General features: G+C 39.3%; 5 protein-coding genes across 16 annotated transcripts; 2 read left to right on the top strand and 3 right to left on the bottom strand.

Moving 5' to 3' along the window:
- Positions 1–16,304: 16,304 nt before the first annotated feature.
- On the top strand, positions 16,305–26,582 carry PLET1 (placenta expressed transcript 1). The gene is made up of 4 exons (XM_008533741.2): positions 16,305–16,578; positions 20,915–21,116; positions 23,621–23,682; positions 25,679–26,582. Exons 1-4 carry the CDS (start codon positions 16,395–16,397, stop codon positions 25,951–25,953), a joined length of 723 nt encoding a protein of 240 aa, XP_008531963.2. The 5' UTR covers positions 16,305–16,394; the 3' UTR covers positions 25,954–26,582.
- A 15,951-nt stretch (positions 26,583–42,533) lies between these two features.
- On the bottom strand, positions 42,534–49,662 carry PTS (6-pyruvoyltetrahydropterin synthase). 4 transcript variants are annotated; one of them, XM_070624881.1, is made up of 7 exons: positions 49,466–49,662; positions 47,825–47,904; positions 46,549–46,571; positions 46,104–46,160; positions 43,731–43,801; positions 43,479–43,533; positions 42,534–42,712 (listed from the first exon to the last, which is right to left on the bottom strand). In XM_070624881.1, the coding sequence occupies exons 1-7, from the start codon at positions 49,543–49,545 to the stop codon at positions 42,674–42,676; spliced, it is 405 nt and encodes a 134-aa protein (XP_070480982.1). In that variant the 5' UTR covers positions 49,546–49,662; the 3' UTR covers positions 42,534–42,673. The 4 variants fall into 4 exon arrangements, with proteins under 4 accessions (XP_070480982.1, XP_070480980.1, XP_070480979.1 ...); XM_070624879.1 differs by having other exon boundaries at positions 46,549–46,640; positions 49,466–49,628; XM_070624878.1 differs by having other exon boundaries at positions 42,534–43,533; positions 46,549–46,640; positions 49,466–49,624.
- Positions 49,663–50,737: 1,075 nt separating this feature from the next.
- On the bottom strand, positions 50,738–98,913 carry BCO2 (beta-carotene oxygenase 2). Of its 4 annotated transcripts, none has more exons than XM_008542058.2 (13): positions 98,361–98,913; positions 94,348–94,504; positions 85,425–85,629; positions 73,105–73,316; positions 72,776–72,891; positions 71,981–72,083; positions 68,271–68,399; positions 67,073–67,233; positions 65,995–66,162; positions 55,646–55,783; positions 54,884–55,066; positions 54,283–54,393; positions 50,738–52,909 (listed from the first exon to the last, which is right to left on the bottom strand). In XM_008542058.2, exons 3-13 carry the CDS (start codon positions 85,613–85,615, stop codon positions 52,796–52,798), a joined length of 1,626 nt encoding a protein of 541 aa, XP_008540280.1. In that variant the 5' UTR covers positions 85,616–85,629; positions 94,348–94,504; positions 98,361–98,913; the 3' UTR covers positions 50,738–52,795. The 4 variants fall into 4 exon arrangements, with proteins under 4 accessions (XP_008540280.1, XP_008540282.1, XP_008540278.1 ...); XM_008542060.2 differs by having other exon boundaries at positions 94,348–94,445; positions 98,361–98,532; XM_008542056.2 differs by lacking the exon at positions 94,348–94,504 and having other exon boundaries at positions 98,361–98,559.
- A 1,898-nt stretch (positions 98,914–100,811) lies between these two features.
- On the bottom strand, positions 100,812–105,896 carry TEX12 (testis expressed 12). Of its 5 annotated transcripts, none has more exons than XM_008542062.2 (6): positions 105,549–105,896; positions 105,162–105,416; positions 103,591–103,669; positions 102,710–102,821; positions 102,561–102,612; positions 100,812–101,581 (listed from the first exon to the last, which is right to left on the bottom strand). In XM_008542062.2, the coding sequence occupies exons 3-6, from the start codon at positions 103,651–103,653 to the stop codon at positions 101,437–101,439; spliced, it is 372 nt and encodes a 123-aa protein (XP_008540284.2). In that variant the 5' UTR covers positions 103,654–103,669; positions 105,162–105,416; positions 105,549–105,896; the 3' UTR covers positions 100,812–101,436. The 5 variants fall into 5 exon arrangements, with proteins under 5 accessions (XP_008540284.2, XP_008540286.2, XP_070480975.1 ...); XM_008542064.2 differs by having other exon boundaries at positions 105,175–105,416; positions 105,549–105,848; XM_070624874.1 differs by having other exon boundaries at positions 100,812–101,577; positions 102,557–102,612; positions 105,549–105,698.
- A 2,157-nt stretch (positions 105,897–108,053) lies between these two features.
- Positions 108,054–126,555, top strand: IL18 (interleukin 18). 2 transcript variants are annotated; one of them, XM_008542065.2, is made up of 6 exons: positions 108,054–108,268; positions 116,400–116,489; positions 117,283–117,294; positions 121,394–121,528; positions 122,338–122,471; positions 126,188–126,555. In XM_008542065.2, exons 2-6 carry the CDS (start codon positions 116,411–116,413, stop codon positions 126,407–126,409), a joined length of 582 nt encoding a protein of 193 aa, XP_008540287.1. In that variant the 5' UTR covers positions 108,054–108,268; positions 116,400–116,410; the 3' UTR covers positions 126,410–126,555. The 2 variants fall into 2 exon arrangements, with proteins under 2 accessions (XP_008540287.1, XP_008540288.1); XM_008542066.2 differs by having other exon boundaries at positions 108,082–108,268; positions 116,403–116,489.
- Positions 126,556–144,179: the final 17,624 nt, after the last annotated feature.

The following is a 144,179-nucleotide window of genomic DNA, read 5'->3' as shown; positions in this document are numbered from 1 at the left end:
ACTCAATTCTTCCCCTCCCTGTTCTTTCATGGAACTGCTTTCTATCTCCAAGATGACTTTTTGGGTCAACTTTAACCCATTGTTACCTGTCCACATGCATCTCTTCCTGAATCAACTGAGAGCCCCAGAGGGCAGGGATGGTGTCTTACTCATACTCCTGTCACATTATGTCGGTGAGTGATTTCATAATTACTTCACAATTATTCAGTGTTGTAAAATATTGGCAGGTTGCCATGTTCTCTTCCCATCGCCCACCCCATCATATTAGTCCACTGTGTGCCTGAGAGCATCAGAAACACAGGTGGGCACTCGTATACAAGGTCATAGGACTATACATTAACATTAACACATTAAAATACTGATTTGATTAAATAACCACCACACTCCACTTCACTCCACTCCACTTCAACTGGTAGATTCCCAGGATTTTCATTTGTCAGTTCATTTACATGACTGAATATGTAGGGGATTCAAGAGTGTTGAGTTTGTTCTTTTTGTTTGTTACTCTGTCTCATAACATACTAATGTTCTCAACTCCTTCCTGCCCTTCCAGGCCCGACAGACCTCATGATCACCTCCCGCCACCCCGTCACAGTGTCTGGCTCAGGAAACCAGCCTCTCCCACCTAGGCTGCACCAAGTTCATTTCACAGGCGGCTGTGGTCTCATTTTCCCTCTTTCTCCTGCTGAATCTTTTCTAGCCGCCTCCGGCCCTATCCCTTTGTCCCTCTCATTGCAGTTTCACACGCAGCCCCTGCAAGGTCTCCTTTCTCCTTTCTCTAAGGATGGAAGGCACTCCCTAAGTTTTCCCTTTACTATTCTCTGACATAATTTTATCTGTATTGCCCAAAGCATCTAGGGCCAGCTTAGCTAAATGAACATTGTGCTTCATTCAGAATTGATTAATTCAAATTTTGATCAGAATTTCGAGAGAGTTTCAGATTAGTGTGGTCTGAAGGGATTGGAAAAGACTGGCTGCCAAAGATGGGACTTGAACCCAACCTCATGTATAAGTAAGACTCAGATGACAAGGTGGGCAGGGGTGTGTATAACAACTGTCATTGACCACACAGGCCCTATACCAGGTGCTGTATCTATGCTATCTCATTGAATGCCACCAGGCACTATTCGCCCAAGACCACCAAGAACACCATGCCCGGTCAGCAGTTCCCAAACGTCAGAGTGTGTGAGAATCACCATAAAGCTGAATAAAATGACACAGGGGTGTCACGTCCTCAGATCTGGGTTGTGGCCTAGGAATATGCATTTTTTAATAAACATCCTGTGACAGAGATGCAGATGTCCAAGGACCACAGTAGTCTATCCAAATGGGATCATTCTGGAGCTCCAGCTCCCCTTTGGACCCTTGGAATCAGCCAGTCTATTAACACCTCCAGAGCCCACCATCCCCAGTCAGTGTCCACCATGAAAGCCCATCCAGTCATGCCTCCTCCACAGAACACTTCCGTGCTACTCCGTCCTCCCCCTCCTCCTCTGTTTCCCCCTCTAACAAAGCTTCCCTCTGTACCACTTGAAGCCCCCACTGCCTAGTAAGTTCCCCTACATCTGCAACCCTTTCCCTGCACCTTGTGATTTTAGATGAAACTCAACTCTCTGCTGAGGACACCACTTCCGGGGCCACCACTGGCCTCTATGGTGCCTTGGGTAAATTAGAAAAAGGTGGCCCCTCTGGGTGGAGAGGTCACAATGGTTAAAAGTGTCTCCGTAGGCATTCCAGCCCCTGCGGACCCAAAGTGTGGGGAAAGCTCAGATTTCAGCCCTTCCCTCCCTCAGACAGCACACAAACAATACAGACTCCAGCCTGACTACTTCCTTGTAACCCTCCATGGAGATTGCTCAACCTTCCATTCCCCCACTGGCCCGAGGTCAAGAAGGGGGTGCTGTCCTCTTCACTCCCCAGTGCCATCTCCAAACCTTTACTCTCCTCCTTCCTGTGAAAGCCTCTGCCATTCTGACGCTTGGCCATGTGGTTATATCAGCCTCTATTGCTCCTCATGACCATCAGCCTCCAACCTCGTCACTAAAAACTGACAGCCTATCTCTCTCCTTCACATCCGCCATCTTCCTACATAACTTGGATGTCCATAACCTGTCCAACACTGGAGTCACAGTTCACAAACCTCCTCAATCCAGTGGCCTTCACCTCTACCCCACACAGGTCCCCCCACATCTGGGAACCTTGTCAGAATTGCCCCTCTTCAGAAATCTCAAACTCCTGTAGCCCAGCCCCATACAGCAATCCTCTCCCTGCGCGGCTCTCTCCTGCTCTCACTCCTGCTACGTCTACTCCTCAGCATCACAGAGACCTCTCGTCCCGAGTCCTTCATTTGCTGCCTGCTCAGGCTAGACCACACAGCTGACCACCTGAATCATTCTCTCACAAGCATTTACCTTCAATCTCATTTTTTCTGGGAAAATCCAACCCCAGTGAATCCAGTGATCCACCTCCTACCCTCCTCCGCTCAGGCTGTGAATGCGGCTGAAGAAAAGCGCACAATTCAACCACAGCACCATGGTCTCCAAATTCTAGTGGAGGGCCACACATCAAACATCCTTACTTGTGCTTTGTAGGCCATCTCCCTCACTCTTCTCAGGAACTGCTCCAACCTCCACAGCCCTCTTCAAGCCCCACACCCACTAACCCCAAAGCCCCTCCATCTCGGCAGATACCTCTTCCTATTTTAATGAGAAAATTGAAGACATAAAATGAGAGCTACCTTAATTTTCCAGCCCTACCTATACCCTTATCAATCTCTGCACCCCTCCTTTTTCCTTCTGTCCGAGGATGAGTGTCCTTCCTCCTGCCCCAGGCCAGTCTCTCCATTCGTGCTCTCCACCCTTGGAACCTGTCTTCATCAGTTTTCATTCCTTATCTTTCAATCTCTCCTTCTCTAGTGTTTCTTGCCTCTTAGCCTACAAATATGCTCAAGTTTCGCAGCATTTAAAAACATTACCTTCCTTCCAGCCCCACTTTATCTCCTTCCTTCTTTTTTTATTAAAACCTAGGGGCTGGCCCAGTGGTGCAGTGGTTAAATTCGCACGATCTGCTTCAGCAGCTCAGGGTTCACCGGTTCGGATCCCAGGTGCGGACATAGCACTGCTTGGCAAGCCATGCTGTGGCAGGAGTCCCACATATAAAGTGGAGGAGGATTGGCAACAGATGTTAGCTCAGGGCCAGTCTTCCTCAGCAAAAAGAGGAGGATTGGCAGCAGGTGTTAGCTCAGGGCTAATCTTCCTCAAAGGAAAAAAAAAACCCTATACTTGCTCTTCTCACTTCCTGACCTCCCCTTCCCAATTCAATCCACTGCAGGCTCTGAACGCCTATTCACCACTCCTCAGTCAAAAATCATTAACGCCTTTCCATTGCCAAATTCAGTGCATAGTTTCTAAACTTGTCTTAGTATTGCATTTGACCCTATTGCTCACTCTCTCCTTCCTGAAACTGTCTACTCCCTTGTGACTGTAATGACACTCTCTCTCTGTCAGTGTGGGTCTTCACCTTAGAATCCTCCTCCACCCACCACTTAATCATTGGAGTTTCCTGTCAATTAGTCTTTAAACTACTGCTTTTAACATTCTACCCAGTGTTCTTGGACAATGGCATCTATGTTGAAGTTTTCACTATTTCCAATATTCTGCTAACTTGCAAGTCTTTACTCTAGCCTGGACTTCCTTCCTGAACATCAGATTTCAATGCACAACCGCATGCTAAACATCTCCATTAGGACATTCCATAGGCACCTTAAACCAGACCTGTCTGAAACTGAACTCATCATCTCCACCCTTGCCCCAAACCTGCTCCTCCTGTGATCCCCATCTTAGTCAACGGCACCATCATCCACACATCCGGGCAAGCTAGATACCTGCAGTCATCCTTAACTCCACCCTCTTCTCAGCCTCTAGACTCTGCTCTTTTTATTGCCTTAATTTGTAAAATCTGTCCCCTCCCCTCTGTGCCCTACAACTGTTGACTATTTTGTGATAATTCATCATCACTCACCTAGACTATTGCAACAGCCTCCTAATTGGACTTCTGATTCCATATTTTGCACTCTCACATCCCTTCTCCACATAATCACTAAAGTGATTGATCCAAACACAGATCTGGCCATGTCACTCTCCTGCTTAAAACCTTGTTGCCTATAGGATAGAGTTTTAAATTCTTGGCTTGACCTACAAGGCCTCCCACAACTTGGTCCCATTCACTCTCCAGCATCAGCACCATCAGTTCTTGTCTTGAACATTATGTTTTAGTAATTCCCTGCTCCCATCACGCTGTTTCACACCTCCATACTTCTTTCTCCAGGAACACTCAACCCCAACCTCCACCCACTTGTGTGGGTCATCTTCTCCCATCCTTCAAAACAGCTCATCTGCCATTTACTTCTAAAAGCATTCTTGCCCTTCCTTTATACTCCTAAGGCACCCTGTGCTTACCTCTATCTTGGCATTTACCCATTATTTTGAAATTATCTATTTACGGGACTACCTCCTAACCCTAAACCAAATTCAAAAGCAAGGATCAAGTACTGGGTACCAATCTTTGTGCTCTCCCTCCCAACCCCCAATGCTGAGCACAGTGCCTGACACATATCAAGTACTCAAAAAATAATTGTCGAATTGATGGTCACAGCAGGGCTATGAGGCAGGTACCACAAGTGAAAAAATTCAGACTCAAAGAGTAGGTTACATGCTAGTAGATGGGAGAGCAGTGACTTGAAACTGACTCTAAGGCCTATGCTCTTTCAAGTACAACCTAGAAAACACAAGCTAAGCAAGGGGATGGAGATGAGAATGTGTCCAGGGCACCAGCCAAAGGGTGATGGTGTATGTGAGCAATCTAGGGAAATGAAGGTGGGCGAGATTCTGAGGGGCAGAACAGTGTAGGCTTGAGGCCCTGTCATTGTTTCTAAGCAAAGCCCTGATATTATAAACTGCCGGCAATGCAAGCCTGAGCTGCCCAGCAGCTAAATCTACATGCTGGGCTGAAGGCAGCCAGTGTTCCCACAAACACTCACAACTCTGCTTCACATTACAACCATCTTCTGAGCCCCGCACTTAACCCCTCGAAAACAAGCCTCCAGGAAGTTCCTAGTGTAGATCAAGACATGGAATATCCAGGGGATATTAGAAGAGAAATAAACATGGACCTGTGTGAACAAGAGCTGCCGTGTCCCTCAGCCTCTCCTGGGAGGTCCCCATCATTCTCCCACCCACCCTCCAGCAGCCTTCCCCTGCAACCTGAAACACAGAAGGCAGCCAACAAAAGGAGTCAAGAGGCAGAGGCATAAGACAAGCCAATGAAAGCTCAGGCCCGGGAACCCACAGAATGACGAGAACATTCTGAGGGAGCAGCCAAGGAGAGGGACTGTTAGATGGAGCTAAAGGCCCCACACCTGCATGCATCAGAACATGGCTGTCCCCTGCACGCCTCCCTCTGGAGCTCCTAGGCTAGAAGGTGATTGTTCTGGACAAGGAAGGCACAAGGACCTAGGCTTGGAATAATCCCAGCGAAAGAAAACTAAAAGTATCATCCTGTGTTGACAAAACACAGGAAAAGGCAGCAAGGGTGTGGATAACAAAAGAAGATAGGGTGCCTCGCCTCTGGTAAACTCCATGCCAAACAAAGGTGAAGAGCCAGAATGACCTCAATAGCAGAGAATCTGGCAGGCATCCAGGACATGGACTCCCCTACCCTCTGTCCTCACTCGAATCTCTGGGGGACAAGCCAACCTATCACCTCTCCTAAAGGGTTCTAGGAACAGGAGAATGCACTTCCTGCCCAGAGAAGGAGGCTAGAAGAGCCTCAGCTCTGAATCATAGTTTTCAGTCACAAATGGAGACTCCTGCACCTTCTCCCCACCTTTGCTTCTGCTCTGCAGACTGAGATAAAGGCCTTCAGCTTACAAAGTTTCACGAGAAAGAGGAATTTGCTATCCTCCTTTCTCACCTCCCCTTAGCCAACCAAGTCCAGCTCCACCCCAACTCAGCTGCAATAGATAGCTCATGACAAGCTAGACAGGCTCTGTCCTGGAGCCCTAGTGAAGCACCTGCAGCTCTGACTCAACTTTTGTTGCTCAAGGACTGGGATCTTGGAATTCCCCTCTGGAAGAGGTGTGGGCAGCTGCCGGGCACCACCTTGGTGGAATCTCTCCAATAATAACAACAAGGAAAACAAAAATTTATTGAGTGCTTTCTCTATGCCAAGCATTGTGCTTTACATGCATCATCTCATTAAAAGTTCCCAACAACCTTATGTGGTGCATACTACCATTATCCCCATCTTATGGACAAGGAAATAGAGCAGTTCAATACATTGGTCTGAGGTCACAGGCACAGCAAATGGAGAAGTGGGGATACGACACAGATCTTTCTTTCCAGCTTCAGAGATCCTGCTCTTAACCATCCACATAGAAGGGGCCGTCTTCCTTGCCTCTGTGTAGATCTCCTTCTCATTGTATGGACTATGATTTTTCCCTATTGATAGCTGCTCAAGTTTTCAGAACTCTCTTGGTCTCCCATTGGAATATAAGCTTCCTGAGGTTAGAAATCAGTTTAATGGCCCTTTGGAAGTGATAACAAGAACATAAATGTTGACTGACCAACTGAAGCGTTCGAAATACCTTGGATGTTTAATAAATGGTATTTATTGGTTGTTACTAAAATCATTAATATTTCACTCACCAGGTGATTGCTTTCCTCTAGAGCAGAGTTTCAAAACTTCAGCACTATTGACATTTGGGACTGGAAAATTCATTTTCGTGGGGGTGTCCTGTGCATTGTTGTTTTGTAGTGCCTCTGACCTCTACTCACTAGATGCCAGTAGCACCCCCACCACCACCACCATTTGTGACAACCAAAAACACCTGCAGACATGGCTAAATGCTCCCTGGGTGGCAAAATTGCCCCCAGTTGAAACTATTGCTCTAGAGTAAGCAAATAAAAATGACAGTACTTATTCTCTCAGAGTAAAACAGCAAGAAAGCTTATTTCCACATTCAATAAAAGTGTTCTTATTACTCATAGTTAATAAATATGAGAGTTCCTGAGAATTACTTGTAGAGTAAAAGCCCCAGAGCACCAATTTCAGAAAATCAAGATAATGTTCCTATTATGCATGAACGAAATCACTTTCTACTTGCAGAATCTTTTGTAGTGGGATGTCACAGGCTGGTAGGAACCTAGAGCCAAAAAGGAAAGGCCTAGGTTCAAATCCCAGCTCGCACCCCAAATAATTTTTGTAATAAGATAGAGTAAATATAAATATTTTAAAATCTCATCTCCTTTACTTACTAGCTTTTGGTCAATTACTTAATATCGCTGAGTCTCAGTTCCTGTAAAATAGAGGTGATGGTTTCTAGCTCAGAATTAAATCCTAATGAGGAGTAAATCCAACAGCTAGAAAGCAACTATCTCGCAAAGTTTGGTCCAAGAGAGCTCAAAAAGAGTCACTTCTTGCCCTGTCCCCACTTGTCACCAGGCCCTTGAGAGAATCACACGTCTGATTTATTTTTGTTGTCTCCACACCATCCAGCAGAGCAGTTCTCAACCCCAGCTGCACCTGCAGCCTGCAGAGCTTTCAAAATGCTCATGATGCATTTCAAAACGTGGGCCCCACTGCACACGCACTAGATCAGAATCTCTGGCTTGAGAGTATATATTGTAAGTATTGAAAAATTTATTCACGATAAAGGTAATATATTATCTTTCACACAATTTTACTGATGCCAAAAAATAAAACAGTAATAATATTTGTATCAGTTCTTAAAATATGGTAATATTATATTAATCATTAATAATCAATACATTATAAATAACAAATAAATCAGTGTACCTCCAAATGGCATCTATTGTATCCTTAGGATCCACAAGTTCCATTAGAAACTTTAGATTTTATGTTTTAATTTCAATGATCTTTTAAATTTAGCCTTTACATGTTATTAAAAAAAAAATTTTTGAAGTGATAGTTCTCAACCGAACAACATGTTCATAGAATGACTTTGATTTCTTAAGTCAGTGTTTCTCAAAGCTTCAGGAAACAGTGCTACAAATAATTCTGAAACTAATGTATCAATAACAAACTACATAAGTGACAAAACTGCATTGTACACAAGGCAACAAATAGAGCTTGTTATCAGTATACACTACCATTTGTTTTGTTTTTATGAAACATAAGATGCTATAGTATACAGTAGGGATATTTAAATGCTATTACATAGTATCAAATCAGTACCAAAGGAAACGTCACAGTTCATGATTAATGGCAGAAGTTAGCAGCATGTAAGGGAATTAAGTGAATTAAAGTATGTTCCTGTGACACAAATAATGGAACGATATTGAAAAGGGAAAGGTATGGGCTAGATCAGAGCTGTGTTTCAGTAGCCTTGCTGTATACCACATCAGCACATCATAAACTCAAGGGGAGCAGGGCATTGTCTTATTCTCCCAGTGCCTACAACAGCACCAAACCCACAGAGACACTCAGCAAACATTTCTGAAATAGTGAACCCCACCTTCCTCTTATTATCTTATTCTATCTTTATGTTCCCTGTGTCCTTAACTTCTTACTTTTCAAATCTTGTATTTCTGTAAGCTCCCTTAAATCCTATGTGATAAAGGTAGGATATTACGAAATCTATACACTTTTAAAGAATTGGAAGTAAGGGAACTCCTGTAAGTAGCATATTTCCTTTACTTTGCCCCTGGAGAGCCGTCTCCATCACATTCTGGTCAGACCTCCACACTGATCCACAGATCATCCTGGGAGTTCCAATTCATGCCCCACTGATTAAACTGTCCCATAGTTTTTCACTTTTGAGTTGTCCAGTTAAACAGTAAGGACAAGGCATTTGAATTTCTTGATAAAATGCTATGCCCTCCAAAGAAATTTCAAAGTGTAGCCAACGGGAACTAAGGAGAGTCATTTGGTTCCAGAGATATCTGACTTGGACTTGCTAAACTCTCCTGAGACACCCTGCAATGCACTTCCTTTCAGGCAGAGTTCTTGTCTCTCCAGGGAGGAACACACCCTGGCTGGCCATGTAATCAGGGTCCCCAAACCTTCCTCCTCCCGCTGCTGGGGATGCCCTTCTAGTTCCTCTTCTGTTTGGGGATTGGGAAGCACTGAGCCCTGACTTCTCTTCTTGTCTCATCTCACTTCCTCACCCACCAACCCACTCTTTGACCAGACCACTAAGTGCCCTCAACACTTTCGTTTCTGCCTAAAAATGAATGAAATCAATTTGTAATCTTGGGGGGACAATGGATTCTAATATTAGAAGGAGAAGCTTGAAAGTTTCAACCTCCCACTCAGTGAGAAAGAAGTCTTTGAACACTCTTCCTGAGACAACTTTCCAGAGCCTACTTAAATGCCAGCAATCTCTGCTTCTTACCACAGTAACACAGGCATTTCTGGAAATTACGATGCAAATTAAATCTTTGTAGATCCCTGCTTTCCAGACTTTGGATTTCAGAGACCTAGATAGGGTGCCAATTTTTCATTTTGCCAAATAAGGACATTAAAAAAATAAACAGGGGGGCTGGCCCCGTGGCCGAGTGGTTAAGTTCGCGCGCTCCGCTGCAGGTGACCCAGTGTTTCGTTGGTTCGAACCCTGGGCGCGGACATGGCATTGCTCATCAAACCACGCTGAGGCAGCGTCCCACATACCACAACTAGAAGGACCCACAACGAAGAATATACAACTATGTACCGGGGGGCTTTGGGGAGAAAAAGGAAAAAAATAAAATCTTTAAAAAATAAAAATAAAAAAAATAAAAAATAAAAAAAATAAACAGATAAAAGTGGAGGAGGATCTACTATCTACAATCTACAAGGACCACAATTTCATAAAAGAAAGGATATTTTAACAACAAAACATCAAAAAGCTGTAATGTTAGAATAAAAGGCAGACCTTTAAATTGAGTAAATTTTCATGTTCTCTTTTAAAATCTCATCATTTTGCTCTCATTACTCTCATTCCATGAGGACAAGTGAACAGGTGATCAAGACTGTTGCCAGGCTGGAGTTTGGCAACAAGTGACTGTAAGGCTGGGGGTATTTTCCCCTAAAGCTGCACGACCTTGAGCAGCTTACTCAATGCCCCCAACCCTTGTCCACTGACCAAGGACACAAATGAGGCAAAGTGGGTAAAGCACTGTGACAATCTAACTGTGCTCTTGGCACACAATGTAGGATTAAATGAAGCCACAGATGTGACCAACAATGTCTTGAGCAAGAATATAACAATCAACTATTGCAATAGTAAACTTCTCTCCAAGTTCTATAGAACGCAAATAGACTGGGCAAGAGTCCCAAATGTACTACAAAGTATACACACAGCATATTAAAACTAAAGTGTTCTGTGCCTTGACTTTGACCCATCTGAACCTAAAATGCTAAGTAGCAGCAAGCATGTATTAACTGGATAGTAGAATTGCACAGTGGAGAACACACCCGGCCAAGAGGAAGGAAGAGGATGGGGAATGTTGTAGTCCTGACTTTGGCACTAAGTGGGTTTATAGCCTTCGGCAAATTTAATCTTTTCGTGTTTGGTTTTCTTAGATGTAAATGAAAAAGTTTGATTAAAAGGATCTCTTAGGGCCAGTTCAGCTTGAAAATTCTTAATGTCAGATATAAGGATATAATAGTGTGTCACCTCTCAGAGAACTTGCAAGCCTCAGGAAATGAGGATGGTCTCCATCTTCTAAACAGCTGACCAGTAGATTATCTTCTAAAGCATAAGGATCCACACTATGAGATCCTCAGAAGCATAACACCCACCACCCTGAACCAAATAGCCAAAGGGGACAACCTAATCTGTCCCTCAATCAACGAGTGTTGACTTAAGTACCCACTGTGGGCAAACAAATAAGAATAAACATTCTCTGGGCCCCTCTCTCTCCCAGGTAGCCTTCCTCTTAGATTTGCATCATGACCTGCCATCGGTGGCTAAGAACCACCACTTATGGAGTGCTGACTGTGGCATGCATGTGACCTGCATTGTCCCTTAAATTTTCACACAATCCTGCAAGGTTGGTATTATTATCTCCATTATATGAATAAGACAAATGAGGTTCAGATAGGTTAAGTGCAGTCCAAGGTTTCAACATGAGGGACAGGATTCAAATTGGGGCCTCTCTGACTCTAAAACCTACTCTCTTGTCCCCATGGGCACTATGTTGCATCTCTCACACCTTTGACACACCCAGGAGACTGGATCAAAAACCCAGAGGTGCCTCAGGCTGACGATCACTTCATTCACCAGTGGTCACTTCTGGTGAATTTTAGGGAACCTCCCTTTAGACTTTGACTTTAGGAAGATCAGCTGTTCTCTCCTCTCTGATAGCTCTCCTTCTCAGAAAGACCAACGAGGTATTGAAGTGCCCACTAGACTTTCTACAGCATGAAGAGTCTCAGCATATGAGCTCTAGGCAGACTGGCAAGTTTGAGGTGCAAGGTATAGTCATAGAACCCAGGTTTCCAACTTCAACAATTAGTCTGACATCCAGTTCTGACCTGGTTTACTCAGATCAGCTGCTAAACCCTTGCTAGTCAAGGTGTGATCCATTGATCAGCAGCATCCTGGCATCACCTGGGGGCCTGTTACAAATGAGGACTCTCAGGCCCCACACCAGACCTACTGAATCAGAAACTATGTTTGCAAGATGCACCAGGTGATTCAAATGCACATTAAAGTTTAAAAAAGCACTATTCTAGAATCACCTATGGAGCTTTTTAAAAGTGTGAATTTCCAGGACTAGAGTCCAAAATTCCAGAGAAAGGAGTAGAGGAATAGAGGAAAGCCCAAATACTTTTAAAAACTAGTTCTCCTGTGATCCCCTGTCCTCAAGAAAAATCAAGTCCTTTCTGGCTGAAATCAAAGGGCAACTTTGTTTCGCCAACAACTGTCCCTGTAGCCAATGTTGATGACTTCATACAGACCCTCTCTTGGGTTGAGCTCTATGTCGCAGTGAATGAATGGAACAATCCTGCTTAAATCAGTTTTCCCCTCTAAGTTGTTTCCTGTCCCCCTAGTCTTCTGCCCCTAGTTCATAGTAAGGTTTAGACTATTGCGTCAACATCAACCACAGAACTCCTATATTTTCTTTTCTCTTGATCCACTGCCTTAATCTGGTACAAAGGAAGGAAGGAAACAAATTAACACGTGTAACAAACCTACTATGTCAGACCCACCTCATCCCCCAAAGCAGTTTACATATATTTCTCATTTAATATACTTAAAAATATGTAAGATTGCAATTAATACCCCAATTTTCAGAAGAGGAGGCTAAATCTCAGATAGGTTAAAACTCTCCCAAAGCCAGGTTGCTAAACAGGATCTAATACTCAAATTCTGCTGCATTCTTTCTACTACCCCAACTTACCTACACAGAATATTACATACATAAAATTCTTACTGAGATATAATTCACACACTGTAAAATTCAATTTCAGTGGTTTTTAGTATATTCACAAGATTATGAAACTATCACCACAATCTAATGCCAGAACATTTCCATCACCCCAAAAAGAAACCCCAAACCAAGTAGTAGTCACTTCCCATTCTCCCTGTTCCCTAAGACCCTGGCAACTAATTTCTGTCTCTGTGGATTTGCCTATTCTGGATATTTCATGTAAGTAAAATCATATAATATGAGTCTTTTGTGTCTGGTTTCTTTCACTTACCATAATGCTTTCAAGGTTCATCCACGTTGTGGCACCTATCAGTACTTCATTCCTTTTTACAGTTGAGTGATATTCCATTATATGGATACACCACATTTTTTTATCCACTTATCAGTTGATGGACATTCGGGTTGTTTCCACTTTTAGGCTATTACAAGTAATCCTCCTATAAAAATTCATGTACAAGTTTTTGTGTGGACACATATTTTTAATTCTCTTGAGTATATACCTAGGAGTGGAGTTGCTGGGTCATATCATAGTAACTCTATGTTTAATTTTTCGAAGAAATGTCAAACTGTTTTCCAAAGTGGCTGCATCATTTTACATGCCCACCAGCAGTGTATGAGGGTTCCAATTTCTCCATATCCTTGTCAACACTTATCATCTGTCATTTTGATCAAAGCCATCCTAGTGGCTGTGAAGTAGTACCTCTTTGTAGTATTTATTTGCATTTTCCTAATGACTAATGCTATCGAACATCTTTTCATGTACTTATTGGCCATTTGTATATACTCTTTGGTGAAAGTATTTAAATCCTTTGCCCATTTTTAAATTGGGATATTTGTCCTTTTTTATTGTTGAGTTGTAAGTGTTCTTTATATATTCTGGATACTAGGCCCTTATCAGACATATGATTTGCAAATGTTTTCTCCCACTATCTGAGCTGTCTTTTCATTTCCTTGATAGTGTCCTTTTTAGTTTTGATGAAGTCCAACTTAATTATTTTTTCTTTGGTTGCTTTTGCTTTGGGCATTATATCTATTAAACTGTTGCCTAATCCAAGGCCATGAAGATTTATACCTATGGTTTCTTCTAAGAGTTTTATAGTTTAAATTCTTCCATTTAGGTCTTTGATTCACCCTGAGTTAATTTTTTACATGGTGTTAGCAGGGGTCAAATTTCATTCATTTACATGTAGATATCCCATTGTTGCAGTAGCATTAGTTGAAAAGACTGTTCTTTGCCCCATCAAACTGTCTTGGCACCCCTGTCAAAAATCAGATGATCATAAACATATGGGTTTATTTCTGGACTCTCAACTCTATTCCATTGATCTATATGTCTGTCCTTATGCCAGTACCACATTGTCTTGATTACTATAGCTTTGTAGTAAGTTTTTATATTAGTAAGTGTGAGTCTTCCAACTTTCTTGTTGTTGTTGTTGTTGTTGTTGTTTCAAGGTCATTTTGGCTATTCTGGGTCCTTTGTTGTAGTTTTTGATATACAAGTCTTGTATTTCTTTTGTTAAATTTATTCAATATCTTTATTGAATATCTTCAAGTTTACTGAAACTTTCTTCTGCCAGTTCAAATCTGTTAAGTTCTTCTTGTGAATTTTTCATTTCAGTTATTATAGTTTCCAACTACAGAATTTCTATGTGGTTCTTTTTATCATTTCTATCTCTTTATTAACATTCTTTATTTAGTGAGTCATCATCTTCATACTTTCTTTTCATTATTTAGACATAGTTTCTTTTAGTTCTTTGAACACATTTATAATACAGTCGTGCATCACTTAACAACAGGGATACGTTCTGAGAAGTGCAAAGTTAGGCAATGTTGTTGTTGTGCAAACCTCATAGAGTGTACTCACATAAACCTAGAAGGTACAGCCACCTACAGACCTAAGCTACGTGGTACTATCTTCTGGGACTACTGTCATATATGTGGTCCATTGTTGACCAAAACATCCTTATGTGGCACATGACTGTATTTGAGTTAATGTCTTTGTCTAGTAAGTCCAACAACTGAGTTTCCTCAGGGACAGTGTCTACTGGCTGGAAGTTTTTTCCTGTGTATGGACCATACTTTCTTGTTCCTTTGTATGTCTTGTAATTTTTTGTTGAAAATTGAACATTTAAAAAATATAACGTGGCCATTGTGGACACCAGATTCCCCTCCCTCCTAGGGTTTCTTGTTATTCCCATTGGTTATTGTTGTTTGTTGCTGTTGCTACTGTTTGTTTGTTTAGCAACTTTTCTGAAAGTCTATTTTTGATCATGTGCAGCCACTGAAGTCCCTGCTCAATTAGCTTAGTGGTGAATTAATGAATAGACAGAGATTTCCTTAAATGCCTTGAAACACTAAGTCTCTCAAACTTTGCCGAGTTCCTCCAGTTGTGTATTTTGGGGCATGCCTTCACTGGTCAGATAGGCAGTTTACAATTCTACCTTTGCCTTCATTTCCTACTTGTACAGAGTCTCAAGTTCAGCCAGAGATGAGAAATTAGGGCTTTCTCGGCTCTTTCCTGGACGTATGCATAGCCCTCTACATGCAAATGGCCTTCCATATTTCCAGGAATTTATCAGAGCTTTTCAAAGCCCCCAACTGACATCTCATTCCCCAGTATTTTCTTTTATGTTTTTTGTTCAGCTCCTTGTTAATCTCAGTTGGAATCACTGCCTCAGGCAGCCAAAATGTTAAGAAATTCCCACTGATTATTTTCAACAAATACCCTAGCAATAAGGCTGTTTACATAGAGAAAGTTCTGAGTCAAGTCAAATTTTTAAAAGCCCTGAGAATTCAGCTTTATAGGCAATTTCCAGACAGGTCACATAGTGACAATTCTCTGGAGTGAGGCTTTTTGGAGAGCGCCAAACCCTTCCATTGTGTCCCTTCCACTGGCTGCTAGTTTGCTGATCTTCATGGCAACCATAGTTACAAGGCTATTGGTTTTTAAGGCTACTGCAGAGGTGGCGGGAGAGGCGTGGGAATAGGGCAAGTTAAAAATGCCACAATGCTCACTTGCTTAATGAGATTCAGCCATTTTTCTTATACAAATGCTCCTCAGATTGTTGTAAACCTTTGGTTAATTTCTAGAGTTCTGAAAAAGTTGACTTTGACCATTTTTGCTAGTGTTCCCACTGCTTTTCTGGAGGAGTGGATTTTTCAGAGGTCCTTACTCCACCATTCTGTAAGTGCTTCTCTTGAAGAAACATTTATACATATCACCTTGATTCAGTTCTACACTTTTTGTTTTCTTTCCTACTCAAGTTGTAGAATATTTCTTCCTTCTTTTCTCCTTCAGTGAGTAAATCATAAAAATCAGAGAAGAGGTATGAAAAAACATATTTTCTGATTTTTTTAGTAGTTTTCTTGTGCTATGATGCTATGGAGGAAAGTGTCAGGAGCAAGGTGAAAAAAAGCTGCTTCTTTCCAAAGAAATAAATATAAATCCATAAGCACAGTCTTCCTAGTTCTATGCTAGTCACAAAATGAACTGGGATTATAGACACGTTCAATTAAGGAGACTTGGAAAAGGATATGTAATATTCCAAGGAAAGAGGGCTTTTATGACTGAATAGAGAAGGGAGAAGAGTGGAGCTTCTAAATGAGCCAGGTATGTGGTGACTACTCAACTCAGAATTTCACCTTGCTGGCATTAAACCTTTCTCAACAGCTCTTCAAATAGCAGATGCTAAGGTGAATGAGATGCAAAATAAAACCATGATCTGTACATTCCCTCTCTTGAGCAAAACTGGAGTTTTAAAGGATCATGGTGACAAGTAAAAGGAGATCCATTCCTGGTGATATCTTGGGCCAAATTCCAGAAGCCAGTTCATTTTAGGGAGGAGTGGGAAGAAGATTTGCATGTATGACCTCACCCAGAAGCTCCAGCCCAGGAGCATATAAACAAGTAAGTCGTAGTTCTTACCCAGTTCCAGGCCCAGCAGTTCCCAGGTCAAGACTATGGCAGTCCTCAGGTCCATGCTGCTGCCACTGGGGCTGTGTCTGTGCCTCAGACTGCTGTTTTCTTCTGCCAACCCTGTCGCTGACATTGACAACTGCATGCCCTTTGATAAGGTCATCACCACCACTGGCTCAGCCATCAGGGTTGATTCAGATGTCTATAAAAGCAACAAAATCTACACAGGTAAGGAGAAGCCGTTCTCTCTGTTGTCCTTTGTACTCTGAGGGGAGTTAACCAGAATTTCAGAACAGATCCCTCCATTCTGCTTTCAATCACACAAAACATGTGTTTTTGACCCGGATGGGAAATGGGAGCAGAAAGAGAACAAGTGAGAAAGTGGATTGGGTGGGTCTATTTCTGCATCTTCCCTGTGTGAACCTGATCCACAGGAGTCATTAAGTCCCAACTCCCAGGTTAACTGAGCCCCAGTAAGAGCATACATGCAGCAAATCCTCTGATGTAAATAAAATGAGCACTTTTATTATTTTAAGGGATAATAATTACATCACAGTTTGTAGTCTTTTCATGGCTATTTGATAAAACAATGCTGCCACGGATGATTGTATATTGCACAATTCCAGGAAGCACTGTTGACATCTAGTCTATGGGTGCAAAATCTAGTGAGCTGGGCAGGGAAAGTATTACTATCCCACCTTATTTATGAGGAGCCTGAAGCTAAGAGAAGTTAAATGACTTGCTCAGGGTTTCACTGCTAGTAAGTGGCAGAACTGGTTCTTAAATGTTGGTCTTTTCATTCCTAATCCCATGCTTTTCTTAGAGGTGCCTAGTCTTGTTTTATAAATATCCCTTTTTGGATCAATGAAACCTAGAAGTCAAGGCAAGTGCTTTCTAATTACTTTCATAATAACAACAACAACATTTAATGTGGTGTTTATATATGTTAATGCATTAAGTCCTCTTAACAACCTATTAGGTAGATACTGTTTTCATTCCCATTTTGTAGATGAGAAAACAGAGGTAGAGATGCTAGGGACTTGTTCAGGTCACAAAATTACTTAAATGGTGGAGCTGGGGTATGAACCTGAGCCTTAACCACTATACTATAAGCTTCTCAATTATAGAAATGAGAGCGAAGTCTTCTTACTATGTGTTGAGTCCTGTTCTAAGAGTAAATGCTATTATCTTCCCATTTTATAGATAAGAACTGAGGCACAGGGAAGTTAAAGTTTCACCCAAGGTTATTAGTAGGTAGTATAGCTAATATGTGAACCTAAATAACAGCCAAAATGTGTCCAGCTTTGTCCAGCCAGGCTGTCCAGTTTCAGAGCCTGCCTTCTTATCTACTCTGTTATCCTGCCTCTCTTAGAACTTTAACCAAATTTTGCAGAGACCACCAGGGTGATATCCACACCATGGTCTACAGATTCCAGGCTTCAGCAGGAGAACTAGAGCCTGCCTTTGCACACTCATCCCAGCTTGTCCTTTTTTCTATTTTTTTTCATAAGGTCTGTCGCTAAGGGGCTTAGTTGTGACAGGGCTATGTCCCACTTCCTCAGGCAGTGGATCTTGTCCTACCAGGGCAGGGCGGACCAGATGCAGCATATGTGTGACTTTTTACATGAGGAAGGACCTGAGGGGTCGGAGGGACTAATGCAAAAGAGATCACAGAGCTCTGACCTAAGACAACACATCACGAGGCGAAGGATTTTGCTGTTGAAATGGAAGAAAATGAAACCTAACTTGTGACGATGCTGGGGAGGAGGGGATGGAATGGGAGCCTTCTGAAAGTAGAAAGATAGGAGAAAGAAGGGTCAAAAGAGATCCATAGGACCCCTTGAAAGAGAACATGCTGGATGAGAGGGAAATCACAGCATGTACAGAGGCATTAGGTAGAGCAGAGGGAAAGGGGAAGGACGAAAGGAAGTCTCACTGGACGCCCACTACGCACCACACACTTCCCCAAACTGCATCTGATTTCATCTCAGAACAGAAGTGTGCTAAAGCTCTGTGATAAACTGACCCACTATAGGGATGATTTAAGTTAAGAGTCAAAATCCTATGCCCACGGAGCTGTGAAGCGCCAGATTCCACACGTAGGATTACACATCAGGCTCCACGATTTCCTTGTAGAGTGTCATTGCAGCACTGAGACTCAGGACTTTTAGGGGGACTGAGTAAATACCCACACAGGCCAAACACTTCTCCTTATTTTGATTTTGAATTTTTTTTTTAATTTCAGAGTTTGTGTCAACAGGTGGTAAGTCAGGTATAAATGGCTCAGCAAGTCCCAAGACACAATTGCAGCTCAGGCAGTATCTTAGCACAGGTTCCCTGGGTCTGTCTTGATATCAATGAAAGAAGCCATAATGCAGAGACATTTACATTAAGACTGTGCTGAGTAAGTACCCGCCTTCATTTTTCACCTCTGTGGGCAAGAAGGAGGTAACTTGCCTGCGTTTTTTTTTTTTTCTGAACTTTCAGCTTTAAGGACACTCTACCACAATAGATGCCCAACATTTTAAGTCAATCAATGATTAGTTATTTAGCACCCTCCAGGTACCCAGCACTGGGCTGGCCACATACTGACACAGATGAAACAAACCACAGTGTATGGTACAAACTAGAATGTAATTAAGTACTCAAATCTACATTAGAAAACAAATGTTTCAGGAGTGAGAGACAGGTGGCTGAACTGGCCCAGGGGTGGGACATAAGCAGGATCTTAGAGAATAAGAAGGGGTGGGCTGTGTGATGAGAAGGAAGGATTCCAGACAGGCAGCCAGACATGAACAAAGGCCAGGGCATGTGTGAGCCAGGTGTGTCTGCAGAACCAGAAGAAGACTGGGTGCCCCTAGAGTGGGAGAGCAAATAGCAGGGTGAACTAGGTTATGAGGGTCTTAAAAGCCATATGCTGGGTACTGTAATCGACAGAACAGACGCAGACATGTTTATATGGTATAGAAAGAAGGGCACTTTGAAGGTTTGGGAGAGGAGTGTGTCTTGATGAAAGTGTTGTGTGTGGAAGCCTGATCTGGCCGCAGCCTGAGGGGAGGATAATGTGGAGGCCAGAAATCCAGATAATAAAGATGCATAAAAGGGAGGAAAAGAGGAGGCAAGCCAGAGTGAAAGGAAAGCAGAAGAAAGGACAGAGGCAAGAGCATGCCCATGGGACAGCTGACAGACTTGATGACTATCTGGATGACACCATTGCTCGTCACTATCCATCTCACCATCATGCACACATCTAGGACAAACATCAGGTTCTCGCTGAGCAAGTCAAGGCCTGTGGGATCTGGCTCAGCCTACCTTGATTGGCAAAAACAAACAGAACAGAGAAATGTTTTGTGATAGAAATAATAACAGTTGCAATTTATCCAACAACCACCATGTATTAAAGTCCTTACATTGTTCTCTTTACTCCTCCCAGGAACCTTTCAAGATAAGGTATCATAGTCTCCATATAACGAGGGATAATGTCATTATCCTTGTCATTATGCCCTGGTGCAAAGTAGGCATTCAATAAATATTTGTGGAGTGAATGATAAACAATAAGGAAACTGAGGGTCAGAAGTAAAATGACTTGGTCCAAAATGTCAGAGCTAGAATTCAGATTCAGGACTGTCAGATCCCATTACGCTACGTGATCGATTTTCTTTGCTTTGTGTGAAGGAGAAGTCTTTGAAGGAATTTTGGGTGGCTGAGAGGGCCCTGGAGAACAACACCTGAGCACTGGGGAATTCATTCAGAAGGGATCTTCTGTGGGAAGAAATGGACAGACTGAAAAATTCTCTTGAAATTTCTCCCCCATTACACATCAGAATGCTGAAAGTAACAAGCAGAATTAACGAGCGTCAGTGGGGTCTCTGTGAGCACACCCTTGGCTAGGTCAATAAGGATGACTCACCTGAGTGGAGAAGGTCAGGGAACCCAAAGGGGTTATTTGACAGGTACTTGGATTAGGGGCCCTAGGGCTCAGCGGCCCCTGTTCCCTCATCCCCAACAAGGGAGACCAAGAGCATCAGCATTTCTGGGATGAAGAAATGGGCTTTTCCTTGATTTGGCAGTAACAGTCCCTTATTCCATGAAGCACTTCCCAAGGGGCCCACTTCACCCTTTCATATGCATCAACACTTTCTCTCCCCACACTCCACTCCCCCTGAGAGAAGGGCAGAACAGGCTTATCCTCCTCATCTGATAGATGGGAACCAGGTTCAAGAGGTTAAGAGCTAACCAGGATCTCACCCCCAGTGTGTAGCAAAACCAAAGCCAGAGTACAGGTCTTCCTTTGTCCACGTTTTACTGTAGAAAATTGGGAAAATCCAAAAAAACACTAGGAAGAAAATAAAAATCATCTATAATCCCAGTGCTAATAAATCACTGCATTTAATATCTTGATGTATTTCCTTCCAGACTTTTTTCAACTTCTTTTACAAAAATGGGACCAGGATATATGTACAAACTATTTATAACTTTCTTTTTTCACACAATTTTGATTTCAGGACACTTATCCCTTGTCTTACTGCACAATGCTGATTGTTTCCATATTGTTTCTTCCTAGTATGGGTTCCTGTGAACAACAGTATCAGCTCTGTGGTCCTACGAGCAGTGGACAACAACAACAACTCCATAGGCAACTGGCAAAAAGCAGACAAGTATTGCAACAGCAGTGCCATCTATAACCTGAAGGACTCACACAACATGATCTTCGTGGCAAACTGGATATCTCCTAATTCCAGGAACATAACCACAGTCGAGCTACAGTAAGAACCTATCTATCTGTGATTTGCTTTCGGCATTTACAATTTCATATTGGGTTTACACAGTTTTACACTGGCCTTGAAGGACTCCAACTACAATCCAGCTATGATGTGGAGAATTCAGTTGCTGCACTCATTTTCTGCCATGTCATTCTTTGTCCTACTTTTATCTATAGGAGTTTATATACACACACATATACACACACCAGGTACACTCAACATAAACAGAAAGAACTGGTGTTAAAGAAAACCAGAGCTGGACAGTAGTTGAAGCAAAATGAATTAATGAATAAGTAAAAACTGATTATATTCAGGTCTATTGCAATAGGAGAAAAGAGATCTCAGTATAGAACCAGGCTCAATTCTGAATACAACATGGGCAAATGCGCTTTTATAGCCAAGGAGAAAGCTGGGGGTCAGTGGATGGAAAATTACTAAAAAAAACATCAAGGCCTGTAAGGGGGGATCTGGCTAAACTGACCTAACAGGATTCTTGCAGAAGGCAGGCCAGGGTGATCAGACATCACCTGGGGCGGGGTGGAGGAGAAAGAACTCGATCAGATATTAAGGGTGATCAGATATCAACGGTGGGAGGTTCTTGCTAAACTGACTTAGCAGAGTTTTTGCTCAAACTGGATTTTACAAAGAAGTACACAGAGGGGCATAGAAGAAGGTTCTAGAGCCTGACTAAAGTCTGGTCAAGCAAAGAATCTTTGTCACTGGGCACCCTGTTTGCTTCAAATTCTCTATATTCAAACTGGAAAGTCATTTTTTAAAACATAGATTCATTTTGGAAATGGTCTGCTAACTGAAAGTGTGATGATTGTGTAATAAATCTGGCTTCCTAGTGTCACACAAAATGGGCGCACTCAGATTCTGAGGTGAGGCCACCTGGGGACTCACATTACACTTGAACAAAAAAACCTTCCTCCCAGCTAGGGATTCGCTATTGAGATGACGTTAGGAACCAAATGCTGAGAGGTCCTTACACTTTCGGACTGCTGTTTTGTACTTACAGGGCTGGTCTGACCCTCAGGCCACATCCACTGTGAGCAGCCACCAAATCCCCGTGGACAGTGGTGGTGATGATGCTGTCAAGCCATCCTGCCCTCTGCTGCCATGCCATGGGCCTGGTCGGACCTAGCTGGCTCTGGAGGAGGCATTACTATGCCCACAGAGTGACTTGCAAGAGTAGAATCCAAAGAGAGCTGCTTACAATCCAGCCTCACAATGACAGTACTGTCTTAGAAGCCGGCCAAGGCTAATTAGGGCAATGTCTTTCCTTTCATCTCACCTCATTAAAGCCTCTGCACTCCAGGCAACAACAGATAAAAGACCAAACAGTGACAGTATGCAATGGAAACAGCACATTCCTGCTGGCAGTGTGGTCTCCAGACTCCTAACTCGCACCCCACTACGTGCACTGGCCTCTCTACCTGTTTACAATATACACACATGGCCTTGATCAGCAAGGCTGACAAGGAAGGAAGGAGCAGCACATATGATGGGATACAGAAAGCAGGGAAGTCCACTATGCTGGGTAGGGCACAAAAGAGATGTGAGGAGGCCCCTGCCCACGAGACTTTACGATGAGGTTTGGGGAGGCAAGGCCAAGCAGAGATAATTACTGAGGTTAAACAGCACTTCCTCAAGAAAGCATTCCCTAAACGCCCAGATTAAGTTCCAGCTGCCCGTTATTCACTCTCATAACTTCCACTGCTTCATCAGAGCACACATCACAAGTGTGATCAATTGTTTAACTCATTAGCTGATTATTCGTTTAAAATCTGCTCTCTGAAAGGACTGTAGGTGCCACAAGGGTAAGAACCATGCCTGTATTGTTCACTGCTGTCCCTTCAGCACAAAGCACAGTAATTGGCATGTCATGCACTCCCATTAATTAGTTCTTGAATGCACGAACAAGAGATTGATACAATAATGAGCCCACTGATATAAGAGCAACAGACTACGCTGTACAGATCATTTAACAAATATTAAGCACCTACTATGTGTCAGGCATTGTTGACAGCAGAACCTGCCCTTAAGGAGCTGGCCCTCCAGTGGTAGGAGAGGCTCAAACAAAGGCAATGCAGTAGAGGGGCATGTCTCTCTGGTGGAGATCTGTCTGGGTTAATGACAACAGGGAGAAATGATTTCATGGAGGACACTGTTGAGTCTGTGGGCATATGACCAGGATGGATATTACAGGCAGAAGAACTGGCTTGAACAGACCAGAGGTGTATACCACCAGCCTGTGGGGAGTTCAGGGTGATGAAGTCAGTAAGGGACGGACAGGATCTTGTCTAGACAAAAATCATGGAGGATCTTAGTTAAAATAATATAGAGCTGACCAGTATTTAATGATCTGCTAATTGTGCTGTAAAGAAAGTAAGCACAAAAGGAATTAAGACACTGGGGTCCCCTGGGAAGGCAGAAATGTGAGCTGAACTTGTGAGTTCCACAGCTGAGGTCCTCACCATTATCTCTCATTGATTTGCCCTCCACAGAGCCTTCACTATCAATTTCGACAACGTGGCTACATTTTCTTTTCTGAAACTGAAAAAAAATGGTAAGTCCTTCTGCAGCCTATTTACATATCTGGCAGTGAACTTAATCAGCATGAAAAATTACTTTGTGGAGGCCCTAGAAAAAAGACTCTTTCGCTCACTCATTACCCAGATGTCAATTGAGTCTCCCAGTACCTTGAGACCTACATAAGATTAGCTCAATCCCTTATCCTATGCCCTGTGGGAAATAACAGCCATCCCTAAGATTTCCGTCAATTCCCAGGGGCCTCGTATTCTCGCAGTCACCTGTGGCTTCAGACTCCTGCTTCCTCAGAAGCTGTTTCTATTCAATACCACATAGACACCAATATGAATGTCAACTCCTTCCGCAATTTCCAGAAAGAATTCCCACCCACACAAAGCCTTCATAGGCATAGCAGACTTTAACCAAAGGGTCTAAGGGAGGAGGGGAGAGATTTGCACAAAGAATGGTTGCTAGCATAGAAATACCAGGAATTTCATTAGTTCTCAGAGTGGCCTTTGGCCACCACCAATACCATCGGGAATTTCAATTGGCCTTTCCCAGGCTGTAGTCCTCAAACCATCCTGAGGTACCTCGCCCTTCCTCTCCCTTCTCCATCCCCTTCCTTCTCCCTTACCTCCCTCTAGGGAGCGTAAACAAATTCAAGAAGCTGAGGTTCAGAAAACAAAGGTAACTTGCCTAAAGCCACACAAAAACTAAATGGTAAAACTAGGACTCAAATTCCACATCGCATACTTTCTTCTGCTTTTCTTAGACTTACACCAAAACTATAAAGGCAATCTTTTTTTTTAACGAAGTTTTTAAATATAAGATTCACCAAGAACAAGAACCATTAGTCTTTCTCGTTGTCCAAATAACAGGTCTTCCTCATGAGCCCCTAAACACTGAAACACACCTAGTATGCTGCCCATTTTCCTGCCAGTCAGGCACTGCCAATGTAGTGAAAGAGATATCTATTTTCAACAACAAATTTTAAAGTGATTACGCCTAATCAAACTATTATATAAAAGCCTTAAACTGTTTCCTTGGTGGTTTTCCCTCTGTGAAAAAAACTGGGATGTTATTTTCTTGCTCAAAGACATTTTTGAGATGAAGCTTTGTGTAAATGCTAAGAAAGAAAAGAAAAATATTTCTAGTCAGGACTCCTTAGCTCCATGCTAATAAAATCCAGTTAAAAAAAGAAAAAGAAAGGGGTTGTGTTCAGACTTCCTGGTTCAGTGGGATACTTGAGAAACAAGGGGAAATGATAAATGAGATAAGACAATGCCACAGAACTGGAAGGCACCCTCCAGGCAGGCAGAAGAAGGCACAGGCCTGAGCGAATCACTCACATCTCCCTCCTTCCTTAGAATCCCCTCTGTGATTCACTCACTCCCTTGGAGGTAGCATTGCCAAACTCCAGTCTTTCCAGAATCAGACAACCCCCCAGGGCTGCAAGCCTGGCTTCTCTGCTTCTCTGCAAGGCACCCTCGAAGAACCACTGCGTGATCAGATCCCAGCAAGTGAAAATGACTAGGGCCTCAGAAACCGTGATTCAGGGGTTTGGACGGGGCCTCTTTCCACTTCCTTTAAAGTGGGGGTAGCCATGCTCAGGCCCAGATGGTATCCAGTTCTTACAGGCTTTATATGCAACCTTTGAAATTAGCATGAAAAAATTAAATTGTGTCATTGTGGATCATATTTGCACTGATTGATCTAATGTTAAGGACATGAAGACGTTTGAGAGCTGATTACCTACCCAATAACAATTTAGTAGTTGGGTAAATTCAGTATAAATTCCTTCCCCCATAGGACTGTGTAGATCTTAAGGATACAAAGTGTTTCTTACTTATTTTTTCTTCCTTGACATTCTGTACCCTCTTTTATTCCCCCTCCTCTATACACCTTTGGCTCTTGAGAAGTGTTTATTGAATTTTGCTCGTGAACTCGCTCTAGTGTTCCATCAGATTAGCCTCCTTTCTCTAGTGCCCACCCACCACCCAAAAGAGGTTCTGATAACATTGTTTTCTTTGCAGAGATGACCACAAGCTTGACCCCCACGACCTCAACCTCCAAGCCCTCCACAACCTCCAGGCCCTCCATGACCTCCATGGCCTCCAAGACCTCCATGGCCTCCATGACCTCCATGGCCTCCAAGACCTCCACGGCCTCCAAGACCTCCAGTACCAGGCCAACCACAACCCCACATCGAACCACACCCAGAAGCTTGGCCAACAGAGTCTTCCTCAGCCCCATCACAGATGCCATCCATATCCTGCTCATCTTTCTCACCAGCAAACTTCTATTCTAGAAGGAAGCTAGGGGAACAATTGCTCCTGCCTCCACTGCATTCTCCTACATTCAGCTCCAAGCCAGTGCTCCGATATGTGTGTGAACAAAGGCTTTACGTTCTCAAATGTACAGCTCTACTGCCACCACTTCAGACCCACACAGAGACGTAAGGGTAACTCAGTGGAGAGTAGCTAGTCCACTCACTGGTGGACTTGGGGCACACAGATGTTCAAATGGATCTTTCAGTACATAAATTAGGCTTTTTGTAACTACTTAGACCCTGTCTGGGTATAACCTGGAATTCTGGCTCTCTTTAATATGTTGACAGCCAATTTAAACTTTTCTTCATTGCCAGATGATTCCTCTGCACCCCTGAGTCTCTGTGGGAAGAATCTTTCCTCACTTTCAAGATGATCTCAGATTTCTGACGAAACCCACTCAGGTTACACAGAGCTTCTATGATTCATGTGATTCAACTAGGAAAGGAGAAAGAGTTAATAGCCCTGATGCTATTGGCAACATCAGTAGCATTTGAAGGGCAAGAAAATAAGAATGTGCCATGTCTGAGCAGCCAAGGATAGGTGAAGATTATGGTATAAAAGCATTATTTTCTATGTCATACCAAATAAACCATACTTCAAACAAGAATGATGAAGGTGTTAAATTCAAATATGTGTTTAATGAGTGATTACTTTAACTTAAAATACAGAGAATGTTATTTAAGTTTATTCATTGATGGGAGCATTAAAAAATTAATAGAATGGTGAGAGTTTTCAAGGCCAGATCTAAGGTAAAATTTTCTCAATTTCAATTTTCCTCAAGTGCAAACTGGGCACTTTTCCTCCAATGATAATTTCCACTAAGATAAATGGGACAAGATATTTACAATATTCATAATATAATGCAAAACCAAAAGAAAGCATGGTATTTCCAGTAATAAGCAACAAAATTTTCTTTTAATAAATATGCTAAATTTCAGTATGCCAACATGCAGCGACTGTTCTTCCTCAGAGACGATTTCTGTCAATATCCTCTTTTTCCCTCTTGATAGACCATACTTTCCTATTTTGTACGTCTTTAATTTCTTTGTTGAAAACTGGACATTTTGAATATTATAATGTGGTAACTCAGGAAATCGGATTCTCCCTTCTCCCTAGGGTATACTGTTGTTGCTTGTCGAGGGCTGCAGTCATCCATTTGTTTAGTGACTTTTCTACAGTATTTTTGCAAAGACTTCATTCCTTCTTGTGTATGGTCACTGAAGGCTCTTTTCTGTGAGCTAAGCAGTCAGCCAGTGACATGACAGATTTTTGTTAAATGTCAAAATTTAGCAGTCTCTTTCCTCATTATGCATTCCCCTCATAGCTGTGAGTTTTTATTAGATTCTAGAGCTCTGAAAAAGTTGACTCTGATAGTTTTTGCCAGCTTAATGTTTGCTTTAGTGGCGGGGCCATTCTTAGAACTCATTACTCCACCATTTCCTGTGACATCACTCAGTAGCAACTATTAGTATCTGCCAGGCTCTGTAGTAAGCACTGTATATGCACTGTGTCATTTAATCCTCACAACAACCCTATAAAACATATCCATTTGACAGATGAGGATACTTGGGCAGAGAGAGAGAAATAATTTGCCCAAAGTTACTCAGTGAGTCAGTAGTGAAGCTGGGTTTTGAAGAGTGGTCTATTCCACTTCAAAGCCTGCACCCTTAACCAGGACACCCTGAGCAGCTCCTGCTCACCCGGGATCCCTCAGAACAACTGGTAACCCTGGGTCATGTGACAAGCAAAGAGTATGAGTGTCCCTTGCTGATACAACAAGCAGGCTGCATGTTCCGCAGTGCTCCTCCATGCCCCACTTCTCTGCTGCCATCTCCAAGATAAGCTACGGTGATTCCTGACCCGACAAGCTAGGAACAAGCTTCCTGTTTATCTTTCATAGCCCAACCTGGCCCCCAGCTCACGCTCAGTGTGGAAGGTGTGACACATATTGGAGCCCCAGGAAAGATATTCTATGAAGCTGGAAAACTTTTAGACTCAAAGAAAGCTGAGTTCAGACAAGCAGTATAGAGGTGGCTGAGCAAAAGCATCGGATTAGGAGACAGGAAACTGTTAAATTCCAGTCCTGCTACAAAGTAGAAAGGCGACCTTACACAAGTGGTTTTACTTTCTTTCACCTCAGTTTTTTCACCTGTTAGATAAAGGGTCGGCCCAGTATGCCAGCCCTCTTCCAGGTCTCAATTTTGATTTCTCTGTCACACCCAGACCTAGTTCTAAAGGTCTGGTCAGAGACACTAAGCAGCTATTACCTTACACCATACCTGGTTGATTGAGAGAGGCTGCTGGGAGCACCGTGAGAAGGATTCTGAAGCAAAATCCAGGCTCAGAAATAGTGTTGTATTCAACGAGTGATATCTTCCTTGGGCTCAGGAGGCAGGAATTGAAGCAGCACAGGTTCCAGGTATTTGCCATCCTTGGTTACTCCTTAAGTGAATCCAGTAAGTGGCAAGCAGGGTGGGTTGCAGAATAAGAGTAGAGGACTAAGGAAGTGTGTACATTTGCAGTGTCAGGAATAGCTAACCCTGATCCTCACTAATGGGAAAGTGATACACCAAAAGGAAAACAAAGCACACAGGCCACTGCAAGGAAGCCCACAGGCTGCACCTCATGCACGGAAAGAAGAGATGAACAAGAGACACATGGCTTATCGCTCCCACACTCACTTGCCCAAACTTGTTCTTCCACTTTTGTGTTTTCTTGTTTGCAGCTTCGTGTTTTGTAAATTCAATGCATTCTTATTCTGTGTTAGAAAGAGCAATTGCCTACCCATTTAAGGGAAGTGGCAATTCATTCTGAGAAAGTAGGAAAGAAGACTGATGCCTTCCAAATCCCATTACCTCAAAGATCTTCACACACCAGAAAGAGTCTCAAACCTGGTCAATGGTCCAACTGTAACACCAATCATTCAGAGCAGGAAAAAATGCAGAACAGCCAGAAAATTGAGACAGTATCTTATTGTCGTCTATCAACCCCCAAATTACTTTTTAAAGTACATGTTGAAAATATTAATAATTAAGTAAAACTCTATTATTTCATAAGAGAGGTAGTTTGGCAGTTATCTTAAAAGTCTTAAATTGTCTTAAAGCATGAACTCTGAAGCCAGGCTGTGCGGGTTCAGTTACATCTGACTTTTCCCCTTATTAGTTGTGAGACCTTGTACAAGTAACTCAACTTCTATGTGTGTCAGTTTCCTCATCCGTAGAACAGGGAGAAAAATAGTAGCTACGTATAGGTTGTTGTGGAGATTAAATCAGTTAATGTATATAAAGCACCCAGAACAGCACCTGGCACAAAGTAAGCACTATATAATTATTTAATGCCTAAAAAAGGGCACCACAAATGATACATTGATGTATAAGAAAGCCAAGTATTATAACAATATAAATATGCGCAAATAAAATGGTGCCTACAACAAGGACTAAAATTATTCATTTGTAACTATTATAAGAAATAGCTAATGTCTGCTTTCCCGTCTTTCTCCCTCCAGCTCCAGCTTCACCTTCAAACTTCTAAGGGGAAGGTCTTCTAACTTCCTGAGTCAGCTCCTAAGCTCTCTCTTCTTGTGGAGAATCTAAATAATGGGTAAATGGGTTAAATTATTCTACATAATAAAGAGCTGAGTCAGGAGAGAGGGTGGGGCAAGAAAGAGGAAAAGAGAGTTTGGGTTGGGTACTGTGGGAGTGGAGACAGGAGGAAAATTTTCGAGCCTCTGTGGACTGAAAGTAGGGTCTAGGGAATTTTCTAAGTGCTGTTCTCAGTTACAAACAGGTTCTTCCTTAATGTCCTTCAAGAGATACATGTGAAAATTGGAATTATTTTACCTTTTTTTCTAAAAGATTGGCACCTGAGTTAACATCTGTTGCCAATCTTCTTTTTGTTTTTCCTTCTTCTTCTCCCCAAAGCCCCCCATAGTTGTCTGTTCTAGTTGTGAGTGCCTCTGGTTGTACTATGTGGGATGCCACCCGAGCATGGCCTGATAAACGGTGCCATGTCCATGCCCAGGATCTGAACTGGCGAAACGCTGGGCCACCAAAGTGGAGCATGCGAACTTAACCACTCGGCCACGGGGCCAGCCCCAAGAATTATTTTACTTCTGATTGCTGGACTGTATTTCTTTGAATGTGGCTCAGCAGTGAAACTGGGACATATGGACCACCCCCACTCTGCTTTTACATAAGTTACATCCAGAATGAAGTTAAATATATACACCTGATACAAGTGGGAACTAATTTAACATATGCAAAAAATCTACATATTTATCTATGCAAACATATATAACCTATACATAAAAATAACTTTAAACTCAGATGCTTGAATACAACAAACTCAAAAAAAGCCTTTGGCTAAAATATGTAGACAAAGCAATTTAAAGAGCTTGGGATGGATCAGCAAGTTGCATGAAAGACTAGAGGAATCACCCAAGCTGAACAGATAAAAGAACAAATAATTAAAAAGAACAAGATCAGTCTAAGGGAATTCTAGGACAATATCAAGCACACTGACATGCGTATTATAAGTGTCCCAGAAGGAGAAGAGAGACACAAAGGGGCAGAGAATCTATTTGAAGAAAAAATAGCTTAAAACTTTCCTAACCTAAGGAAGGAAACAGATACGCAGGTACAAGAAGCACAGAGGGCACCAAACAAGATAAACTGAAAGAGGCCCACACCAAGACACATTATAATTAAAATGTCCAAAATTAAAGATAAAGAGAATGCTGAAAGCCACAAGAGAAAGGCAACAAGTGACACACAAAATCCCATAAGGGTATCAGCTGACTTCTCAGCAGAAAACTTACAGGCTAGAAGCCAGTGGCATGATATATTTAAAGTGCTGAAAGGAAAAAACCCACAGCCAAGAATACTCCACCCAAAAAGGTTATCATTCAGAATGGAAGGGGACATAAAGAATTTCCCAGACAAGCAAAAATTAAAGGAGTTTATCCACCAAGAAACCAGTTTTACAAGAAATGCTATAGGGACTTATTTAAGTGGGAAAGAGAAGATCACAAATTGCAATAAGAAAATTATCAAAAAAAAGGGCAATAAAATCACTGGTAAAGGCAAAAATATAGTAAGGAAGCAAATCAACCAACTATGAAGATAATATGAAGGTCAAAAGACAAAAGTACTAAAATTACCTATTTCAATGATAAGAGGGTAATGGATACACAAACACAAAATGAGAGGTTCAATATGATATCAAAAACATAAAATGTGGGAGTAAGGGAGTAACAGAGTAGAGTTCTTAGAAAGACGTCAAACTAAAGAGACCATCAACTTAATGTAGATTGCTATATACATAGGTTATTATACATGAACCTCATGGTAATTACAAACCAGAAACCTATATTCAATACAAAAATAATTAAGAGAAAGGAGCCCAAACATAATACTAAAGAAAGCCATCAAACCACAAGGGAAGAGAGCAAGAGAAGAAGAAAGGAACAGAGAAGAACTACTAAAACATCCAGAAAAAAGTAACAAAATGGCAATAAGTACATGTTTATCAATAGCTACTTTAAATTTCAATGGACTAAATGTTCCAATCAAAAGGCACAGAGTGGTCCATTGGATAAAAAAACAAGTCCCATATATACACTGCATACAAGAGACACACTTCAGACCTAAAGATACAAACTGAAAGTGAAGGGATGGAAAAAGATACTCCATGCAAACGGCAAAGAAAAGAAAGCTGGGGTAGCAATACTCATATCAGATAAAATAGACTTCAAAACAAAAACTGTAACAAGAGACAAAGAAGGACACTACATAATGATAAAGGGAACCATCCAACAAGAGGCTATAACACTTGTAAATATGCACCCAACATAAGAGCAACTAAATATATAAAGCAATTATCAACAAACATAAAAGGAGAAATAGACAATAACACAGTAATAGTCGGGGACCTTAACACTCCACTTACACCAATGGATAGATCATCCAAACAAGATCAACAGAGAAACATTGACCTTAACACATTAGACCAGGTGGACTTAGTAGACATATACAGAACATTCCATCTAAAAACTGCAGAATACACATTCTTTTCAAATGCACAGGGAGTATTCTCCAGGATTGATCACATTAGGCCACAAAACAAGTCTCAATAAATTTAAGAAGACTGAAATAATACTAAGCATCTTTTCTGACCACAAAGGTACAAAACTAGAAACCAACTACAGGAAGAAAATCAAAAAAGACACAAATATGTGGAGATTAAACAAAATGCTACTGGGGCTGGCCCAGTGGCTCAGCGGTTAAGTGCGCACAGTCCACTTCGGTGGCGGGGGGTTCAGCGGTTTGGATCCCAGGTGTGAATATGGCACTGCTTGGCACGCCATGCTGTGGCAGGCGTCCCACATATAAAGTAGAGGAAGATGGGCACGGATGTTAGCCCAGGGCCAGTCTTCCTCAGCAAAAAGAGGAGGATTGGAAACAGTTAGCTCAGGGCTAATCTTCCTCAAAAAAAAAAAAAACAAAAACACTACTGAACAACGATTGGGTCAATGAATAAATCAAAGGAGAAATAAAAAGATACCTAGAAACAAACAAAAATGAAAATACAACATGCCAAAATCTATGGAGTACAGCAAAAGTGGTTCTAAAAGAGAAGTTTATAGCAAGACAGGTCTACCCCAACAAACAAATTAAAATCTCAAATAAACAATCTAACAGTGTATCTAAAGGAACTGGAAAAAGAAGAAAAACAAAGCCCCAAATCAGTTGAAGAAAGGATATAATAAAATTCAGAGCATAAATAAATGAAATAGAGACTAAAAAAAAAAAACAATAGAAAAAAATGAATGAAACCAAGAGCTGGTTCTTTGAAAAGATAAACAAAATTGACAAAACTTTAGCTAGACTCACCAAGAAAAAAAGAGAGAAGGCTCAAATAAATAAAATCAGAAATGGAGGAAGAGAAATTACAATGGACACCTTGGAAATACAAAATATTATAAGAGAATACCACGAAAAGCTATACGCCAAAAAATTGGATACTCTAGAAAAAATGGATAAATTCTTAGAATCATACAACCTTCTGAAACTGAATCAAGAAGAAATAGGGAATTTAAATAGACCAGTCACCAGTAAGGAGACCAAAACAGTAATCAAAAACCTACCAAAAAATAAAAGTCCAGGATCAGACGGCTTCCCTGGTGAATTCTACCACATATTCAAAGAAGATTTAATACCTATCCTTCCAAGTCTTCCAAAAAAATTGAAGAAGACAGGGAAGCTTCCTAACGCATTCTACAAAGCCAACATTACCCTGATACCAAAACCAGACAAGGACAACACAAAAAAGAAAATTACAGGCCAATATCACTGATGAACAGTGATGCAAAAATCCCCAGCAAAATACTAGCAAATCAAATACAACAATATATTAAAAAGATCATACACCATGATCAAGTGGGATTTATTCCAAGGAGGCAGAGATGGTTCAACATCCCCAAATCAATCAGCATGATAAACCACACTAGCAAAATGAAGAACAAAAATTACACTATCATCTCAATAGATGCAGAGAAAGCATTTGACAAGACACAGCATCCATTTACGATAAAAACTGTGAATAAAATGGGTATAGAAGGAAAATACCTCAACATAATAAAGGCCATACATGACAAACCCACAGCTAATATCATTCTCAATGGAGAAAAGCTGAAAGATATCCCTCTAAGAACAGGAACCAGACAAGAATGCCCACTTTCACCACTCAATTAACATAGTATTGGAAGACTTAGCCAGAGTAATCAGGCAAGAAAAAGAAATAAAAGGGATCCAAATTGGAAAGGAAGGAGTGAAACTGTCACTATTTGCAGATGACATGATTTTAAATATAGAAAACCTTAAAGAATCCACTAAAAAACTTTTAGAAATAGGGGGCTAGCCCTGTAGCCAAACGGCTGAGTTCACGTGCTCTGCTTCTGTGGCCTTGAGTTCGCCAGCTGAGATCCTGGGTGTGGACCTACGCACCGCTCATCAGGTCATGCTGTGGTGGCATCCCACACAGAAGAACCAGAATGACCTCCAACTAGGATACACAACTATATACTGGGGCCTTGGGGAGGAAAAAAAGAGGAAGACTGGCAACAGATATTAGCTCAGGATCAATCTTCCTCACCAAAAAGTATTAAAAAAAATCTTCAAGGTCAACAAAATGAAAACTTTTAGAAACAATAAATGAATATGGTAAAGCTGCAGGATACAAAATCAACATACAAAAATCAGTTGCGTTTCTATACACTAACAATGAAGTAGCAGAAAGAGAAATTAAGAATACAATCCCATTTACAATTGCAACAAAAAGAATAAAATATCTGGGAATAAACTTAACGAAAGAGGTGAAAGATCTGTACACCGAAAACTATAAAACATTGTTGAAAGAAACTGAAGAAGACATAAAGAAATGGAAAGATATTTTGTGCTCTTGGATTGGAAGAATTAACATAGTTAAAATGTCCATACTTCCTAAAGCAATCTACAGATTCAATGCAATCTCCAACAAAGTTCCAACAACATTTTTCACAGAAATAGAACAAAGAATCCTAAAATTTATATGGAAAAGCAAAAGACCCCAAATAGCCAAAGGAGTCCCGAGACAAAAGAACAAAACTGGAGGTATCACACTTCCTGATTTCAAAACATACTACAAAGCTATAGTAACCAAAACAGCAGGATACTGGCACAAAAACAGACATAGAGATCAATGGAACAGAATCAAGAGCCCAGAAATAAACCCACACATCTACAGACAGCTACTTTTCAACAAGGCAGCCAACATACAATGGAGAAAGGAAAGTCTCTTCAATAAATGGTGTTGGGAAAACTGGACAGCCACATGCAAAAGAATGAAAGTAGACCATTATCTTACACCATACACAAAAATTTACTCAAAATGGATTAAAGACTTGAATGTAAGACCTGGAACCATTAAACTTCTAGAAGAAAACATAAGCAGTACGCTCTTTGACATCGGTCTTAGCAACATATTTTCAAGTACCATGTCTGACCGGGCAAGGGGAACAACAGAAAATATAAACAAATGGGACTACATCAAACTAAAAAGCTGCTAGACAGCAAAGGAAACCATCAACAAAACAAAAAGCCAACCTAACAACTGGGAGAAGATATTTGCAAACCATCTATCTGATAAGGGGTTAATACCCAAAATATACAAAGAACTAATACATTTCAACAACAAAAGAACTAATAACTCAATTAAAAAATGGGCAAAAAGATGCGAATAGAGATTTCTCCAAAGAAGATATACAGATGGCCAACAGGCACATGAAAGGATGTTCAACATCATTAACTATCAGGGAAATGCAAACCAAAACTACAATGAGCTATCACCTCACTCCCGGCAGAATGGCTATAATTAACGAGACAGGAAACAAGTGTTGGAGAGGATGTGGAGAGAAGGGAACCCTCATACACTGCTGATGGGAGTGCAAACTGGTGCAGCCACTATGGAAAACAGTATGGAGAGTCCTCAAAAAATTAAGAATAGAAGTACCGTATGATTGAGCTATTTCAGTGCTGGGTATTTATCCAAATGACATGAAAACACGAATGTATAAAGACACATGCACCCCTATGTTCACTGCAGGATTATTCCCAATAGCCAAGACTTGGAAGCAACCTAGGTGCCCATCAAGGGACAAACGGATAAAGAAGATGTGGTATTTATACACAATGGAATACTACTCAGCCATAAGAAATGATGAAATTCGGCCATTTGTGACAACATGGATGGACCTTGAGGGCATTATGCTAAATGAAATAAGTCAGAGGGAGAAAGTCAAATACTGTTATGATCTCACTCACAATTAGAAGATAAAAACAATGACAAACACACACATAGAAACAGAGACTGGATTGGTGGTTGCCAGAGGTGAAGCGAGGAGGGAGAAGGGTGAAAGGGGTGATTAGGCACATGTATGGTGATGGGTTGTAATTAGTCTTTGGGTGGCGAACAGGATGTAATCTACACAGAAATTGAAATATAATGACATATGCCTGAAATTTATATAATGTTATAAACCAATATTATCGCAATAAAAAATAAATTAATTTTTTAAAAGAGAAGAAGAAGACAGAAAAGACAAAAAAAGGAAAACAATAAAAGGACATTGGGGAATAGAAAATAACATAAAGAGCTTGGAAAAATCTTTGAAATAGTTATTTTAATTGCTGAGTCTGTTTTTTTCTTTTTTTTTTTAAGCCAAACAAACCTAGGTTCCAATTACAGCTCTTCCACTTGCTGAGTGACTTTGAACAAGACTCTTAATCTCCTTACACCCAAGATTCCTCGGGGTGAACTGGAGCTGACTCCTACCTTAAAGAGTCATAGTGATTGAGACACTGGACACAAATGGCTGGCATAATGTTAATTCACAATAAGCCAACGAATGCAAAAACCTGAAGTTAGTTAACTACACAGACATCAACACAATCTCAAATGAGAGTGGAATGTTCTCCCCCACAATCTGGGTAGGTTGCATTCTTTTTCCTTTTCTAAACAGTTTTCTCCTTCAAGATTGGAGCCTTGATTTCCCCCTAGTACTTTGGGAATTATTAAAAGTTATTATGGCAACAAATCAGGCCCTCGTTTGCTGAAAAACACATATTGTCTCAATGTTGCCACAGATCTGTTCAGTTCTACACTCTACAAGGAACCCTGTTCCTAGGGGCCAAACAGATGGAACGATAAACGGCATTCTTTGCAAGACCAGCTGAGGCCCTCTCTGCCTGGGGCAAACCTACTCTCCAGGAGCCACAATAACTACCCACCAATCTTTACTGTTTATCTTGCTATAAAGGGAGTACCTAGTCAGTGAGCCCCTGAGTTAGGGCTGCTAACAAATGATGGTGTGGTCATGAAGATGGCAATTTACTAAGACACCCTCGATTCAGAGTCCTAGCCCATCCTTAGCAGCTGAGGACTAAAATTTTACCCACGAATGGAAATGGAAAATTCCCAGGAAGATAAAGTTAGCCAAATAAACAGATTGGAGGAATACTTAGGGGGTCTTATTTTATGTTGTGATGGTTGTTCTCTAAACTGAAGCACATAAAGAATAACACCTATCTGAAGTATGCTTGAAAAGTTTGGCATTAAAGTTTTGTGGTTTTGGGGGGGTTTTTTTGTGAGGCAGATTGGCCCTGAGCTAACATCTGTTGCCAATCTTCCCCTTTTTGCTGGAGGAAGATTGTCAGTGAGCTAACATTTGTGCCAATCTTCCTCTATTTTATGTGGGACGCTGCCACAGTGTGGCTAGATGAGCAGTGCTAGATTCACGCCCAGGATCCAAACCTGCAAACCCCAAGCTGCTGAAGTGGAGTGGAAACACTTAACCACTATGCCACCAGGCTGGCCCCTAAATCTCAAATTTTTACCAAACCAAGTTCAACGAGTTCTTTACAGATGGCAGGCACTTTCATCCATTCAATAATCCAATATCTTGGAGATGTATAGCAGGCACTGGACTAGGCCCTAGGAAACAAAAATGAGTCAGACAGACAGGGCTCTGGCCCTCATGAAGTTGACATCCTCAAGGTTGGGACAGACAATAAAGTGGCAAGCAAATAAATAAGACAAAATGAAACATATATATAAAATTTTAAAACTGCAAGAAAGTGGAGTGTATAGGTATTACAATAGAAAATAACAGAGGATTTCTACCTATATAGGGTGATTGAGGAAGGCTTCTTCAAGAGGGTGATATTTAGGCTGGAATATGAAGAATATTAGGTTTTTGAAAGGGATGGAGGTGGGGTAGGGGCAGCATTCCAGGCAGAAGGGCAGAAAATGCAAAGATCTTGAGGCAGGAATGAAATTGGTGTGCTTTAGGACTTAAGAAAAGGCCAGTGTGACCAAAACATAGTGAACGGCTTGAGGCTGGGAAGTACACAGTGGCTGGATCATAGAGGGCTTGGCAGGCCAATGTGAGGAGTTTGCATTATATTTTAAAAGCAACAGGAAGCTTTCAAAAGGTAACATGGTGGGGGTTGGGGGGGCGGGGCAGAGAGGAGTGTTGAAGAGAACCAAAGTGGAAGCAGGAGACTGGCTAAGACGCCATGTCAGTGACCCAGGCAAGAAATGGTGGCGGTTTGGATTGGGGTGGTGGTATTGGAAACGGAGAGAAAGACAAAAATCATTACACACTTTGGAGGTAGAACCAATAGAACTTTCTGAAAGATTAGGGGTAGGAGGTAGGAATTCAGGACAACTCCCAGATTTCTGGCTTGAAAATATGAATGTATGGTAATGGCATTTTTCGGGAAGACTGATGGAAGAATAGATTCTGAAGAAGAAATCAGAAAGTCACTTTTGGAAATGTTAAGTTGGAGATGCCCATGAGACACCCGACTACTCCTAGGCGGTACTATCTGTGGGCAAATAAAAACTTTAAAAGGTGAAAGACAACCCTAGCCCTTCTGTTTCTGCAGGTTGTCATCAGCCAAGGTGCTCATATTTATTAAGACGTTTGTGAAAGGTGAAAAGGGTTTTTAAGCTTATTCATATTTATTAGCATACTAAATCGGGAATTTTCACTGAATAATAAACTGGTTGGACGAAGGTGAACTTGGGCTTAAGTACTGAGGACTTGTTTCAAGGGCATCTTTAAGAAGACAAGTTTGGGATGTCATTTCTTTAGCCAAGAACCAAGAAAAAAAACAGAACAGTGTTCTAATTCTCTTCTTTTAATGATGAATACTCCTGTCTCGATAGTGACAGAATACTGGCGGGAGAGTGTGGGTGGATTTTGAAGGAAGCAAACCAAGCAGTGAGCTCCTTGAAAGCAGAAGAGCTGCTCTGAAAATGCTCCAGGGTAGGAACCACCTTCTCCCACTTTTCTTTTGTGGGGACAGCAGATCTCTCTGCCACTATGTGGAGACAGCGTTTATCTGGGACATTTTCCAAAAGTGTCTTGCAACAGAATCTTGCTATAAAGTTAAATTGTGTGAAACTAGCAATGATTCTTCTATCTGCAAGGGAGGCTAGAAATAGCCCAGACATAACAAAAGCAAAATGAGCACAATCTGTTTCCCATGTTCAAGACACTTTCTTTCCAGGAGGAAAGTAAAAGTTTGGAGTTTTTTAAAAACAAGACGGACGCTTATCATAGGTCTAGTCTATTAGTGGCCACAAGTATACAACTGATCATATTATTCTGGCCACATTTGTAACACATTGGTGGTGACAACATCACTTCAGGCAACAGAAATGATAGGGTTCTGGTCATTCAGTTCAGAGATATGGTCGATATAATTTTTCTTAACTTCACACTTTAGAGTCGGTTTTAATTTCAAGAATCACAGCTCAAAGATTTCTAAATTTACCTACTTACAAACCCCACCATTCCCGTTGGAAACAACCGCTGCGGCTCTGATAATTCACTCTGGTAAAGTGAGATGTGCTTTCCCTGGGGTAAAAACGGGCAAGATACACACCCTCTGCCTACCTCTCCTCCTCATCTCCTCATCTCCTGCTATTGTCCACATCACACTTTACACATTAGAATATACATGTAATCCACCCCCCAAGGGTGGGATGGACCTACAGACTTGCTTCTAAGGAACAAAACACAAAAAAAGAGATTAGTTTACAAGACTGTGACTTCTGTCTTGCTAGCCCTCCCTCTCCCACCTTCCTCCTCTCTCCTCCTCCCCCTCCCCCTCTCTCCTGCTGGCACTCTCCCTTGCCCTCTTCCTTGCTCACTCTGATGAAGCAAGCTGCCATGTTGTGAGTTGCTCTCTGAAGAGGCCTATATGGCAAGAAAGGGAGGGAGGAACTGAGGCCTCAGTCCAACAACCCATGAGGAGCTGAATCCTGTCAAAAACGACGTGAGTCGGGAAGCTGATCCTTCCTAGATAAACCTTGAGATGACTGCAGCCTTCCCAGTGATCCTGAGCCAGGGTCCCAGCTATGCCACATCCAGATTTCTGGAACATTAAAACTGTGAGATACAGCCATAAAAAAAGACAAAATCATCCCATTTGCAACACATGGATGGACCTGGAGGGTATTGTGCTAAGCGAAATAAGCCAGACTGAGAACGACAAAGACCATATGATTTCACTTATGTGTGGAATATAAACAAACACATGGACAAAGAAAACAGTTCAGTCATTACCAGGGAAAGGGGGGTGGAGGGTGGGCACAGGGGGTGAAGGGGAGCACTTATGTGATGACAGATAAGAAATAATGTACAACTGAAATTTCACAATGATGTAAACTATTATGAATCTCCATTTTATTTTATTTTTTTAATAAAGATTTTTATTTTTTTCCTTTTTCTCCCCAAAGCCCCCCAGTACATAGTTGTATATTCTTCGTTGTGGGTCCTTCTAGTTGTGGAATGTGGGACGCTGCCTCAGCGTGGTTTGATGAGCAGTGCCATGTCCGCGCCCAGGATTTGAACCAACGAAACACTGGGCCGCCTGCAGCGGAGCACGCGAACTTAACCACTCGGCCATGGGGCCAGCCCCTGAATCTCCATTTTAAAAAAAGTAAAAAAAAAAAAAAACTGTGAGATAATAAATGTGCATTGTTTTAAGCTACTATGTTTGGGGTATGTTGCTATGCAGCAGTAGAGAACTAATACACTCACCCGCAGGGTGGTTATAAGGACAAAGTGAGGTAATATAGAAAGTCCTCAGCAGAATGCCTGACACCACAGGAGGCACTGCACAACACTAGCTCTATTCTCCTTGCCCTGTCGCTCTATTTCCACTGCCACCACCACACTCCTAACACCCACCGCCTCATGTCTAGATCCTTGCAACAGGCTTTGCAACTGGTTTCCTTGCTTCCCTTTGTCCAGCTGGTTATCTTTCTTAAAAAACAAACAAACAAAACTTCAACAGCTCCCTATTCCTGCAAGGATAAAAACCAAACTGATAGTCAAGGCCCTCCAGGCTGTCCCCATTGTTTCCAAGCTACCTTCCCAACACTCTCACACCTCGTCACCACTCTATTAAGGTTAATCTATTCACTATCTCCCAAATACATTCCCAGCCTCTAACCTCACTAGTAAAATCCGACCCTTAGGGTACTTATTCCCTCTTTTCTGCTGAATTCCAAACCACCACTCCCCCTGCCCCAGCACTTCAGTACCATTCAAGACTTCCCTCCTCCACTAAGCTCTTCCAAACCTCACCACCCCACAGCAATCTTTTTCCTTCTCTAAATTAATATTTACTCATTTGGTTTTTAAAATCATCAAGATATAAAATCTGAGAACAGGCAGAAGCAACTTCAGAAAGCATCTGGTCCAAGCACTCATTTTATGGTAAAGAAACTGAGGCTCTGAGATGAAAGTGACACAACTCAATAGTAACAGGACCAGGACTAAAATTCAAACCTCAAAAGTTTCATGTCATTCAATTCTGAAAATATTTACAAAGTGTCCATTATGTATAAGGCACTATAAAACTTCAGCAGTTTCTACCAATATGCCATCCATTTATTTAATCAACAAAAAATTATTGAGTAGTATTTACCAGATACTCTGCTTAGAATAAAGACTTTGTCCATAAGGAATTCAAGGTAGTGAAAAATCAGAAAGTTAAAGCAACAATTGAAATATAGTTTGATAAGGTCTCCGACAGCAGGTTCTAGGGAGACTTAGAAGAAAATCACCTACATATTTAGTCCTTCACTCAACTACTCACTTATTCACTCAAGAGACAGATAGATAGATAGATAGACAGACAGATAGAAAGACAGATGATTGACAGAACTCCCAATTTCCTACGGAGAGCAAGTAAAAAAAGTGCTCTCTTGAAATAACTCATAAACAACAAACACCTGGAATGTCCATGTTACTATGAAAAATAATGTTTTTCTAATATGATATCAGATCTGCAAAATTGGCATTTGAAAAAAAAATCTTGAAATATGCATACATTATCCTTTTTTTACAGTCTGTGTTTGGGAGTTAGACAGACCCTGAGTGTCAAACACTCAGTTTGCTATTTATTTGCTGAGTGATCTTAGGCAAGTAGCTTAAACTCACTCAATTTTAATATTCTCATCTGTAAAATAGGTATAATACCTACCTTGCACGGTATTTGTGGGAATTAAAACATAAAGTGCCTTAATAAACTATAGCTATCCTGTCTTTCAAGTCATCAGTACAAAATATATAGGAACAAGTAACATAAAAATTGTGTTTGATAACTAAAACACATTCAGATTTTTTTAAGTGGGCCCTGCATTACTATCAAAATTTATCATAAAATTCCTGCAGTTACTAACTCTCCAAAATAAAAGTATACTCCTCTGAAAATGTCTCTAATAGAGTAACCACTGCGTAAGTCTTTTTGCTATTTTCAGGAGGAAACAGTCTGAGAATACATTGTGTATTAGTTGCTATGTGGAGAGAAAAATAAAACCCTATAAGAAGTAGAATACTAAAGAGAACACGAGAGAGAACAGTTCTTTGTGCAAAGCAAGTAAATACATTCCTGTGGATTTAGTCATGAGCAAAAGACACCAGAGATGAATGCCAAGAATACAGTTCAACTTAATCAAGTAAGTTTAATGATCAGAACAAAATGGGATCAATTAGGAAAAACTGTATACAAGAGATGCTTTACAGAGTAATATATCCTTTTCATGTTGATTATTTTAATAGGGTTTAATATATGTGATTATCCTTCAGTCTTCCGAGTTAAAACTGTTCAGGTGGCCGTAGGTCTGGAAACATGCACAAATATTAATAATAAGTAGTTTACCGATATTCCATGATTTGTTCAACATGCTGTTCCTCACTAGCAATTCATAGTTTAATAAGCTGTGCAAAATTTCAATGAACGATATGCAGTAAAGCAGCATTTCCATCAGTCCTTGTACATCCATTTACAATGCACTGCCTCAGATGATTTGTGTGTCTAATTTTCACTGAATAAACTTGGGCCTGAAGCATACCCTAGAACAAACAGTCAAGGAATACACGTTGTCTACATTTCCAGACTCTGTGATCACCTGTATTTTATTTGTTTAAGATTCACCTACTGTAAGTCTTATAAACACTTTTGCCATTTATATTATATCAAGAGAAAAACGAATACTAAAAATGAGATAATGAAAAAACAAAAATAGATTTCTTTTGCTTTCAAATAATTCTACACCAAAACATTTTGCTGAAATGAAGTGATTTTTAACCTACAGATGAAAGACTCCTAAGTAATACTCAGGATACATTACAAATTTGGTTTTAGATAAATTTCAATTTAAAACAGGTCTTACTGACAATTTCAATAAATTAGGCACTCAAGAACTCAATGTGGAGGTCCAACAACTATGTGATGATTTCTTAACAGTCCGAGGGGAAAAAGATCTTTTTCAAATATGGAAATCAATTAAATCTTTCTATAGTATCTACCCCTAAGACCTATTCTCCTTTATAAACTACAATGTTATTGTCAGTTTCATATACTTTCACTTTATAAAGAACACCCACAGGAAGAAATTTCTGGAGGTTTTCCCAGATATATACAGCTACATTTTCTGTTGTGCTGTAGAAGAAAAGAAAAGAAGATCAAAAGGCAAATAAACAAAATTTCATGTTTAATAGTTACAGAGAACACAAATTCTAGCTTTTAAAAGATATCGTTAAACTAAAACTTTAGAAATCACACAGTCATCAGACAAAATGTTAAAATCAATTCTTCTTCCTTACTGTCTATACATAAGGCAAGACAGTCACACTCACCTTACAATATCTGCAAAGTATGGCACATCCAGATCCAGATTCTTATGATCAAGGGGCTTCATAATTGCCTCCTTTAGACAAACAAAGGAAAAACATCATTGATTCCATTTATGACTCTTAATTCCAAAGTGTTCCACCTTTGCCTCTAAACCTTACCTGATCATTTAGCCGCTAACTCAATACTTGTAAGTACTACATCTGTGTCTTACAAACCAATCTTACAAAGTTTAAAGTTGTAAAATAAAGTAAGGCCCAGCTCTCCATAATGACTGGTTATCCTCATTACTGCATGCAAAGAGGTAAGACACCAAAAAGTAGAGAAGAACTCACTGGAGCTTTCTCATAACGAGCCATTGTGATTCATAATTCAGTTTAACACTTCTTGAATTCTGTCCCAAAACCTACCAGAAATACTTCTCCCTAAAGTCTCACCTTCAGCATAATGCCACAATGTTTTAGGACAAAGATCCAGTGAATACTACATTTTTATAAAGCAGGCTAAGACTGAAATTATGTAAGTGGTTCTAAATTTCTGCTATAAGAAGTAACTTAAGAATGATCTTGGGCTTTAGGAGAAAAAACCTAAATACATAAAGACTGTTATTGTTTCCTAATGTTTATATACAGTCATGCACCACGTATAATCACATTTCAGTCAACGATGGACCACACATATAATGTTGGCCTCATAAGATTAATACCATATAGCCTATGTGTGTAGTAGACTTCACCATCTAGGTTTGTGTAAGCACACTCCAGGCACTCTACGATGTTTGCACAATGACAAAACTGCCCAACAGTGCATTTCTCAGAACATATCCCTGTGGTTAAGGGACGTGTGACTGTACACAAACATAATGTTTTTCTTTGTCAATGGCAAGAATTGTAACTGTCTCATCCTTTCTAAGTTTTTACTTTCAGCTGTCATACAAAATCTAAGCATTTGTGAAACAATCTAAGTTTCCATATGGTATAGTTCCAAGAAGGGTACTTTAATAACAATAATAGCAATCATTTTTTGAGCAAAACCAGAATCATATAAAAAGATAAGCCCTAAACCAAACAACCTTTAAAATAGATCAAACAATATCTACGTGGATATCAAGAAAATAAATATCTTTGTTTTATCTTCAATTCTAGTTCAGGTCCCAACTTTTCCATTGAAGCCTGTTCTACAGGGCTCTTTCTAACTCTACCCTCCATGGCCATGATGAGCTACTTTTACTGATAGGAGTGTGTGGTGTCCTTCAGGTATACAAAGGTGGGAAAAAGTATAGAGAACCTGTCTAGTATTTAACCACAAGCTTGCTGGGGATGTCTCATATTCCTCATATTGTTGTCTTGTCTTGGACAATACTGTGTGTATATGTCCCCAGTAAGTGCAAGAACTCTGTCTTTATAGCTTTCCTAAAGTACTTTGAACACAGTGCTGTTTGTTCATTCTTCATTCTCTTATTCATTTATTCAACCAACACTTATTAAGCACTTATCATTCTGTACCTGCTAGAAAAGGCAACACAAGCACTCTGTGAGTAAGGGGTATGTCTCAGGCATCTTTGTATTTCTAGTACTTAGCTCAAAGACTGAGGCAAAGTATGCAAATATATGGATTATAAGTAATGTGAAAGTAAGGATTATTAATAACAGCATTTTTATGAAACAAATGTCAAATTTTAGAACAAAAATAAGGAGCAGAGCTGAAGGGAAGAACCAAAGAAACAGGCGAAATGAGGGCATAATAAAAATGAAGCTGGATAGGACATCTACTCCCAGCTTTGTAAAGGACTAACCACACGACCTAGGGCAAGTCAGTGAACTGTCCAGCGTCTCTCAGTCTTAATCTATAGAATGAAGAAATTGGTCTAGATAATCTCTAGACAAGAACTCTATAATGATGCAATCAGTAAGCCCTTTATCGCATAACTTCTTTTGTGTCATCCCTCTGACGAAGTGCCCCAGTGAGTTTATAATAAAGCTAGAGTGAATGACACAGGTTCGTGTTAAAAATCTGTGACCAAAGGCATAAGGAAAATTCAGAGAAGGGAAAAAACCCTCAAAGAGAAAGTTGTATCTTGAAAGAAGGGTAGAATGTGTTAAATGGAGGAAATTAGGATACGCCAGCAAGAAATACAAGATTAATATGCCACATGTATTCCCATCATTGTCATACAACTGTGACTAATTTCCACTGTCACCCAAACACCTTTAGAAGAACACGAAAGTAGTTCCTCCAACTGCCCCCCCACTCCCACACCCAATTCCACTCACGAGGTCACAGAACCTCTGGAGACACTCGGCTGGGGAAGCAAAAAGGGGGCCATTAAATATTATACTTAGGGGGCAGCACATAATAAATATCCAATGTGCCATTACCTCCATATACTCTTTGAGGTCAGTCAAATTCATAACCATGCCTGTAACAGGATCAATCTAAAGAATAAACAACAAAGGTGAATATTACTATAATATGCTCTCTTCGTATTTAAACCTCTGGTAAATTATTAAAGGCTGTCCAAGGTGCAGAAATTGTGCCCACATCTGCCTTCCTCCCCAAGACAATCATCGATCTCAGCACAGAAACACCAAGTGCTCTAGGCAACCTGTTCATTATACTGCTCTTCTACCTGTCCATGCACAGCACAGTAAAGATGACACATTGGGAAAGGAAAGGTCTGGAATGGCAGCAGCTCACCATACACAAAGGTCAACAATGAAGCAATACTGATTTGAACAGAATTTTGCAACACAGAATCCATCACGTAGGCTGAAAGAGCGTCCAGCAATCTTCACAAACCATACAGATATTTTCAGCACGTACCTCTCCTTGTACTGTCACCACGACTATGGGAAAGAGAACAAAATACCAAAAAACCAGCATGACTTTCAACAGATTAACATCCAAGCACAAGTCTGGAACATAAATTAAGTATCAGATCTCTGGCCTGCAAAGCCGTATATTTTCCCCAAAACATCTTTTCTTTTAGTTAAGATCTTTTTATCAACTAAAGCAAGACTCAGCCAAGACAGAGGAGCTTAGAAGTAGCTTTGGGTAAGCAGAGGAGCTTAGCCAAGGCCAAAAAGGGCATAAATTCTGCTTATGATGTTGATGCACTGGGTAAGAAGCTCCATTACGTAGGCTCGAGATACTGCTCGATCACTGCCTGTAAAAGTAGAAAATGTACAGCAAGAAGTCCAGCTACACACTGAGCTAGTCCAACTCTGGGCAGTACGTTTCTGAGCAAGCACAACTATTACTGGGCCTAAAACACTTATCCTTTTACTCACGTGAATGTATACACAGTTTACAGCAATGCTTTGTAAATTAACAAGTGCTTGTATGAAGCATTTGAAAAATCTTGATGATTAAAGAGCTTTATAAATTAATAACTTTCATATATTTTTTCAGCTCCACACATACACCACTAGGTATTATGTGATAAATGAGTAAATGAGAACGAGAGGTATCACAGATCAAGTAAGAGGCGGTAACTAAACTAGAAATCCTGATCTTCTGCCACTTTTTCTGGTCCTTTTTCTCCACCATACCATATGCTGTGATGCTCTATGGCTTACGGAGCTGTTTTTTGACACCTCAGCTAGATCTCAATGAATCAAGTCTCTTACCCTTGCATAAATTAATTACTTTCTTGGAACACAGCTGGCAAAGTTTTAGACCCAATGTATTTTCCTGCCATACAGCATATTCCCAACCGATATTCCCCTTTTGCCAGTCATTATTTACTCAAAGAACACAATCTAATTTTAAAACTGGCCTCAGCGATACCTAATTAGAAGGAAACATGGTGCCAAAAGGATCTCATTATGCACACTAAGACCAAGGAAAAAATTATTTAAACCATTTATTTTTTTGGACTATCTGTAACAGAGCAGACAATTGCAAGGTAACTCTTAAGACATATCCAACCAAGGCAACAGATCTTTTCATTTTGAACTTCCACTGAACTTCTCATTCAAGGCTCAAAGCATTCACGCTCTGCTCTGTCCACAAGGCTTCCTACTCACTCAGACCACGTTTGCCGAACACTCTTTCACCCTTATTGAAAGGGCTAAAATTTCATCAGTTTTTCTCTCACCTTTATAATTGTGCCCATGGCCATTTGGATTGTTGCATTTCCCAAAGAGTTTCAAGTTTTCTTCATTACTCAGAGATTTGCTGAACAAAAAAAACAAAAAAAAAGTCAACACGACTCAAGTTCAGACACCTTCTCTATTCCCTTCATTTATTATTGGCTCTAGGCTTTGAAAAGCTTCACAATTTGTTATTACTTTAGCTCACCAAATGGAAAGCCATAAATCAATTTGATTTCATTACTCAGCTTTATGTTAGAAACCAGGGCATGCCCCCTAATTAGACTACAGCACCACACAAATTAGCATAAACAAATTCAACACTCTTTCACAGCAAGATTCCAACAACTGATCTGCTCAAGGCCCCTCTATTTTTCAACTCAGTAAACATTTACTGAACACTTACTACATACTAGGCACGGGACGAATGAAGTAAGGGCATACAATGACAAAAGAAGATGCTTGTCCTCAAGTGGCTTAAAATCTCATTCCTCCTGAAAAATAATTACACGACCTGGTATGTCTCCTCTTTCACAATCTTGCTTTATTAGGGCCTCAACTACTGCCTACTGACAACTTCACCAATCCATTGAGCGGTATTCAAACTAGGTGAAACTTCAAAATTATAATACTCAGCTGTTGTTCCAAATAGAGAACAATTTTCTTAATAGATTTTTATACCTAGACTTGTCCAGTCAGCTCTACATCTTCAGCGAGGCCTTATCACCCTCCTACGCTTGAGCTTTCTATTTTACAAGCCCTTTCTCTCTGAGACCCTCTTTATTATTTCCTCCACTTTCTCCTGCTCATCCACTTCTTACATTTAGAGTACTACAGCTCGCAAAGCTTCTGCACAAAATGATCCCGCTGTACCCTCCACAAAACTGGCCACATTGTACACTCCGGACAGAGGCAGCGACCGGTGCATGCTGATCCCGGCTGCATCCCCGTTACCTAGCACAAGACCAGACAAGCAGCAACAAACACCCGTCCAGTGAACGAACGGATGACCCTTGTCAGGGAGAAATTATTATCCTCATTTTAATAAGGAAACGGACGCTCAGAGCGTGGAGCTTGCTAATGAGCGGCAACACTCTGCTCAAAATCAACTCTTCAGTGCAATCGAGCCGCCAGGACGCTGGGTTCAAATCCCAGCTGTGCTGCTTGCTCTCAGAGCTGCCTTAGGAAACTGAACATCTGGGTGCATTTTATCTTCGGTAAAAGGTGCTTGTCTTGCTGTAATTGTGTCAGTTCCAGGAGCTAATGCTCCTGGCATGTAACCGTAGCTAACGTTTCTTGAGTGTACCGTGTTCCTGGCGCTGTGTAATCTGGGCAGGTTTAACTCCTCTGAACGTCCCCTTTGAGCTAAACTAGGGGAATCTAAGATTGGACAGAGAAGTTGCTTCAGGTCACAGAGGCAGCGACAGGAGCTGTTTGATTGCGCGCCCCGGCCGTGTCTCTCCGCAGTCGGCTGCGTTACCCCCCACGCAGCACGGCCTCCTCTGGAGCCCGGTCGACCCCAGATGTCTCTGTTACTGTGTCAAGGAAGCCAGGCGGCCGCACGAAGGCCCGAGTGCGCCCCGCCCACGCCTCGGTTCGCACCCGGGACCCCGTCCCCCAACACTGGCACTGTGCGCACACCCCACCTGTGGAGCCGGTGGGTCGCGCTGAAGGAGACGAGGCGGGACACTCGCGCCCGGCGGCGGCCGCAGCCCACCGCGCTCATGGCCTCGCAGGCCGCGCGGGCACCGGCGCCTCCCTCCTCGGCGCGCGCGGGCTCGGCGGGCGGGGCCTCCCCGCGGCTGCGCAGGGCGGGCGGCGACCCCAGAGCGCTGTCCGCTTCGCGAGGCGGCCGCGTCGTCGGGCGGCGGGGCTCCCTCTGCCGCCTGGAGGCAGTAACAGGTGTCCTTACTATCTAAATCTCTGGACACCAAGAGTCCAAATAGCTAGGTGTACCTTGGAGCGGTCAGATTAGGTGGGTGGGGTTTTAGTGTCCCTCATTTTTATGTCTGCTCAGCCTGAGGCCACGTCACGCGGTTAGGGTCAATCTGGACACACTCTGGGTCCTGGAGGGACCTCTTGGAACCACCCCTCCCACTCCCTACTAGAAAGCCCTGGGTTACAACAGAAACCTCCAGTGGCTGGTTACTCTGAGATGAGTCCCAGGGTCAGTGCGCTTAAAGCATAAAGGGAGCAGGAATTGGAGGGCATGTGTGGGACCACGTGGCTTTCAGAGATGATACTACCTTTGGACTAAAGATTCTTACTAAGAGAAATTCTCAAGCTGTTCTTATCAGCCACACGCATGCACGGACCCGTTTATCACTCTGGGTTGGCGCCATGTAAACACATGCCCCCGTGAACACACACAGCAATCCTCCGTCCAGTGTAGACCCCTCTGGAGTGATGAAAGTGTTGTGTTTCCTCTCATCTGCTCATAAGGAGTGTCCAAACTACTTACAGGTCCCAGTAAAATGTCACATCTTGTCTCCATTCATTCTTAAATATTTATTGAATATGTACTCTGTGGCTGGCACTCTTCCAGGCATTGGGAAGCATGGACAAAACCATGGGAGTGGTAGAAATATAAGTTCCAATGGTGATTTCTCTCAAATCTCTCCTGTCTCCAGCTATATGTTGTTTGCTCTGCATTAAATTATTTATGTGTTATGTGCAAACATTCTTCACACATTTTCAAATACTTTTCTGACCTCCCCCATTGGGCCGTAAAGAAAAAACTTCCAAGAATTATACACTTCAGAGATTTTTGAGATAGAGACTATCTAGTTCAGTCCTCTCACTCTACAGATAAGAAAACACAGGCCCATATAAGTGAATTACTTATCCAAGATGACTGATAAACAATATTTCCCAGGCATTGACTACATCAGATAAATACTCTTAACAACACCATAATACTCAGTGGTCACACAAACACTTTATTCATTCCAAAACAGTTGAAAGAATCAAATTAAAAAGTAAAAAGTAGAAGGAATTTCTGAGAAATTGCTTTACTTATTGACTTCAGGAAAAATTTAGTCATTGCATTTGAAGAGTTCTTGCTCTAAATTTTTTTATTAAAGCTAATTCTATATAAAGGTATTCACCAAATTCACTCTCAGTGATCCTGTTATGGTTGAATTGTCCCCCCCAAAAATTAATGTATTGAAGTCCTAACCCCCAGTACCTCAGAATATGACTTTATTTGGAAATAGGGTCTTTGCAGATGTAATTTGTTAAGATAAGGTCACTAGGGTGGACCCAAATCCCTTTTCCCCTCACTTGTGCACCACACACTCCCCTTCCTGAGTCTGCAGACAATGGCCAGTGATGAGTTGGCTGGAGAGAGGGGAAGAGGCCCTGCCTAGGTTTGAGTCTTAGTCATATGCTCACTCAATTTTATGAGCACTTTCTCCATTGGATTACCAGGCATACGCTCCCAGATTTTAAAATGTCATCAATCCTTTTTCGTCTTTTCCTTTAAGAACCTTATAGATGGTAGAGCCAAGGTAGAATTCAGGCATCCTTGGGTCAAAATTTTATGATTATACTGCTAACTTTTATATGTTTAAATTTCACTCCCTGTGTATCAGGATGGAGTAAAGGTTTACAAACAGAGGAAAGACGTGATCAGATCTGTGTACTTCCCAGATGTCAACTAGAGTCTCCTTGACCCTTCAGATTCAGAGAAGATCTAGATCAAACCTCCATGTCTTGTCTGGGGAGTACAATGCCTTTCCAAGGACTTCCGTGAAATAGCAGATGATTTATGTTCTTATGGCTACCTCAGCCTCTAAGCTCCCACATCTGCTACATTCACTCTGTTGAGGCATCTTCTTCCCATTCTGTAACTGCTACTGTTGTTCTGTATCTCACCAACCCAGATACAAAACTTGGAACTTTTATTTTATTGCCACAATGTAAACCCCCACACGTGGCATTTGTGTGTATGGAACACTTCATTAAAGCGGATAGAGTTTGTGACGTTTATAATAACTCAAGGAAAATTGAGAAGCAATTGATTATGTTGGTCCAGGACTGTGCAGTGAGCCTAATGAGGTGACTACATGTTTGGGGGGCTTCTCCAGCAACATTCAGCCTGCACAGGGAGCAAGGACAGTTTAACTGGCCCAGGGTTGGAGTTTAGCGGAGGGAGGGGATATAACTGGAGGAAAAGGGAACAAGGGATTTTGAAGGCCTTAGCAAGAGTGTGGCTTAAGTGATAGACCTAGGCTGATTCGAGCTGTTGGTAAAAACTGGGGAGGGTTAGAAATGTGGAGATTATATGGTCTCTAGTGCCACCTGTTGCCCAACTAACTGAAGAACTATCTACTTTTCATCAATCTCTGAAGAACTATACATCTGGAGATTAGAAGAAATGCCTGATTTTAGTGATGTCCCTCAAAAGAACACCCTATGCGGGGTGGGAGGTGGTAGTGGGGGTTCAAATGCAGTGGCATCTGCATGGACAGCACAGAAACAGCCAGTTTAGAAGAAGCCTCCAAGAATGACATAGCTGGCTTCCTGTTGTCTGTGAGTACCTTGGGACCAGTGGCAACAGGCAGGCTGGGATGGAAAAAACATGTTACTTTTCAGATCTATATTCATATTCTACTATCTATGATTATTTGTATTTCTCCTCCTAAGTGTGAGGACCTCTGTCACCCGCCTATCTGGTGGTGGTAATGACCCAGTTCTAGTTTTTCTTTCATGTATTCATATTACATAGAGGAAGATATGTCTAGTAAATATAAATTTAAAACTCTCTTCAAAAGGTTGTATCAACACTTGCTTAATGTTTTCAAGGAAGAGTCTGAAGAAAATATAAACCCATAATTATCTCATGAATTCTGTTTCTAATAGAAATTTAAAACCCAGTTATCTATGGTTTGAAAGGTAAGATGCCCTTTTTGCTCTCTCTTCTGTACAGAGCACATTCATTTTAAACGTAGTTCCCAGATCTTGTGGTTGTTCCATCAGATGTTTACGAAGGTGCCGTGGAACCCATAAGGCATTTGCACAGGCACCTCTGCTCGGCCCAGTTCTTCAAAGTTCTTGGCATCCAAGACTAGGAGAAAATTGCTTTCATTCTAGAAAAGGAAAGATAGTACTGAAAATTCCTTTTTTTTCCCCATCAAAAATCTATCTCCTCCACTGGGCTGTAAAGTCACTAAGGGAGAGACCATGTCCTACTCATCTTCATATCTATCCCCAGCTCTGAGCACAGTGCCCTGCCTATCCATTCACTGAACGTTTGTTGAATTGGTAAACTAGACTGAAAAAGAAATTATGGTGAAGAAGTTCATATCTAGAGCAAAAAAATTAAGTTGTTTACATTAATCACCTTCATAGGATCTCTTTGAGTTTAAGGATTTTTTTTTTTTTTTTTTTTTTTGGCTGAAGAGGCTTCACCCTGAGCTGACATCTGTTGCTAACCTTCCTCTTTTTGCTTGTGGAAGATTTGCTCTAAGCTGACATCTGTGCCAACCTTCCTCTATTTTGTATGTGGGTCGCCACCACAGCATGGCCACCAATGAGTGGTATGGGTCCACACCTAGGAACCAAACCTGGGCCACCAAAGTGGAACACACAGAACTTAACCACTAGGCCACAGGGGCCAGACTCGCATGATCTTTCTACCTGCCCCTTTTCAATCTCTCAAGAGACATAGAAATTCTTTCCTCCAAATCAGAAATGCCTCCATTTCATGTTACTGTGGAGCTGTTCAAAAGGTAGCATTGCAGGGCTGACTGAGAATTTCCCTGGCCTAATTACAGGAGTGGCAAGTACATGTATGAGGACTAAGTTCTCCTAAACCCATGGCAGACATTACTAATTGACCACAGCATTTTTCTCACCAAACCCTTAAAAAGCCTCAGAATCCTATACCCCAGGCAGCCACCAATAATTGATCAAAACTGGTACTCAAAGTGAACCTATTTGCCATAAGATTGCCCTAGATGAGAAGTTAGATATCAATATTATTGAAACACTAGGTCAGGGCTTGCCACATTAGACTTTTGGGTCATTCGATTGGAATTGGCAGCATAGAAGATGGTATGAATATTAGACCAGAAGTCAGAAGATTAAGATTCAAATTCTGGCTTTACCACCATGCAATCTGTTGCAAGTCTTGGCTTCCTTAAGTTACAAATTCCACATGTGTAAAATGTTATCCCACAAACTCATTTTGATCACTAAATCAGATAATACATATGAAAGTAGTTTGTAAATAAATTCCTATGCAAATGTAAATTACTACCATGGTTCTACAAATAGAACTTTAAAATAACAATAAAGTACGGATTATGATAAAAGAGTATGTAAATAGTAAGGAGAGGAACAGAAGGGAGATTGTGCCATAATGGAATCAAAATCACCTATCAATAGCATCACTAAATATAACCCTCAAAGGGCTCAGTGCTCATTTTCTTTCTGACTAGTGATAGTGAAATACATTTACCTGGTTGGGAGTGATCACCACGGAAAGAATAACCCCACCATCTTCTTCATTGGCTCCTGGTACTGGAACAAAAACAGGTTCTGAGGGATAAAAGCCATCTTCTCTCCAAACCTGTAAATCCCAAAAAAAGGATCTGATAAAAGGCTGGTTATGAGCTGGAAACTTTCTATAGCTTTTGTCACTCCCAGCATGAATTGGGCTGTCAATGTAATATTCCAACTGTAAAAGAATCAGGCTCCCTGAGTTGAATATAGGCTAGAGAGAGGGAGCTTTTGAGCTGCAGATTCCATGATCATCAAACACAATTTGTATAATTATAACTTCCCACCAACCTGAAATATAGGCATCCCAACAACCTTAACCCCACGATTTCTCTAAAAGTAACATCATGCACAGAATTGTTTTTCTGGGCTTGTGGTTCATTGAGATGCTTTAGAGGGAACAGACTCCTAACCTAGGTGATCCCATGGTTCTCAAACTTAACAAAAGCAAATGGCTGAGCTGCTTAAATACTAAAGAATCACAAGAGCTACCTTAAACAAAACAGAAACTACTTCGACGGTCTTTTAAGAGTTCAGGAAAGGAAAGAGATTTTCCTTACCTTCAGTGTCTTGTTTACCACATCAACCTTGATCAGCGAATCCCCCACCAGATGCCGAAAGCCACAGCCATAGAAGAAATGATACTTTTTGCCACTGAATTGGCCATAGTTGATCTGGGGAAATTCAACACCTCCTTGCTCCTCTAGGTCCTCGGGATGCAGATTTTCATAAGAGCACCAAATCTAAAAGAGGTTCCAAAGGATTTGTAGTAATTTTTAATTCTCACTTATTTTCTTCAGTGTAGGTCAGTGAGGGGCTAATACACTATAAAAGTTTGTGACAGGGCTTGGAAACGGCAGTCCTACGTCATTTTTCACATTGTTCCTCTTTCTATCATATATATGAATACATAAAAGATTATTGGGTTTGGTGACTAAGCTGTCAAATGGCACAGGAGGGGCAAGTGGGCTTTTTATTCTACTAAAGCTAAGACATTGACAGCTCCATGACGATGTGCCTGTGATAAGCACAAATTACCTAAAAGGTTGGGCTGGTCCATACCAATCTCAAATACTTAGACATTTCATAACCATTAGAAAGTTGCATACATCTGTTTCAAAATACAAAAAGGATAGGTAAACACAGTGCTCACTCCCACCCAGAATTCTGCGGTTCTTGTGCAAGCAATGTTCCATAACCTTACCCTGTTTAGTTGCATGTTACGAAACTTACTGGGCACCGAACATTGTGGAGAAAAACCAATGAAAAAACTAATACTGTTAAAGTTCAAAGTCTTAGTGTAATGTCCATTCACAGCATACCTTTCCATCAGCCTGTTTCACAGCACTGGCCGAAGAATAGGACAATGGGCTGAGGTTCTTTCCTTCAGGGGCATCCAAACTGACATGTAAAGGCAAAACAAATCTTCGAGGGAAAGACTTGGCTGCTGAATTATAGACCTGTTCAGGAAAGAGAAATAAACAGATGAGAAAATTGTCATTCATAGGATAACAGTATGTCCCAGTAATTTAGACCCGGTCAACATTATTGGCATTCCTAAGTAATTGTGTAAATGATAATTTTCATTCATTCATTTGTTCAACAAGTATCTGTTGAGTACCTACCATAGGCCAAGCACTGTTTTAGACACTGGGAATACAGCAGTGAACAAAACAAAGTCTCTGGCCTCATGGAATTTATATTCTAGTGGAGAAAGAATGCTGAGAAATAAGAAATAAAATATACGCTATTGGGGTCGGCTCAGTGGCACAGCAGTTAAGTGCGCACGCTCCGCTTTGGCAGCCTGGGGCTCGCTGGTTCGGATCCCGGGTGCAGACATAGCACCACTGGCAAGCCATGCTGTGGTAGGCATCCCACATATAAACTGGAGGAAGACGGGCACAGATGTTAGCTCAGGGCCAGTCTTCCTCAGCAAAAAGAGGAGGATTGGCAGCACATGTTAGCTCAGGGCTAATCTTCCTCAAAAAGAAAATATATATATATATATATGTTATTAATTAGTGTCAAATAAACAAATGATTATATAGCCCAAGGTCTGACAGTGATAAGTGCCATTAAGAAATATAGTGCAGGGTGAGAGACTAGAGAGTAACAAGGGGTGCTTCCTTCGTCAGGTTTGGTCACGGTAAACCTCTGTGCAGAAAAGGACTAATTTAGCAGACCTCAGTTGCTCAAACCCTGCACATTCTCAGGAAAAGCCTGTTTTCATGACTGGTCCTTGGCTGGCACCTGGAAACCGAATTCTTGGAATATTCTGTCTGATAGTGGTTTTGCACGCCTGAGGCGTTGAGTCACACTGTACTTGTTTGTCCAGATAGTTTGTGATAACAATGTGATTTATAATGAACACTTGCTTTCCCTCTGGGAGTCTGGAGCTTCAGGAACTGAGGTTACTCATGTAGGGGCTATATGCCTACGTGCTGATCTCCAACAAAAACCCTGGACAACCAGCTTGGGTGAGCTTCCTTCGCAGACAACATTTCACACATGCTGTCACAACAAATTGCTGGAGGAATTAGACGTGTCCTGTGTGACTCTACTAGGAGACGACTCTTGGAAGCATGCACCTGGTTTCCTCTAGACTTCATCCCATGTGCCTTTGCCTTTTGCTGATTTTTCTAGGACCTGTGAGCCCTCCTAGTGAATCATCAAACCAAGGAGTGGTCTTGGGGACCACCAACACAGTCTCTCTGCAGAGATGGTGTTTAAGCAGGAGACTCTAATAAAATAAGTGAATTTTTCTGACAATAAGAATGCTTAAAACACATTTTCCTCTCTTGAAATACTGTAAAATGGAGAACAAACCGTGCCTTTTCCCCTCATATACCTAGTCCACGTTATCTCCATCTCATGCCAAAATGTTTTTACTGAGCAAAGATTTAGCGCCATTTTTAAGTTTCATAAAGAGTTAGCTTTTAAAAAATTACTTTTAAATTTATTTAGATGTATTTCTCTTTTGCAAAACTATAGCTGAACACAAAGAGATTTCCAATAATGGTGGATTAGGTAATGTGGATCAACTGTCCCATTGAGAACAGCTAGAAAAGCTAGAAAAAATGTTTAAAAAAAGCTACTTGAAGGCATTGGTGAGCTAAAAAGGCAGTGAAGAACAATGGGGCAGAGACTTGGGAGGAGAAGAAAATCCACAGAGACATACTAGATATTGGGGGCAACTTTTCCCCTAAGCACATCAGCTGCTTTTAGGAAAAGGCAGCTGAAAGGCTGAGAAAAATAAAAGAATTTTTTAATTAAACTTTTTTATTTTGAGCTCACTGCAGATTCACATGCAGTTGTAAGAAATAATACAAACAAATGTACAATTGATTAAAAACTTGGCAAAAGACTGGAATAGACATTTCACACAAAAAAAATACAAATGCCCAATAAGTACATGAAAAGATGCTCAATATCATTAGTCATTAGGAAATGTGAATCAAAACCACAATGAAATAACACTTTACATCGTTAGGATGGCTATTACTAGGGGGAAAAGAACAGAAAATAACAAACGTTAGTAAGAATGTGAAAAAAGTAGAACCCTGTGCATGCTGGTGGGAAGGTAAAATGGTGCAGCTGCTATGGGAAACAGTTTGGCAGTTCCTCAAACAGTTAGATATAGAATTATCATGAGATCCAGCAATTCCATTTCTAAGTATATGCCAAAGAGAAGCGAAAACAGGGACTCAGATATTTGTATGCCAATGTTCGTAACAGCATTATTCACAAAAACCAAAAGGTGAAAATAACCCAAATGTCCACCAACAGATAAAGAGATAAACAACATGTGGTATACACATATAATGAAATATTATTCAACCTTAAAAGGATGAGATTCTGATACATATTACAACATGGGTGCCCATTGAAAAGATTATGCCAAATAAAATGTCAGACACAAAAGAACCAATCTTGTATGATTCCACTTATATGATGTACCTAAAATAGGCATATTCATAGCAACAGAAAGTAGAATAGAGGCTACCAAGGGTTGGGGGTGGGTGTGAGGGTAGGGGCGGAGGGGTGTAGAATAGAGAGTTGTTATTCAGCGGATACAGAGTTTCTGTGTGTGATGATGAAAAAGCTCTGGAAATGGATAGTGGTGATGGTACAACATTGTTAACATACTTAATGGTACTGAACCGTACACCTAAAAATGGTTAAAAGGGTAAATTTTATGTCATGTATATTTTATCACATTAAAAAAATGCAGAGAGAGCCCATGTATCTTTCATCCATTTTCACCAATGATAATGTCTTGCATAACTACAGCACAATATCAGAACTGGGAAATTTACATTGATATAATCCATCAAATTCATTCAGATTTCATCAGTTTAACATACACTTGTTTGTGTGTGTGTGTCTATTTAGTTCTGTGCAATTTCATCATGTGTAAATTCATGTGATCACCACACAACACTCAAGATACAGAACAGTTCCATACATACACAATGAAATACTACTCAGCCATAAAAAAAGATAAAATCTTGCCATTTGCAACAATATGGATGGACCTTGAGTGTATTAGTCTAAGCGAAATAAGTCAAATGGGAAAAGACAATTACCATATGATTTCACTCATGTGGAAGATAAACAAACAAACATACAGATGTGGAGAACAGATTGGTGGTTACCAGAGCGGATGGGGGGTGAGGGGAGGTGAAGGAGTAAAGGGTCACATGTGTAAGCAACAGATGGCAACTAGACTTTGGATGGTAAACGCGATGCCGTCTATACAGAAGCTAAAATATAATGTTGTACACCTGAAATTTATATAATGTTATAAACCAATGTTATCTCAATAAAATAATAAAATTAAATTAAATTTTAAAAAAGATACAAAACAGTTCCATCACCACAAGGATCCTTCATGCTACCCTTTTATAAGGATATAGCCACACCAACTCCCCCACCACTTGATCCTAATGAGAAGAGATTTTGATAGTTCTGAGGAGCTAGAGAGACAAAAGTTGGAGTTCAGGGTCTGCAAAGAAGGGGATGCCCTGATAAACCTCTAACTCTTTGCGTCAGGACCACTTAGGTCTGCACCCTAGGAGTAAAAATAACTAGAAATACTCCAGCTCTTGCCGAGACTGTATCCTCACTCAAATTATCTCAACCCCTATAAATAGATTAAGAATATCTGGAATTGATAATGTATCCTAGCCACCTGCCAGAAGCAAATGAAAATCTTCTCTGTGGGAAGATAACATCATCCTGGGTCTCAAAATATCTCCACAATTTTTCAAACCCAATATTCCATATATGATAAAAATTAACCAGCACATGAGAAGACAAGAGAGTATGATAAAAAGAAACAATAAGACAAAGAACAGATGCTAGAAACAGAACCACAGGGGATCCAGATAATAGAGTTATCAGACTTTATTCTCAATATGTTGGAGGAAATTCCTTTCAACTGAGAATTGTAGCAGAGAACTAGAAATTATAAAGGAGAATCAAATCAAAATTCTAGAACTGAAAAATGCAATGAGTTTAAGAACTTAGTGGCTAGGTTTAACAGCAGAATAGACACGGCTAAAGAGAGAATGTTTGACTGTAAGACAGATAAGAAAAAATATCTTTAGAGAGAGAAAAGGATGGAAAATACTAAAAATAACATAAGCAACAGAGGACAGAGTGTAAAGGGGTAACATATGTGTGCTGCAGTCCCAGAAAGAAAAGAGACAAAGGTTTTACCAGATGTAATAGTTGGAGAAATAAGGGGTGAAATTTTTCAAAACTAATTAAGGACATCAAACCATAGATTCCAGACTCCCTAAACCTCCAAGTAAAATAAATCAAAATAAAACCATATTGAGAGATATCATTAACTACAGAAAATCAAAGAAAAGATCTTAAAAACAGTCACAGCGGAAAAAAGATCAACTTTAAAGGTGCAAAGCTTAGACTGACAACTGATTTTTTAACAGAAATCAGAAGATAATAAAATGGTGACCTTATAGTGTCAAAAGAAAATAACAAACAACCTAATTCTTTATCCAATGAAAACATCCTTTAAGAAAGAAGATAAAATAAAGACATTTTTTTTTTAAGATTGCCACCTGAGTTAACAACTGTTGCCAATCTTTTCTTCTCCTTTCCACTTTTTTCTCCCCAAGTCCCGCCAGCACATAGCTGTATATTTTAGTTGTGGGTCCTTCTAGTTGTGGCACATGGGACGCTGCCTCAGCATGGTCTGACAAGCGGTGCCATGTCCACACCCAGGATCCGAACCAGTGAAACCCTGGGCCCCGAAGCGGACCGTGCAAACTTAACCACTCGGCCATGGGGCCGGCCCCAAGACATTTTTCTGACGAGCAAAAACAGATTTCATCACCAGCATATCTGAACTAAAGAAAATACTGAAAGATATTCTTCAGTCAGAAAGAAAATGATTCCATGTGGAAGCTCAGAGAGTTTGGAAGGAATTAAGAGCAATAGAAAGGTAGAGATGTGGGTAAAGGGGTAGTATGGGTAATCAAGATTTTACATAAAGCCACACTAATAATAATGCCTTATAGGGTTTAATAGAGAGAGAGAATTAAAATACACAAGAACGGTAGCATAGAAATCAGAAGTAGAGTAAATGGAGTAAAGTGTTCCTAAGTCCTTGGATTGTCTGGAAAGAATTAAAAGAACCAATTTATAATATATTGTGTTAAATCAAGGATGTATACCATAATCTCTAAAATAACTACTAAAAGAATGTATAACTATCAAGCTAATGGGCGAGGGTGGGGTGAAGTTTGGGGGAGGGGGGGTGGAAAGGAAATAAGAAAATATACTCAAACAATCCAGAGAAGGCAAGAAAGGAGAGAGAAAAAAAACTAGTGACACAAATAGAAAGCAAATAGGAAGATGGCATATTTAAATTCCAATATATTGTTGATTCGTTCAAATAAATGCCCCAATGAAACGTTAAGAATTGGCACAATAGAGCCACCCCTGACGGCCTAGTGGTTAAAGTTTCATGTTCTCCACTTTGGTGACCTGGGTTCTCTTCCCAGTCACAAAACCACACTACCTATCTGTCACTTGCCACGCTGTGGTGGCAGCTCACGTAGAAAAACTAGAAGGACTTACAACTAGGATATACAACCATGCTTGGGGTTTTTGGGAGAAGAAAACAAAGAAAGAATTAGCACAATGGATTTTTAAAATATATGCTGCTTACAAGGTACACATCTAGAAAGATTAAAAGTAAAAGAATGGAAAAGTTACAGCATGCAAACATTAAGCAAAAAGTAGACTTCAAAGCAAAAAGCATTACTCAAAGATAAATGTTCAATAAACTAGGAAGGGAAAACAATTCTAAATTTGTATGTACTTAATAACAGAGCACCAAAATATATAAAGTAAAAATTAGCATAACTATAAGGAGACAGAAAAATCTATACTCCAAGTAAGAGATTTTAATATACCTTTCATGTTATATGATAACTGATATAATAGAGATCAATAAAAATAGAGAAGATTTGAATAATATTAACAAATATGACCTAATTGACACATATAAAATACTGCATCCAAAATCTAGGACATATATTATTTTAAGTACACATAAAACATTTAAAAAATGATCTTGGGGGCCAGCCTGATGGCACAGCGGTTAAGTTCGCACGTCCCGCTTCTCGGCGGCCCAGGGTTCGCTGGTTCAGATCCCAGGTGTGGACATGGTACCGCTTGGCACACCATGCTGTCCCTACCAGGTGTCCCACATATAAAGTAGAGGAAGATGGGCATGGATGTTAGCTCAGGGCCAGTCTTCCTCAGCGAAAAGAGGAGGATTGGCAGTAGTTAGCTCAGGGCTAATCTTCCTCAAAAAAAAAATGATCTTATGCTGGGCCATAAGGCAAATCTCAATAAATTTTATGTTTAGAATCATACAGCAAAATTAAGCTAGAAATCAATGTCAAAAAATAACTAGAAAAGTGCCCATATGCTAGAAAATTGAAAGACACATTTCAAAGAAGAAATCTCAATAAGATTTAGAAAATACTTTCACTGAAAAGTAATAAAAATAAAACATAAAACTTGTGAGATGCAGCCAAAGCTCTTTAGAGTGAAATTTTTTTTCTCAAAGGTATATTTTGGGGGGAAAGGATCAAAAATAAAGGATCCATACCCTTAGAAAAAGAACACTAAATTAAACACAAAGAAAGTAGAAAAGGAAATAATTAAGAGCAGAAATCAATGAAACTGAAAACAAACAGACATTTAAGAGGATCAGCTAAGCCAAAAAGATGGTCCTTTGAAAAGCCTCATTAAATTGCTAAGATCCTGGCAAGCCTAAACAAACAAAAAAGGCAGTCAGTAAAAACAACCATATTAGAGATAAAAACAGGGAATATCAATTAACCCTACATACATTTTTTAAAAACATAAGATGATATTATGAATAACATTAGGTCAATAAATTTGAAATTTTAGACGACATGGATAAATCTCTAGAAAAACACAATTTGCCAAATCTGACACAATAAGAAATAGAGAATCAGAATAATCCTATATTATTAAAGAAATAGAACTCATAATTTACGATCACCTATTAAGAAATTAATAGGTAGATCTTTACTGTTGAATTATCCCAAACATGTAAGAAATATTGCCAATCTTATATATTTTCATACAAAGAATAGATAAGAGAACAATTTCCAACTCATTTCATGAGAGCAGCAAAACCTTAACACCAAAACCTAACAAGGACATTATAAGGAAGAAAAATTACAGGGCAACTTTATTCATGAAATACATGCAAAAAAATCCTAAACAAAATATTAGCAAAGCAAACTTAGCAATATATTAAAACAAAAATACAGTGGAACCAATTGGAATTTAGTTCAGGAATGAAAGGTTAGTTAACACTCAAAAACCAATCAATAGCTGTTAGAAATTTTTTTAAAATCAATCAGTGTGCTTCACCACATCAATGGAATAAAGGCTAAGTCGTGTGATTCTCTCAATAGCACAGAAAAAAATTTGATAAAATCTAACGTCCATCTATGATAAAAATTTTTAGTAAACTAGAAGGGAACTTTCCTAATTGAACAAAAAGTATCTTTAAAAAAAATATTTTGATAACTGATGTCCACACAAAACAATAGGGAAGAATAGGTGGAACATGGTATTTTTAGGGCAGTAAAACTATTCTGTATGATACGATAATGGTGGATACATGACATTATGCATTTTTCGAAGTCCATAGAACTGTACAATACAAAAAGTGAACCCTGATGTAAACTATGGACTTCAGTTAATAATAATGTATCAATATTGGTTCATCATTTGTAACAAATATACCACATCGAGGCAAGATGTTAATAATAGGGGAAACTGAGGGAATAAAGGGAAGGGAACTCTGTACTCTGCTTGATTTTTCTTTAAACCTAAGACTTCTCTAAAAAATCAAGTCACTAGTGTTTTTTTTTAATCTACAGCAAACAGCATACTTGATGGTAAAATGTTGAAATCTTTTCCTCTCAGACAGGGAACAGACAAGGATGCCAACTATCACCACTTACATTGAACACTGTCCTGGAGGTGCAGTGAAATAAGGCAAAAAAAGAATACCAATAGTTTGGAAAGGAAGAAAAGAAACTGTCACTACTTGCATATGATATGATTGTAGATGTACAAAATCTTAAAAAAGCTATAAATTACTAGAATTTATAAGTGTAATTACAGCATTACTGAACACAAGATCAATAACAAAAACCAACCATACTGCTATACAGCAGTATTAACATAAAGGAAAGCAAAAGTAAATAACATGTAAAATAATGTCAAAAAATATCAAATACCTAGGAATAAATCTAACAAAAGACGTATAAAATTTTTAACGAGAAAACTATAAAACACTCAAAGGAATTAAGGAAGTCCCAAGGAAATGGAAGGATATATTGTGTTCATGTACTGGAAGACTCCACATTGTGTAAAGATGTTAATCCTCACTCAAGCTGATATATAGATTCACTGCAAATGTAATTAAAATCTGAAAGGGTTTTTGTTTTTGTTTTGTGTGTGTGTGTCTGTGTGTGAAAACTGACAAGCTGATTCTAAAATTTATACAAAAATGTAAAGGACCAGAAATGGCCATGACACTCATTGTAGAGGAAAAAATTAGGAGGACCTGATCTACTAAACATCAAGATTTTTTATAATAGTGACAGTAATTAGAACAACGTAGCACTCGCACAAGTATACTTAAGGAGACCAATGGACCAGACTATAGAGTCCAGAAACAGAACAATACATATATGGATACGTAATTTTTAGAATTAAAAAATCTTCTAGAAGATAACATAGGAGAATATTTTCATGACCTTAGCATAGGAAGATGTCTGAAACAGGATGAACAATGGACTACTCATGTCTGTTCATCAAAAGGTACCATTAAGATAAACTGATAAAGGTATCTACAAAAATACCTGCAGTAATTTCATAATTAATGGTGAATTATTAAAAATTTTCCAAATTAGATGGGGAAAATGATTACTGCTATGACCACTTCTTTTCAGCTTGAGGTCCTAGCTAGTACAATAAGGCAAGAAGAAAGAAAAGGCATAAATATTGGAAAGAAAGAAATAAAACTGTCATTATTTTCAGATAACATGATTACATACATAGAAAATCCAAAATAATCTACAGATCAACTATTTTTAAAATAATAAGCAAATTTAGCATGGTCTTTAAATATGAGGTCATCATACAGAATCAGTTGCATTTCTATATACAAATGAAAGTTTAAAAGATACCATTTACAATATTTTCAAAATACACTAAATACCTAGGTATAAATTCAACAAAAGATATCTAATATCCTTATGCTGAAAACTATAAACATTACTGAGAAAAATTTTTAAAAGACTCAAACAAATGGAGAGATATTCCATGTTTGTGGACTGGAGACTCAATATTTCTCACTATTGTAAATATGTCAATTATCCCCAAATTGATCCATAGTTGCAACATGATCCCAATCAGAGGGGTTTTTTTTTTTCTTTGCAAAAACTGACAAGTTGATTCTAAAATTTATGGAAATGCAAAAGGCCAAGAAAAACTCAGACAATCTGAAAAAAGAAAAGAGCTAAAGGACTTACACTGCAGCTATCAAGACCTATCATATGCCTATAATAACACAAATAAGCTTAGTAAGTATAAGTAAAGTTTAAAAGTAATGTTTTTAAAAGATTTAAAAATAAAACTCTAACTGAAAACAATTTACACTACATAATCCAAGGAAAAATTTTACCTTGGATTCAGTATCAGGAAAAAGTGAATCCCTTCAGCTGGATAAACCAATAGACTTTCTTTCATCACAGAACTAAGATCATAGTCTGTTTTGTTCTCCTTTCCAGGAAACATAAGTCTGTTTAGTGCTCAAATGTAACAAGGAACTAATCACAAGTGCTTCAAAACACATCTCTTGACTTTCTTTAACATGCTTTTTATTTAAGTATTAAGTAAGTACTTCAAATTATTTTTAAGTATTAAATAAATAAATGACAAAGCTGTGTCTTCACTTTAAAACCATTCTCCCTCCTTATCTGCCAAAGAAGCAAGAGAAACAGCTAATGCCAAAGCCAAAGCCAGAACTTGGCTAATTCAAAATTAATTTCACAACTCCTGACAAATCAAAGGTGTTTACCTGATCAAGTCCTTCCCCAGCTTTCCTAAGATTCTGTAGTTGGTAAATTTCTAGGTTTTCTCCATTATCTTGACAGCACAAATCAATTACAACACAGCCCTGGTCCTCAAAGGCATTGATTTGATGAAAAGTAACAAAAGGTTTACTGTAGTACATCCCTGGAAGAAGCTGCAGGGGAAAACACAAACAAGGAAAAAGAGACATTTTATTTTATTTATATTTTTTTCCTTTAAGGAACAGATCCACAAAACTCAAATTAAGAAGATTCCCCCCTTGAAGTGACAGGCCCGGTAGGTGTAAAAAGTAGAATTTGGAATGTAGAAGCAAATCCGCTTTGATTTAAGCACTGCTTGCTCAAGTCGTCTCATCTCATATTAATCAATGAACTCGGGCTATTTGATATAGACCAATCAACTGCCACAACTAACTTAAAAGTCCTCATGAAACATGGTCCATTGTTTTGAAGAATAAATAAATCCTGGACTCTAACTACATGGTTAAATAGAAAATACTGCTATTAAGTAGCTTATGATAAATTAAGTGACTAATTCTTTGAAAAATGCACTCAATTTTATTAAGATGGGATTTTTTTTGGTAATGAAATTAGGGTACAGTAAATTTAGAATACTATCTCTTTAGAGAGGTAAAAAGTAGACAAATATAATAGTGCTTTTAATCAGGAGTATAGAAAGATATTTAGCCAATGTGCTTTGGACTTTGGTAGGATTATCACATTTACATATCAAGCAGTGGTAGAAGTAACTAACTGAAGTACCATTGCAAAAGTTAAGGAACACCTCCGTATAAACAAGATCCTCTTCAGCAAATATTATGATATGGAAAAACCCATGCTAAGAAGGTGTCTAGATGTCATTTTAATTGAATCAGATAATTAAAAGGATAAAATCGCTTCCTACAAAATCCACTAATAAGTAGTTAGCCCTACCTATGGAAAAAGGTATATCCTTGATTAAGAGCATCTTACACAAGCAATGCCCAGTGAAGGTAAAAATCAACATATGGAAATTTGCCTTTGTGTCCAATCATTTTCATGATAAATATACTCAAAATACTCCACCTGTCCAGTGTGCTTATCCACCACATGAAACCGTGTATTATACTGGGGTTCCCAGCTTATTGCATCAGAAAAGGCCTTTCCCCGAATTTTGGAAGTGACAATTCTCCACAGATTCATCTTTAGAGGCTGTTCAATGAAGATTATGTAGTTCCTTGTCATTCCTAAAAGGTTCCAGCAAACAATAAAATGTTATTTCGCAAATTAGAGTTGTCTGAAATGTGAGTTATGGGGACTTGTCTGAATGCCTGGACATTTTACTGCTGACCTAAACAAATCCCAGACAGAAATAATTCTTCACTGTTTCCCAGCTTTGCTGTACATATTTCCTGTCCCTACATGAAAAAGAGAACTGCTTAGAATAACTTGAGTTGAATGCCTTCAGCTTGCTGGTTACCCCTTTTTTGTTCTTTCTTTTTAAATTGTTTTGGTTTAGGAACAAGGTAAAGAAGCATAATATTAAAGTGTTGATTATGATCTGAAACTTTATTCCCTAATCCTTTTGCTATTTATACTGGGGGTAAGGATTCAGGAACAGACTGGCTATAAAGGTTTACAATGCAGAAGATAAACACTCTGAGAAAAAGCTGAAGCAATCTGTACAGACTATGAATTCTTCCCGCAAATACAGTCAAGACCTTTTCAGTCAAGACCTTTTCAGGTATGATTATTATCTGTGGACTCTAAAGTTACCTAAAATTTTGAATCCTGTCAATTTTTAATGGTCAAATGATTTTTTTTTTAATTTTACTTTTTAACAGTGTTTTTTATTTTCACAATAAATTGAAGGGACGGTACACAGATTTCCCATATATCCCCTAGCCCCACACATGCATAGCCTCCCCATTATCAACATCTCCCACTAGAGTGGTACATTTGTTACAACTGATGAACCTACACTGACACATTGTAACCACCCAAAGTCCATAGTTTACATTACAGTTCACTCTTGGTGTTGTCAATTAATTTTTTAGTACTTGCTTGTACTAAAATAACTATATATTTTCAAGCAGTCAGTTGGCTAGGGTAAGAAGTACATGACTAAACAGAATAAACTTAACTGACATTAAAATGCAGTCTTGATCTCATTAGCCCCGTACTCTGACAAGCTGTATTAACACAGTACTTGCCAAAACTAGTCCCTCTGCTATGGCGACATTAGGGCAGGTCCCATTACAATTTACCTTCTCTCTGCACTCACCAAAGCTATGGTAGTAAGAAGGTTTCATCTTCTCTGCAGAGGCAATAGAACATACCACCTGGGCTCCATGGATTGTCTCCCCAAGGTCCACCTTCTCTGGAGGAACTCGAATAACATTATAGCAAGAACCTGGAAAACGGAAAATCCTGTCTTGTTTTACATACTTTCTAGAGTAAAAGATAACTCTTGTACTTGCGGACTAGGCAAAAGCAGTTAAGAGCTTTATACAATGTGCATGACATCCATATTTCGTGAAGAGTTATTTCAAACAAAGACTTGTATATAAAAAACATATTAACTTTATAAAAATTATTAGCTAAGGTTTTGAAACAATACACACAAAGTAATCAACCATTTTTTTGCTCTCAAATGGTTTACTATCTTTTAATGCTCTCAAATGGTTACTTTCTCACTCCCTGAAGGTGCACTCAATCCCTACTTCATAGGAAAAGATAACGTAGCAGCCAGGAATATCCTCAAATTCTACTTGTCCCTCCCCTCACTCTCCACTATCATCTCCATTTGCATCTATGTGCAACACCTTCCCTTCAGTCCTCTGAATCCCTGGGGTCACTTTGGGGTCCCATCTCATCCTGTCTCATGAACATTCATTTATACAATCATTCATCTGACTATTGCTTACTACTTCTTCAATAACCAACTCAAGCGTCCACTCATCAAGTAGCCTTCCCTGACTCCTTCCCAGCCCAAAGGTATTTGGAGCCCTCTTCTATGCCCTGATTATATCTATACAGTCATAGCACTTATCCCATCGTACTATAATTTTCCTGCTTGTTTATCTTCTTCCCAGGAGACTGGTGAGCTCTTCAAAGGCAGGATCATCTCTGCATCCTCAGTACCAAACAAGGACTTAGCATTTAGCAGGTACATTATAAACAGCTTTGATGGATTAACTAACAACATATGTTTGTTAAATGATTCAATGAATGAACAAATATTGATGTCATACTGAATTAACTTCCTGTTATTAGAACTGCCAATGTAGGTACTGAAGAACTTGGGTAACACAGAATTTTGCAATCACTAGCTTCCTTTGGAACAAGATAACCACTTATTCGGCAACTACTTATTAAGTGCCAACTATATTCCAAGCAATCTTCCAACTGTCCTAAGTACCATATTCCAGACGCTTCTATACAGGAGTGTACAAAAGAAACACAAGGCTCTTTTTTCATAAAGCTCAAATTCTAATAAATTATACGATAACTAAAAAATATAATGCATCAGATGATGATAAGAGGACAATTTAGAGAATTTTTCATTTCAAAAAGCCTTTTTAAAACATCTGAAAAAGCTAAAACAATTAAAAGCTTTTTACTTCCTAAAGATAGAAATTACCAGCAAGCACTTTATCACAATGAGAATCACTAAATTTCCCCTAGATGAAATTTAGCATCCTAGGTAGTATAGCTCCCTGTAGCTACATGTACATTTGAGTTCTAGTCCGAAAACTCCTCACTGAACCAAATAATCAAGTAAGAAAAACGAAGTAAATCCAGTTCTAGTTGAGATCAGAAGATAAAGAGAAGAATTTCCTGTCTCAGCAATTGGGTTAAGCGACAAATACTCAAGTGACTAAATTTAAACACTAGTAGAACTATTTTAACCACAAGTCTTGAAGGCATGATTAAGGGAGACAGACCCAAGAAACACCCAGCAGAGGAATGACCTGCCCAACACTGTGAGTCTAACTCTGCGAGATTCTTTAGATCTTGTGACAGCAAATTGAGGCAAAGCAATAAGCCCAGCCTCTGATGATTGGCGAAAGGGCTCCTCAAAGATCCAGGGGCCACTTGCACCAAAATCAGCAGGGAATCTTGTTAAATGCACCAAGAAAAGGAGTCAGGGGGTGGTTAAAAAGCAGATTCTTGGCCCCTTTTCAGTTCTACTGAACCAGAATCTCTGAAGATGAAGCCTAGCAATCTACATTGCTAGGAAGCATTCTGGGTGATTCTTAGGCACACTAAAGGCTGAGAATCACTGATCTAATGACTATTTATTTTAGGATATATAATTGAGAATTGTTAAACAGTATTTCTCATTTTATGATCTAGTTACAAAATTATCTACTTGGTTAACAGAGTTAATAAGAAATTGATTTTTTTAATGATCAAAAAAGACGGATGACAAAAAACTGCTGAGTCAGTTTACCCACTTGCTGAAACATTTTACCAAAAAGGATGTTTGCTGTTTCCTGTAACAGCTTTGAAGAATACATCCCTATCTGAGATCAAGCAATAAAGAAGAGGGGAGATGGCTGGGTGATGAAGTTTCCAGGGTACCCTATCTCTACTTGAGCCAGTAAAAAACACATCTGCAGTATTCATTTTCAGATACACTCATACGTATAAATACGGAGAGGTAGAGACGAACAACCCACAAAGCCAATTACTCACCAAAGGTATACATTAACCTATACAAAAGGTAATCTGTACAAAGGTGTCATAGGTTATAGATGATAGACTGATTGACAGCTAAGATAGATAGAAAGATCTACTACTTATACTTACACCTTCCTTTTCAAACACAGAGAAACATTTGTACTCAAGTAGGAACGTGAATTTGCATGCCCTGAGAGAGTCTTCTGTACTCAGTGGTAAACAATTCTTAAGTTGGTCTAACAGTGACTAATAGCAAGCCTTGGGTTGTGATTCAGGCTTGCTGACAAGTCTGGTCTTATACACTTGGAAGCTTGCCTAAGCAAGTATCTTAAACCGTCTCAAGATTCACTGCCCTTGTCTGTAAAAAGGGGATAATAATAGTACCTTTCTCAGAGAGTTGTTAGAAGGATTAAATGAAAAAATATATGAAAAAACACTTAACACCAGCACATACTAGACACTCAATAAATGTTAGCTATCATTATCAGGTATTAAAACTTTCTCAGCAGGGGGCTGGCCCGGTGGCACAGCGGTTAAGTTCGCATGCTCCACTTCAGCAGCCTGGGGTTTGCTGGTTCGGATCTCAGGTGCGGACCTACATACTGTTTGTCAAGCCATGCTGTGGCAGGCATCACACATATAAAGCAGAGGAAGATGGGCACGGATGTTAGCTCAGGGCCAGTCTTCCTCAGCAAAAAAAAAAAAGAGGAGGATTGGCAGCAGATGTTAGTTCAGGGCTAATCTTCCTCAAAAAAAAAAAAGAAAAGAACTTTCTGAGCAGATTGGTAGGCAGTTGGGGAAGTACATGGATATCAGGAAAGAGATGTGGTATAAGTGACTGTGAATGCAATTGCACTATAACCTCAACTGACTTTAGTGTGTTACTTCCATGATAAAAATAAATTCCTTCCCATGTGATAGACAATGTAGCTTCCCTACATCTCGCTGCTGCAGCATTCTAAATTTCTTACACTTACAATATGGTACTTACTAAAAATTCAAGTTTAAGAAACACGTACTGAAAATCCCTACAATGCTTGTGAACCAGAAAGCACAATGGACCATAAATGTGTGAGCCATGCTGAAACAGCCAAATAGAAAATCAGCATCTTAGCATATGTGTGGAATGACCACAGAACACATACTTAATGATAAATTACATACTTTAAGTTCAGTGACGCTACTTTAGAGATTTCTTTCTGAAACTTTCAAATGAAGTTTCATATGTTTACATCTTAACCATAACGGAACATGAGAAGATAGTTAATTTTCAATTGCTTTTTAAAAAGACCTCCATTCTAACTTTACCATGTGGCCCATAGGAGTTTCCCATGTTGTAGGCTGTTCCATCCGGGTCGTAATGAGGATGTGCAGTTGCTCCATTCACAGCAATAAATTTGCTCCAGTCTACCTGCAAATTTAAGACCATCAGAGACTTTTCAGTGTTACATGGGCAGATCTCATGGGCACAGACAGTAAGGATGTGCCAACAATTTTAAAACAAAATATGAAAACTACAGTCTAAGCCCTAAGATCTCACCTCTGAGAAATCAAAATTATTTTTCCTACTAAAGCAAAAGAAACTAAGACAAAAAAACGAAACTAAAATTAAACAAAACCCCTACCACCAAAAATGGACAAAATGATTATCCAGTAAGGATTTTGTACGTGTGTGTGTGCCCACAATCATAGGAAAGTTCAACAGAATAAGAACTAAAATTGAGGTCCAAAATTTTATTTTATTTCTAATTAATGTGCTACATAAAGGCAGTATAGGTCTAGACAATCTCCGTTCAATTCTCCCTGTAGCTAGGAAGAACATGAACTGGCCAAAAATAAATCTGTACTATTCTGTTTCTCCTTCACCCTAGCCTTCAGATATTAGAAGTAAGGAGGAAGTCTAAAATTATCTTTAAGGAAGACCAACCCCACAGGGCATTCTAATCAGGACAGAGAGTGCACAATGACTTGAAACAGTGGGTAACTTTGTTTTTGTTTGGTTAAGGCTTCAATTTCTTCTTCAGATATCTACTACTCTAAAAATATTTCAAATGGAAAGAAATTTTAGGGTCTATTTTATTTACTTTTTAACCTATATTTTACCTTTTCTGTTTTTTCCAGGGTCTCAATGTCCACTTTATTCATAAAGTTGGTCTCAGTACTGATGTAGTAATCACCCTTGTACCGCACATAGTTGACATTAGTGTTGTCAGTCATTGCTGAAACCAAACCCCAGAGTTATTAAAACACAACAACTTACTATAACAGGCCCCAAGCACTCAATCAGGGAGAGAAAGCAGTTTAAACATCCTCTCATACCAAAAAAAAAGTCTATTTCAAGATTTATCTTTATATAAATTGTCATATATCATAATAATTTAAGTAATCGTCACCATCACCTGCAAATTCTGGGTCCATTAAAGGCTGCTTACCAAGCTGTTCAAACTTTGACATAAAACGTTCAAAAATACTCTTGCATGGATCAGGGAGGGCCAGTGTGCCAAATTCTGAGATCACAATTCGATCATGAACACTGTTGGCCTTGTATGTATCACTCTGTAGAAACTTGCTCCTATATGTCACTGTGCCCTTCTCTATCTTGAACTGGTGAAGCAAAGCCATTCCATCAAACCAGTGATTGTACCTTCAAACAAGAGCAAAAATAGAAAAACAAATATTAATAAGAAAAACACGGTTTCCAAATGAGAGATTTCAAATAGAGAGAGAAGGAAACGGGACAAGTTCCCAGCAGAACCTGATTAGTCAGAGAATTTGAAATTAAAGGGTAACAGCTTTTGAGTATGTCCTGAAGCACAACAGGAAACAGCAACTTACCTTCTCCTGACCCTTATCCTCTGTCAAAAAGCTCACACTTCAGAGGGCTAAAGAGAAAATCTAAGCTGGTGCCTACTGAGATAATTCTGATCTTTACCCTATAGTCAAGAGAATAGCGTGAGAGAAATGCTTAACATTTCTCAAATTAAAATCGCTTCCTAAGCGTTTAGAACTAGTTATCTTTTATATCTTGTATATATTACATTTTCCATTTACTTTAAAATTTTTCTAATTTATCAAAATTATGCTAAAGTAAACAAATAAGATGATTGTCCTTACTGGATAATCATTTTTGTCCATATGATTACACTAGAAATGACCTATTTAAATGACGGAACATCCAAAAACTAAGGAAAAGATTGTGGCTTTACTTTTAAAAGGGTTTAGCATCATGTTGTCTTTCCTTTCATATGCTTGACAGATTGAATGCTTAATTTCAGCATAAATAAGGGAAGCTAACATCATCATCTTAAAAGGCAATGGTCCTGAAAGCAGGGATTCAAAGAGAAATTTGTACATCCATATTTATAACAGCATTATTTACAATAACCAAAAGGTGGAAGCAACCCAAGTATCCATCAATAGATAAATGGATAAACAAAATGTTTACATACAACGAAGTATTATTCAACCTTAAAAAGGAAGCATCTGTCACATGCTACGACATGGATGAAACTTCAGGACATTATGCTAAATGAAATAAACCAATCACAAAAAGACAAATACTGTATGATACCACTTACATGCAGTATCTAAAGTAGTCGAATTCATAAAAACAGAAAGTAGAATGGGACTGAGGGAAGGGGAAATGGGAAGCTATTGTTTAATGAGTATGGGCTTTCAATTTTGCAAGATGAAAAAGTTCTGAAGATTGTTTCTTAACAATGTAAATAAACCTAACACTAACCTGTATGCTTAAAAATAGTTGAGATGCTAAATTTTGTTATGTGTTTTTTACCACAATAAAAAAAAATGCAGGAAGTAAGAAAGTAGAGAAAAGGCCCTCTTTACCCAGTGACTTAAGATGCCGTCTTTATCATAAACTAAATTTCCGTAAGTTCTTTTTTTTTTGTAAAGATTGGCACCTGAGCTAACAACTGTTGCCAATCTCTTTTTTTTTTCCTCCAAAGCCACCCAGTACATGGTTGTACATTCTAGTTGTGAGTGCCTCTGGTTGTGCTATGTGGGACGCCGCCTCAGCATGGCCTGACGAGCAGTGCCATGTCCCCGCCCAGGATCCAAACTGGCGAAACCTTGGGCCACCGAGGTGGAGAACTCGAATTTAAAAACTCAGCCATGGGGCCAGCCCCCTCCATAAGTTCTTGAGTCTGTTTCTGGGCTTTCTACTCTGTGTCACTTGTCTATTTACCTATTCATGCACCGATGTCACAATGTTTTAATTATAGAGGTTTTATAGTATATTTTAACGCCTAGTAGGCCTAGTCCTTCCACTGAAAATTTTCTTTTTTAGTTTTTTCTTGACTATTCTGGGATATTTATTTTTCCATATGAACTTTAGTATCGATTTGTCTAACTTCCTTAAAAATTTTGTTGGAATTTTTATTAACATTGCATTAAATTTAAAAATTAATTTAGGGAGAACTGACATCTTTATGATGTTGAATCATCCTAATTAAGAACAGAGGATGCCTTCCATGTGTTAAATGTGTCTTTCAGGAGTATTTTAAAGTTTGCACATTTCTTGTTAAGTTCATTTCCAAGTATTTAATCTTCTTTGCTGTTATTGTAAATGGCGTTTTCTACCATTATGTTGTTTTTTTTTTTTGAGGAAGACTAGCCCTGAACTAGCTGCCGCCAATCCTCCTCTTTTTGCTGAGGAAGGCCGAGCTGAGCTAACATCCGTGCCCATCTTCCTCTACTTTCTATGTGGGACGCCTACCACAGCATGGTGCTTGCCAAGTGGTGTCATGTCCGCACCCGGGATCCGAACCGGCAAACCCCAGGCCACCAAAGCAGAACGTGCGCGCTTAACCTCTGCGCCACCGGGCCGGGCCCCAAGTTTTCTACCATTATGTTAGCTGATTATTGTGTAGATGAAGGCTATTGACTTCAGTATGTCAATTTTACTTGCTGTTACCTTACCTGTTATTGTTTGAGTTAGTTTGGTCACTGATTCTCTATGCTTTTCCAGGTCTACCATGATATCATCTACAAAAAGAGACAGTTTTACTTTACTGATCCTTATGCTTCTAATCAATTTCTTTAGTCTAATTATATTGGTTATATTTAGTTGAATAGTAGTTGAGATAGTGGCCATCCTTTCCTTGCTCCAGCCTTAGAAAAAATACTTGTAGTGTTTCCCAATTTAGTATTACTGGTTTTAGGACAAAGATTAGGATATATTAATGTCTATATATGTATTTATACACACACATATGTGTGTGTCTGTGTTCGAATAATCATGTTAAGAAAGTATCCATCAAATCCTATTTCTTCAGTATTTTTAGGAGAAATGGATGTTGAATTTTCACAAGTTTTATCAGCATTTATGGAGATGATTATTTTTCCTGAGACATATTAATATGGTATATGATATTAATGGATTTCCAAATAATGAATCTACCTTGCACTCTTGGAATTAATCCTACTTGATCATAGTAAATTATAGTTTTAATGTAGTACTGGATTCTGTTTGTTAACAAAATATTTATTAGTACTATACATTTTGTACTTTTTCATGGATATTCATATATAATAGCAATAAATAATAGTTCTCATTTTTGTACCATCTTTATCATGTGTAGATATCAATATTACACTTGCTTCATAAGAAGAAGTGAGAAGTTTCCTTTCATTTTCTATTCTCTGATACATCTTCGGGACTATCAGATATTTGAAAGTTTGCTAGAATTTCCCTGTGAAACAATCTGGGCCGGGTGCCTTCTGAAAAGTAGTTCCTTAATAAGTTTCTCTTCTCCCTCTACAGAAATTGGTCTGTTTAAACTTTCTATCTCTATCAACCGTGGTAATCTGTATTTCCCCAGGAAATTACTCATTTCATCAAAGTTTTCAAATGTATTTGCACAGAGCCTACAAAGTCTCTTGTAATTTTTCAACGATTTCAATGGTTTCTTTCCAATTGTCATTTCTTACTTTTGTACATTTGTGCTTTCTCTCTTTCTCTTCTTGATCATGTTAGCTAGTGGTTTCTCTATCTTGTTAATTTTTTTCAAAAAATATTAAAAATTAAATAGTTTCAATAATTATTGCTATTCTGGTCTAACTCCCTCTAAAACTACAATACAGAGAGCCAAACACAATACTCTGGGTGTAAAACCAGACATTGAGGTTCCCCAATTAAGATATTTCATGTTCTTTTATTTCCTCCTTATTTTTCTTTGTTACTACCTCAAACGGTTGTCAATCAAAACTCCTTAGTAATTTTTAACACGTTCTGCTGTTAAACCACATCTCTTTCATACTGTGCATGTAAATTTGTTTTTGTCCTCCATATTTACCTTTAATAATTTACAACTTGTTCGATTCCATCTCACAAGATTCTTCTAGAGTCTGTCATTCAATGCATTCATTTAATCAAATCAACCCACATTTCTTGAGTCCCTCCTATCTGCCAGACATTGTACCAAGACCAGTGCTTACAGGCACATAAGCAACTATGCCACAAAGTGATTACTGAGACAATGCAGAAGTGTTAAAAAATGCTATCCATGCACAGCAGGAGCAACAGGATGTAAGGATGTGGGGATCCAGGAAAGGTCAAGAGGGGAAGAGACATTTCCCTAGTTCTTAAGCCTGTTTGCCATTTGAAGAAGAGAAGGGCATCCCAGGCAGAGATGGTAAAAAGAGGAAGAGTTGTGAAGGCATATATCTTGAAGGAAGAGCCAGTTAACAAGTTAGTGTTTTGGCAAAGCCATCAGTGGCAGGCAATGATGATGGAGATACAGGTCAGCACAAGACCTGTCGGCACTTAAAGACTATAGGCTTAAAGACCTTCAAGAGGAAAGTGTGGAGTTTTGAAAGAGGAGAGTGAAACTGTAAGACCACCATTTTAGAAAGGTCACTCTGGATACAGGGCAGAATATGAGATAGAAAGAGACGCATCTAGACTTGGAGAAACCAATGAGGAGACCAAGCAATAATTCAGTTGAGAGAAACTGAAGCAGTACAGTAAGATAAGGACAAATTCCAAAAAAAGTCAAAGGTGACTGACAGAATGTAGGCAGTGACAAAAAGAGAGAGCCAAAAAGTCATACTCGAAGTGATGGCGATGCAGAATAGGTGAAGAGCAAGTATTGGGGGAAAAGCAAATCGCTCAGTTTTGAATAAGAGTATGAGCTATTTGTAAATATCAGGGTAAAGATGTTCCACAACCAGTTGGTAAAATACAGGTCTAGAGGGGGCTGGCCTGCTGGCATAGTGGTTAAGTTCACATGCTCTGCTTCACCGGCCCCAGTTTTGCAGGTTCAGATCCCAGGCACACACCTACACACCACTCATCAAGCCATGCTGTGATGGCATTCCACATATAAAATAGAAGAAGATTGGCACAGATGTTAGCTCAGCAACAATCTTCCTCACACACACACACACACACACACACAAAATACAGGTCTAGAGCACAAGAGACGGGGGTGGGGTGGGAGATACAAGTTTGAGAGTTATCTATGTGGGACAGGAATAGGCACAGGCACAAATGAGATAATAATTACCACCTACTGAATATTTTCTACATGTCAGGTACTGTGCTAAGCACTTTACCACATCTTTCCTTATATACAAAATATATATTTGTCCCCCACACATTGATCCTGTGAGGAAGTATTATTTCCATGTTTCAGATGTGGAAACCAAGGTTCAGAGCAAGAACATGCCCAGGGCCACAGGGCTGGTAAGTAGCAGAACAAGGATCTGAACTCAATGCTGACTCTAAATCCTGGTATCTCCACCATCCCAAAACGTAAGGTGAACTATAAGAAGTCATCTGGCAGGAAAAGGCGCGGAGAGAGAGGGCACTGAAGGGAAAGAAGAGAATGGAAACGTACTGGGGCCAATTCTTGTCAGCCATTGAATGAGGTACTTCATATGCCTTGTCTCCTTTAATCCTCATACCCAGTCACTAAAATCAGTATTATTAGTCCCATTTTCCACATGGAAATCCTTGCTCAAGATCACAGCACTCATAAGTGATGAAAATGGGATTTGAATCCCCTCCATCTTACTCCAAAGAATATATTATTTCCACTATACCAAAGAAAGCACAAAATGCAAGAAAAGAAAAAAATATTCAGGGCAGAGGCTGAGATATATCAAAGGGACAAGTGAAGTGAGATGAGCAACAAAAAAAATTACTTTAGAATATACTCATAAAATTTATAAAATTATTTAGAACATGCAACCAGAGGGATAGAAGAATAATCAGGGGAAAGTGTTATGTGGGAATCCAGGGACGGGAGAACTTAAGACGGGTGATCAGTAAGGTCAAACACTGTAGAAAAGTCAGGCTGAGGACTGGAAAGTCCATTTCATTGAATAGTTAACAGACTTTGGTGAGTTTTTTGAGAACTGATACTGTAAAGTGGTGGGGTTAAAAGTCAGAGGGCAGTGAACTGAGACCTCAAGAGGGGGGAAAACAGAAGTAGTAAAGAGAGGAAAAGGGTATTAGCTGAAGAGGAAGATGGGATAGGCAATGAGGGTTTTTTTTAGGATGAGAAGATATTTGAAGACTGAAATGAAGGGTTAGTGAAAGAGAAATTGGTACAAGGGGAGGAGTGTGAATGATGCAGCAAGATTTCAGAGGAGGGGAAGAGGGCCACTTCCTCCTCTTGATCATGAGGAAGCAGGAATAGGCACCTAGGTGGGGAAATTTGGACATGGGGAAGAGGGAGATTAAAGGAGCTCGAATCCAACTGCCCCTCTATTCATTATGAAGTAGGCCAGTTTATCTGTTGAGAGTGAAAGAACAGGGAGAATGAGGGGGACTTCAGGAAAGGGACCTGTGGGGAGCTGGAAAGAACAATGACTGCTCAAGATTCCTGCGTGGCACCAAGGACTCAGCTAGAGCTGGAAATCATCATTTTGTAATTGAATCAATCAGCAAGGTTATGAGATTTCCTCTAGAAGTGCTCAGCAGGCCTGAGGCATGAGTGGAGGAAACCAGGAATGGGCTAATCTAGGACTGGAAATGGTCAGAGGAGAGGCAGTGATCACCAGCGCCGAGGAAGTGAGGATGGTGGTAACAGTGTATTTGAAGTGACTGATGGTGGAATCCGCACCAGGAAGAGGAAATTAAAGGAGAGCTGATAAGCTGAGAGGAGAGAACAGTAAGGAGAGGAGAGCTTAATGAGACTGAAAATAAGTGGACTGAAAATAACAAATAGAGGAGTGTGAAAATTGAGGTTTTGAGTACAAAAGAAGAGTTTCAGAGTTCAAGATTTCAGAGGTAAGACAATTCTGTGGAAGGAGTTCCAGGATGTAGACTTAGTATACGGCCTTGTTGAAGTGGCACAGAGGGGGACAATTACTGCAGTGGGGACAGTCAAGGAACCAGAGGCTAGACTTCTTCATCATGGATCCTGAAGTCATTCTAAGAGAGTGGAAGAAGTTAAAATGCTAACGATATTTACTATTCTGCCCAGATTCATGTAATTTAAAAAACTGATAAGCACGCCTTCAATGAAATCATTAATAAAACATTTTTAATTGAAGAAAGGCCTTTATCATGTCATTACTATGTCTTCATGTTGAGAGACCTACTAAGTGGCATCGAACAAAGAGATGAGAGATTCACAACCGAGTGGGGCTCTTCCTAACCACAGGTTAAGGGTTACACTGGCTTTAGGTCTCTTCCACTCGCTTTAAGTCTAATGTGGGGATTTGACCACTAAACTACATCTCAGTTTGTCTCCTCTTTGACCTGAAAATATCTATACTTCACACCCAGGAGCAGACAAGACCCATTCTTGCTTTAAAAGCCTACTACTGGGGCCGGCCCCTTGGCCAAGTGGTTAAGTTCGCGCGCTCCACTGCAGGCAGCCCAGTGTTTCGTCGGTTCAAATCCTCGGCACAGACACGGCACCACTCATTGAGCTATGCTGAGGCGGCATCCCACATGCCACAACTAAAAAGGATCCACAACTAAGAATATCCAACTACGTACTGGTGGGCCTTGGGGAGAAAAAGGAAAAAAATAAAATGTTTAAAAAAAAAAAAGCCTACTGCTGACTCTGAAAAAATTGATTTGAAGGATGAAGTAGACACTTATGAGGACCAGCCTCACCACCCACTTCTCCCACAAAGATGTTTACCTTAAAAGAGGCCTGTGGTGCAAGCCTAGGCCCTGAGTGGCTCTGCTGCTTGGTTTAAAATTTACTAGAGCTGCTTCTGCAGCAGATGAAATACCATATGCTTTTTGCAAGAGGCTGTTACTCTCTGGGGGTTGGACTAGTGGTTTTATTTTTCTCTTCCTCCTCCTCCTATTCTTTCTTTTTGTCTCATAATCTTTTTTCAAATTATAACTTGTGTGAAATCCAGATATGTAAAATAGGAAAAAGCAGAGCTTCTCTGGATAGGACCAGGATGGGAAGCCACAAACCAGCTCACTCATGCTCTTTTTCTCTACCTCCAAACCATCTCCCCAACTCCCAGCCCTGCCAGCCCCCACTCCAGGCATCTAAAGTAACTTTTAAGGGCTTCTTGAAGCAGCCAGGGATGGGGAGAACCACTGCATTTTATTTCCTTTTAGCACTATCATCTTATAAGTCTATTATTCAGTGAAGACAAGATGCCACAGGTTCAGCAAATTAAAATATCTGGAATATTAAGAAACATACCTTGAACGTGTCCATAATTCTTGATCTGCTTCCAACAACAGCTAGGAAAAGCACAGTATGACCGTGATCATAGTCCCACCAGGCCCATGGGAATGGGGTAACTAACAGAAAGTAGAATGGATAGTTGCCAGAGGCTTGGGGAAAGGGAGAAGGGGGAGTTATTGTTTAATGGGTACAGAATTTCAGTTTTGCAAGACGAAAAGTGGACGGATGGCTGTGATGATAGCACATCAATGTGAATGTACATAATGCTACTGAGCTGTACACTTAAAAAGAGTTAAGGTGGCGTAGTGGTTAAGTTTGGCATGCTCCACTTTGGCAGTTCAGGTTTGTGGGTTCAGATCCTGGGCATGGACCTACACCACTCATCAGCCATGCTACAGCGGCAACCCATATATAAAATAGAGGAAGACTGCAACGGATCTTAGCTCAGAGCGAATCTTCCTCAGAAAAAAAAGGAAAAGTTAAGATGGTAAATGTAATGTGTATTTTGCCCCATTTTTTTTAAAAGGCAATCGTTCCTGGAATACCGTCCAGCCTTTAAAAATAATGGTCATTCAGATTTCATAACAACATGAATAAAAAGGCTTTTGACAGTGTGAGGTTTTTTAAAACTAGAGCAAAAAAATCCGCTAATATCTAAAATATATAAAGAACTCATACAACTCAACAGCAAAAGACAAACAATCTGAATAAAAAGATCTGAATAGACATTCTCCCAAAGAAGATATACAGATGGGCAACATCACTAATCATCAGGGAAATGCAAATCAAAACCACAATGAGCTATCACCTCACATCTGTTAGAATGGCTATTATTAAAAAGACAAGAAATAAGAAGTGTTGGCAAGGATGTGGAGAAAAGGGCACCCTGTTGGTGGGAAGGTAAACTGGTGTAGGTACTATGGAAAACAGTATGGAGGTTCCTCACCAAATTAAAAATAGAACTACCATGTGATCCAGCAATTCCACTTCTGGGTATTTATCTGAAGTAAAAAAAAACACTAACTGGAAAAGATATATGCACTCCCATGTTCACTGCAGCATTATTTACAATAGCCAAGATATGGAAACAACCTAAGTGTCCATCAACGGATGAATGGATAAAGAAAATGTGGTACATATATATAATGGAATATTATTTAGCCATAGAAAAAGAAAGAAATGTTACCCATTTATGACAACATGGATGGACTTTGAGGGCATTATGCTAAGTAAAATAAGTCAGACAGAGATAAACAAATACTGTATGATCTCACTTGTATGCAGAATCTAAAAAACAAACAAGCTCACAGATACAGAAAAAAGATTGGTGGTTGCAAGAAGTGGGGGGTTGTGAAATGGGTGAATGGATTCAAAAGGTACAAACTTCCAGTTATAAAGTGAATAAGTCAGGGGGCCAGTCCCGTGCCCAAGTGGTTGGGTTTGCACACTCCACTTCAGCAGCCCAGGGTTTCGCCAGTTCAGATCCTGGGCGCGAACACAGCACCACTCATCAGGCCATGCTGAGGTGGCATCCCACATAGCACAACCAGAGGCACTCACAGCTAGAATATACAACTATGTACTGGGGGGCTTTTGGAAGGAAAAAAAAGAAGATTGGCAACAGTTGTTAGCTCAGGTGCCAATCTGTAAAAAAAATAATAATAATAAAAAACATAAAAATAAACAAGCCATGGGGATGTAAGGTACAGCATAGTGACTATAGTTAATAATACTGTATGGCATGTTTGAAAGTTGCTAAGAGAGTAAATCATAAAAGCCCTCATCAAAAGAAAAAAACTTTTTTTGCATGGTGACGAATGTTAACTAGACTTATTGTGGTGGTAATTTTGCAATATATACAAATATCGAATTATTATGTTGTCCACCTGAAACTAATATTGTTATATGTCAATTATATCTCAATTTAAAAATTCTACATATAACATGATTGTAACTATTTAAAACAAATCTATAGAAATGGGGGGAAGACTAGCAGGAAATACACCCAAGTGCTAACAGAGAATGTGGTACACACTTTTTCCTCCTCTCTTCTATATTTTGAAAAGTTTTATACGGGTAAAAACTTTAATAATGAAAAAAAGCCTCTAATATTTAAAAATGTTTAAAGCAAAACAGATTCCTTCCTTCCCATAGGGTTTCTTCACATCACTTCATGTCCTTAGTAGACGGAGAAATGATACACTAAAGAGTTATTGGCTTTTTTCAGAAACAGACTCATAGATAGAGAAAACAAATTGATGGGTGCCAGAAGATGAGGGGATGGGTAAAATAGGTGAAAGGAACTAAGTACAAACTTCCATTCATAAAATAAATGTCATAGGGATGTAACATACAGCATAAGGAATATGGTCAATAATACCACAATACCTTTATATAGTTACAGATGGTAACTAGACATATTGTGATCATTTCAGAACGTATAAAAATATTGAATCACTATGTTGTATATCTAAAACTAATACAATATTGTATGTCAATTATAGTTCAATAAAAATAAATAAATAGGGGCCAGCCCTGTGGTGCAGCAGTTAAGTTCGCACATTCCGCTTCTCGGTGGCCCGGGGTTCGCCAGTTCAGATCCCGGATGCGGACATGGCACTACTTGGCAAAAAGCCATGCTGTGGTAGGCATCCCACATGTAAAGTAGAGGAAGATGGGCATGGATGTTAGTCCAAAGCCAGTCTTCCTCAGCAAAAAGAGGAGGATTGGCAGCAGTTAGCTCAGGGCTAACCTTCATCAAAAAAAACAAAGAAATAAATAAAATAATAAATAAATAAATAAATAATGATAAAACTAATTGCTGTTAGGATTTATTTCAAAAGGAAAGTGGTAGTATAAGACATGATACTGTGATCATAAGAAGAAAATAACAAATGAACAAAAAGAGTAAAACACAGTTAGGAATCTCTAATTTCTAGGTGGAAATTAATTTACTAATTTTAGCTAATACCAGTTATCAAAAATTTTCATTGACCAGAAAAAGCAGAGTTCTCTTTAAACAGTCAGTGTTATTTTTCCTCAGTTTTAGAATAACTATGGGAATGCTCTAAAATTCTCTACGGCATTTAGTTTTAATAAAATAACTTTTTTAGAAGAGTTATCGGGGTTTTTCATTTAGTTACATATATTTATTGAATGCTATTTAAGTGAGGGCACTGTCCTAGAAATTGGGGATATGAGGTAAACATGAAAAAGCCCTGCCCTCCTGGAACTTACATTCTAGTGGGGGAACACAGCTAATTTAAATAAATAAACAAAAAACACTAGACATTGTGGGGCCAGTCCCATGGCTGAGTGACTAAGTTCACGTGCTCCTCTGCGGTAGCCCAGGGTTTCACTGGTTTGGAACCTGGGCAGGGAAATGGCACCGCTCATCAGGCCACGTAGAGGAGGCGTCCCACATGCCACAACTAGAAGGACCTACAACTAAGATGTACAGCTATGTGCTGGGGGGGTTTGGGGAGATAAAGCAGAAAAAAGAAAAAAAGATTGGCAACAGTTGTTAGCTCAGGTGCCAATCTTTAAAAAAAAAAAAACTAGACATTGATAGTGCTGTGCAGAGAATTAAAATAGGTAATACAATAAATAAGAGCATTTTTAGATTGGGAGATCAGGCAGGGCTCAAAGGACATGAGATTTGAACTGATATCTGAGTGACAAGAATTAGACTTGAAAGATAGATGAGAGAGCCAATGCTAAGACTGAGCAAAAATAAACATGCCCAGCTTGAGGAACTGAAAGAGCCATTGTGTCTGCGGACTACTGGGTAAGGCAGTGGTATGAGGTGAAGACATTGTCCCTTCCTTCAGGAACTTGTGGTGAAATAGAGTTCACTAGTCACACAGACAGTTCCTGTTACTTCTCTTTTGGCATAAACCTTCAGAGGACATCAAATTCATAATATTCTGCAGAGAAGAAAATCAGGACTTTTAAAAATAATTAAATCTCCATTTTTTTGCTATAGGCTACAGTTTCCTCATCTTTAATCAACGGGATTGCATGGCAATGTTAGCCACAGAGAGGAAGCAGATACTAATGCATATTGCATAGGAGCAGCCCATGCTAAGAAATCCAGATTGTTCTCCAAAATCAAGACTTACTTATCCTTCCCAAACTCAAATTTCCCGGGTCCAATTCGAAGTAAATAGCCATTGAGCCAGTCAGGAAAATGTCCTCGGACTCGAGCAGCGACGATCTGTGGAGTCTCCTCCACCGTGGTGAGTAGTGGTGCAATACATGGAAGACCCTCCCTCCTACTGACGATCACTTTTTTCTGATGAGTATTTTCCATGTACTTCTTCAAAACTGTGAAGAGGAAATCAAAAGCACAAACAATTTTACCAATCTCCCATAAACATGCCTGTTTCTCCATAGACAATAATCCTACCTACTGGTAAGGGAAATGGAAACATAACACCAAATACCGTCTCCAAATACCTCTCTCCTTCCTCATTCTCAGACCATCAACTCTTTAGTTCTCCATTTTTGAACCACAATAATCCTTTTTATATTCTTGAAGTACAAATCTGCCTAAGAAGTAACTCAGGACTTTAATTACTACTATTATCGTTTCTCACAGTTGAACAACGCTCATCTTTTCACCAGACTGAATCTACATGCTAACCCTAGATGTGCTAATAGTAAAACTCATTTGTTACAATAAAAAATGGCCACCATTCAATATTATCATAATTACATTGACCTCAGTACTTCAGTACACCAGAACATGATCCCAAAGATAGAGCAATTTGTAAAAATTTAGTAGGAGCTATAATTTAATTTCTTCTATTTTAATGCCATACACATGAACGTACATGGCATTTTCTAGGAGAAGGGTGTCATGAATTAAATTATGCAGTAATACGTGGTTTGAAATTACTTGAAGTTCAAAAGCCACAAGAAGAAAAAAATCATATATAATAACGAGCTAAAATTGTCCCCATTATTTCACACTTATTGAGTGTTCACAAGGCAGTATTGCCTAACACAGAAGGGTGATCAAATATATAATTAATTAGGTACTATAAAATACAGTCCTTTATTTTATTTCATAAAACTTTAACAGTGATATAGAAGTCTAAACTAGAAAAACAAATTAACACATAGGGACACTATTCCTCTGAAGAAGTGAGATTTGTATTCTTTTAGCAAAATATTTTATAATATTAAATCTAATATTCCATTTCTTTCCAATTTTTTCAAAAATTCAGTTTAGAGCACATGGGACCTTCTATTTTCTTATACGTAATGTAGGAGACAGAAAAAATTCCCCTTCTTCCCATCTAGGTTCTTTGGCTGGTCTAACACCTGAGTTGATATAAGGCAAATTAACAAGAGAAAAACAAACTTAATTATGTACATATGGAGCCCTATAAAGATATGAAGACTCAAAGAGCAGCCAGGTAATTGAGGCTTATATAACATTCTGAGCTAAGAAAAGGGATTGGGTTCTGGGAATAAAAAGAGAAGAAAGGTCATTCACAGGAAGGAGAGAGATGTTTGGAAAAGCAAAGTTTGGTCTGTTATGCAGGTAAGTTTCTTAGGTACAAAAGCATCTCTGGTAATAGCTCTCTTCCTAGTACAGATCCCCTTTCCAATTTAAATTTAGGCAGTTGATGGGGAGGTAAAAGAGCTTTCCTGAATTTGCTCAGGTATGATGCCCTTTAGCTCAAAATAATCTTTATGCTAAAGAGACATATTTTGAGGTGGCAAAATCTGCTCCCATTCAGTCCCGCCTCTGAAACTTCAAATAAGAAGTTTCACAATCCAGAAGCTAAGTTGGTAGGTTGCTCCCCATCTCATTGAACCAGTCTCAGTCTTGAGAACAGATCAGTTCAGTTAAAACAGTTATGTCTCATTTCAGGAGGTGGGTGACGCAGGTGGTCTCCCAAAGTAAGGTCTATATTGCATAAGCAAGCAATCAGGTATTTAATAAGAGGCAATTCTATGGAAACAAAAAAAAAGTTAATGATTGGACCAGACTATAAACCCAATCTGAATCTCAAGGACTGCCAGTTGAGAGAAGATAAGATTTCTAGATTTAAGGGTCAAAGCATCTTTTGCAATTTGAATGTCTCTGATGACATCATCAAGTATTTAGGTAAATGTTCCGTGTGGCCCATACAGCAACATGCACAAAGGTCATCCATATGTGAGCTGTTGTGGGAATTTCTCTGAAGTTTATATCAAAGTTGCTCAGGTACAGTTTGCAGGATTCAGGAAAAGGACAGTTATAGTTCTCAATGATTCCAAGTCAATAAGAGTGGGAGAACATTGGAGATGTTAATTTGAAGATTTGTAGCCAGATTATTTGAAGCAATTAAAAGAATTTAGAATGCAGTCCACTTTACAGGTAAATAACAAAACCTCAAAGACAATTAATAGAACTAGAATCTGATATCCACAAGAATGTATTATAGTTTCTACCGAAATAGAATTTTTCTCTCTACAATCACGCCATTTGTACCAACAATAATTATAGTAAAAATAATTTGTTTGCAAAATAAGTCTAGTCATTAAATTTGGCCTAGTTATTTATATAAATGCAGCAAGAACAGTGATTGATCATATAAGCTGTCTTGAATCTGCTTTACTGAAACTTTTCATTGGAAATCTCAGACTTGCCATCAGACTTCACCTGCAATACCTACAGATCTGGATGAATTCCTCTCTTCTCAAGCTCTCCCAAAATATCCTGAGGTTCTTGCACCTACCAAGAAGTGACCATCCTTACTCACCTGGTTAAGACTGCAAGGTACCAGGCTGTTTTTTCCAAAGCACCTTATTGGCTCCATAAAGTCAACCTTAGTTCCTTAAAGCTGTCTGGTCATATCTGATTCTATGCACAGCTCTCTCAAATATGACATTCCAGTCAAAGCATTTGTAATACAACCAATGTTTCCAATTGTGTCTTGTTACAAGGAGAACAGATTCTTATTGAACTTATGCAAAGAAATATATTGTCAAAACGAATGTTCACTAAGTTTCCAAATTCTAGAGGGACCAGGTAGGGAGAAAAAGTAATTGTTTCATCTTTGATTATAAGGGTATAACTTTACCAAATTGCTATAAGTCATAGCTGACTTAAGAGAAAAGAGGAAAAAAGTTTCCTTAAATCTAGAAAAACAAAAAGTAAAGAACCAGCAGTGTTTCAAACAAAAATCCCTCATTAGTTCATTCAGTCCGATGTTGTTAATTCCTGTTCTGCTTGAATTCAGGTTTTACATTAGTTCTGGAAATTCTTACCCAGTTTAGTTTTACAATCTTAAAGTTATTAGAAACCTGTGCTTGCCAGAGTCCTTTCCATGAATCTCCTTGGAAATGAAGCACTTTTGCAGGAACACTTTTGCAAAAGCATCAGAGTGAAACAATAACTGTAAATGACAGAAGACTTTAAAATGGTCATGGTCAAAAATCTTGGGGCTGGCCCCGTGGCCGAGTGGTTAAGTTCGCGCGCTCCGCTGCAGGCGGCCCAGTGTTTCATCGGTTCGAATCCTGGGCGCGGACATGGCACTGCTCGTCAGACCACGCTGAGGCAGCGTCCCACATGCCACAACTAGAGGAACCCACAACGAAGAATACACAACTATGTACCGGGGGGCTTTGGGGAGAAAAAGGAAAAAAAAAAAATAAAATCTTTAAAAAAAAAAAAATCTGATAAGAGTTTACTATAACGCAATTGACAAGAAAATTTGCTTATTTCTGTGACATATACCATTTTAAGAGAATAACCAGAATTATGACTGGTAACATTATAACAAGATATACTAGATAGCTTGGAATTTCATACAATTTCTGGAACATTTATATTAATACAGCCACAAAAAATACAATCTAAAAGTTTAGCATTACCCCTTAGTTGACATTGCTTCCCTACATAATTTAACATATCAAGTAAGCCTAATTATTTTAACCTTTCCCCACCCCATTTTTTTTTAATAAGGAGAGAGAATAAATCTTTTGAGATGTTCCAGGAGCCCTCTGGACAATCCCAAAGTTAGTTCCAGGTCAAAAAGACTTCATTTAGAATTTGATTTGGTTGGTGAAGTTTGTGAAAAGTATCAAAATATTTGGACACTTGACTAAATAGGATCACAGATCATTATGAAACAGTACTTAATTATCTATTTGACTGAAGTGATAGTAAAAGATTTCAAAGGCAAATGCAGAAGGTTGCATAGTTGTGAGCAAAACTTAGCTCTTTTAATATTAGGAAGATTCAGTTTTCTTAAATAATCAAAGACCTAATGATAAAGATACGGGAAATTATTTTGACAAAACACATAATTTTTGCTTTCTAGGCAGATTACTTAAAAGGTAAAGAAAAGCCTTTCACGATCTCTTATCAGTAGCAGACCAACAATCCAAGAAAACTTTGTCCTTTACAGATGAAAGAAAATCAAGTTTTAGTTTTACATAAGTACTCTACTGATTTTAAAGCTTAACTGTATAGCCCTTATAATAAATTCATTCAATTTTAGCCAACTTGACCACACAATGTAAGATTCTCTCTCTCTCTCTTTCTCTCTTCACAATTTTCTATTTAATTTGTCGTTTATTCTCTCTTTTCCTGTTTTGAAGTAACCAGTTTTACTTTGGGACAAATTAACTTTCTTTTCCCTTAAAAAAAATGCATCTTCATATCTCATACTTTTTCTCACCAAAAAGCACATCCTGTTTCCCTTGTATACAGAGTTTTTTCCCCTTATTTTTCTAGTAATTTTAATTATATATATTAATTAGAATTCTTAACCTATAGAAACTTTAATTTCTAGTGAAAACTAAGAAGCAAGCAATTGTGAACTATTACACTAGCATTCTTCAGATTGGCAAACTTATGAATACATTTCCTAATTTCTAAAAACATACGCCCTTTTTAAAATAGCACAGTCCTTCAAGGTGGTATGAGACATATTTGCTAACAGACCCAAATTTATCTTTAATTTTTCTGTGATAGGAAGCCAAAAGTAGATCAATTCATTCAGTAATTAATGCTTCATTATTTTCTCTTCTTTGGAAATGATTTAGATATTCAATGATCTTCCAGCATTTAACTTAGCAAAACTCTAAAGTCTTTAGTCACCAAAAAGATTTGGGTAAACTATTTAAGTAGAGATACCATAAAATATATCTATTGTCTAAAGCTCACCCAAAAACTCTTATCTCATTTACATCAATCTATTCATTTGGTGCTAACAATTATGTTTAGGCTACCCACAAAAATTTCATGAGAAATTAGACAAAGTCAGCCATCATTCTAAGTTATTTTTTTCTTGCTGACAAATTTCAGAACAGAGATAACACGAATTTATTTGATTAATAAACCCAGGTAGAATAAAAGTTGCATGTCTACATTATATTCAATGTTGATAACTCTAAAGACATATCTATTTTAATTAAACCAACAAACTTAAACTAGCTTTCAGACCAAATATTTTTCCAGATCACCTAAGAAAGCACTGGGGTTAGTTGTGAGCAAAACTTAGCTCTTGTTATATTTCTGAGAATTTTAGGAATACTTAATTCATATAAGCACTTGTTGGTTTTTAAGCCAATTAAATAGAGCTCTTTTACAAATTAATTTTAGCAATATTAGAAAAAATTAGAAAAATACCATACAACACATATATACAGACACAGAGACCTTATAGATACTAAAATTTTAGCCATGAGTCAGGGACGAGAATACAAAACTCACTAGTTTATAAAAGAACAGTTGAATCCAAATTTTCTTTTGACAATTGGAATAAGTTAAGTTTACCTGCTTAGATGGCTAAAGCTTTTTATCAATATTTGTAGGAAGGACATTTAAGATTTTTCATTAGCCCAATTTCCAAATAGCTCCTTTTTACTCCTTCTGATGAGAAACTTCTCCCTAAAGTTTCATTTCATTTCAAAGAATGGCTATGTCTTAGAGTAGACAGAGGCAGAAAATCTACATCACAAAAGCACAGAGAAATTATCTGTTTTCTCCAAGATGGAGTTTTGGGGGCATATTTGCTTATTACCAGAGGCCTATAGTAATTACTATTTAAATTTTTCCTTCTTTGTTTTTAAGTGCAGGACAATTGTACTTCCAGGGTCCTGATTTTTTTTTTTTACAATATCTGAAAATATCTGAAGGCAAATGGGAAGGGGTGTAAACGGACTTTGAATTGCTCTCAGAGATATGCTTTTTCTCTAAAGATTTAAGTTGCAAATCAAGATCTATTGATTTTAACTCCTTTTTTCTCTTGTATTCCTTCAAGCTATCTTCAAAGAACTGAGTAGCTGCTTCCAATATAATGCTTAGAGGTTGACTAGCCCATTAAACCACACTATTTTGAATATATCTTTTTATATCAGGGAGAAAATTTTCTCCTAAGGTGGAAATTAAAAGACTTCTATGTTCTGGAGCTTCAGGGTTTAGTACAGTATGCCTTTGAAAAGTCTATATAAAGTGTTCAATAAAGGCCTTCGCAGGCCAGCCCAGTAGTGCAGCGGTTAAGTGCACACATTCTGCTTTGGCAGCCTGGGGTTCACCAGTTCAGATCCCAGGTGTGGACATGGCACCACTCAGCAAGCCATGCTGTGGCAGGCATCCCACATATAAAGTAGAGGAAGATGGGCATGGATGTTAGCTCAGGGCCAGTCTTCCTCAGCAAAAAGAGGAGAATTGACAGTAGTTAGCTCAGGGCTAATCTTCCTCAAAAAAAAGAAAAAAAGTCCTTTGGATGCTCTCCTTGTTTCTGAATGCACAATTTAACTTAGACCAATTCACCTTAGTCGGGAAAGCCTCTACTATTGCTCCTATCAGCCCCTGAATATCAGCCTTCAGCTGAGCCATTTCCTGGTCATTTGTAGGAGGACCTGGGAAAAATTCTGGCTATCTGTTTCCTCTGTGAGAGGTGTTTTCCCCATTTGGCTTGTATGATAACTATAGTATAATCATGGGTAGGAAGAACGCCTTTTAACAGCCAATCTAGGTCCCTGAAAACGGGGCTGTGAATGGCTACTAATCTTTCCAATTCCTCTCTAAACTCGGTAGGATCTTCCGAAAGTGGAGGTAAAAGGGCTTTACAATTTAGAAGACCTGCTGCTGTCCAGGGGAACATGAATTCATTCCAGTCGGGATCCAGGGGTCCTACATCCTCAAAGGATACCGCATAGGAAGGCCTGAAGCTGGCAGAGCCTCATTACAGAGCCCTGAAAGTAGGAGGAATTGTAAAGATGGCAAAGTGAGCCGTACCACCTGTCTTGGGGGCTTCTGCTAAATTCACTTCCTGGCTTTTAATATCTACATGAGTAACCTGTATACCCCAGGTCTGGAGATCAGCCTGGAGTGCTTGTTGTAAATCCTGGAAAGAAAGGAAAGTCAAAATAGGCAGCTTGGTGTTTAAGGGATTTTCTGGGGAAGTTGGAGTCGTCTTGGGATCTAAGGAAATTTGCTGACGTGATGGAGCTGGATTTTGAGGGGTGTTTAGATCAGGGGCCCAGAGATCCAAAAGATCTTCTGGAGGGTCAGGGACAAAGAGTTGGGGATAAAACGGGTGTATAAGAAAGTGGAGAAGGGGAATTTACATTAGATGTGGAATTTAATTTTTGTTGTAAGTCCAATTTCTGTTCTTTTACCTTATTAAGGGAGTCCTTAAAGCCAGCTGTTATATTCCTTTGTATCCACTTTTAAACTTGGTCTTTCCATAGGTACCAATAAGACAATTTTTTAGGATAAGAGCTCTCTAAAAAAAAATTTTTTCTGTTAAATATAGGCAATTCAAAGGATCCATCATTTGGCCATTGGCAAATAGTCACTTATAGTAATCTCAATAGCAATGGAAACCAATAGGCCTTTTTATGGCTTAGCATGGATGCAAGAGGCTTTCCAAACAAGAGTGCAAAAGATGCAGCTCTCACAGCATCCAGAAAGTTCACTCCCAGAGTTAGCCTAAGAAAGCAAAGACCTTCATTGACACAGGTGGTAACGTAACCGCAGGCCCTCCAGGACCAGTTCAACTGACCCCATCTTATCGACAGAGTAATTAAGAGTTGTCCTGCAAGAGCTAAGACCTTTTGTCTAGTTCAGGCCAGTTGAGACCACCAACCCATCAACTGGGCCTGCACAAATGCTCAACAAGTGACCTTTTTGACATCAAGGAGCTAAAAACTCCACTCTCAGATCATGGTAATGCCGCCATTTTGTGAACACGCGTCCTTAGAAGAGGCGTGAAGCTTGACTTCGTTTGTGCAGATCATCACTTACCTCACTTCTCTTTACCTTCAATCATTCATCTCCACACTTCGGACTGCCCTGGCCTTTATCCCATAAATTGCGCCCCAAGCCCCTATCTCTTTGCAGATAGATCTCGCAAAATAAAGCTACATTTCTTTTCCCACAAGCTGATGCCATAATAATTGGTGTTTTTTTATGCACATTGCGCAAGAGAATCCCAATTTTGAACAGTAAGAATGGTGTAGTGCAAATGGTGTCTCCAGTTTCCCACAAGAACGTGAGATGCCTCCAATCACAGACCCACTATTTGGTGACATTGGGCAAGAGCTACCGGAAGAGAACTTTTCCAGCACCAACAAGACAATGAAGATTGAGAGGACAAAGACCCCTTATGGATCAGGGCCCCTTATGACAATCAGCCCCAAGAGTTTGCACAGTCAGACAAAGGGAATGCTGCTTATTGACCCACAGCCTATTTGGCTATCCGCCAGACGCACACCACCACACGAATCCTCCAGTTGGCAGAGACTAGAGAGAATATTCTCACTGTTCATAAATCCAACCTCTCAGGACATAGAACAAGATGATAGAGACAAAAGAAAATAATGACCATCTCTGGAAGGAAAGGGATCAGTAGAAAATAAAAGTACTCCTTACAAATTTTTACCACAGTCTCGATACTCATGAAACTAGTTAATACAAGTATTTTTTCCTGCTAATCTAAATTTAGAAAAAGAAAAGGACTCTTACCACTCTCGATTCCAACAAACTCTGTAGGCAGAGATCTGAGAGACTGACATGGTAAGAATTCTTACCTTCTGCTGGCTTTTGTCAGAGGTCCCAGGATCTCTCAGCTACAGTAGCCTTGGAGCGAGCAGTATCCAGCCAGTGAAAGTCCCTTTGTAGTTGCCAACTGTAGGAGGGGAAAAATTTTCCCTTCTTCCCTTATAGGTTCTTTGGCTAGTCTAATAACTAAATAGATGTAAGACAGATTAACAGGAGAAAAACAAGTTTAATTATGAACACATGAGAGCCTCATAAAGATATGAAGACTCAAAGGGCAGCCAGGTAATTGAGACTTATATAATATCCTAAGCAAAGAAAAGGGGCAGGGATCTGGGAAAGAAAGGTCACTCACAGGAAAGCAGAGGAGATGTTTAGAAAACAAAGGTTGCTCTGTTATGCAGATAAGTTTCTTAAGATAAAAGACATCTCTAGTAACAGCTCTCTTCCTAGTACAGGCCCCCTTTCCAATGCAAATTTAGGCAACTGAGGAGTGAGAGGTAAAAGAGCTTTCCTGAATCTGCTGGGGTTTGATTGCCTTTAGCTCAAAATAATCCTCATGCTAAAGAGACATATTTTGGGGTGGCAAAACCTGCTGCCCTTCAGTAACAATTCAAGTCAAACCTAACTATTTCCTGATTTCCCAAATAAAATTCACTTTCAGTCTGCATGCCCTTCCCACTAATCTATCCCTAAGGAAATTCTACCTATTGTTCAAAGTCTATTCCTTTAAGAGGCAGCATATTGTAATATATTTAAGAGCGTGGGCCCAGGCTCTGCCTGGCTTCAGAATGCTTAGGTTCAAATCTTGGCCTGCCATTTTCCAAATAAATAGCCTTGAGCAAAACAATTAACCTCTCTATGCTCTGTTTCCTTTTTCTAAGATGGGGATGATAATAACTCTTATTGCTCCTAAAGCTGCAAACAATAACTGAGTTAGGTTATGAAAAGTTCTTACAACATAGGAAATACTCAAAAAATGACAGATATTATTATTTATATAACTTTTAATGATCAATCCAACAAGATGTAATATCTTTTTTCTTTGAATTATTTATTCATTCAGCAAAGTGGTAGGCACTGCTGAGGGATAAAAACTATTAGAACCCTAATGTAAAGGAACTTACTGCCTGGTAAACAGACATACGAATGGATCATTTTTACTGTAATCACTGTTTTGTTTGAGCATTGTTTCTCAAGGTATGGTCTGAGGACTACTTGGAACACTCATACCTGGTGTTACTGCTAAAACGTAGATTCATGGACTCTAGTCTGGACCTAATAAATCAGAATCTCTGAGGTATGGTAAGCAGGTATTCTTAGGCATATTAAAATTTGAGAACTACCATATTTGAGGTATGAAGAGGATGCTTTGAAAACTAAGAGGAGAAGACCCTTGGATATCTTTCTACTTTCATGAATATGCTTATTTATCTTACTCTCCTCTTAAATAAAATAAATTCCCTGAGGCTAGGTATTTTACTCCTCTTACTTAAATAGAATTAAACTGAATAAACTGATTGGTCATTTGTCTGAATAGAGATTCATGAATTTACAACATTTGACATTTTAGAAAATACTCAGACGTCTATATATTCTCTACTCCATAGCATGCTACCGGCTGTTTACTACGTACTCTTCAAATTTTCTGTAATACTTCATATTGTGGTCAACAACTCCTTAAACCCTTTTCTGTTCTTGGCTTCCAAGACATTGCACTTTTCTAACTTTCCTGTTCCCTCTTTGTTTGCTTTATGCCAGCTTCACTACCTGTTAGCTGAAAACCTTGGGTAAGTTACTAATCACTCTGAGCCTCAGGTTTTTCAAGGATAAAATGGGAATAATGGAGACAAAAGGAGGATAATACTTCCCATTCATGTCTATCGTCATAACTAAATATAATTATAGTAGATAATTTCCAAATGTTAATTCCCTTTATTAGCTCCTCTTGCCCTTATCACCTCATGAATGTGTTCCTAAGGTCTGATGTTGGACTTTTACTCTTTAATTTCAGCACTTTCTCTCGGTAATCTTATCTAGTCTCAATTTCACCAAGTACTTCTTGCAAGTGACTCCCCGTATGTCAAGAGAGAATTTTTCATTTTCCCCCTTCCAAATTAATCTTGCCACCTGCTACATCACCTAGTTTCAAAATCTCTGTGGGTCTTGAATTCACCTTCTTGACTTTCCCCTCACATTCACTAAGTTGTTAAGTTCTGCTGACTATATCCACGCAGGGCCAGGAAAAGGATGCTGAGGGGATGATATCGGATAGCCAGTACAAATTACTAGGGCTCAGAAGTTTGCAAGGGTGTCTGGGGGCAAATCTTTTATAGGGAGTTTTATCAGTCTATCCCTCCCAGGCAGTGTCCCCAAATTTTCCCTCTGGCCCAAACCTGTTCTCATCAACACTGAGCCTTCAAATTCTCTTGCCTATCAGTCACTTCCTTTCTACTGTCCTGATAAAGGCCCTTACAACCTCGTAGATGGATATTATCACAGCCTCTTAATTTGAAAGAGAAACTAGACAGAAAGCTGTCTTCTATGCCAGAGCTTTCTAATTGGTGGGCTTCTTGATCCCCTTAGCCCTTGGGATGGCCAGAGGCCCCAAGCCAATCTCATCCAGCTCTAAGCAGCTCATCCAGGCTCCAGATCCCATCTAATTTACTCCAATGTGAGATAAAAATATTATCATTTTCTATGTGTGCTACAATGTGAAAAAGGTTGGGAAGCACTACTACTAAATTAATCTTCCTAAGTATTGATCTGATGGTATCATATATTCCTGCATAAAATCTTCACAAATGACTACTCACTGTCTACCAAGTAATTCTAAACTGCTTGGCTAGGCACTGTACAGTCTCACACCAACCTATCTGTCCAGTTCTGCCTCTCACTAATGCTGTCCTCTCCAGTCAAACTGAACCACTCTCCATTCTCTTCTCCTCATCATAATTGTACCCTTCTCTTCACCTAGGATATTTTCCATCTCCTGCAGGAGAAATTCACTTACCTTACCCATCCTTCAAGATCCAGCGCCATGTCACCTGCTTCATAAACACAACATTCCCATTTCCTACAGCAAGAACTGATTCTCTTAGTCTGAACTCACACAGCCTGTTTTAGCTTTCTTATGGCACTTATCTTATTCTGTCTTGTGCATTAAAGATGAACATACTTTATAACCTCTGCTACCAGTATTCCTTGAGTACAAGGTCTTGGATCTGCTCCCACCCCAGTACCTAACTCACTGCCTTTCATACTGCAAGTACTAAATTATTGAATTAAACAATTTTAAAGTTGAGGCCAGCCCCATAGCCAAGTGGTTAAAGTTCAGGCACTCCACTTCAGCCGCCCAAGGTTTTGCCAGTTCGGATCCTGGGCACGGACCTAGCACCACTCATCAATCCATGCTGAGGCAGCATCCCACATAGCAGAGCCAGAAGGACCTACAACTAGAATATACAACTATGTACTGGGAGGCTTTGGGCAGAAAAAGGAAGGGAAAAATTTTTTAAAAGATTGGCAAAAGATGTTAGCTCAGGTGCCAAACTTAAAAAAAAAAAATTTAAAGCTTATAGTATATATCAGTATGATTTCTGATAACTCTGTATCAGCCAATTTAGAAAAATAAAATCATGTATCGATAGTAGCTATAATAAAAAGCTACAGAAAAATAAACAGAAGTTTTAATGCAGTACCCTAGAATGCAAATAGAAGAACCAAACATTTACATTAGAACATGTAGCAGCGATTTCCAATTGATAAAGATCTAAAGAGTGATCGGTTGCAGATAAAAAAGAATTGCTAAACCCTGAATCCTGCCTCTATATGTTGTGTAAAATACACAAACGGAAAGGCTGTTTCCCTGACAACAAGTAAACAAATCCCACCTCTTTAATTCCCAGCTCTGTGGCGTTGCTGTATGCATCCGCTCCACACAGAGTGGAAAACTTCAGAAGCCCCCAGTATTCTTCAGGAAAGAGGCACAGAATTCTAAGTTCAGGCTGGTAGGAAGAGGAAGAGGAAGGGGAAAACCTCTTACCTGGAATCCAGCGCACTCTCACAGAAAGGAGACCCATTGTAATGGGAGAAAGATTGCTGACAAAATGGAGATAGATTTGAAAAACCATGTTTGCGGTGACTTTAGCAGCAGCAGCTCCCGTGATTTCCAAATCCTCCTACTCACTGGCAGTGAGCTGAAACATGCACTTCCTGGGCTGTCCCTGGCTCACTGACAGAACAGGAGGGAATGGGAGGAAGCGGGAGCTGGTGGAGAGGCGGGGTTTCAAAATTCCCACAATCTCTCTCTCATTTCCATGACAAGTATCCCAACAACCTGTCTATAAGTAGCTGTCTGAAATATTAAAATTGGACTACCAATAGTGGTCTTCCTTCCTAAACTTTCCTCTTTCAAATCTGTCCTCACACTACAATTAAGTCAGTTGATCCACAGGATCAATTTCATTATGCCGCCCCTCTCTGAAAGATTCAGATCTCCACTTTCCTTACAGAATAAAGTCCAAATTTAGTCTGTCAACAAAGGACTCTACAACATGGCCACAACCTACATTTCATCCTTTGTCTCTTTGCCTTTCTAGTACTTTCATCCATCCTTTTATTTTATTTTCATTTAATTTACAAAACATTTTCTGACAATCTAATGTGAATAAGTCCCTGTGAAGGTATGCCCTTAAAAAAGTTCTAACCAAATATTTTATTAATTTAACATTTTTGAGCACAAATGTATCAAATAACTGTGCTACAAATTGAGAATATCAAGAAACAAAATTCAGTCCCTGCTTTCTACTAGTTTAGATGATACGCTATACCCCTGTGTGAATCCTCAGCCCAGTAAAATGACTGCTGAACATACCAAGTGTTTCGTTCTTCTGTGCCTTTGAACAAAATTTTCCCTGCCTGAAATATCCTCCATCTTTCCTTTTCAAAAACCTATTTCAACATCTACCTCTCTGACCCCCTTGCCAAAGGCCTTCTAGTAACTCCCACTAGGAGGAGTTACTAGCAACGCCACAGAGATACTTCTAACACTTACACGTCATGTCTTCCTAGCAAAGACAGGTAAGTATATTTCAAGAAAGGGATGGTTAAAACTATCAGAAGGGAGAACAGAGAGTATCTTACACTATTCTGTATTCCCTACAATGTCTTGCAGAGTATGATGTACAAAGATATTAGATATGTATTTTGATTTGTAATCAGTGAAAAATATAAACTTGTGAAATTTCATTGAAATGAAAGAGTGATATCAGATGTATAAATTAAAGGGCAATGTTATTCCTGCAATAGTCTACCTCCAGTTGTGAGATAATTATTCTTGTTTATGTGGATGGTACCAAAGACATCAAAATTTGATAAAAATAAGCCTTAATTAGGCTCTGAGGAACTTTTACTCTCAGAGGTAGCTGTTCGGACCAGTAAACACATTGTGACTATAAACCAGTTCCCTATTTTAATCAGACAAATGAAATGATCCAATCAATTCTCTAAACCTGCAGAGGGAAGGACCAGATGCTGAACAACGGTGACACCAACAAGCTATAACAAGTATACTATGAAACCCACTCTGAAGCAATCTGTTAGCCTCATTTTCACATTGATAATAATCGCTCAGAAAAAAACAACTCAAGAACATTTTTTTAATGATCATGGGCCAGTAGTCATCGTTGTATTCAGAACATTAAAGAACTCTATAACATAACAGACTAACTCAAAATCCAGGTGACATGTCATATCAACTCAAATAGAGTCTTCTGGTTGTATTTAGTATTTAAAAAATCCCATTTCTAATAGTTACTTCATTGACCTCCAAACTATCCCATGCCATGAGCATATCCCTCTACAAACCTAGTAATTTTTTCCACTGAATGATTAATATTTTTAGTAATATTATTTTACTTTACTATTTTTAATCCTTTCTTGAATGAATATTTATGTTACATGGTATATATGCCTTAAAATAATAAATTGATGAAATGAGATTTTATTTTAACATTTAGAAGGCAGCAAGGCAAACATGCTGTCCACCTGAGGAATACCAAATTCCCTGTGGCACTGTTTGTAAATATGTCCAAACCTGTTATGCTTATATCAGCAAAATATACATATTATAGACTGAATTATCTATATGATTGAAAAATGGGTGCTGTCATTTTTTTAAGTCTGATTAATATAGTTATTATATCTAATTACATAACATATTGAAGGTTTGCAATAAAAGCACAGCAATAACTTTCATTGAAGTGAGAATTTTTTTTAGTTTGATGAGTATTAGAGATCCTCTAGTCCAAATTCAATTTCTGAATTATATTAGGATTGAGATGATCCACCAAGGTCACCTTGTTGTTTAGTCAATCTCTTCACTTCTGGATTACTAGTCTTTATCCGCTACCACACAGCTGCTAAAGCTTCTAAATATAATTCATTAACTGCACCATTAATATTGTTGATTGTAAAAAAGCCAACTCATACAAGGTTCTGGTTAGTAATCTCTGGTTTTTATTTTACCACTTTTACCACAAGAAAATAATTTTAAACCAAGAATTTTTATTAGCCATGTACAATAATAGTGAAAATAATCAAATGGTAACGTTAAATAGCAATAGCACAGTTATATTTTATTACATATTGAGAAATTGGACAAATTACTTTTGGGTTTCAATTTTTTTATACTATTGACCATGAAAAACATTTTAAAACTATCTCCAAAGCTATCTATCTATTTAAACAAAATATTCTAAAAGAAAAAGTGCAATATTGTTAAACATTATCAAATTAACCCGAGTTCTCTTTTTGAAGTTTAAGAAAGGCCAGGAGGTTTAAGAAAAAAAAGAAAGAAAATAATTCATATATAAGTTAAATAATTTACACTTTTATAAAATATGCCAAGTATTTGACCCTCAAAAGAAAAGCTACATACTTCATATTAATGTCCAGATTAAAGTCCCTTTTAACTCTAGAAAAGAAATTCAAGGAGTTTCCCCTTATGTTTAAGGTACACATTTTCCTTTAACAACTAGAGAGTTTTCAGAGCATAAATGTCATTCTCTCATTACAACAATAATGGGCTTAAATTCTCAGCTTATTTTAAGTACACAACTTTATCTGTGCAGTGTGTTTGCAATCATTGTAAACCTTTGTCTAAGGAGCTCTCTTTTTTGTATTAGAAAGTTTTCAATAGTATTGGCTTCTTTGAAGAGTCCATCTATCTCGTCAATATAAGATGCATCTACTGCTGCTCTCTCACTAATGGGGAAAAAATTGTAAGTTAAACTAAATAGTTTTAACATCTAGACACACTACCATAGTGATGTTCTTTATTATTCCAAATTTGTTAGCTATTTCATTTAAATGGCTTTGAACATCAGAAAGCCTCGTTAATTTACAAACACTCTTCACTAAAAGTTAAATTAGTCCCACAAATATTTTTATCAAGTCTCCTAACACAGCAAAATGTGTATCTTATACATTATAATTCTAATATTAAACTATATACATTATTTTAACAGCCACACAAACCATTATTCAAATACAGTGACTGTCCAGTAGTTTAAAAAAATACCTTATAAAACACAATCTCAGGCCAATTAAATATTTAAATTCAGCCTTCAAATGTATATAGAAAATAGTTAAGTACTTCATAAATATAAATATTTATTTTATCTTTAATATCACTCTATCATTATCATTAGCTTTACCAAATGGTATTTGTCTCAAAGAGGTTTTTTCACAAAATTTTAAATGTTGTATCATCATATTAGAGATCAAAATATATCCAGCCTAGCATTAGCTCTGGTAGTAGCAAAACAAAGGATGGTTATAGGGAAGTTTGGGGTTATCTTTTGAAAATAACCAACTAATCTATCACAAGAAACTGAGGTAGAATAAAAAATTCCAAAATTATAATTACTGGACAGGTTTTGCAGCAACTGAACTAAACTTCCCACTATGGAGCTTCCAGCAGAAAACTTCTACAGTCATGCACTGCATAACAGTGTTTCAGTGAACAGTGGACCACATATACAATGGCGATCCCGTAAGATTAGTACCATAAGGCCTAGCTGTATAGTAGACCATACCATCTAGGTTTGTGTAAATGCACTCTAGGACGTTCACACAATGACAAAATCGCCTAATGATGTATTTCTCAGAACATACTCTTCTCATTAAACAATGCATGACTGTATTTCTAAGAGAAAGACTAAAGAGAATTATAAGTACTTGCCTTAAGATCTTTGCATATGTAGACAACATTAGATTAATTTCCTTGCTCATATCTGTTCAAAAAAAAAATCACTGGGTAAGTTAAAAACTGTAAGAAACCTTCTGTATCAGAAAATCAATGTATAGAAATATAAGCATTTTATACATCACCATTCAAATCTTTCTCCAGGGCTTCATCTTTATAAAATAGTCCAGAGCTTTCAGAGAAAGAGGAATCTGATTTTCCAAGAGAGGAAAGTTGTGGACTATCTGGCATTTGAGACTATTAGAAGAAAGTAAAAAAACAGGTAAACAGTCAACAAGATCTTTAGAACATATACATTCTCTCAAAAAAGAAAAAAGCAAATAAAATGTCTTTCAGAAAAAAAGCAAGTATGCTAGAAATTATATGCTCTTGTGTCCTAAATACTCATTTGAAATTTTATCATTCAGGAAACTTTCAGACCCAACAAGCAGCTTGTTCAACATACTAAATTTTATTTTCGTTTTACCTTAGACCTTGAATATGTTATTAATCCCTGATAAAGAAGTTTCCTGTTTCTTGAACCAGCAGATGTTTCCAGAGCAAAACTTTGATTTTAACAATAGCCAAATGTTGCAAAATTTTACAAGATAACATAACCTTTAAGGGAGCAAATAAATAATGTTCCAAATGCAAACAGATCAATTGATGGGGGTCGCAGTGAAGGAGAGCAGGATACAGTGGTCTCTTTAAAAATATCAGCAACTACAGTACCTAGGTATTCTACTTATTATAGCAAAATAACTATTTAAAGCTCTATGTATCATAAAGGTGTGAACCCACTTCTGTCTCTAGATCACAAATTACCACAAAGAAATCTCCCCACAGTTTCTTGAAGGCCTGCACTTGGTGAAAATACAGCTGGAGTCAACACAGTTCCTGCTGGGACAATCCCAGCTCTGGGAATATGAAAACATTAAATTCCATTTACCAATATAACTTCGTTACATGGAAGAAATTTGAGAAGCATATAAAATAAAATAGAAGGCTCCGGGAGCATACAGATTACCTCCAACTCTCTTGTTCTCTTGCAATTTCTGGCATCAGGTTTTACAAGGTGACTTGCCATCATATTCCGGAGGCAAGAGCTGCAAAGTTTAGAGCAATGCCAAATTTAAGTACAAAATCGATGCTAGAGCTCTCCTGAATCCTTCCTTCTCCTTCCATTCCTACTGCCACTGTGAATTTAGGCTCTCCTTCTCTGTCACTTACCTAAACTACTCAATTTCTCCCTTCCCTATTTCATCTGCCAACTGCTGTTTGGGCAATCTTTCCAAAACTCTGATTCCCATATTCCCTTAACCTTTCATAACTCTGACTATTGCATTCTTTAAACTCAGAAACCTTCCCTTGGCTACTGATCGCTCCAGAATAAGTTCAAACTGCATGGTATGGCGGCCAAAGTCCTACATCACCTGGGGCCAACCCACTTCTCCCATGATTTTCACGTACTCCCTCTAGATACAGTCAGCCAAACTAGCAGTTTCTTTGGCACTTCCGCCTTGTTTCAGGGTTCATTTAAGATCCTTCTACCTTCATAAATTCTTAATGTTGACCTAGATCTTAAAGTTCATCTAATTCAATTTCATTTTTTACAGAGGTGAAAACAGGTGCAGAGATAGGTGACCAAGATCAAACAAGTAAAACAAGCCAGACTAGAACCAAAATCTCTTCTAGTCTGAGATCGTTTCCACTGTCCTATCTTACCTTCCTGTAGCATCGAACTTTACTTTTAAATCACTTTCCCACAAATTCTGAAGCCAATTTCCCTAGGAGTCTGAAAGATTAAGTTTAAACTTAAAGCCAAAATGCTGAAACCTAGGATGATATAGTCTCTACAGCTTAAGAGATGAGGAGCCCTGTCTACACTCAAGTTACTGTGCTTGTTTTTTGAGAAACTATGCTGACCTGGCTAATTGTAATGAATCTGATTAGTCATACATAATAATCATATATGTCAGATAGCAATCACAAATAATAAAGATGTTTGTTTCGTAAATTCTGTACAGCGCTTCTACATTCCTGTCAGCTTTCTAATATACACACTTAAGCGCTACGATAAAAACGTGGAAAAATGCACAGTAGTGCTCACTTTCCCTCGGGAAGTTCAAAACTGCTTCAGAGAAGCCAACACGAGAGTCGTTCTCTTCCCTCTTCCCCTTTCTGTTTTTTCCTTTTACATCTCTTATCTCCTCTCTCATAGTCCTATTTCCACAAAAATAAATTTCCTGTCACAGCTTAGGGCCTCAGCCGGATCCAGGCCTGGTCAAGAGGCTGGGCCTCGTCATGTGACAAACACGATTCACAGCCACTTCCCCCCGCTATGCAATCTCAGGCGTCGGGAACTTAGTCATTACCAAGAAGTACCCCTTTGCCTTATGCAACTTTTTCTCCCAGACTTCTCTTTCTTCTCAAGGCCACCTGGGCCCCTGAGGCCATTTCACCTTTTTTCTCACTTCCGCCCCCCTCTCCTTCCTCCCCACTAGAGACCCCGAGAAGAAGCTTCTATCCTCTTGCTGCCTTATTTCACACCCTCACGGGCGCTCATCCCTCCAGCCCACCCCAAGATGGGTCTGGTACCAAGCGCCTGGACCTTCCTCGCCAGCGACAGCGCGGAAATGGAGAGATCACAGGGTGCGAATGCGCAGATGGTGCGGGCGGCCGCGAGGCACGGCGTTCCCAGCGGTCAGCGCGCCAGTCACGTGACCCCGCGCGAGGCCTCTGGGAGCTTGGCGTGGGGCGTCCAGCTGCCGCGGAAAGGCAGCTTTGTATCTTCCGCTCTTTCTCTCGCCTTAGAATCTCTGTCAAACAAAAAGTCTTCCTCTGACTCCCGGCCTGTTTGTGGAAGAAGGGAAAAAGCTGATGCAGGTCTCTCAAGAAAGAACAAGGAAGCCTCGCCACAGCAAGGCAGGGGTGTGGCCCCGCCTCTTGGAATCTCAGTAAAGGAACGCAAAATAGTACACCCACCGCCACTTTTCAAGTACAAGTTCCGTCCTATGCCAGGTGCTTGGTTTGAAGGAAGAGTTTCTACCGACATTCCCGCGGCCTGCAAGCGAAAGTTCTAGATCCAGAGACTACGTTCCTTCAGTTCTTTTTGTTTGATGCAAGCAGACTTCTGGAGTCACACCCTTTTAGAAAAGTTCCTACTTGATGTGTCACTAAGTGTAGTGGACTTAATTGGCAGCTCTCAAAAAATACTTTGCAACACGCATGGCTCGCATCCTTGAAGCTCAGCCTCCTCGCGTGTTTTAATGTGGTGACTTTGACCTGCCGGTTCAAAGATAGACGTTCTAAACTAAAGCCTAGTTAGTAGATGTAGAAGAAAGCAAGCATATCACCTCATAAAGCAAAGGTCACTAACACCCCCCATAAATTCCAGGTACATGATCTTACACCTTAGCAAATTATATTTAACATGTTTTTCCTTTTTGGTTTATTTAAATGTTTGTTGTCATAAAGACTTGTAAGTTTTGTGTGTGTGTGTTTATCTGTTGGCCGTTTGTGAAGAAGCTGATTGTTTTAAGTAAGTTCCTAGGAAACAAGTACTCTGTTTAACTTAATAAAACTAGGCCAGATGATTATGGTGCAGTCATTAAAGGATCCCAATTACTGTCCGAGGATGATGCCAATCTGTGTTGAAATTTTCCTTATCTGTGGTAAAATGAAGGAAAAAGGAAGGAGTTTTTCATAAACCCAATGTATTTACTTTAAAGGGTTGTCCTTTATACTATGTCCTTTCTAATTTTTTGGTGTTAAAGTGTCCTTTCCTGCAATAGAAATCTAAAGATTTTTAAATTTTTAATGTCCTTATTTGGTAAAATATAAAGTTGTCCCCTCAGTGTCTCTCTCCTCTTCATTCTAATCATTATTTTTGTTATTATTCTTAATGGTCTGTTAAATCCAAAAGTCTGGGAAATACTGATCTAATTCTTCTTCCAGCCTTCACGTTGTATAACAGCTAAACAGTCATGTAGTTCTTAAAATATTTCCAGGGAAAATGATTTCATCTAATAAATAACTGTTAACATCAAATTAAGAGAAACCATGGTCATTTTATTTTATTTTTAAAGTCTTATCTTCTGTTTATAAGCTAAATAAGAGAAAGTGAGAGGGTGTGGAGGGTTATGGTTATCTAGTGCTTTAAAAATTCAAAGGGCTGTCACCATCCCATGTAATCTTCGCAAAAATCTCTATGGATGGGGCTGGCTCGGCCAAGTGGTTTGGTGGCCCAGGGTTTCACTGGTTCGCATCCTGGGAGCAGACATGGCCCCGCTCATCAGGCCATGCTGAGGCAGCGTCCTGGGTGCCACAACTAGAAGGACCCACAACTAAAAATATACAACTATGTACTGGGGGGCTTTAGGGAGAAAAAGGAAAAATAAGATCTTTAAAAAAAAAAAAATCCTGTGGTGTAGGCAGGACTTGGAGACCCAAATGGGTTGCTCTATCTCACAGAAAAAGATGTTTGTCCCAAAACTAAGAAATGGGTAAGTTATACATTCTATGTCTTTACACCTGGAGTGAAACAATTGGCAATGGGCCATTTAAAATTAATGTTTAATTTTAAACATTGTTTGATGCTCTGCTTCTGATCCCTGTTTGACCCCACTTCATGCTTTCGTGTTAACTGGCCCAGTTGGACGCTACAGGTGGAGGACGAAAACTTCTTATGTCTGTTTCAACCGTGTGTATTCTTATCATAAACTTCTTAAATGTGCTATTTTTTTCTTCTGATAGTCACCGCACCAAGCAGCTCCAACCATACTGCTGCAGACTTCCTTTGTAATCACTGCTGTGGAATGATGTTTTTATGACCTTAGAAAATGAAAACCCTATCTTGTTAAAAATAAAACCAAAAAACCCAACTAGCTATTTATGTAAGCAGTTTGTTTCCTTACTCTAGAACTCCTCTGTTTTCATACAGTCTCTGTAGTAGCTATAAAAGCAAAAATAAAAAGTCACCTTGTTAATTCCTTTGCTAGCAAGATAATACAATTAGCACGTGTTCAAGAGAAAATTGTCTAAGAAACTTTGTCTCTGCTAATTATTTTCAAGGCTTTGACTCTGCTTTTTAAAAGTTATGTTTTAGGTGCTATGATTACATTATAGGACTTATTCTAATGGGGCTGATTATTCAGCTCTGTTAAATGAGAAAAAAGTTTTATGCCGAAGTGTGAGTAGAAAGTCTCAAAATAGAGATTAATGTGAGAAAAGATGCTTCTAACTGACCAAGCAAGTGCTTTTTTCAAAGTGCTTGGATGTACTTCTGAAAAAGGTACAAGCTTTGGAAGGGCCGGGGCTCCAACTTTTACAGAAGAAATGATGCTGTTGAAATAATGATTTTACATTAAAAGAAATACCCATATTCTCTGACACTTTGTTTCAAGTTCTGTCACCGCAGGAGAGAGCCCAGGTTTGAAGGCGGTCCAAGGCGTGCCAGAACAGTCTCCTCCCTCCGCCCTCTTCCTCTTTCTCCCAAGCGCCTGGGCCCCTCACTGCTCCCAGGACAGCTGTTGAATCTGGACGAGCAGTGAGGAGTTCCGTTTTCCGATGCTTTCTGCGTTCCTGGCTGCTTGCTGTGGCTGCTGAAGGGGCCGCCGCCTTCCACCGTTTACACAGCCTCAGGAAAAGAAAGGAACTTCGTACGTTCCAGATCGCTTCCTCTCGTAGGAAACTACTGAGCACAGGTAAGAAATACCATTCATTCTTCTTTATTTGGAAACCTGGCATGGCGATTAGAGGTAGATAACTTAGAAAAGCGATTGAAAGGAATTTAAGTCCTTTGACATCACTGTGATGGGCAGGCGGTAACAACGTCAGTGACATAGCAAAGTCAGAGGAGAAACTTTTTCTCTCTTTTAGCCAACGTTGGAGAGTATCACTTTAGAGGAGATTCTCAAACTTTTAGGTCTCATGACCTCTTTACACTCCTAAAAATTATTGAGGACCCCAAAGAATTGATGTTTCCCTAGGTTATTTACTGTCATTTACTGTATTAGAAGTTAAAACTGAGAATTTAAAAAATAGTGACCTGTGAATTTATTTTGAAATAGCAATAAGCGCATCACGTTAGCATAAACAGTATTCGTATTTATAGATCACTATATATTCCAAAGTAATCTACTGTGATGAGTGATGTTGTTTTCATTTTTACAAATCTCTTTAATGCCTGGCTTAATAGAAGGCAGCTGTGTTCTTTTCCGCTTCTGCATTCGGTCTATGCCGCATCACACAGAATGTAGCATCTAGTAAACTACTGTACACTCGTGAGAGAATGAAAGAGACAAATTAAGGGCCGGCCCAGTGGTGCAGCAGTTAAGTGCTCACATTCCACTCTGGGGGCCCGGGTTCGTGGGTTGGGATCCCGGGTGCAGGCATGGCACCGCTTGGCACGCCATGCTGTGGTAGGCGTCCCACGTGTAAAATAGAGGAAGATGGGCATAGATGTTAGCTCAAGGCCAGGCTTCCTCAGAAAAAAGGGGAGGATTGGCAGAAGTTAGCTCAAGGCTAATTTTCCTAAAAAAAAAAAAAAAAGAAAGAAAAAGACAAATTGCATCTTAGAATTATTATGAAAATCACTTTGACCCTGTGAGCCCCCTGCGAATCACTGCTTTAGAATGATGAATTTCTCTTTAAACGGAGTCTTAATTCCCTTTAAAGGGAGACTAAGTTATTTTAAAAGCAAACCAAATATTTGGCACAGGTTGATGATCTTAATGGAATCTGCATCAGCACCCTTAGGCTGGGCTACAGTTGGACAATATTATAGCATTCCCCAGGAGAATTTTATTTCACAATAAGGAAAGGGCTGAATAGATATCTCTATTTTGAAGTATGAATAAAAAATTAGGACCCCCCCCTAAAATGCCTCTTTTCTTTTTGCCTATATCCAGCTATTTCAAGTTCTATTAAATCTTCTTTCAAAATATCTTTTTTAATCTGGCTTGTTCATACAGAAGCCACATGAATGTTATAAATTCTTACGTGAATTTCTACAGTAGTTTCGTAGCCTGTTCTGATCATTTTCATAATGCACTTGCCAACTCAGTAACCTGCTTTTCCTATTGCCTGTGAGATTATTTTACATGAATTCCAGAACCCTCCATAATCTAACCCCCCTCCCCACCTTGTGTTCACTGCAGGAAAGCAGGATTGTTCCACTACAGTCAAAAAATGGCTCCATTCAGTCCACTCCCCACCACAGCACTGTTTTAATTATCACAGAAATGCTCATCCATGCCCTTCTCCATCTATTCAAATCTTAAGCATTCTTTAAGATTAAATTCAATTCTCCTTTTCACACAAGCCCATTCCAACTACATCAATTCCATTTTGGCTTTTTGCTCTGAGTCTGTATTTAGCAGTTGATTATATATACTTTTTGTCATTAACTATTTACTTAAATTTTTTCCTAAGTATTCTTCCTCCCCCAACTCCACCATACCCATGTACATACCTTCATAAGATGGCAAAATTTTCAAGGACCAAATGATTAATGGAATTGAAAAGTTAGGTTTTGATCTTGTTGCTGTCAAGATGACTACCTACCTGATTTTAGGGAATTAGTTAGGTAACGTGCTTCCTCATTTCATCCCATACCTATTATACAGAACTGAAATTCCACAGCAAGGATAAACATAATCATAGTTGCTTTTCAAGTTCAAGGCATTTTTACTTATAATCTAATAGTACTTTTTTTTTTTTTAAGGAAGATTAACCCTGAGCTAACTACTGCCAATCCTCCTCTTTTTGCTGAGGAAGACTGGCTCTGACTAACGTCTGTGCCCATCTTCCTTTACTTTATATCTGGGACACCTGCCACAGCATGGCTTGCCAAGTGTGATGTCATGTCCGCACCCGGGATCCGAACTGGTGAACCCTGGGCCACCGAAGCAGAATGTGCGCACTTAACCACTGTGCCACCGGGCCAGCCCCTATAGTGTGTTTTTAAATTCCTAGTGGCTTAATGCTGACTATACAAGAAATATTCAGTCAGTATTGTTGTTTTAGAATTATGAAGAAGTGGTTACTAGGGCATTTCCCACATATAAATGGTTCTCTGCTTGCAGCCTTGACTAGAATCTAGCATTACAGAATGCCGAAGCTGGAAAAGACCTTAAAGACTGAGCATTCAACACCCTCCTTGTCCAACTGTGGAAAATGAGACCCTCAGAATTAAATGAGTTGCCCTAGACAAGATTGGAACGCATGTGGCCTAATTTACATCCTGACTCTCTACCGTCCACTAGCCTCTGGCTAGTTTCCAAGGCTTGTATAACTAAAATTCTTTTTTGTTTCAAAGAACCAGTTGTCACTGCATGCTCCTGGCAGGATCTTTCTAAGGTGGTATATAACTCGTTTAAAAAGAAGTCAATAATCTGATAATCTTAGATGAAATATTCAAAGCATTTTTATCCAATGGGAACTATAATTTTCATAGATTAGAGTTAAGAAAGCAAAGGAACACAGATGAGAAAGGAAAAGAGGAAAACTGGGGGGAACAGAGGAAGGGAGGCAGAACACTTGTAATCATAGATGTTTTGAAATCTAATAAAAAGAGCAGTAAGAAAGAATTCAAAATAAACACTCACATGGAATAAAAAATAAACTAATAGGGGAAAAAAAGAAGAAGAAGAATATTAGAGAAATTATTCTATTTTTTAAAATCTCTTTTCAGACTTCCCTCATTTTCTTTCTCTTTCTCATCGGCTTTCAGATGGAGTAAAAGTTTTAAGAGAAAAAAATTCTACCAGTCCCTTTATTCACTGTTGTTGTGGCGACAGGGTTTATCATAGAAACATTTATTTATTTAATATTTATTGAGCTCCTGCTATGTATAAGCTCTTTCCAGGTGTTGAAGATTCAAAAAAAAGGACAATACATTTTCTTAAAGAAACTCAGATTGAAGCTGGACAGACCTATTTGTAATTTACCAAATCTTAATTCAGAGTAGTAAGAGCTATTTCAGAAGCGTGAAGGCAGGGGTGGGATGGGCACTGATAAGAGAATGATTATCTAGGAATGGAGAAGACAAGAAAGTTTTCCTAGAGATGTTTGAGCTAGGACTTAAAGAGAAGGATGAAGAAGGGCTCGGCAGGCAAAAAAAGCAGAAGTTCCAGCCTGGCAGTGGAAATAACTTTGGCAACAGTACAGAGTGGAGGAAGAGTCTGGAAGCAAGAAAAACAAGTAAAGGAATATTAAAATACAAGATACTGGAAGTGGTAAGGGCTTGATTTAAAACAGGGCTGGTGGAAATGGAGAGGAGATACCAAATTCTAGAGAAATTTCTGAGTTATAATCTACAGTATTTATGAGACAGGAAAGGTTAAAGGAGTCAAGAAGGACTCCCAGGTCTCAGTTCTGTTTTTTTTTTTAATTGAGGAAGATCAGCCCTGACCTAACAACTGCCGTCAATCCTCCTCTTTTTGCTGAGGAAGACTGGTCCTGAGCTAACATCTGTGCCCATCTTCCTCTACTTTGTATGTGGGATGCCTACCACACCATGGCGTGCCAAGTGGTGCCGTGTCCGCACTGGGGATCCGAACCTGCGAACCCAGGGCCGCCAAAGCCGAACGTGCGCACTTAACCACTGCGCCACTGGACCAGCCCCAGGTCTCAGTTTTGGACAGATTATTTGGACGTGTTTTGGAAAATAATTCATTAGGATACCTTACAGTCAGAACTGTGGGTCTGGAGCCAGAAATTGAAATTTGAAAGTTATATAGCCCCCAGGAACTACTGCCCTCTCTCTTCACTTCCTAAAAGAATAGTTTGTGTTCACTGACTTTTCTTTTTTCCTATCCCATTCTGTCCTAGATGTTTGTTAACTTGCCTTCTGCTACACTTTTCCCAAACTGTTCTGCTGATTCCACACTTCCTAGTTGTCGATTTCGTTGAACAGGTTTAAGCCTGTATCTAAATTATGGGCTCTGACGCTTCTGATTTCGAGCAGGTCCTCTGGAAGCTCCTTTCTCCCTTGACTTCTGTGGCTCTTCACTCCTAGATTTGCAAAACTGAACTAATTATTTTCCACTCAAGCGTGTCTTTCATTCTCTTTTTTCTTAGTTAATGAGGTAATCACTCAACAAATTGCTGTAGCCAGAAATTTGAAGTCATCGGCAGTTCCTTGTTCTTCTGTTTGACCCACAACTAATCAGCTAAAAAGTTCTGTTTAATCTCTCTGAATCCATCCTCTCCCTCTTTCATCGCACAGCCACTACCTTGGTTTATAGCTTCATCAACTCTTGCCTTAACTGTTAAAATTGCTTCTAAGGTTCTTTTCTGGCCTGTGTCCAGTCTTGCCCCATCAAATCCCTTCTCTACACTGCTGCCAGAGTGAGCTTTTTAAAACATACATTTGACCATATCTTTCTCCTTCTTGAAAGTCAATATTTTTTCAGAAAAAAATTCAGGGCCAGCCCTATGACGTAGTGGTCGGTTTCAGCATGCTTCACTTCAGTGGCCCAGGTTCACAGGTTCAGGTCCCGGGCATGGACTTACACCACTCACCAGCCATGCTGTGGCAGTGACCCACATACAAAAAATAGAGAAAGATTGGCACAGATTTTAGCCCGTGGCTAATCTTCCTCATGCAAAAAAAGAGGAGGATTGGTGGGTGATGTTAGCTTAGGGCTAATCTTTCTCAGCAAAAAAAAAAAATTCAAACTCTTTAACCTACTTAAATAGGCCTTTGAATCTGACTTTCCTTTACAAGCTTGTGTCAAACTGAACTACATTGCAAGTTACATTTTATGTAAATTAAGTTAGGCAGAATCAAACAGAATGTAATATAATGTAAAAATAATAGTCTCACTCTATAGGCAAAATGGAAATGTGAGCTCCTCCAAATTAAATAGTTTATCTAGAAGGACAATTTGAAAACTGGTAGGCCAAGTGAGTTGTGAACTATTAACTCTTGCCACATGGAAGTGTCTCATACCTAGTAGAATTATCTGCTTCTGTGTCAGTATCATGTAAGCTAGGCTATTCTTTAAATATCTCAGAAGTTCTTGAGACATACAGGTTATTGTTGTGCTGTTATTTTTTTTAACACACACTATTATAATTTAAAGTATTTTTTTATCTGATAACAATGTTATCAAAGTACTAAGAGGTATTATTACTGTTTGTGCTGTATTATTTGTACCTTAAAATAAATAAGTTGGGGAAAAGTTAGATGCAAGAAAACAATAATAAAAAGGCCAAGTGTCACCACGATAGGCCTTGTGGAGAGAGCCCTCTGCAAAACATTAGTAATAATGCTGAGAAAGTTGAAAAACAGAAAGAAATAAAGAATACACTTTGGTCGTTGTAGATTTATGTACCCAAGGATATTTCCTCACATACTTTTATATTTATTCCCAGGGAACTGTTAATTGTGAACTATGTGAGATCTTCAGAAACGCATTCTTCCTGTTAAACGTAACTGCATTGGCATTAATTACAGTAAAAATGATGACGCTCCAAACAAGCCATGTTCTCTCAGCTTCCCTGCTTCCTGGCTTTTGCTCCCATTACTCCCTCTTTGTGGAATGCTCTTCTCTGGGCCTTGAAAATGCCTGCCTGTCTTTCAAGGCAGCATCTCTTCCTCAATCATCATTTCCTCTAAAAAGCCTTCTTCCACACCACCAGGCAGAGAGAGAAGATCTCCTGTAAATCCAGCTCTTACAACATTCATTTTACTATTTTGTAATTGTTTATGTATTTGTCTCTGCCACTAGATTCTTGAGTAATTGGAGGGTAGGAACTAAGTCTCAATCGTGTGTTTTGTCAGCTTTCTAGCACCATGCCTGATACATAGTGGGTGCTCAAGAATTAATTGATGAATGAATTCAAATATTGTGTAGTAGTAGAATTTCTTAAGGTAAATATGTGCTTCTCTAAATCCATTCACTCATCAACTAACTAAATGTTCACTGTCTTAAACACTAGTAATTTCATCCAGTTCCTGCACATACTACTTGGTACTTTTCAGGTGAATAACTTTCAAAATATATGTGTATTACATAGTATTAAAGTTTGTAGAGAAGACCACCCTAGCCATTATTTTACCAATTTATATATATATTATATATATAATATATTCACATAAATTTTTTAACTATCCTCATTTGCATGTGTATAAGGAACTGAACCTGTTGTGTGAGATCTTTATATATTATGGAGAGTAACCCCTTACCGGATATATGATTTGCAAGTATTTTCTTTGCAAATTGCAAAGTTGATGGGGTGTAAAAAAAAATTTTTTAACATAGTTTGATATAGTATATATGTGCTTCTTTATTAACACATTAAGTAAGATCCACTGGTGGGACTAATAACTTCCATATATTTCAAAGTAGTAGTAAGTTTAAACCATATTTCAAAATCTCCTCAACAATTATAACACAATAGGAAATACATATTTCTATTAGTGACAGTGATAGGTGCTTCTGATGATACTGTGGTTTGTTTCCTACACCATGGAAGGAACTGCTAAATTTCGGTTAGAAGTTGGTGAAAATAACTGTGCAAATTTTTCCCATCCAAATTCACAAACTTCCCAGATTTATAACCCCTGCTCCATAGTCAAAGGTCTGGGCCGGCCCCGTGGCCCAGTGGTTAAGCTCGAGCCTCCGTTTCGGGGGCCCAGGGTTTTGCCAATTCGGATCCTGGGTGTGGACATGGCACTGCTCATCAGGCCACGTTGGGGTGGCGTCCCACATGCCACAACTAGAAGGACCCTCAACTAAAAATACACAACCATGTGCTGGGGGGATTTGGGGGGAAAAAGCAGGAAAAAAAAGAGATTGGCAACAGTTGTTAGCTCAGGTGCCAAAAGAAAAAAAAAAGGTGGGGAAGGATACACATCATATTGGGGTGGGGTGGGGTGGGGTGGAGCAGGGGAGAAGAGTAAAATGAAGAATTTTTTTTTTTTTTTTAAGATTTTATTTTTTTCCTCTTTCTCCCCAAAGCCCCCCGGTACATAGTTGTATATTCTTCGTTTTGGGTCCTTCTAGTTGTGGCATGTGGGACGCTGCCTCAGCGTGGTTTGATGAGCAGTGCCATGTCCGCGCCCAGGATTCGAACCAACGAAACACTGGGCCGCCTGCAGCGGAGCGCGCGAACTTAACCGCTCGGCCACGGGGCCAGCCCCTAAAACGAAGAATTTTTAACATTTTCAAATCCTGTGGGTTTTTTTTTACAGAAAGATTGTATTTATGTATTACTTGTGTAAAAGGCATAGTATAATCCAGACTCCAGAGCAAAAGCTGCTGCTGCTCAGGGAGGAAGAGGGCCATCAGATTCCAAAGCCCTTCGGTCCCCTCCCACCCTGCCCCCACTCGCAAGCGGAAACACCATTTTTATCATCACCTCACCTTTAGCACTTTGACAATGAAGTCACAAACCTTCAATCTCTCATGCATAGGAAGCCACTGGTTGTAAAACAGAAAGAACCAGTCCCTAGTTAAATGACAGGATTAGGTGTGTTTCTGGCATCCTATATTTATATTGATAATATATTTATATTTCCCCCAAAATACTAGGATGATAATTTAGTTTAATAGTGGACCACTTATCCACCCTTTGTAACATTGTTTAATTAGAAAATCCTTTCTAGATTCCAAGTATCTGATGGTTTGTAAGAGAACATTTGAACATGTGTATTCACAAACTGAAGACTTTTCAGCACTTATTAAATGTCCAGCATTCATCAGCATACTGAGTGATTCACTGTCTTCTGAGTTTGGAGAGAATATATAGCAGTAAGAAGTAAAGGATCCCTTTTGTGTAAAAGGAACAATCACTACCTTTTAACAGATGACTCTTTGCTTTCAGTAGGAATAAAGATGGCCGCTGGACCAGTAGAAGACAATTGCATTAGCTTGGTGGAAATGAAATTTATTGACAACACACTTTACTTTGTAGGTAAGTCTGAAGCCATAGGCCAAATACAGGGTTCAGATAAATATATTGAACTAGAAGGGGTATGGGGCAAACTATTAAGTGACTCCTTTTTGTCACCAAATTCCATTGTAATACTAATGACACTCTTTTCTGGGGAAAAAAAATAGCTTCTAATTAACTATAATATGTCCAAGGTCCCAGCACCTTATCCCACCACATGTCCTGGCACTTTAGTTAGCAGTAGCCCACTCACAACGTGGCTGCAGGTGTATGTCATGAAAATCCCACAAAATTGGGTACATTCAGGGAATACAATTTCCGAAATTAAAGTGGCAAATTATGTAAGAGATACCTTAAGTCTAGGGTTCTGTGAATGAGTTATACCATTTTATGTAAATATGTGACAAATGAAAACACATTCTTATGATTAATCTTCCATGGGCAGTTTGGCTTCATTTGAAAACTTCAGAGAAAGTCATTAGGTGACTTTCCACTGAAACAATAAATTTAAGAGTAAAATCTATCACTTTATAAAATTTCTTTTTAGCTACAAATTTAAATTTATAAACCCTGAATTTAAGTTTTTATATCTAACTTACATGAGAACACACTAAGTCTAATGAGCTTCATTTTATGGGGCCTTTTGGATGAGGATATAATATTTCTGTTGGAGGTCAACAAAGGGCATCACTGGTAAGTATGGGGTTAAATAATAGGGAGTTGTAGAGAAGAGTAATAAAAGGGTAGAGTGAGGGGAGAGTCTGAATTGAAATATAGAATTTAACATATTTTGTTTATCTTTTTTCCCCTTTAGCTGAAAACGATGGTAAAGTATACATTTATTTCTCTTTCTTTGCAAAAATTACTTGAGTAAGCATCTCACAGACACATCCATGTCACCGTTCACAGCAGAGAGAAACTGGTACTAATCTATTTGAGAAGCTAATCTTCCCTCAAAGGAATGTGGACTCAATAGCATAGCTTTGAAATAAACATGATCATAAGGGATACAAAGAAGAACCTCTAAACAATATGTTTCTCTACACCTTAGGAAATTCTCTACCTCTTAGAATCTACAAAATAGACCTTGCCCGTTACATAGATCCTGAGATTAGCAGGAAGTCATGGACTATCTGGAGTACATAGGAAAAACGGATTGAAGCATGAGAACTGTCCAAAATCAAGAACTCTTCCTTCTTCAACCCTCTGTTTCAGAAGTGCTTTGGGAATAAGTTTAGGAGGCTACCAGGGGGCAGAGAATTCTGAAAGTAGAGGAGATGGGGAAGGGTAGAGCAAATAGAACTATGGGGTTGAGTCATTGTCTTCTTAAGAAGTGGATGCACCCAGCCTTTGTTCTTACGGCATTCAGGGAGCATCAGCCTGTGGTCCTCTAACAGACCCCTAGATTATTAAAGTCATTAGTTTCTCATACTTTTCCTTAAAAATAGCACTTTCCCCATTCGTAAGGTAATGCTTACTGGACTAGAAATAGAAAACAGCAACTTTTTAAAAATACTATTCCTTCATGTTTCTTCCCCGCCCCCCCCCCACTTTATTGAGATATGATTGAGATATAACTCATGTTTTTTAAAGATTGCCCTTCTCTGCATTGATTTAATTCAATAAATATTGAGATCTGTATCTCAGGCACTGTGTTAGGCACTAGGATATAATGGTGAGCAAAACACAATTCCTATAGGGATAAGCAAGCACATAAGGAAGGCAATTGGAATATGGTATGTTAAGTGTTACAAAGGCACAGGATACTATGGGAGCATAGAAGGAGCACCCAATTCAGTCCAGTAGATTCTGGGAGGGCATTTTGCAGGAGGGACAGATTTGAAGAATGAATAGGAGTTAGCTAAGAGAAGGTGTTCTGGGCAGAGAGAAGACCATGTGCAAAGGCCAAGTTATGAAAGAAAGCATGGCATGTAGGAGGAATTAACAATGATTCAGAATGAGAGTAGAGTGGGAGTAGAAGAATGGTGAGAGAAGAATGATAAATAGGGTGCAGATCATGAAGTTTCTCTTATTCCAAAATATGGAGTTTGGACCTTATCTTTGGGGTTATGGGGATTTATTAAGCAAAATATATATGATCTAGGATACAGATTAGTTTGCTGTAACAAAGAGATCCAAAAATGTAGTAACTGAATAAGATAGAAAATATTTTTCTCAAAAACGAGTCCAAGTAGGTAGTTCATGATTAGTACAGCTAGATGCAGCCTGATGATGCTAGGATCTCAAGTTTCTTCTCTCTTGCTATTCCATCATCCCATACTTACTGAATTCACTCACATACTGTACTTGAAAACCATCATCACATTTCTTGGGTCCACAGCCCCTGTAGCAAGAAAGAGTTCAAAATAAGAGGAAGCCAGGCCCGTTCCTTTTAAAGACTCTACTTGGAAGTTGTATACATCAGTTCCACTCATAGTCCATTGACTAGAATTTAGTCATATGGCCACACCAACTGAAAGGAAATCTGGAAAATATAATCTTTATTCTGAGTGGCCGTGTGCCTCATTAAAATTCAGAGATAACATGATCATGTCTCTGAATTTTCACTTTAATTAAAATCGAACTTTAATTCTTTCTGGCTTGAGTGTAAATAATTGACATGGGGACAAAAAAAGGGGGATGCCAATTAAGAGGCTATTATTGTAGTCCCTATAAGAAATCATGGTGACATGAATTGAGGTAGGCACAATGGGGTGTCAATGAAGTATTTAGAAATATTTGGAAGAATGAACAGGACATGGTTTGGGGTTGGATTTGGAAGGGGATGGAGAGAAAGATAGAAAAGATGCTGCCTGTTTTTTTTTCACCTACGCAATTTGTACCATTCAGTGAAATAGGAAACACAAGAAGAAGAGCAGGGTAAAGAGATATGCAGGGCAAAGAGGACTACAGATGATGAATTTAGTTTTGGATCTTGTCTGTGGGACATCCTAGTGGAGATGTCCAGGAGACTCTTAGACATAATGATTCTGAGCTCAGGGTGAAAGTTTGGGCTGGAGATATAGAGGTAGGAGGCTTATGCATAGAACTGGCATCTGAAGCTGTAGGAATAAAAGGACAAATCAGGAAATGTGTAGCATGAAAAAGTAAAAGCTAAGGACTAAACTCTGAGAAATACTTTCATTTAAAGGATGCAGTAAACATAAATAAATAAATAAAGGATGCAGTTCTTTATTAAGAACAGAGCAGGGTAACCAAAGAGGAAGAAGAAAAACCAAGAGAATGCCACAAAATCCCAGGAGAGCATCTTAAGATGGAGGTAATAGGCACTGTGTTGAATTTTGCAGCCTTGAAAATCAAAAACTGGAAAGCACCTATTATATTTAGCAACAGGGAGTGTGGTGATCTCAGTGAAAGCAGTTTGATGGCAAAATGGAGGCAGACTGCAACGAGTAGAAGAGTGAATGGAAAGTACGGAGATGATACAGACAGTTCCTGCCAGAAGCTTGGCTGTTAAAAGGAGGAGAGAAACAAGGCTAGCTACAGAGTAGGATATGGTTGGTGGAGGATTTTTAAATCTCAAAATGAAAAGAGCTTTATGTTTTTCTGATTATAAAAATAATGTGTTTATTATAAATAATTCAGGCAATGAAGATAAGAACATCTTATAGAAGATTCTTATAGAAGAAAAATATTCTTTCTTATAGAAGAATATAGATATATAGAATATTCTTATATAGGATGTAACATAGAAACATGTAGAATATAAGAATATTCTTTCTTATATAAGAATATTTATTCTTCTTATAGAAGAAAAATAAAGACGTGAAATAACCCAGAAATAATCATTACCATGATTTTGATGTTGTAGTTCTGTACTTCTTTCAATATATATATTATACTGCACCTAGGCTTCTTTTTCTAATTTAATACACATGGACATCTTTCCAAGGCAGTGAATAATTACAATTATATTAAATTCACGATATTCCATAGTAAAGGCATATCAAAATTTATTTGATCAACCCCCAATTAATGAACATTTAAATTGTTTCCAATTTGTTGTTATTAATAGTGCTCCCCTAAACATGCTTGTAAAGAAATATTTACATGTTTGTCTGGTTGTTTCTTTAGGTTAAAATCCTGGAAGTAGAATTGCTGGGTTGATAGAAGAGAGGGAATGATTGATAAATCGAGGTTTCAATAGAAAGTTCTTGTAGAGCACAGATAGGATTAGCCTTAGATACCAGAAGGGGCACCTTTCCACATTTTCCTTTAGGACAAGAGAGGTAGAAGTAACTGGTGGTGCTGCAGTTAAGTCTCTAAGTGGAGTAGCAGGAAATCATTTGCTGAAAGTGAAAGCAGAGGTGATGATGTAGAGATAAGAGTGAAGAAGGGTTAAAGTTGCAGCTCCGGACTATGGGAGAGGGTGACGGACTGTAAAAGAGAAGAAGAATTGACAAGTGATGTGTCTGTAATGGCACCAATTTACACATTTGTGTAATTGTTTACTAGCAGCACTCAGCAGTCAGGTTTGGAGTTTTGTAGTAGAAAGACAAATGAGTTCGGGATTTAAGGTGCTGGCAAAAGGGTACATAAAATGGTGAACATGAGGTCCGGACTGCATAGAGAAGGAAGGGAAGACAGAAAGAGGTTAGATAGAAAATGCAAGAGTCAAGAGGACTCAACGAAGTGGAGGAAAAGTATTAAAAAACTAAAAAGATGGGAGATTTTGGTCAGAAAGTAGGATATTTGAATTTAAGATTTCAGAGGTAGAGTTGTTCTGAGTGATAATAAACATACCCTTGAAAGTGAGTTAAAAAACACCACGCAACTTTATCTTAGCTGCTTCTGTAACAGAAAATTGTGATTAATAGCTATTGAAAACTGAAATGTATAGTATGCCTATTTGTAAATTTAGAAAAAAAACTTATTTTTTTAATGAGATTTATTGTGCATTGTAGAAAACCTGGAATCAGATTACTTTGGCAGGCTTGAACCTAAACTCTCAATCATACGAAATTTGAACGACCAAGTTCTCTTCATTAACCAGGGAAATCAACCTGTGTTTGAGGATATGCCTGATTCTGATTGTACAGGTATTTTTTTATATATATTTGCAAATGTAGAAATGACAAGCTACTTCTCATTCTGTTTTACTGCCTGTATTTTTCTATGATAGACCTAGTCCTTAGATGAAGTCATAGGAGTAGTAATAATTTCACTTACAAGAAACTTTATAGGGCACTCATATTTTTCAGGTGGGGCAAAAAATTGATACAATAAAGATATTGCTAGAGGTCACACTACTCTGAGCCTACATTTGGATCACCACTTCCTTCACTGTAATTGCATTAACCATGTAAGATGTCTATAGAGTTGGCTCCTTAATACCTGCTGGTTATAGCTGAAATTTGCTGATAGCATTTTCAAAACTCAAAATTAAAAATAAACACACTAACATTTCAAATAAGTCTGTCTTCTACCAGAAATTTAGAGTACCTTAGAAAATGAATGTTTACTGTGCCTTCCAAGGTATGAATTCTAAACATTAGAGTTTAGGCAGAGTTGAAGCAGTGAATGTGTGCTCTTGAAAAATACTGAACTTTTACCTTAACAGATTTTTAATATTCTATTTAGCATTTAAAAGTTAAAGACAATCTTTTAGAATTTGGAATATCTCTAAGACACTCAAAAAGTTGCTGCATTTGTGTTGTGATACATATTCGAATGTGTTTTAAAGAATGTATGAGTAGCTGTGCATAGTCTCCTTCTGCTAACTGGCTGAATCTCAGAGTACGGGGTTGGTAATGGATCTATTAAGGATTGTCCTTTGGCTAATTTCCATAAATATTGATTTGCAAAAATTCTTCTAACTAGAGTTCTCATTTATTAATGCTTATTTCAGACAACGCACCCCAGACCGTATTTATCATATATATGTATAAAGATAGCCTCACTAGAGGTCTAGCGGTAACCATCTCTGTGAAGTGTGAGAAAACGTCTACTCTCTCCTGTAAGAACAAAATTATTTCCTTTAAGGTAAGGCTGAGCCTTAATTTATTTTAGTCATATTTATACACAAAATTAGAAAACTCTCAAATATCCTCAGTCCAACCTTTTGTCTAGAGCAAGAATAGCAAGAAGCAGAGAACCATTAAAATGGATAGTTACTAAAAATTGCCAAACACTTTAACCTGTTGTAGTAACATCATGGTTTTTCTGAGCCTGCCGTAGGGAGGAAGGGGTGCGATACTTGTTTCATGACCTGGGTCTTCTGATTGATCAATCTATAGATAAATAATAATATAAAATATGTATGTGAATTATCATATTTATTTAAGAATTGCATATGCCTTTCCAGAATAAGTCTTGCTACACAGGATGAAGCTAATTGCCCTTCTGTAAACCTTCTACTTAGTAAATTATGATGATAATATTTTAATCTCTAATTGTTTTGTTCCTGTTTCTTATCCTAAGTCTTGGCTACATCCTTCAGCTTTCAGTTGGTGTATGTTGTTTTTAATGTTAATCTAACTGAATAAAATTAACAAGATCAGTTGTAAAAGCAATAGTATAATGTGTCTCAAAGACAGCTATCAATTATTTCCAGCCACTGCTTTCTTTCTGTGTTCTCCATTTTTTTCTCCATTATTATGTTTCTCTATTTTCTCCATTATTATTAAACTACCACTAACTGTAGCTACAGATTGACCGAAAAAACTTTCCTCCCAATGAGAGCAGCCAGGAAATGCTAACAAATTAATTGTGTTTCAAAGGTGAATCCCATGTCATGAAGATTTTCTGAGTGGGGATTTGCCAGTAAGGAACTGCTCTCAAGATCACGCAGGTCCCACTGAAAGTTAAAGTATAAGCTTGATGGACATGCCAAGGGAAAACTTGGGAGGGAGGAAAAAGCCACTTTAAAATATAATCCAAGTAAAATCAGTGTGTATGCAACAAATATAGCCCCCAAACAAATCCCTTAGCCATCCCCTTCCAACCAGAGTGCCACCCCTTCAGGTGGCAATTTGAAGTCCCCACTCTCTGGGCTGCTAGTCAGGAAGCTTAGTTATCAAAATGGCTTTAGAGGCCTGGGAGTGTCAGGTAGGGTTGGGAGGATTTAAGCATGTTGTTATTGGCAACAAAATCAGAAGGAAGGGAGGGAGATGGCCAAGGTCAAGCCGTGTGGAGTAGAGGAAAACTAATTCAGCTGCAGAAGCAGATTCGGAAACTGGGATAGCCTCACCTGTAAGTGGATTCTTACTGAGAGATACAGGGGAGAGTGTCAAGAAGATGCAAATAATGCTTGGCATATAGTAGGAATTGGGGCAAATCCAGGTTTAGGGGAGCCTGAAGCTTATACAATTGGGGCAGCCCTTTCGAAGAAAGAGCATATAAAATAACCCAAGGCGTAAAGTTGACGATTCATTTAGAATAAGAAAAGAAGGAGGCTTGGAAGAGACCTGTGCAACTGAGGGGCTCTGGCATTCAAGCTTCACTAGCTTCATCGCAAATCTGCTTCTCAAAGGAACTCGGTGAATGTTAGTTGGAGGGAGTGGGGAGGAAGAAGTAGGCTAGGATCAGTTTTAGCTGATGCTCTTTAATCCCTTTCCCCCGACTAATAAAGGTCTTAGTGGTGATTATAAATATGGACTAAGTTCTACATAATAAGACACAGCTGGCTGCCATTCTATGCTCACCTTTCTGTGTTGGTTACTAGTTATAAAGTCCTAGTGCTTAGAGTTACCCCTGTCTTTCTTTGGGCAAGAACCTTCAAGACACCAAAAGAGATTTGCTTCAAGAGGTTACTGTCAGTGTCTGTTTCTTGTATATACATCCAGCCTTGGTTAGGATTCTCTCAGACTTACTAATGCACTTGGAAAAGGGCCAAAAGAACAGGGGCCAGCCCGGTGGCGCAGCGGTTAAGTTCGCACGTTCTGTTTCAGCAGCCCGGGGTGCACCAGTTCAGATCCCGGGTGCGGACATGGCACCGATGGGCAAGCCATGCTGTGGTAGGCGTCCCACGTATAAAGTAGAGGAAGATGGGCACGGATGTTAGCTCAGAGCCAGTCTTCCTCAGCAAAAGGAGACAGATTGGCAGCAGTTAGCTCAGGGCTAATCTTCCTCAAAAAAAAAAAAGAACAGATGTTAGGTTAAGCTTAACTTTCCCTCAGTTCAGATTCAACCCCTCCTCTTGTAAAGAATCCCTTAGGCCCTTAGAGCACCAGGCTTTCTAAGTTGGGGGTTCCCCAGGGTCACCAGGATTGTTTCCACATCCATTCGTGTGTATAATGGGTTGAATAGTCCACACCAAAACCAAGGAAAGCTGCTCTTCTAGGATTTCCTCGTGTTTGTTCTGAAATGTGACATTGAACTGTGATTAGAGATCACTTCTACCTCTCCACACCCCAACCTTCAACTATAACTTTCCATGCTAGGTTTGAACTGACAGGTTCATCTCCCTTTAGTATTTCTAAAGCTTTTGAAATTTCAGCTAAGGATTATTTCTCACTTTTACGTTAGACTTTAGCTTAGTCTCAAATTGGCTTCACCAGCTTAGAGTCTCTTGCTAAATTCTCATATACTGTAGACAGCTGCAGAAATAAGTGCCAGTAGGGGATCCAGTTTATATTGTCATCAATTCAGGACTCACGTTTGTCAATAAAGGACAAACGTCAAGAGTTATGACTATAAATTCCATAATTGAGAAATTTGGAGCCAACCCCACCCCACCCCCCGCAGTTCTTTCGGGCATCTTAGGAGAAAGCTGGAATGCCATTTTGGGTCTGGAGGTCATTCAGTCAGTCCTTAGTTAGGATCATGGAGATCTTTGTCACCATGGGGTTAAGATTAAGTTCAAAATGTCTACTGGTTCCAGGATTAACATGGAAAGAACTTGGGTGGTCCTCACATTTTCTAGTCCATCCTGTAAAGTAGACGTGACGCAACAACAGGAAAAGTGCAGGTAGTACTATCAGTTAGATGACCAGCAGGATTATGGTTTCAAGTGATCTAGCCATTCTTGAGAAAACCCTATTCTGAAGCTGAAAGATATAGGACTCAGTATTTGCCCTTACAGAGCAGGGCCCATCCAGTAGACTACTTTCACAATAGAAATTCAGGACTACTATAGAACTGGAGTGCTTGGCAGAAAAAGTCAAAGTCTGTTGGCTAAGCCAGTACAGCAGGGCTGTACAGGAGCCCAGGACCTAGCCCTAGAACGAATGGTGTGTCTGTTTACAGCAAGTTTCAGTTCTAGGCTCCGCTGAAGGAAGGAAGAAACTGAGATTCCTGCCCCTCCTGCTCTCTCACATTTGGCTCACAAACTAGAGCTAGGCTAGGCCTGTGGGTGGGGGTCATCAATATCTTTAGCTGTGAATGGTTGGAGAAGACAGGCACTGACATTAGCCCAAAAAGGTTGTGGTCTTTGCTGGAGCTCTACTTCTTGAGCAGGTGTGGACTCCACTCAAGGGGAGAGAAGAGAAGGAAGCTATCTGGTGGATAAATGTGGAAAAACTTAGAGACCTAGACCTGAATGTGCATTTCATGGTTGGAAAAGCCAGAGTGGACAGGGAGAATAAGAGATTGGGAATTAAGAGGGGGAGATCAGTATTCCTATAGTCAGAGATTTTTTTTCCTTAACTTTTGAGAATAAAAACTTCTTTAGTTCTATGCAATAATATACTTCAAGATAAACTGCACATATTCAAATTGTTCATGTCCTTAAAAAATTGAGTAATTTTTTTTCTCAATAGGAAATGAGTCCTCCTGAGAATATCAATGATGAAGGAAATGACATCATATTCTTTCAGAGAAGTGTTCCAGGACATGATGATAAGATACAGTTTGAGTCTTCACTGTATAAAGGATACTTTCTAGCTTGTGAAAAAGAGAATGATCTTTTCAAACTCATTTTGAAAGAAAAGGATGAAAATGGGGATAAATCTGTAATGTTCACTGTTCAAAACCAGAACTAGATATTAAAATTGCATAGTTGAAACTTTCTGAGTTTTTGTCTTTCAAAAAGTTTATGAGTTTGAACCTATAACTGTGATGAATAAAATGAATACTGCTCCCAAAAGATACCACTAAGAAATGAATAATAAACTTTCACAAAATTGAATTGACTCCCTCTTATCAGGTGAATAAAATATTTGTAAAATGTAGAAAGAATGCATAGTTTGAAAAAACATTCTACATTGTTAATTGGAACATAGATTATACTCAGTAGAAGTGTTTTGAATCTTCTAATGATGAAAGATACTGATGTTTGAATTTTCTAATTCTTAAAAATATCATTAAAACCGTCAAGATTTTATAAAGCGACCACTTCACTTGACTAATTCCTGCATTTCTTCCAAAGTCAGAATATCTTTAAAAGTCAGATTGATCCTGAATCTGCAAACATACAAAAAGGATTATACACTCTGATCAAGAGGCATTCAACCCAGAAATGCAAAGATGCTTCTAAAATCAATGTAGTACACCATCTTAATAGAATAAAGGATAAAAACCACACAAACATCTCAATAGGTGCAGAAGTAGCATTTGATAAAATCTAATTCATAGTAAAAATCCTCAAACAACTTGAAAGAGAAGAGAACTTCCTCAATGTGATAAAGGGCATTTATGAAAAACCTACAGCTAACGTCGTACTTAATGGTGAAAAAAATAATGCAAGAATGTCAGCCCTTGCAACTTCTATTCAACATCATACTGGAGGTTCTAGCCAGTAAGGAAAAGAAAGGTCATCTAGATTAGAAAAGGAGTATAACTGTCCTTATTTGCAGACAACATGATTGTGTATGCAGAAGATCGTAAGGAAAACACATACATGCTCGCAAACCCCTATTAAAGTTAATAAACAAGTTCAACAAGGTTACAGAATACACGATTAACATACAAAAATAAATTGTATTTCTATATACAAGAATGAACAACCTGAAAATAAAAATAAAGCGATTGCATTAACAATAGTATTAAAAAGAATAAAATGAATAAATTTAGCAAGAGAATTGCAAGACTTGTTCAGTGAAAATTTCAAAACATTGTTGAGGGAAATGAAATATGGTCTGAATGAATGGAGAGACATTCCATGTTCACTGGTTGGAAGATTCAGTATTGTTAAGATGGCAGTTCTCCTAAATCAATCTACAGGTTCAACTCAATCTCCATCAAAATTCTAGCAGGTTTTTTTTGCAGAAATTGACAAGAGAAACCTAAAATGTATATGGAAAGCCAAAAGACACCAAATAGCCAAAAAAAATTTTGAAAAAGAACAAAGTTGGAGAATTTTCGCTTCCTAATCTTAAAACTTAATATAAGTTACAGTTATCAGAATAGTTCGGTACTGACATAAGGATAAAAGTATAGATCAATGGAACAGATTTGAGAGTTCATAAATAAACCCTTATATTTATGGTCAATTGATTTTTTTAATTGAAGTATAATTGACATACAACATTATGTTAGTTTCAGCTACAACATAATGATTCAATATTTGTACATATTGTGAAATGTTCACCACAATAAGTCTAGTTAACATCCATCAACATACCTAGTTACTTAGTTATAGAATTCCTTTTTCTTGTGATAAGAACTTTTAAGATTTACTCTCTTAGCAACTTTCAGATATGCAATACAGTATCATTAACTATATTCACCATGCCGTCCATTACATCTCCATGACTTATTTATTTTATAACTGGAAGTGCCAATTGATTTTTGACAAGGGCAGTTTGATAGAAAAAGAGTCTTTTCAACAAATGGTGATGGGACAATTGGATATTCACATGCAAAAAAAATGAATGTAGACCCTTACCTCACATTATATACAAAAATTAATTCAAAATGGATCAAAGACATTCATGTAAGGGCTAACACTATAAAGCTTTTAGAATAAAACAGGAGAAAATGTCAAGACCCTTGGGCTAGGCAAAGATTTTTTAGAGGCAATCTGAGAAACATGATCCATTGAAAAAAATTAATAAATTGGACTTAAAATTCAAAATTTGGGGATAAAACTGGATGAACCGTATGAGACCTCTCTATCCTATCTTTGCAACTTCTGTGAACCCTTATTTCAAAATTTTAAAAAAACTTTGCACTCAAAAAACATTAAGAAAATGAAAAGACAAGGCACAGATTGGGAGAAAATATTTGTAAATCACATATATGGCAAAAAACTTGTATCATACAAAGGATGCTTACAACTCAAGAAGAAGAAAATCCAATTTTTAAATGGGCAAAAGATTTGAATAGACGTTTCTCCAAAGAAGATGTACAAATGGCTCATAAGCACATGAAAGGATGCTTAACATCATTAGTCATGAGGGAAATGCAAATCAAAACCACCAGCTATTACTTCATATCTACCAGGTTAGCTATGATTGGAAAGACAGATGATAACAAGCATTGGGAAAGATGTACAGAAACAGGAATTCTCACGCATTGCTGGTGGAAATGTAAAGTAGTATAGCCACTTTCAAAAGCAGTTTTGCAGTTTCTGAAAAGGTTAAATATAAGTTTTTAATATGACCTAGCAATTCCACTCCTACATATCAAAACATATCTAAAACATATGTTCAAAGATTCATACATTAATTTTCTTAGCAGCTTTATTCATAATAGCCAAAAAGTGGAAAGAACCCAAATACCTATTAACTGGTGAAGAGAGAAACAAAATGTGGTATATCCATAATGGAATACCAATACTAGTAAAAAAGAGTAAAATGTAGATACGTGCTACAATATGAATGAACTTTAAAAACATGCTAAATGAAAGAAGCCAAACACAAAAGATTACATATTATGTGACTCTATTTATATGAAATATCCAGAAAAGGCAAATCTATAGCAACAGAAAAGTAGATTCATGTTTGCCTAGGGTTGGGGGTGGGAATAAGGTTTAACTATAAACAGATATGAAGAATCTTATGGGGAGAAAAAAATGCTGTAAAACTGGATACGGTAATGGTTGCAAATTTACTGAAAGTCATTGAATTGTATACTTAAAATGGGTGAATTGACAGTATATAAATTTTACGTCAGAAAAGTTATTTTAAAAGGGATGTCAGTTTGATCAAGTTTTTATAACTTTTGTAATTTCCTTACTATAAAATTGACATATTCTTTACAAAAATTTTAGAAAATACAAAGGAGCAAAAAGAAGAAAATTTAAACACCCATCCTTCCATCTTCAGATAACCATATTTGACGTTTTGACATGGGTCCTTACAGTTTTTCTTTCTTTAGGGACGTAGGCTGAAAAACGAAAACAGTCCCTACCCCTTGACCTAGACAGAATCTGGCATACATTTACCACAATCCTTTCAAAGCTGCAGCTGAAATCTTGGACATGCAAAGGAAGAGCCTGAGCTGAATCTCGATGTAAGGAATGGAAAGAGCTGAATGGTTCTGCATAAAGAAAGAGGGGCCTCTGAGAGGGAGAGTACAAAGAGAGTCCAAGCTTGAGTTTCCCCACCACAAAAAAAGAAAAAAAAAAATAAACACAGAGCCCGGAACAAGGACTTGTGTGTAGGTAATTTATTTGAGCAGTGATCCCAGGGAGCGGAGTGAGAAAGCTGGGAGTGTGAGAAAAGGAAGGTGGGAAAGCTACTGTAAGGTGTGTGATCAAGCTTGTCACTGTGGGCCTGATTTGTCCAGAACCTCCTGAGAAGCATAAAGAATGCCTCCCAAAATCATCCCCCTGGAGGAAGGGAGGCAGGGGCATTCACCCACCAGCTCCTGACACTCATTAGCTGAAGGTTGCCCCTGGGGATGTTAACCCCTACACTTCTGAGCTGTGCTTGGCCAGGCAGATTTATCTGCAGCAGAAAGTGAAAAGACACACAGCACACTTGGGGCAATGTTGTTAGTAAAGTTGATAGGGAACTGCCCACTACAGTTACTGCCAAAATCAGAAGTGGGCTGAAGAAATGTAACACAGGGCACCAGACTGGATCAGAGCCTCGTGGGAAGAAGGAAGAGGTCAGGTGGTGGAAATCATCAGAGGACTTTTTAAGCACAGAGAAGTAGAATTCCCTTTTTCATTGAATCTAAGATGCCATTGATTGTAAAATGCACATTATTCTGGGTACCACTGAGAAAGAAAAGACACTGCCGACTACACTCTGACATGCCTTCAGTTGTAAGACACGTTCTTATTTCAGAAATATTAAAATGAGAGAAGTTGCGTGTCTTAAAATTGACGAAATACATATACAACGTTAAACTCTTCGTATTACTGGAACGTAAATGCCTCCATCTCCAACCTTTAATAAAGTCTGCTAAACACAGAACACTTTGTGCGGCTCATTTTTTGTGCAAATTAGGGGGAATGGCTGAATTTCACATCTGAATCAATGTGAACAGCAGACTGACATGCGTTGGATGTCAAGATAACCACTGTTGGAGGAAGCAGGAGCTTGGAACCAAAGGTGGCTCTGAGTCTCAGGAATCTGAAGAACTATGATAACAACTTTGGACTTTCTTCCGTTCACAGAATGGAGTTTGAGCCAGTCTTAACAAGATCTTAATAGACAGGGAGATCACTTTTTAAAAGAACACAAAACTAGGATCATATTAAACAGACTATTTTATGTCCTTTTCTTCTTAATTATGTAATTTGATCATTTTTTTTTTTTAGATTTTTTTTCGTTTTTCCTTTTTCTCCCCAAAGCCCTCCGGTACATAGTCATATATTTTTAGTTGTGGATCCTTCCAGTTGTGGCACGTGGGATGCCTCCTCAGCATAGTTTGACGAGAGGTGCCATGTCCGCGCCCAGGATCGGAACCGGTGAAACCCTGGGCCTCGGAAGCAGAGCACACGAACCTAACCACTCAGCCACAGGGCCGGCCCCTGATCACTTCCTTAACTGGCTAAAAGCTGAAATCAGTTTGTCACAGGTCTGAATCTTAGAAAAATAAATCTGATCCTGTGGTGCTATCTTATCTGTAGGCTTTCCTTCAATAAATTTGGCATTCTTAAACTTTTTAATAATAAAAATAAATAATGATTAAGACAGAACACAGTGTGTCTAAAAACAGCTTTGTTTAATCACTCTTGACCAGTCGTCTCCAGCTTTGTCAGGTTTAAGAAACTGAAGGATTGAGTCGTGCCTTTTTCTTTTCTAAACTGTTTTGGTCTTACTTTCTTTATATGTTGACTCCTGACAATATAATATGGAGATTTAAAGAGGTAGTGTGAAGTGATGAAATGAAGATAATGGGGTTTGGAGACAAGCAACCTTGTTTTGAATCTTGTCTCATGACCCAAGACTTGTCCCATAACCAAAGTACACATCTCTTGTACTCGACCACCTCATAGGGTGGTTGTACAGATTATTACTACTGAGAGCATCTGGCACTGGAACATGGTAGTTAATAAGTATTATTTCCCTTCTTGTACATCTTCACGCACCCACTACCCACTACCACGTGAGCCACACGTGAGTGCACACACGCATCGTCTGTCAGAGAGAAACAGGGCCTTTCCTTCCTACGAGAACTAAACCTGTATTGCTTTAGGTCATTTCTTTTCCTACAACGTGTAAACTCATTGCTTACTCTGAAGGAATAAAAACAGCACTGCTTTTCCTACCATTCTTTCTGGCTCTTAGACATATATTGCTTTTCCCCTATCGTATCTCAACACATGGGCTCTATGAGAGAAAATGTCAGGTCATAAAAGTCTGTTTTGTTTTGCTTGTTGACATCCAAATTTTCAACCCTTGATTTTGTTGCACCCAAAAATATCCAATTTCACCTTAGTCCACAGAAAATAGTGTGAGGGAGGAAGAGATTTTCTTCTAGAATCCTTCTAGGTTCTTCTGACTGGTCTAAGAGTTAAATGGACGTGAGGCAGATTAACAGGAGAAAATCAAGTTTAATTTTACACGTGCAGGAAGCCCACATACATGAGACGGTCAGAGACCCCACATACATGACAGGTTCAGACACAGAAAGGTAAAATGAGATATTTATGCCATCTTGAGCCCAGGAATGGGATAGGAGCCTGGGGCTTCAGAGGGGAGGAGGTTAATCCACAGGGCATTAAGAAGAGCACAGGTTCAGTAATTAGATGTTGGCCCTGACATAGAGATAGGTCATAAAAATTTATTTCTGGAGCCAGCCCTGATGGCCCAGCAGTTGAAGTTCAATGTGCTCCACTTTGGAGGCCCAGGTTCGGTTCCCAGGAGCAGAATCATCTGTCAGTAGCCAGACTGTAATGGCGGTTCACATTCAAGAACTAGAAGAATTCACAACTATATAAAACTATGTGCTAGGGCTTGCGTGGTGGGAGGGAGACTAACAACAAACATTAGCTTAGGACGAATCTACCCTTGCAAAAAAAAAGAATTATTTCTGGTAATAATTCTTATTATGGGCAAGGGCCCCAAGTGAAATTCTTTAAGGGAGAGGTAAAGTTTCTGTTGAGCCTGCAGGGTCTCAAACGTCTTTAGCTCAAAGTATTCCACATGCCAAAGTGGCACATCTTGGGGTGGCCTTTTCCAAACCCCTTGAATAGCAATTCAAAGATTGCAGTTTTGCTAAATCTACTTATGATTGTCTCTGGACCCACAAAACCCACATAGGAGAACAAAATTTTCTATTCACATCTGAAGACATTTGAAGGCTCAAAATTTAGCCTTTGATTTTTCCTCCGATGATAATGGGTTTGCTCATGGATGGGCCCTCACGCCTGTGAGTGGACTCTGTGTTTTGTCTATGACCTAAATTAAGCATATCTCAGAGAGCTCAGTTCAGGAAACTAGAAAGTAAAAGCAGTCAAAGGTATAGGCATTGGAAACCATAAAATTTGGTGCAAGATGACGTGAGATGCCACCGGCCCCCAAAAGAGCTCCTCAATTGACCTACAAAGGAAACACTTTCTCTTTCTGGCTCTTAGACTGCAAGACAGTCTGCAAGATATTTTTAGTATCCTTAACTCATGTTGTGAAGCCATTTGACAGAAGCGAAACAACAAGTGGAGATATTTCCAGAAAGCTCTCAGATACCATATTCTGAACACAATGCCTTTTAAGACCAGAAGCACACGTAAGGCAGAACCTAGAGCCTTCCAAAGATGCGTTACAACAAGACGGGTAAAAACAAAGCACAGAGGGAGAAGAGGACCTCTGGTTGGCTGACTGGGGAGACCTTCACAGAAAAAGTGTCATCAAAGCTAAGCATGGAAGGACAAGAAGAATTTCAATAGATGAATGTGAGGAAGGACTCTTTCCTCCTAGGGTGTGAACCTGGATTTGTTGAAAGTTCTCTTTGAAGGTTAGAGCGCTAATGACGTAGCAGGTATGAGTCTTAGTCCTTAAACTCTAATGGGCAAGAAATACAACCTTGTTTTCTATGTTTTCATTTCTACTCCAAGTTTTCACAATGTTGAGGTAGTAGACACTTAATTTAAATAATTGCCGGGTGCCCCTCTTTCTCCACAGCTGTATTTAAGTTCCATAGAGTAAATAATATAAAGGTGTCCAGGATGGGATGGGCAGGGAATCTAGCCCTTGGTCATTGTCAACAGAGTTTCACATCTGCTGAGATGTCCATCATCCCCTTTTGGTCCCTGACCAACTATCCACAAAGTTGCTACTGTGTAGGCTCTCATTCCTGTCCACAAAGCCCCTGTAGGTGTATGGCTCTCTGCATCTACGTGGTTAACATTATTGGGTTGCTGGTCCAGGATCCAAGTGATCTCTCTCTATTATGTAACAGACAGGTGATTGGGGTGGGATTAACATAAACCACTCCCCCCTACCATTTCCGTTGGTGGATCCTGATTGGCTCAGGCATAATCCCATCCTTCTCTCCTTGATGGCAAGTTGTTAGAGTGGTTATTTTAGGGGCATGCACGTGACTGAGGTTGGTCCAAACTAAAGCCCAGGAGTACTTTTCCACGCTTGGAAAAATTAGTTCCCTTTCTGAACAGGCAGATTGAGACCTGGAACAGACAGAACAATTTGCTTTTAGGAGGAAAGCCAGCCTGAGGACAAAGCCAAAACTCACAAGAGAACAGCAATGGAGCCAGCACCTGATCAGTCTCTCTTACCTCTGAGCTTTATTACCAAGCCAATAAAATCCATTTATTGTTTATATCAGTTGGAATGGAATTTCTTATTACTTTCGTACAAAACCCAGTCTACTTTAGTGACACTCCTGGGCACACTGAAAGTATTCTGGTTGTTTGGGATCCACTGGGATTCAGAGAACTCTGAGAGGTCGTTCAGGTTTGATCTACTGGATATGCCACATAACCATTTCTTTTTTACTGTCTTGCTGCCTCCTAGGGCTCTAGGCAGAAGAGGGGGCATAGAAATCCTCTATTCTTATTTCTCAAAAGCCATCTGCAAGTGTTTGGGGGGAGGTGTCGACCTATACCCCATTCCTAGAACTCAGCCTGGTGGGAAGTCAGGTCTCCAAGACCTACTCAGCAAGAAGGCTCTCATTGGTTCCCCTCCATGTTTACCTCCTCCCCTGCTTTGAGGCTTCCTTTCCTAGTTGGGAAGGGAGAGTGTGTACAAACTGTAGGAGGGTAGCCTGCTCATCCTGTACCTCCAAACAAATTTATCTCCTCTGTGTCCTCTTCCTTTCCTTGGCTGAACTGCTGGTGGTGGGGCATAAAGACCAAAGGATGACAGGAAAAACAGGAAAGGAAATGGAGAGTTATCACAGAGCAACGCTCCCTGGGCAGAGCAAGGTCTGCATCAGAAATAAATACCATATAAATGTTGACTCTCAAATTTATACTTGAAGTGCAGACCTCTCTCCTGAACTACAGCCTCATATATTAGTCATATACTACGTTAGTATATACATATATTAGTCATATATACATATGACTGAGTCATATACTCAACATTCTTACTTGGATGCCTAACAGACAACACACACTTCACTTGTCTAAAATGGAATCATCCTAGCAATTTCCTCCATCCATATTTGTCACCACAGCCCTGACTGTCCTCCAGACCAGGCTTTGTGGTTGAAGGCCTTGAGAAGAACTTTCTGTGGCATGGCCAAGGAAGGCTCCTCCTAGAAAGAGAGGTTGAGTGGTGCCCTGAGGCATCTCTGCTGTTCTGGCACCACTAAACCCTGCCTTCCAGCCTATGCTTTCATGGCACTTGTCACTGCAGGGCTCTGTTTATAGGGTCCTAGTTTCTAAGAGTATCCCCTAAATCCACGTCTGTACCCACAGTAGTTGACTGTGAACTTGTATATTACCACTCACTGATTTGGGCGCAGTCCTTAGCAAACAGAAATATAAGCCAATAATGAAGCTCTTCCTGCAGAGGGTCACCGGTCTCATGTCCGTTCAAGTCCGCACAGGCAGATGCTGGTTTGGTAGGGGCCTGAGCCCTCTCCAATGAAACAGCGTCTTTAAGAAAAATAATACAGGGGCTGGCCCCATGGCCAAGTGGTTAAATTCACGTGCTCCACTTTGGTGGCCCAGAGTTTCATGGGTTCAGATCCTGGGTGCAGACACAGCACTGCTCATCAAGCCATGCTGAGGCGACGTCCCACATGCCACAACTAGAAGGACACACAACTAAAAATATACAACTATGTACCAGGGGTCTTTGGGGAAAAAAGGGAGAATAAAATCTTCAAAAAGAAAAAAAAAAAGAAAAGAAAAATAATACAATATTATGAACAAAAATCAGGTACAAAAATGAATACTTATTTAGAATAAGAAAAGAAATCAAATTACAATTTTTAAAAGCTGACAAATTCCATAAATATTACTATATACGGATAAATAATATTAATTTCCTGAAACACACACATAATATCTTTAAATGTTTTAATATTTGTTAATTTTTAAGTTGCCATTCTATGAAATTAACTTAGCTTTGGTGTGCAGTTTATGGATTTTTAACAGATATTCGTGAAATTACTAACGTAAGTAAGATACAGAATTGCAACCAAATTCCCTCATACTGCCCCTTTGCAGTCAAACCCACCTCTCAATCCTCACCCATGGAAAATACAGATTGTTTGTCTTCTGTATAGTTTTATCCTTTCCAGAACGTTACACAAAAGCAATCATACACTATGTAAATATTTTGGACTGGATTTTTCCATTCAACAAAATGCCTTTGTGATCCATCCAAGTTTTTGCATCTTCTATAGTTCAGTCCTTTTCATTGTTGAATTATCCCAAAAAACCTGCTCCGCTCACAGTTATTCCCATCTTAGTTGATAGCAACTCTATCCTTCTAGTTGTTCAAGCCAAACACCTCGAAGTAGCCCTTGACCCCTCTTTTTCTCTCAAGCTCACATCTAATCCATCAGGAAAGCAGGTTGGCTCTATCTTTAAAATACACCGAGACTCCAATCGCTTCTCAGCACCTCCACTGCTACCGCCCTGATTTGAGCCACTTCTTCTCACCTGGGTTACCGTGACAGCCTCTCACCCGGTCCCCGGGCTCCCACCCTTGGCTTCCCTACCATCTATTCTCAACATAGCAGCTGCAGTGTCCTTTTGAAAACATAAATTCTTCTCAAAATTCTGTACAGGCTCCCCATTCCATCAGAGTAAAAGCCAAAGTCCTTATAACAGCTTACAAGACCCTATGCCAACTGGTCCCCACTTACTCTCCAGTTTTGGCTCCTACTTCTCTTCTCATTTATTCTGCTCCAGCCACACTGGCCAGTCTGTTCCTCAAACACACCACACATATTTCCACCATAGGGTCCACTTGTTTTCTCTGCCTGGAATTCTGTCCACCTCCCTCCCGTGCAGATGCCCATTGACTAATTCCCCACCTCCTTCAAGACTCCGATGAAATCTCTGTTTTTCGAGGAGGCTTACCCTGACTGCTCTATGTAAGACCATCACCTGCCCCATCCCACCTCCAGGCACTACTGATCCCCCTTACACTGCATTGGTTTTCATTGACAGGCCCATCACCTTCTAACATACTATATAATTAACTTATACACCATGCCATTGTTTGTTGTGAGAGCCCCCATAGGATATTGGCTCCATGAAGGCAGGGACGTGTATCTGTTTGATTTATGATGTATTCCAAGCACCTAGTGCAGAACCTGAAACATAGCAGGTGCTCAATATATGAATATATATGAGTGAGTGAAGAAGGTAAAGTACAAATTCTGGGGCTTAAAACTTTCTTACAGACAGAGTAAGTCAGTCAATAAAAAGCACAGACTTCCAAGTTCTCTGAAGTGTTGAGGACCACAGAGAATTGCCTCAGCTTTCTGAGCTGGGGGCAGAGGGCAACATCTGTGACTTTCAATTTTGCCCATCACTCAGCAGGGGTTGGCAGCCTCAGCACCTCCCAAGGTTAAAAATACTTACTATAGAAGAGAGAATGCCAACACCTGCTGGGCCCAGCGCCACCGAGGAGAGCTGTGCAGGTGGTGCATGTTGTACAAAATGAACACAGTGACCCTGGCTGGTTGGCATTCCTTTCTCACCTTAGTGACACCTCACACCCTGACCTTCCAGTTTCCAGAAAGGCCCACCCTTCCTTCCTGGCACCCTGACAGGGCTGGTTATACCCAGCCAAGTGGTAGTAAAACTCCTCCCTATCGAATGCCTGTTGTGTGCCAGACATTATTTCATTTAACTGCACAGGTATCCATGAATCCACTGCCTAATACAGAGGCTTGAAAGGCTAGTGCAGTCTATGCCAGCTGCTCACAAATTGCTTAAGGAAGCAATAACAACCTGAAGGGCTGGGGGTAGGGCAGAGTCTCCCTACTCCTCTAACTAGTGGGGAAGCCTGGGCTGCCTGCCAAAGTCACGACTTTCATCAGTCAGTGGTTCCGTGACGCTAAGAACTTGGTTTCCTGGTCCCTTCTCGTCTCCATTGTCTGACTATCAGTCTTTGATCTGCCACCTCACCACCTCCCCTCATTGATTTCCAGCCAGCTCTTCAAGGTCGGAAGCCATGTGTTGCATCCCTGAAGCTCACATGTTATTTTCACCCATAGGTAGAGGAAGACAAAGCAAGTTAACAAGAATTATTTGAGTGCCTTTCATGCATCCAACAAGTATTTATTGTGCCCACACTATGAGCCAAGCTCTTTTATAGACACTAACAATTTGGCAAATAAGAGAGACAGATTTCTGTTCTCAAGGTGATTACATTCTAGGAGAGAGGAAATGAGACTAGAAACAATTTTTTTTAAAAGATCACAATATCAGATAGTGAAAAATGCAATGGGGAGAATTAAGAAAGTTTGTGAAGAAGCGGCAGTTAAACTAAGATCTGCAGGCCAAGACAGAGGTTCTCATGCCCAGATTATGAGGAAGTACATTCTAGGCAAAGAAAACAGCCAGTGCAAATGTCCTGAGGCTGGAATGAGTTTGGAGTGTACGAGGCAAAGAAAGGGGTTTCTATGGCCAAAGGAGAGTTGGCAGAAGGCAGAGTGGCCATGGATGGGGTGGGAGGGGTAGTTGAGGCTTGATCAGAGGCTTTGTGGACTCAGGTAAGGAGTGTGGATTTTACCTAAGTGCCAATAGAGGGCTTTAAGCAGGGGGACGACGTGATCTGATTTATGTTTCTAAAAGATCATTCTGGGGCCGGCCCGGTGACGTAGTGGTTAAGTTCACACGTTCCACATCGGCAGCCCAGGGTTTGCCGGTTCGGATCCCGGGTGCAGACATGGCACCGTTTGGCAAGCCATGCTGTGGCAGGCGTCCCACATATAAAATAGAGGAAGACGGGCACGGACGTTAGCTCAGGGCCAGGCTTCCTCAGCAAATAGAGGAGGATTTGCAGCAGTTAGCTCAGGACTAATCTTCCTCAAAAAAAAAAGAAAAAATCATTCTGGCCACTGGGAGGAGAATGGACTTTAGTAGGTAAAGGTGGAAGCAGGGAGACAAGAGGCAATGTACTCGCCTGGGTGAGTGATGATAACAGCGGATGAGGATATAGTAGTGGAAGTGGAGAGAATTCTGAGATTCACATGTGTTTTGGAGGAGAGCAGAGTCAGCAGGAATTGCTGGTGGATTGGACGTGAGGGTAAGAGTAGGCAGGTCCAGTATGACCCCCAGGTTTGGGGCTGACATCGCTGTGCCCACAGACACCTGGCCTAGGTGTCCGATCTTACCTCTCAAGCAAGCTGAATACCTAAAGGGTATAGTTCATTTACTGTTCTCTCTACAAAAATCTGCCCCTCTACATTTACAGTGGAATTTTCCGTGTGCAAAATCACATACAGACAGACATCTTCAAAAAGGCCTCCAGACAGGCTTGATGTTGATTATTGAATTGTCACGTTTGAGGTAATGACTACAAGGGCAGTGTATCATCCATCCCTAAAGCAAGATAAAGAGAGATAAACCTACTGTATGCCTATTCATAATAACATACACAACCAACATACATGCTTGTGACTTTAAAAATTGAGACCAAAAATCAAATTGTAGCCCACGTTTTTCCAGATCCTCTAATTGCTTCCATAGAATTCAACAGACAGAATAGGTCTTGTTCATAATTGCAAAGCCCCAATTAAAAAAAAAAGAAAGGAAGAGGCTGTTATCCCCATTGCACAGAAGAGTAAACCGAGGTGCTGAGGAAATGAAAGATGGAAGCTCAGGAAGTGAAATATTTTGCCCCAAGATCACATGCCAGTCCCTGGTAGTGCCAGACCTCCAGGCCCCCTGGTCAATCCAGTGCTTCTTCCACGATGCCATAAGATTTTCCCATAAACCACAACACTATTTATTGGACATCCTGGGCCCCAAGGAGAGAAGAAAAATGAAGTTCAAAATAAAGAGACTAATTGAGACCTTAGTAGAGGCGCACGAGCCAATATCCAGTGAGCGTACCAGAGAGACAGCAGGCAAGATCCGTGCCTTCAGGAAATTGAGAGCCAGAGAGTTAGTCACTTGGCAGATATCATTAAGCACCAACAACATGCCAGGCATTGTTCTAGGTACTTGGCACACACAGATGAAGCAGACACAGAGCTGGATTTAAGAAACATGACTGTCTATAAGAGAAAAAAACAAATATATTTGAAAAGTGTTAAAAGGAAAAAACCAAAAAAGACATTGTAAATGGGGTCTATGTTATGCCAAAATCATCCATCAATTCAGTAAATTCAGCTTTTAAAACTGGTTTCTTGGGAACAGTTTAGTGGTTAGCAGAGGGGAAGCGGGTTGGGGAGGGAGCATAAGGGGTAAAGGGGCACATTTATGTGGTAACGGACAAACAATAATTTACAACTGAAATTTCACAACGTTATAAACTATTATGACCTCAGCAAAATTTTTTTAATTGGTTTTTTTTTAATTAGGTGGGTTATTGGGGATCTTGCAATAAAAGAAAAGCAATTGCTTAATTGTTTTTACCTTTACTGGTAATCCTAATAACTATTGCAGTTATGCATGGCCTTACAGAGCTATAGATATCTATACTGACAATAAGCATCAGACACAGCAACAGCACATTAAACACAAAAAATGTTTATTAGTCATGAAGGCCACAACAGGGAAGCCAAGCCAAGTAAGGTTCCTCAGCGAACTCTTCCTAGAAGAGGAGATTTTTAATCAGACTTAAGGTAAGAGACTTGTTCTGGTAGAAAAAAAGAGGAAACAATTACTACATACTGTCGATTTCTCAAAAGTGTCATCACATGTGTTTTGTTTGTTTTATTTACAGTAAGAAGAATAAGACTATAGGGAAAAATTTGTGTTCAGTGGAAAACTACTGTCTGTTTTTAATTGAGGTATAATTGAGATATTATATTAGTTTCAGGTGTACAACATAACTATTTGATATTTGTGTGTATTGCAAAATGATCACCACAATAAGTCTAGCTGACATCCATCACTGTACATAGTTACAGAACTTTTTTTCTTATGATGAGAATTTTAAGATCTACTCTCTTAGCAACTTTCAAATATGCAATTCAGTATTATTGACTATAGTTGCCAAGATGTACATTACATCCCTATGACTTCTTTATGGGGATGTAATGTACACCCCTTTTTCACTGTTTGAGCCCAACCCCCCACCCCCACCTCTGGCAACCACCAATCTGTTCTGTGTATCTATGAGCTTGGTTGTTTTTTTTAGATTCCACATATAAGCGAGATCATATGGTGTTTGTCTTTCTCTGTCCAGTTTATTTCACCTAGCATAATGCCCTCAAGGTCCATCCATGTTGTCACAAATGGCAAGATTTCATTCTTTTTTATGGCTGAATAATATTCCATTGCACATGTATATATTTATATATACACACATATATACACATATATACATATACATACATACATACATATATACATATACATATATATATACACCACATTTTCTTTACCCTTTCATCCATTGATGGACATTTAAGCTGTTTCCACATCAAACTGCATTGTCTTAAGAAGACTCTTTCAGTTATCTGATTCCAATTCTATTGGAGCTATTTTACTATTCTGTAAGTTGTACACAACTAATAGCAACACGAAATAATTCTCGTCTATAGACATGCAAGTTCTGTCCCATCCAGTGGAAGAGCGATTGACTTTCCTCCTTCCTTCTGGAACACTACTTTGGCCACCATTTGCACATTTATTTCAATATTCTTGATCTAAAACTGGTTTGTTCTTTGGATTCTCTTTTGAACCAGTCGTAACCTCTTCCTGGTTCCTTCATTGATTAACGACTAGAATAAAATCTTTAATGTGTGTTTATGTTTATACCTGTATAAGAGTCATGACTTCACTTTATATTGAAAGTTACCTTTTAACAGGATAAAAGAGAGACAGGCAATATAAGAAAGTGAGAGAAACTGAGGGGAAGAGGAGGAGACAAAGCGAAAAAAGATAAAGCAGTTCTCTTGTGTGCAAAGTCTGAGGGGAATAAACTAGAAGTCAGGTCTTCTGAGAGAGTCGATTGGATGTAAACTTTTCTTTTTTGCATCTGCTGTTCTCTTGAGTTGTGGCATTAGTGTGTGTTGGAGAAATATAATTAGGAACAAAATCTCCCAATCCAGAAAACCTCTCCACAAAGGAAGAGAAAGAAAAGTTTTATTATTGAATAAGCATTGAAACAGAACGTTATGCGCATGCCAAGCAATCTGCTAAGAGGTTGCAAAAACTGAAAGAAATCGCATCCCCTTAGACAGCCAAGCAGATACAACCCATTACTTCTGTGTTCTCCAGAGAAGCAGTAACTAGTCCTCATGATAGCACCATTTATTACATATAGTTCATTCTAAATTCACCTAGTAATTGAGGTGATCAACTGTGTTAGTTAATTGGTTTTATACAAAGAAAAAATAAATTTCTATCTTTGTGACAAGAGGTAGTTTTGCAAGTGGGAGCCAGATACCCACTGAATGAGGCTCCTACCTGCCCACAGAAACTGGGAGATAGGGGCGCTATTTGAGAGATGGCCCCCAGGTCTTTCAGAAAGACATCCTGGGTCATAAAGCTGGCAAAAGCCTTATTTAACTTTCAAAAGGATTTGCATGTATTTCAGAGACGGAGACATAACCGACAATGATCAGTGTTCTGAAGTAAATGCTCTCAGAAGGGGTAAGGGGGACATGTCTCCTCCCTTACTTTTAAGGGGGAGAACTAAGCCTCTTACTGTAGACGTTTGTTTGCCCTACATGTGTAAATCATTACTCACGTAACTGTAATATTCAACTGCACAGTTGGAGGTGTGAGCAATGCCCTCCCCACAAAATGTAATGCTCATCCCCCGAGTGCAAGTCCAGTTCAGTCTCCGTAAGGCCTCTGCTCCCCTGGAGTGTGCGGGAACCCTGTGTGAGTACAGTGTCCAGAGAGAGGGAAAGAGAGCTCCCCCACCCCCATCCCCCAACCCTGTGACATTTGAGGCTGAAGGATGCCTCTGTCACCACCAGACTGGTTTTAGAAGGGTTGCTCTGAGAGCTAGCGTCACAGACGTCCTGAGAAAAGTCTGAGGGACTTGCCATTTGCTGCTCTGGTCTAAAGAGTTCCTCGAGAGAGGACAAGCTCATGCCTCACTGTGAAGCTCGGTCAGGGGTTCTGCAGATGACAGTACTTCTCACACAGCTACTTCCCCAGGAGGCCAGACTGCCCCAAGAAAGCTGGGTGAGGCCAGCTTCCAGCACTGATCACCCCACAGACCAAGAGCTGTGCCCTTCTCCTCACCTGACTGGCACAGAGGCCAGCTCACTGGTTCCATCTTCAGCCATCATGGGTATTTTATAGCAGGGAACTAGAACCCCTGGTCTTACCTGCCACCAAGCTTAAACACAGCGTCCCTCCTTCTAGACTCCCTAACCTTGAGGCAAGAGACTGGACTCTTAAAGCCTATCCTTTCAAGAGGCTCCTGAGTTCCCCATACAAATTTCCACCTCCTCCTCAGAGCCATGCACATGAGGAAATTGGAAGAGGGGAGGGGGGGCAGTTACACTCTTCCCCTTGGGCATTGGAGAAAAAAGTCACAATTCCACAGTCAGGAAAAGCCAGTCAAGGATTTCTTCAGGTAATTTCTGCTGTAAGTAATTTGCTTCCTCCACTTAAAGGTCAAGAAGCAGCATAATCTCAAAGCTCTTCCTTAACCGGGCATCTAGCTACGCTGGATCAATGAGCTTAGAACTTGAGAAGTAATCTTTCCGTGTACTCAATGCAAAAATTCAGGTTTTAAATTAAGGTTTACTTCCCCTTTGCAATGAGGGAAAAAAAACGAGGTAACTTTTAGAAATAGACTTTGAAACCTTGAGATAGGTAATCAGATTACCAACTAGTCCTACTGACATTTGAGT

This window comes from Equus przewalskii, chromosome 6 (genome assembly GCF_037783145.1).
Source record: "Equus przewalskii isolate Varuska chromosome 6, EquPr2, whole genome shotgun sequence".
In the NCBI taxonomy this organism is placed as follows: domain Eukaryota; kingdom Metazoa; phylum Chordata; class Mammalia; order Perissodactyla; family Equidae; genus Equus; species Equus przewalskii.
This window is presented reverse-complemented; position numbering and strand designations above follow the sequence as displayed.

What these genes read in the sequence shown, in the direction of transcription:
- PLET1 (XM_008533741.2), top strand. Translation starts at nt 16,395, where the DNA reads ATGGCAGTCCTCAGGTCCATGCTGCTGCCACTGGGGCTGTGTCTGTGC. An exon ending in ATAACCACAGTCGAGCTACA is followed by an intron (nt 21,117 to 23,620) that starts GTAAGAACCTAT and finishes TGCCCTCCACAG; the next exon opens with AGCCTTCACTATCAATTTCG. An exon ending in TCTGAAACTGAAAAAAAATG is followed by an intron (nt 23,683 to 25,678) that starts GTAAGTCCTTCT and finishes TTTTCTTTGCAG; the next exon opens with AGATGACCACAAGCTTGACC.
- PTS (XM_070624878.1), bottom strand. Translation starts at nt 49,545, where the DNA reads ATGAGCGCGGTGGGCTGCGGCCGCCGCCGGGCGCGAGTGTCCCGCCTC. An exon ending in ACCTCAAAGAGTATATGGAG is followed by an intron (nt 43,802 to 46,103) that starts GTAATGGCACAT and finishes GTTTGTCTAAAG; the next exon opens with GAGGCAATTATGAAGCCCCT. An exon ending in TACTTTGCAGATATTGTAAG is followed by an intron (nt 43,534 to 43,730) that starts GTGAGTGTGACT and finishes TTTCTTCTACAG; the next exon opens with CACAACAGAAAATGTAGCTG.
- BCO2 (XM_008542056.2), bottom strand. Translation starts at nt 98,448, where the DNA reads ATGGTTTTTCAAATCTATCTCCATTTTGTCAGCAATCTTTCTCCCATT. An exon ending in GTCAAAGTTTGAACAGCTTG is followed by an intron (nt 72,892 to 73,104) that starts GTAAGCAGCCTT and finishes GTTTGGTTTCAG; the next exon opens with CAATGACTGACAACACTAAT. An exon ending in CTGGGGAAGGACTTGATCAG is followed by an intron (nt 55,784 to 65,994) that starts GTAAACACCTTT and finishes TTTCCTGAACAG; the next exon opens with GTCTATAATTCAGCAGCCAA.
- TEX12 (XM_008542062.2), bottom strand. Translation starts at nt 103,653, where the DNA reads ATGATGGCAAGTCACCTTGTAAAACCTGATGCCAGAAATTGCAAGAGA. An exon ending in AGAGAACAAGAGAGTTGGAG is followed by an intron (nt 102,822 to 103,590) that starts GTAATCTGTATG and finishes TTCTTCTAATAG; the next exon opens with TCTCAAATGCCAGATAGTCC. An exon ending in ACATATGCAAAGATCTTAAG is followed by an intron (nt 101,582 to 102,560) that starts GCAAGTACTTAT and finishes TTTCCCCATTAG; the next exon opens with TGAGAGAGCAGCAGTAGATG.
- IL18 (XM_008542065.2), top strand. Translation starts at nt 116,411, where the DNA reads ATGGCCGCTGGACCAGTAGAAGACAATTGCATTAGCTTGGTGGAAATG. An exon ending in GCCTGATTCTGATTGTACAG is followed by an intron (nt 121,529 to 122,337) that starts GTATTTTTTTAT and finishes TGCTTATTTCAG; the next exon opens with ACAACGCACCCCAGACCGTA. An exon ending in ACAAAATTATTTCCTTTAAG is followed by an intron (nt 122,472 to 126,187) that starts GTAAGGCTGAGC and finishes TTTTCTCAATAG; the next exon opens with GAAATGAGTCCTCCTGAGAA.